The sequence below is a fragment of the Neoarius graeffei genome, chromosome 17 (genome assembly GCF_027579695.1).
Source record: "Neoarius graeffei isolate fNeoGra1 chromosome 17, fNeoGra1.pri, whole genome shotgun sequence".
Lineage (NCBI taxonomy): Eukaryota > Metazoa > Chordata > Actinopteri > Siluriformes > Ariidae > Neoarius > Neoarius graeffei.
Genome location: NC_083585.1, coordinates 34588937 through 34732379, shown reverse-complemented (window position 1 = coordinate 34732379; position 143443 = coordinate 34588937). Strand labels below are relative to the sequence as shown.

The window sequence follows — 143443 nt, the reverse complement described above, 5'->3', positions numbered from 1 at the left end:
ATTATTAATACATACAGGACACTTTTTCAATGGAATAAAAATGTGTTCTATTCCCTTCTAGCAGGTTCCATTCATTTGGTTTGATAGTATGCAATACTGTTAGCATATCGCTTATCCTACGTGTATTACTTCACTCTACCCAATGGAGAATGAGCGTTGAATATGGTTTACGATATTGCATGGTTGTCAAGGCAACGTGATGTCACACATCGGAGATCCGAGCGACTGTGACAATTTGTAAGCAAACATGGCCGCCAGGTTCACTTCGTTAAATACAGAAGATTCTGAGAGAAGTTTGAAAGAGAAAGATAGCTAAACACCCAAAAGGAATGTATAATAATAATAATAATAATAATAATAATAATAATAATAATAATAATAATAATATCAGCTGGCTTTTTTTCATGGTCTATCAGATATATTCCATTCAGTAATCATGATATTGAACTCATCTTTGACTCGTTCAGTATCATGCTAGCTGAATGGAATATATCTGATAGACCATGAAAAAAACCCAGCCAATATTATTTTAATATAATATAATATAAAGAGGACAAAATGAGTGTCATAATTAGGCCACATGGAACAATGTTTTATGTTTTATTTACCAGCTATACCACAAGATCTTACTTTCTTAATGCTAACAAACAACTAAAGCTATATAGCTGAATGATTAATATTACTATACAATTACTACAAGTTTGGCGCTACAGCCTATAATGAATTGGGAATCATATCTGTTACATTTAATATTATGCTATAGTTCTTTAATACAGACGCTGATGTGACACCATAATTAAAGAAATGGTGTACATATTACATGGCAAAAATTGTGTGCCTCTTTAACTGCATCACAATCGATACCCGTTTAATGTTGTGATGAGAGAGAGAGAGAGAGAGAGAGAGAGAGACTCAAGGCTAGAGGTGCTGACCTTGTACTGTGAAGATAAGCATTATTAATTACTTGCTTTGTCTTGTTTAACACTAATGGTGTTTTGCTTGATTGACATGATTTATTTGTTCACGAGTCCATCACAAGGCTGGATACAGAGATAAATGACGCACCATTACCTTCAAATGAAAGCTGCATAGAAGAAAAACACAGTGAGCTACACAGATTTATCAGTAGGCGTCAGAATCACACATCAGAATTCTCACACAGATTGAATAGGCACAATCATTTTCCTCTCAAACATGAAACTTTTTGTCTTTTGGAAAGATCAGAGAAGAAACGTACTACCTGATACAAATTGAACAATGATAAAACCATTCTCGACTGCCAGCATGGTTTCCTTTACCTAGTACCTGGTCACCATTTTGACCATGACCTCATTTTGTCACCTAAAAAAGTCCCCAGTACATCATGCGCTATTCTCATTTTTCTTAAGGAGGTGAGAAGATTCAAGATATACACTGTAATGCAAAGAGAACATTTATAGATTTAATAATTGCACATGAAAGAACAATATTTCATATACACGCTGTCTAAATGGCGGCACGGTGGTGTAGTGATTACCACTGTTGCCTCACAGCAAGAAGGTTCTGGGTTCGAGCCCAGCGGCTGACGAGGGCCCTTCTGTGCGGAGTTTGCATGTTCTCCCCGTGTCCGCGTGGGTTTCCTCCGGGTGCTCCGGTTTCACCCACAGTCCAAAGACATGCAGGTTAGGTTAACTGGTGACTCTAAATTGACCGTAGGTGTGAATGTGAGTGTGAATGGTTGTCTGTGTCTATGTGTCAGCCCTGTGATGACCTGGCGACTTGTCCAGGGTGTACCCCGCCTTTCACCCGTAGTCAGCTGGGATAGGCTCCAGCTTGCCTGCAACCCTGTAGAACAGGATAAAGCGGCTAAAGATGATGAGATGAGATTCATAACAGAATGGAATGTTTATAGAGTATTTGGAATCCTATTGCAATAAATGGAATTAAAGCAGAATTAAATTCTGAGCATATAAAAAATGACATGCTTGAAATATTCAGAATTTTCTATTCCATTCAGAAAATATATATTTTTTGCAGTTTGCTGTAAATATTACAATATCAGTCGACATTTTATATTTTGGTTCGAGGAATGACATGCAACCTTTGACCTGGATTTTCATGTGGTTACAATGTCAGTTGCCTGTTGACATTTATTGGTAAACCACAGAACTAGAAATTAATACAAACAGCAATGAATGATTAACAAAACGTGATCTACAAAAATACTTGGAAAGTGGAACAAAAAGATTTCCTGACACAGGTTAAACATTATCAGTTCATTTATTTACAAACATTCGAATTACTTCCTCATTTACATAAGCCGACATCGATATATTTATATAAAATATATTTTGTACTAAATATGTCTATCTAAAACAAATTTTGAATAAAAACTATGTTCTGTTAACTTAATACCAGATACCGATGATTAAAAAAAAAAAATCATCTGGATGTCAATAATTGTGGAACGGTGTCGATAACTGTGGACAAAGGTGTCGATAATTGTGGAACAGTCTCACGTGATCTGATACGCTCAGTAATCAGGAATCAACTCATTTTTTTCCAGTGGAAGTTTGAGTAATTATTCATGCACAATTTACGTATTGAAAGTCTTTTCTACTTTTGCAACGGTCCAAAGATCGTTAAGGTGTCGATAATTGTAGCCGCCGCTCTAGTTTGTAAAGTATCGGAATGTTTAAAAAAAATATCTTACATTGGAAAAGATTGTCAGTATATCTCATGGGTGGTGTATCAGTGGGATTTACGGCCAATCAGCAGCTGTTTTAAATTCATAGCTACGAGGTGGTGGAGGCATTATGTTTTTGGTTATCCATGTATCTGTGCATCCGTCCATCTATGCATGTATCTGTGTGTCTGTCGGTGGAGACATTCCCGTCAACACCACTGGCTTGACGCTGTCTTTCTTTCTCTTTCCCTCTTTCCTTTGCCACTTTCTCTTCCTATCCCTCTCTTTTTTTGTTTTGTTTAGCACAATTTAAAAAAAAACACATTAGACAAAGAAGATAAAAGTACGCACTATAGTGCAGGGAGAGGCAGAAAGCCTAACAGGCTTATTTGAAGCCTTCACCTATAACAAAATCTCAACGTTTTACAAAATTTTACTTTAACATATTGAAAATAATAAAAGTGTGTCACTTTTCATTCCTTCTTTCTTTTCCCTTTTATTCCTTCTGTTCCCTCTTACAATTTATCTCATTCTTTATTTTCCCAGTGAGTCATTCTTTCCCTTCCACTAATTTTTTCTTCTTCCTACTCTTCTCTTCTTTCTCCCTTCGTTGCTTACTTTCGTTCATTCCTCCATCACTTGCAGCTGCAGTGTAAACACTATTTCCTCGAGACATTAATCTGGTTAGCTGGACGACCTTCATGGCCTGGATTACTGAAAGATGAATAAGAATGCAGACAATTTAAAAACTTGCTCAATCCACTAAGTTTATTGGGCAAATAAAACGTTTAGCATAAATTCATCTGTTTTTGTTTATGGGTGTAAAATGTCCAGAAAGCAAGAAAAATCCAAACCTGCAGCTAAAATGATGAGTGAAGGGACTTTGCAACAAACATATAATTAACTGCTTTAATTTACACAATTTTTTACAAGTTAACAAAAAACATAGTATTGACTGAAGAATTAAGACAGGAATCTCTTGAAGGCCACCTGTTCAAGTGATACATATTTGAAGCTCATCGATGCCCCTTCTCTGTACAGTTTTCTCTATGTACAGTGGTGCTTGAAAGTTTGTGAACCCTTTAGAATTTTCTCTATTTCTGCATAAATATGACCTAAAACAACATCAGATTTTCACACAAGTCCTAAAAGTAGATAAAGAGAACCCAGTTAAACAAATGAGACAAAAATATTAGACTTGGTCATTTATTTATTGAGGAAAATGATCTGATATTACATATCTGTGAGTGGCAAAAGTATGTGAACCTCTAGGATTAGCAGTTAATTTGAAGGTGAAATTAGAGTCAGGTGTTTTCAATCAATGGGATGACAATCAGGTGTGAGTGGGCACCCTGTTTTATTTAAAGAACAGGGATCTATCAAAGTCTGATCTTCACAACACATGTTTGTGGAAGTGTATCATGGCACGAACAAAGGAGATTTCTGAGGACCTCAGAAAAAGCGTTGTTGATGCTCATCAGGCTGGAAAAGGTTACAAAACCATCTCTAAAGAGTTTGGTCTCCACCAATCCACAGTCAGACAGATTGTGTACAAATGGAGGAAATTCAAGACCATTGTTACCCTCCCCAGGAGTGGTCGACCAACAAAGATCACTCCAAGAGCAAGGCGTGTAATAGTCGGCGAGGTCACAAAGGACCCCAGGGTAACTTGTAAGCAACTGAAGGCCTCAATCACATTGGCTAATGTTAATGTTCACGAGTCCACCATCAGGAGAACACTGCGCAGCAATGGTGTGCATGGCAGGGTTGCAAGGAGAAAGCCACTGCTCTCCAAAAAGAACATTGCTGCTCATCTGCAGTTTGCACAAGATCACGTGGACAAGCCAGAAGGCTATTGGAAAAATGTTTTGTGGACGGATGAGACCAAAAGAGAACTTTTTGGTTTAAACGAGAAGCATTATGTTTGGAGAAAGGAAAACACTGCACTCCAGCACAATAACCTTATCCCATCTGTGAAACATGGTGGTGGTAGTATCATGGTTTGGGCCTGTTTTGCTGCATCTGGGCCAGGACGGCTTGCCACCATTGATGGAACAATGAATTCTGAATTATACCAGCGAATTCTAAAGGAAAATGTCAGGACATCTGTCCATGAACTGAATCTCAAGAGAAGGTGGGTCATGCAGCAAGACAACGACCCTAAGCACACAAGTCGTTCTACCAAAGAATGGTTAAAGAAAAATAAAGTTAATGTTTTGGAATGGCCAAGTCAAAGTCCTGACCTTAATCCAATCGAAATGTTGTGGAAGGACCTGAAGTGAGCAGTTCATGTGAGGAAACCCACCAACATCCCAGAGTTGAAGCTGTTCTGTACAGAGGAATGGGCTAAAATTCCTCCAAGCCGGTGTGCAGGACTGATCAACAGTTACGGCAAACGTTTAGTTGCAGTTATTGCTGCACAAGGGGGTTACTCCAGATACTGAAAGCAAAGGTTCACATACTTTTGCCACTCACAGATATGTAATATTGGATCATTTTCCTCAATAAATAAATGACTAAGTATCATATTTTTGTCTCATTTGTTTAACTGGGTTCTCTTTATCTACTTTTAGGACTTGTGTGAAAATCTGATGATGTTTTAGGTCATATTTATGCAGAAAGAGAAAATTCTAAAGGGTTCACAAACTTTCAAGCACCACTGTACATCTTTATCTACGCTACAGTTTATCTGTTAGTTAAACTAGTTACAAATATATTGCTCTTCTGAATGGTCACGAGCTGAAAACATCTGTTTAGTCAAGCCTTGTGTTAATGGTGTTTATGAGGTAAAGGTGTAGATCTGGAGGGTCCTCAGACAGAGTGTTTTGTTAAACTGGGATGTATGGATGCTGTCAGTCCCCACTCGCTTGCTCACTCGAGTTTGTTGACGGTAGTGGCTGCTGCTTTATGTCCCGGGGCTCCCTCATGCCTGTGTTACCTTCTGGCTCTCCCCTTTTAGTTATGCTGTCATAGTTAGTTTTGCCGGAGTCCCTGCTTGTACTCAGTGCAAAATGTATACTGTTCCTACTTATTCAGGTGACACTGGGCATACCTAACAACCTGTGTTTACTTCCCCCCCCCCCCAAATCTGTCCCTCTGAGTTATGTCAATCCTGGGATCGAGATGCTGACCTCTTCTGCTCCTCAGACCTGCCTGATCCATCCTGGTGCCCTGTGTCTGGTTGGAGTCTCATCACATCGCTCCTGTGGAGGACGGCCCCATATGGACAGTTGAAACTCACACCTGGAAGACGCTCTGGACTCTTACAGTAATGCTTTTATGGCTGAGGACTACAGTTGGCTTGCTAACTTTGGGACTGTGGTTGCCATGAACAGTTTTGCACTCAAGTTTTCATCATTGAAGAGTTTATAACATCAACGAAACTGACTTCATGTTAAAACTGTTAATGTTATCGTCATGTTGTCTGTTGTTGTCCAGGTGAGGATGGGTTCCCTTTTGAGTCTGGTTCCTCTCGAGGTTTCTTCCTTGTGTCGTCTGAGGGAGCTTTTCCTTGGCACTGTCGCCACGGGCTTGCTCATCGGGGATAGATTAGGGATAAAATTGGCTCATGTCTTGGGTCATTCAGATTCTGTAAAGCTGCTTTGGAACAATGTCTCTTGTTAAAAGCGCTATACAGACAAACTTGACTTGTTTGCTATCACATCAGCTTCATTGCTGATTTTTCACTAACACATGGTTACTAGCAGCACGCAACATGCACCTCCGTGCACATCATTCAGTCCATCATGATGACTCGTCCACAACCACCGATTTTGTGGTTTAAATTAATTGTAAGGAAATGACACCCTTTGAGAGCCAATAGGATCGAACACTTTCCTATTAAAATAGCAGCAAAATATATGGAACAATGAAAAAACAAACATTTTCAATGACATCACCATTAATTGTACTGTCTTTCAACACACACATATAAAGACTATAATATAAAATACAATGTAATATAAAATACCTTAATTTCATATTAATATTCAGTATCAGCCCCCACAGATTTAGGGTTTTGATATTATTTGGCATGACCAGAAAAGCCTTTTGTTCAATGTCATATTAAATTTTTTTTAACGTTCGAAAGATATAATGTTGTGAAATATTTCTAAAAAAAAATGTTATTATAATAATAATAATAATAATAATATGAAATCTGCATTTTGGTGTTGAACAAAACATTTGGTGATTGGTATTTTATGTGTGAGACGTGACCACATCCTTACTGTCATAGTCAGAATCAGAAGAAAATTATAATCTGGAAAAATCTGTTATTCTGAAAGCACTCTATTATTAAAGGCAACATATTTTTAATATGCGATTGGTAGAACAGATGGGATTTTAAAGCTTAGTTTATCAGTGTCCAATTATTATTGTACTTTTATTGTAGTACAAAAGTGTATAATGTGAACAGTAGGCTGTAAAGTAGGCACCATCAGTTTAAAGTGACACCTTCTTAAAACATATTAGGACTAAATCTAAACAACGAACTGAAACTTGGATATTAACACTGGAATAAATGTGTGTGAGGAAGGACTGTTGTGAAATCAGTGCTAATACTTTGTATACATTAGAATGAGAATATTACACTGTACTTATGTTATTGATGTACCCCGCCTTTCGCCCGTAGTCAGCTGGGATAGGCTCCAGCTTGCCTGCAACCCTGTAGAACAGGATAAAGTGGCTACAGATAATGAGATGAGATGAGACATACTACCAAAATATAAATAAATGCTTTATATGGATTAAAGAAAATGTTTGGCCAAATGAGGCGTTTTTATATCAGTCTAAACGACTGTCCCAGAATGGTTAAAAGGATTTTATTTATATTCCCTATTTTTTTAACTTCCCTGAGTACTGAAACATTTCCACTGTGACTTATGAGTAGATGGTGATGACCTCTCTTCCTCCACCTCGCACAAGCAGAACCCGCTCCAAACCTTCCATTAACACCTCCAAAAATTCCATGTCTGGGACATTCCCGTCAAGGAGTAAATGTTCAAAACAACTGCAGAACAATGACATTACAAGCAATTACTTCCTGCAGACTAGTAACACAAACATTTTTCATTAACCCATGAATTCAACTGTATTTGTATTTTGAGTAACTACTATGAATAATTCAGCAGTTACAGCGAAACAAAGAGGAAATGTACGTAATATTTGAGACATGGGCGGCACGGTGGTGTAGTGGTTAGCGCTGTCGCCTCACAGCAAGAAGGTCCTGGGTTCGAACCCCGGGGCCGGCGAGGGCCTTTCTGTGTGGAGTTTGCATGTTCTCCCCGTGTCCGCGTGGGTTTCCTCCGGGTGCTCCGGTTTCCCCCACAGTCCAAAGACATGCAGGTTAGGTTAACTGGTGACTCTAAATTGACCGTAGGTGTGAATGTGAGTGTGAATGGTTGTCTGTGTCTATGTGTCAGCCCTGTGATGACCTGGCGACTTGTCCAGGGTGTACCCCGCCTTTCACCCGTAGTCAGCTGGGATAGGCTCCAGCTTGCCTGCGACCCTGTAGAAGGATAAAGCGGCTAGAGATAATGAGATGAGATGAGATTTGAGACATGTTCGTGCTACGGGCGGCACAGTGGTGTAGTGGTTAGCGCTGTCGCCTCACAGCAAGAAGGTCCTGGGTTCAAGCCCAGCAGCCGACGAGGGCCTTTCTGTGTGGAGTTTGCATGTTCTCCCTGTGACTGCGTGGGTTTCCTCTGGGTGCTCCGGTTTCCCCCACAGTCCAAAGACATGCAGGTTAGGCTAACTGGTGACTCTAAATTGACCGTAGGTGTGAGTGTGAATGGTTGTCTGTGTCTATGTGTCAGCCCTGCAATGATCTGGCGACTTGTCCAGGGTGTACCCCGTCTTTCGCCCATAGTCAGCTGGGATAGGCTCCAGCTTGCCTGCGACCCTGCACAGGATATATATATAAACATTTTTTTAAAGCCCTTCCGGTCAATAGCTGAAACTCTCAGTCGTAGTTAAAACATTATAAAGCTTTCTGGTTGCTGACTCGTGCAAAAAAAAAAAAAACACAAATATGCCAACTCAAGCAGGCTATTATTTTAATAATCTGTCAAATAACGAGTTTGGATGCCATATTGTCAAATAAATGTTACAACTAGTACTATCCATTCAGCATTGTACTGACAATATACTAGAGTCCTCATCTCATCTCATCTCATCTCATCTCATTATCTCTAGCTGCTTTATCCTGTTCTACAGGGTCGCAGGCAAGCTGGAGCCTATCCCAGCTGACTACGGGCGAAAGGCGGGGTACACCCTGGACAAGTCGCCAGGTCATCACAGGGCTGACACATAGACACAGACAACCATTCACACTCACATTCACACCTACGGTCAATTTAGAGTCACCAGTTAACCTAACCTGCATGTCTTTGGACTGTGGGGGAAACCGGAGCACCCAGAGGAAACCCACACGGACACGGGGAGAACATGCAAACTCCGCACAGAAAGGCCCTCGTCGGCCACGGGGCTCGAACCCGGACCTTCTTGCTGTGAGGCGACAGCGCTAACCACTACACCACCATGCCACCACCACCCTTAAGGCAAGTACTTGTGTTTAAATGTAGTGGACCAAATACTACAGAAGAAACATCTTGGACACTTCCATGCCAGAAAAATCTGGCCACCTCCGAGTCAAGAAGATGGATAATTTTAATAATTTGAGTGGGCTGTACAGAAAATCAGCTTAAGCACTTAAACTGACAGTGAATATAAATAAATATTAACACAACCTTTGAAATGAAGTCATCAGTCGGTTCAAAGAACCGAAGCTGTTAGAATGTGCTATGCCATATTTTTGTACTATAAAGCAATCAGTACTGAATCAGTGAAATGAAGAAGGATACAGTTCTCATCACCATCCTTGTTTTTAGGTGGACCAGGCATATTCAGCAAGACAAGGTGGGCATTCTGGGATTTGTTGACCACAACTTCATTCAGTCTGACTGCAGTGTGCATTCTTCTGACATTGGACTGGTTCCTATAAAAAAGAAAAGCAAAATTAACAAACACTTAATTTTGTTTTCTTGAACAGATAAAAGACACGCTAACCCTTTTCTTCACTGAGCTCACACCAGCCAGGTTTATACTGTGCATTCTGTCATGTCTTTTTGGAACTGCGCTTGTTGCTTTTGCCTATTTCTAGCAAACTGTCGTGAGTACACAATCATGATGAGTATAATGTATAAGCATTTCCAAACAAAGATTAGCTTGAACAAAATTAAATATGACTTACAGGTGCTCCCACTCTCTGGAAAGGATAAAACAAGAAAAAACAAAAATGTGGTTTTTAGATATTTTTATGATAAAAAGCAGTATATTCTATTAAATTATGTAGACATGAGTGTTTTACTGGGAAATACACCACTCGTATTTTTCACACATCTGGGACACGGAGAACCAAAACCATGACATAAATCTCTCTGTGTCACTCGTGAGGAAATCGATGAACTGTTTTGATAAATTTGGGTACTTTTTGTTTGTGAATGTGTCTATATAATAAAAAGAAAATCACACATTGGATTGAAGATGTGAAGTTTATCTTTTTGTGTTGAAAAACTCGTATTTTTCATACAAAATACATCATGGATCTGAGTGACATTTTCTTATACTTCACGCCGATGACATCACTCCCAGTGTTTTCCCGCTGGCTTGACGCATGTTGTCAAAATGGCGAACTGGTTCAAAATTAAAATTCTTTTGATTAACTTGTGTACTTTTTGTAGATGTGTCCATATAATATAAAGAACATTACATGGTGGCACAAACATATGAAGTTTATCTTCTCGTGTTGATATCTTGCAACCGTGTAATATCCATATGAAGTTTATCTTCTCGTGTTGATATCTTGCAACCGTGTATGTTGCATTCGTTCATGTTTACTTAAAATACTTAAATATAGCTAAAGACATGTCTCTTGTATGGTCATGTCATTCTATGTAGTACTTACGGTTTCATGTTGAAGATGTCCCGTACGCCCGCGTTACCCTCACGGTTACGGTGCCTCTCAGCAGCAAATTTATCTTTGGTCCAGGTCATGTGGATGTGATGAGAATCAGGGCTGTGCCTTTCTTGGTGGCCACCATGGCTCTTAGAATTCCTTTCAGGAAACATGTGAGCCTGTAAGATTAACAATTGAATGTTTATCAGGGCAGACACAAGCCTTACCATAATATTTTTCAGAGACATGTGAATGGAAAGTTTTTCTGTGTACTGCAGCAGTGCTGCTACTTTTTCAGTTTCATTACAGCTTTCTTGAGTTGCCCTAATAAACAACATAATGCTTAACAATTACACTACAGGTTTAGGAATAGCCATGTTTCCTTTATATCTCATCTCATTATCTGTAGCCGCTTTATCCTGTCCTACAGGGTCGCAGGCAAGCTGGAGCCTATCCCAGCTGACTACAGGCGAAAGGCGGGGTACACCCTGGACAAGTCGCCAGGTCATAACAGGGCTGACACGTAGACAACCATTCACACTCACATTCACACCTACGGTCAATTTAGAGTCACCAGTTAACCTAACCTGCATGTCTTTGGACTGTGGGGGAAACCGGAGCACCCAGAGGAAACCCACGGGGAGAACATGCAAACTCCACACAGAAAGGCCCTCGCCGGCCATGGGGCTCGAACCCGGACCTTCTTGCTGTGAGGCGACAGCGCTAACCACTACACCACCGTGCCGCCCCTCCTTTATGTCATACTTATAAAATAAAATCCATGTAAAATTCTGCAACAATGTTGTAAGAACATTCTCAGATCACCAAGAAAACTAGATACCATGGAATACAACAGAATTTTCCAAACCTTAAATCAGGGGTTCTCAAGCTTTTCTGCTTTAAGGCCCACCTATTCATACTTGTAATGAGTCGGGGCCCATTAAAAAAGATCCCCAATTATTTTGGCTAATCTGTTCTATTAGAATCTAATAATCTATTGTAAAGTGTATTAATGGAATGCAACATCACTCTCTGTTACAGATGGGAGCCCAGGAATTAAATAAATGCAGTAAAAACAAGCTGTTTTTTAATTGTAGGTGTTATATTTAAAACTGTATGGATGTACCAGAAGCCAACATAAAACTATGCATGCAGGGCATTCTCAGTCAAAAGGGATTAATGATCCAAAAGTGGAGTCTGGTCCATTAACCCAAGAACTTATTGCCATGTTTGTGTTCAGCAAACAAGTAAGTTATTAAAACCAAGAAGTACATTCAAAAGAAGTGGATATAGAAACCACTCAATGGGATTAGATCCTTACACGCTAACAAAGAAGGATTTTTCCTATGAGTTGGAAAATTATCCATCTGTTGAGTTCCCTGATATCTCAAACTACCTGGTGCTGCAGACATAGTTCTACACGGACACACAGATGTGTGTCAAGAGCGCAAAGCAGTCAAATGTTCACCTGTTGTGTGACCACAACTTTTAGCTCACATGTACAGTATATTGCCATGCATTGCCACCAAAATCCCTCAATTTCATCGAGAACTCATCGCAAAGCATCACGAGCTGTAGTGTGACTGTAGCTTAATGAGGCAAATGTGACGTTGGATGCAACCCAGTAATTGTACCCTACTACGAATAAAAATGAGCTTCAACTTGGAAAAAAAAAAAAACTGCAGCCCATGAGAAACACTGCCTTAAATTATCAGCTAGGAAATGTAGTAACTATTCTCCTTTTAGAATGGAATGGTTCAGTGAAAGACAACTGAGAATACCTCACGCTCCATGGTTTCCATGCCAGGCACTTGTAAAGTGTTAGGAGATGGACTCTTTGTGTGCTTCTTTCTTTTAATGGAGCTCCTGGATTCATCTGTAATGCTTTGAATCTGGCAACAATCACAGAGCCAAAGCGCATGAGAAACACGCTTTATCGCTAACGAAGTCATACGAAAAAATAAACATATTCTTCTTGCTATTCTTATTAACAGGAAAATGTCTACTTGTTTATATCTAGGCTTGATACAATCTTCATTAAATGCATAAAATAAGCTAAGTGATTCACTGGTCTATTCTCTCTCTAGGAGGAACAAACCTATTAATTGAGGTGAAAATTACAACCCCGATTTCAAAAAAGTTGGGACAAAGTACAAATTGTAAATAAAAACGGAATGCAATGATGTGGAAGTTTCAAAATTCCATATTTTATTCAGAATAGAACATAGATGACGTATCAAATGTTTAAACTGAGAAAATGTATCATTTAAAGAGAAAAATGAGGGGATTTTAAATTTCATGACAACAACACATCTCAAAAAAGTTGGGACAAGGCCATGTTTACCACTGTGAGACATCCCCTTTTCTCTTTACAACAGTCTGTAAACATCTGGGGACTGAGGAGACAAGTTGCTCAAGTTTAGGGATAGGAATGTTAACCCATTCTTGTCTAATGTAGGATTCTAGTTGCTCAACTGTCTTAGGTCTTTTTTTGTCGTATCTTCCGTTTTATGATGCGCCGAATGTTTTCTATGGGTGAAAGATCTGGACTGCAGGCTGGCCAGTTCAGTACCCGGACCCTTCTTCTACGCAGCCATGATGCTGTAATTGATGCAGTATGTGGTTTGGCATTGTCATGTTGGAAAATGCAAGGTCTTCCCTGAAAAAGACGTCGTCTGGATGGGAGCATATGTTGCTCTAGAACCTGGATATACCTTTCAGCATTGATGGTGTCTTTCCAGATGTGTAAGCTGCCCATGCCACAGGCACTAATGCAACCCCATACCATCAGAGATGCAGGCTTCTGAACTGAGTGCTGATAACAACTTGGGTCGTCCTTCTCCTCTTTAGTCCGAATGACACGGCGTCCCTGATTTCCATAAAGAACTTCAAATTTTGATTCGTCTGACCACAGAACAGTTTTCCACTTTGCCACAGTCCATTTTAAATGAGCCTTGGCCCAGAGAAGACGTCTGCGCTTCTGGATAATGTTTAGATACGGCTTCTTCTTTGAACTATAGAGCTTTAGCTGGCAACGGCGGATGGCACGGTGAATTGTGTTCACAGATAATGTTCTCTGGAAATATTCCTGAGCCCATTTTGTGATTTCCAATACAGAAGTATGCCTGTATGTGATGCAGTGCCGTCTAAGGGCCCGAAGATCACGGGCACCCAGTATGGTTTTCCGGCCTTGACCCTTATGCACAGAGATTCTTCCAGATTCTCTGAATCTTTTGATGATGTTATGCACTGTAGATGATGATATGTTCAAACTTTTTGCAATTTTACACTGTCGAACTCCTTTCTGATATTGCTCCACTATTTGTCGGCGCAGAATTAGGGGGATTGGTGATCCTCTTCCCATCTTTACTTCTGAGAGCCGCTGCCACTCCAAGATGCTCTTTTTATACCCAGTCATGTTAATGACCTATTGCCAATTGACCTAATGAGTTGCAGTTTGGTCCTCCAGCTGTTCCTTTTTTGTACCTTTAACTTTTCCAGCCTCTTATTGCCCCTGTCCCAACTTTTTTGAGATGTGTTGCTGTCATGAAATTTCAAATGAGCCAATATTTGGCATGAAATTTCAAAATGTCTCACTTTCAACATTTGATATGTTGTCTATGTTCTATTGTGAATACAATATCAGTTTTTGAGATTTGTAAATTATTGCATTCCGTTTTTATTTACAATTTGTACTTTGTCCCAACTTATTTGGAATCGGGGTTGTACTACAGGGACAAAACCATGTATTTGACATTTACAAAACATAAGTTGCCTCTCCTGTATTTTACGAACAGGGTTTCATTTTTAAATATGATTACTGAACAGTTTGCACAAATACTTCACTGGAGAGAATTAATCACTGATGTTTGATGTGTCCACTTTTAATGAAACAACAGTTTCGTCTACATTTAATAGGATTCATTCAGTCAAAAGAATCTGACAGAACGCTGACCGTCAGTGTTAAAAACTGTATAATCAGGCTGTTATTACCTCTCTTTCCCTCTCGGTTTTGGACAGCTGCATCTGTTTTAACATTTGAGAACGCTGCTCCATCACTAAGGTCCTCTCATAGGTAAAGGCTGAGATATCACTTTCATGCTAAATAACAAAGGCAGTAGAAAGTACAAAGTACACACACACGCACACACACACACACACACACACAAAACATCTCACAGATTATAATGAAACAGTATATGCCACCAGGTTTCCTTCAAGCCACACATTATTAATAACACAATGCTGTTTTTCATTCATTGTATATATAAAGCATTGCTGAATCTCATTTCCTCAAGTGAAAACAAACGGTTGCATTTATCGAAGCCTGCATACAGGTTCTAAGTGTATGGGTATAAAACACAAATAGTGTTTTGTCTTGCTTGTGAATGGTCATCCATGAATTGGTCAATAGGAAAAACAACCTCCCTTGAGACGTCCTAGCAGCCTGCATTCACTACTGAACACACTGCATATATGAAAAGGTTCTGGAAGATAAACTTTAACAACAGTGAGGGAGAGATACTGTTATACAAAATAGCCAAAACAAAAAGTATTATTTACAATGTTTAAAGGTGGTTTAAACTTTAAAATGTTTAAAGAAACCATATATAGTGGGGCAAGTGAAGTTGTGGTACTGTATGTGATGAAGCAGCCGTTTGTTTTTATGTGCCGAATATCTGCAACATGTTACCAATAACCATTTCACAGATTTAAACAATTCAAAAAACAACTAAAATAAAAAGATTTATTTTTTTGCAGTCCGGTTTCCATCAAATCCTGCGCTCTGATTGGCTGGCGAACGGGTCCGTATCCTACGGTACGAACCCCAGTTATGGACCTCTGGCGACTCGCTCGTTCAGAACAACAAACATAGTAGCATTTTTTGTCAACATTTATCTTTTTTATAAGATTTATTTATAAGATTATCAAAAATCTTATAAATTTTTGCCAGCATTTCTCAGGAGAATAGCATTAATTTTACAGCATGGATAGCGATAACAACAGTCTTCACAGTGAAAGCGAGTTTTACTGCCTTGAGGAAGAAGAAATAAAATAAAACATTTCAGGAGAAAGCTAAAAACCTCTAACTGTTGCTAATGCCGAGCAAAAACATGGCTGAATCCTGAATGACTCCTATTTGTATAAATAGGGGACTACATAGGCGGCAAAATATAGTTTTTTTCCTGCCATGGAAGTGCACTTGTATACCGAGGAGGAAGCAATTTGCATTACAGCCGTGAATGAGGATTCAAAAAGGCGGCTCGGCTCGGTTTCCCCTTTCGGGCGCTCTCGTTTTCTGTTAGAATTTGGTAAAGAAAAAAATAAATATATTATTTACCAGCTTAAGGTCAGTCCGTATGGTGAAATACCATGACCTCGGCCTTAAATACTGACCTCGGCCCAGAAGGCCTCAGTCAGTACTTTCAAGACCTCGCTCACGGTATTTCACGATACGGACCTCCCAGCTGGTAAACAACACACACACATATATTTTTCAAACTAGCTTTTATTATTTGCCTCATTTTTTTACTGGCACATAGCTTTTACTTTTTTATATTATTTTAACTATTGTCATTTTATTGTATTTTTTCCACATTATTATGATTAATTTTTAAAATCTTTTATATTGATATTATATTGTTTAGATTATTGTCCTTCTTTCTGCCACTGCTATTTGTTGTTTTTTTATTATTTGCCTATTTGTACTAGCTTTTTTCTTTCTGCTTTTATTTCACACTACACTTCATGGATGAAATGTGTTATATATGAAGCAGTGGCGGCTGGTAGTCTTTCAAACAAGGGAGGCTGGTCGGTTATGATATTTCCAGATTTTAAAAGAAAAAAGAAAAAACACATCAATTTTGCCCATACTCTTGCCTCTGATCTGGCTGATTGTTGGCAGGGTCACAAACTGAAATAACAGGTTCTTCTGGCCCATTAGCCTACTGTCCAATATACATGATGGTGGTGTTGGGGGGGGTATATTTAAACATTTTATATTTTAAAATTGTGGCATGTTGTTTAAAAATTGATCATTATTGAAAGCAGCTCTTTGTCAGGAACCTCAGCAGTAACAGCAGAGTGTTCTGGAATAGGCACGAGCACTGACCTTGGGGAGCCAAACATAGAGCTGGGTGCCACACATTTCATTCAATGACACTTTCCCTATATTTTACTTATTTTGACTGAGAAATGTTTTATTGACAATTTTGATAACCCTTCACTTTTAATCCAGGTCTGTAGTGTGAAATGTTCTCAGCTGTGTTTTTGTTTAAAAATGTTTTCCAAATTGTAGCTGTGTTTAATTCATATCCAGAAAAATATATATTCCAATATAATATACTCAGCATAAACATTTTAAATAGATTCTATATTTTTGGTCCATCCACGACATATTACTAAAGTAGCCTATTTACTGTTGTTGATGTGGGTCACTTGCTGTTAGCCAATTCACTTTCTCGTACCAGGAGAGCTGAAAGGAATGAGTATTATTCCCTACCTTTTTCACCAAGTCAATTTGAGGCGTTGGTCTACCCTGCTCTTTAATTTTAATTTTTTCCTCGAAAGGAAGACTGGCAAATGGCTTCGCCAAAATTAAATCAGCAATGCTTGGCATCCATGAGCAGCTTTCTTGCTAGCTGACTAGCCCCCTCAAGTTCAAGTTCAGTCACTCAAATAAATGAAATTTCTGGAACTAAGATAGCAAACTTGACAACACTATATTTACACTTTATTTACAATGAAAATATATACAAACTAAAAAAGCTGGTAGAAACCGTATGTAATGAATGAAATCGAAATGTAAGCCGATCTCTTACAATACACCACAGCACTTGCGAATCCGCATGGGACTGAACTGAGATTCACCGCTGCCTGTCTACAGTTGAAACGAGCTGTCAATCAAAGAAAATATCCGGCCGCTTTCACCAATCACCAGTCTCCTCGCGGAAAGCTTTGCCATGTCCCTCCCACTGTGAGGCTGGGAGTCCGTGGGGCGGGCGTTTTCACAGTATTTGTCCAATAACCGTCTTGCATTTTGATATTGAAAAGCGCAGAGCTCCCAAATGCCATTGAAGTCCACTGAGGCTGGGCTGCATCGTGTTGTTACGAGGGGGAAAAACTCACGCACACATTAGGCGAACTGGGGAAAGTTATAAGGGAATGATTTCGCACTGTAGTGGGTTGAGCACATATATTTCTATGATTCTGGATCTGAAATAGCAATGTTATAAGGTCGGCTATAACATAAGCCTAGCGCAATTCATCCTATACGATGTTCATCATTTTTAGAGGAGGCTGAGCCTCCCTCGTTGTCTTAGAGCAATCGCCCGTGATATGAAGGGTATATGAAAGCATACCTGTCAACCCTCCCGTTTTTCCCGGGAAATCCCTTATTTTGACTTATTTCCCGCTGTCTTCCCGTTTTTTTATTTTCCCGAAAATATCCTGTATTTTCACATTATATAAAAGTCGGTAGGTCCAGAATTCATGACGCGCCTCTGACAGGAGTTTACAGCAGGAAGTCAGGCCATGAATTCACGTCCCCGCCCTCTCCAGTACAGCAGGTGGCAGTCTAGTAATTACACATTGATTTTAATTGCATGTCTGTGAAGAAGACTGTCAGAACCATAGCGGTAGTCTGACCCATAGATTTACATAGAAGACTAGATTCCTCACCGTGTATTCCAGAACGTCCGCACAGGGCAGCCATCTTACCACAGGCAAGGGGTATGAACATAGACATCCTATGGGTATGAAGACTTACGCAAGCACAGCCCAGCACTCACATTATGATTTACAGGAAATCAAAGTACTGACTTTGATGACAAGATGATGTGTGTGTCTGTTTTAATTGTAGATGTTTATATCAGTATGTTTAGTTTTATTTTAACTGCACATTGGAGCCTAGTCAAATGAAATTTCAATCTTCTGTGCTAACATATATTGACTTTGACATGATAATCAGCTTTGAATGTTCTTTTTGTAAATGTAAAGATATCTTTTTATCCTTGAAAGTATAACCACGTGATTAATTAAGTGCTTTTTTGTCACAAACTACCGTGAGTCGCTGTTACTGTTTTATATTATTACTTACTCGGTCAGTGCATTTGTTATTATGCTATGATGTGAGTTTACATTTGTTATTATGCTATGATGCGAGTTTACATTTGTTATTATGCTATGATGCGAGTTTACATTTGTTATTATGCTATGATGCAAGTTTACATTTGTTATTATGCTATGATGCGAGTTTACATTTGTTATTATGCTATGATGTGAGTTTACATTTGTTATTATGCTATGATGCGAGTTTACATTTGTTATTATGCTATGATGTGAGTTTACATTTGTTATTATGCTATGATGTGAGTGCATTAGGTTTTTGAGGTGGATGAAGTATTTCTGAACTTTCAGAAGTGAGTAAGCTGTTTATTTAACTTTAGCTTCCCCTACGGCCCTATCACATGTAAAAATATTTTCACTAAAAATTGGAAATAAATTGTATAGTTATTTGTCGTAAGGCCGCAGTTATCCATAAGTATGCAGTGTTAGGCTTCTCACAGCATAGGAATTTCAGCATGCATCCTGTCTTACAGTCTGTAGTATACTGAAATATTTTCACAAAGCTATGCGTATTTTTTTTAAACATAAAATGATTATTCATCATTAATATCATAAATGCATACTTCCGTTTGTTTTTTTTATATAACAAACCAAACCGTTTGAATATTGATTGAAATCTGAGGAAGTTACGGTCATCTGAAAAGTACATATCAGTACCAACACAATGTAACGGGTAAGCCAGCTGTCTGAGGCAAGATGGCCGCCATGTGCGGATGTTCGACTTCGTTGACGGGCAACGGGGACGAGGCATCTAGTCTTCTATGTAAATCTATGGTCTGACCAAGGTCACTGCTCGGAACTTTTCACAAAACTAAAAGATGGTCGTAATTCTTTCCTCAGGGAGCGAGTTTCAGTAGACGGCGAGACTAGAGACATGAATAAAGAAAGGAGCAAGGCAAAACCAAAAAAGGTGTATTGCCGCTACTTGCCCAAATGGCAGGACGAATTTAATTTTGTGAAGAAAAGTCAGTTCGATTACCGACTTTCTGAAATTTTCGGAAAGTTCGACTTTCCGAAATTTTCCCTTATTTTGAGTTAAAATCTGGGAAATATCCCTTTTTTTCAAACCTCAAAGTTGACAGGTATGTATGAAAGATGCCATGTAAATAAAGATTATTAACAACAACTACACATACTGTACATGGTTAAAAGTGCGTGTAACTGTATACAGATTCTCAATCCCTTTCAGAAACCACTTTATCCAAGTCAGGGTCACATTGGATCTGAAAACATTACAAATCACTTTCTGTGCACTGAAATTAGAACATGCACAAATTAAGCCCAAAATTGTTCACATGTACAATAATTGATAAAGGTTTCCATTTTTTTTATTTCTTTTCCACAGTAAACAGTTGTAGTATGTTGGAAAACTTCCTAAGAATTTCTAACTGATAGTGGCAAATTACATATTTAATTTTTATGTACAGTAGTTGTGTATCCATTTGTATGTATCCATATCAGAGATACAAATATCGCGACATACACTGTAAACCCGAATAAGTTGAGTTTACTTAAAAAAATTGAGGAAAGTGGTTGCCTTAAAAAAAATAAGTAATTATTAATGATTGAATTGAGTACCTTAAACTTACAATCTTCTGGTAAGTTTAAGGTACTCAATTCAATCATTAATAATTACTTATTTTTTTTAAGGCAACCACTTTCCTCAATTTTTTTAAGTAAACTCAACTTATTCGGGTTTACAGTGTATATACATTTATAATTGTGATTTGTTTCTATGTATAAACTTTTCTAAGGAAAGGATAAATAATTAACTAATGTCTTACCAGCTCTACCACCTCCACTTCAGCGTTAAGGCGCAGCTGATACATGAAAACCTGCAGATCCTTCTTCATCTGAATGCTGTTGTCATCCAGCTGTGCCACAGTAAAGATGCGCATCTTACATTTTTTCCACACCTAAAGAAAGCAGCAGTGTGAGTCTGAAAACCAATCATCAATCAAAATGACCATAGGTATTTCTCAACCTTGTACCTTGTGCTGGCAGAGTAAGAACGGAAGCAGCATGAGCAGGCCTCCATCATGGACAATCCACCACACATCAATGGTGCCCTCTGCCAGACGCTCTGTGTTGCTTGGGAAAACGTCAATATTCTTTGCCACAAGCAGAGCATGGTGTGCAGCAGTCGTCTCTCTCACTGTCTCTGTGGCAGGAAAGAGTTATAATCAGTCTATGGCTTTCAAATTTGCATATGATTTAGGAGAATGATCATAAACAGAGTCAGAAGATAAATTTAATACGATTTAAAGCAGACAAACTGGAGAGAAATGATAAAATCAGTCAGAAGTTCCTAACCACAAAAAAGACAGTCTGTCTCATTCATACTTATTTATCAGTGAATCAGCAAAGTACACATTTCAAAAACTAATGCCTTACATGAATAAATCACTGACTTTTAATAACAACTGTCTCAGCTGAAGATGGTATCATGCATATACAGTGTCTTGCAAAAGTATTCATCCCCCTTGGTGTTTGTCCTGTTTTGTCGCATTACAAGACGGAATTAAAATGGATTTTTGGAGGGTTAGCACCATTTGATTTACACAACATGCCTACCGCTTTGAAGGTGAACACTGTTGTTTTATTGTGACACAAACAATAATTAAAATGAAAAAAAAAAACAGAAATCTGGAGTGCGCATAAGTATTCACCCCCTTTCGTATGAAACCCCTAAATAAGAGCTGGTCCAACCAATTCACTTCATAAGTCACATAATTAGTTGATTAAGATCCACCTGTGTGCAATCAGTGTCACATGATCTGTCACATGATGTCTGTATAAATCAACCTGTTCTGGAAGGCCCCTGACTCTGCTACACTACTAAGCAAACAACATGAAAACCAAGGAGCCTCCAAACAGGTCAGAGACAAAGTTGTGAAAAAGTATAGATCAGGGTTGGGTTATAAAAAAAAAATCCTAAACTTTGAATATCCCAGAGAGCACCATTAAATCCATTATAGCAAAATGGAAATAATATGGCACCACTACAAACCTGACAAGAGAAGATTGCTCACCAAAACTCACAGACCGGGCAAGGAGGGCATTAATCAGAGATGCAACAAAGACACCAAAGATAACACTGAAGAAGCTGCAAAGATCCACAGCGGAGATGGGAATATCCGTCCACTTTAAGTCATATACTCCACAGAGTGCGGCTTTATGGAAGAGTGGCCAGAAAAAGTCATTGCTTACGAAAACACGTTTGGAGTTTGCCCAACAGCATGTGGCAGACTCCCCAAACACATGGAAGAAGATTCTCTGGTCAAATGAGATTAAAATTAATCTTTCTGGCCATCATGGGAAACGCCATGTGTGGCAAAACCCAACACCCTGAGAACACCATTCCTACAGTGAAGCATGGTGGTGGCAGCATCATGCTGTGGGGATATTTTTCATCGGCAGGGACAGGAAAGCTGGTCAGGACTGAAGGAAAGATGGATGGCACTAAATACAGGGCAATTCTGGAAGAAAACCTGTTTGAGTCGGCCAGAGGTTTGAGACTGGGACGAAGGTTCACGTTCCAGCAGGACAATGGCCCTAAACATACTGCTAAAGCTACACTGAAGTGGTTTAAAAGGGAACACTTTAAATGTCTTGGAATGGCCTAGTCAAAGCCCAGACCTCAATCCAATTGAGAATCTGTGGCATAACTTGAAGACTGCTGTACACCAACGTAACCCATCTAACTTGAAGGAGTTGGAGCAGTTTTGCCTTGAGGAATGGGCAAAAATTCTAGTGGCTAGATGTGCTAAGCTAATAGAGACATACCCCAAGAGACTTGCAGCTGTAACTGCAACAAAAGGTGGCTCTATAAAGTATTGACTTTGGGGGGGTGAATACCTATGCACACTCCAGATTTCTGTTTTTTCATTTTAATTATTGTTGGTGTGACAATAAAACAACAACGTTCACCTTTAAAGCTGTAGGCATGTTGTGTAAATCAAATGGTGCTAACCCTCCAAAAATCCATTTTAATTCCAGCTTGTAATGCAACAAAACAGGACAAACACCAAGGGGGATGAATACTTTTGCAAGACACTGTACCGATAAAGTTTTTCCAGGAGGTTGCATCCTCAGCCTGTCTCCAGTTTCTGGGCCATGACATCAAGAGGGTATTGTGCTTCATGCCTCCCAGACCAGCCGACTGGATCAAGTTGGAGAAACCATCTCTCAAGTTAGAGCACACCACAACGTGACAGAAGCCCTTTGTTTTCTCTGCAGACATGGATGCCTTTACATTCTATAAAGAAAGAGGAACCGGTATTAATGTGTCTCGGTGTAACAAAACCATTCATATGTACAAGACCTATTCATTTAAAAAAACTGTAAGATGAACAAGCAATCGTTTATAACATTGATCTCATTCATAAACACTATTCATATTTGCTAAGCTACTATCATGCTGCCACTTCCAACACTGTAATACACTTGGCAGCTTAAGAGCTTAAAGTATTTTTTCTCTTGTACTTACCATTTCTGCACTTTTGGCATCAGCACTTCGCTTCATATAGGTTCCCTGCAGCACTGAAGACACAATGGTCAGGCCTTTCCCAGCCTTCAGCTGAGACGTGAAAGAGAGCAGCCGTGGGTGCTTCACCGCCAAATCATCATCAAGAGTTAGCAACACCAGGAGCTGGGGCCTAAAATGCACCATTTTTAATAGCACAAACATTTAACAGGCATTAAATATTAGATGAAATTTTCTAATTCTATTTCTACCATTTGAAAAATGTCTTTTTCACACCTGCCTCTGTAACTCTCATGACCTATCCCTGCTGACCTGATTACTAAAGAAAGTATATACTGCTTTTAAATAACACTTAGCATTGCTCCAGCATTGCGTCTGTGACTACGTCAAGCTTTTGTTATCTGCCTGTCGTGACTAATGTTTTCCTAAAGGCCTGCTTCACATTTCCTGCTTTCCTAGTTTATGCCTGTTGACCAATCTCCTCACATTTTTTTCTTCCGAGTATTGTCTAGCCCTTATTGGTTTTAATAGAACCACTTGTGTAAACCTGCACTTGTGTTTGTCCGTCCACTTCATGACAGCCTTTTACTTCTGTGCTTACCTCCAGTTCTTGGTATGGAGCGGTGCTTGCTCTAACTTGATAAGTGCATATCGTGCAGCATTTAGGGACAGCCCTCTGATTCCATCTCCCCACTCCTTCTCTGCCCTGTGATTTTCACAACATAATTAACATGAAGGAAATAACTGCATCCCATTATCAGTAGAATCGTTATTACTACCTCCATCATGCATGCAGTACATTACTGAAAGGAAAGTGACTCACCCTCTGTATTCAATGTATTTATATATGCATCCTGCAATCAGCATGGCCACCAGGGCATAATACCAGGATGAAACAAACATAAGAGAGAGACAAAGAGTCATGCCCAGGACTGAAAGACTCCTATGGGATAAGATGCAGATTATTTTTACATTATTTCATGTTAACAACAAAACAACTAAAATCCTGAAAAGGAGCAGAACATTTAATAACAAGAGAGCACGATATCCCCCACTGGCAACTAGGCCATAACTCTGGTAAAATGCGACTGAATTGAATGAAATTGCAATATGCATATTACCAACATATAACAAAGAATCCTATCAAGTTTTGTGAAATTCCTCCAAAAATTGAGAGAGGAGTATGATTTCAGAAGGTGAGCACCCTTCCCAGGACGGCCGGGTGGACGGACAGACGACCGGACGGACATTACCATGACATAATCCCCCTTCGGGCCTTTTGGCCAGTGGGGGATAAAAATCTTTTGTCAAATTACATGAAATTCCTCCAAAAATTGTGAGGGAAGTTGATTTCAGAAAGCAAGCATATTTGATGACATTGCCAAAGTACAAGTTTGGTAAAATTTGCCCAAATTAAATGAAATTTCAATATGCGTATAACTGTCATATAAACAAAGCCTTTTGCCAAGTTTGGTGAAATTCCTCCACAAATTGTAAGAGGAGTTGATTTCAGAAGAACGTACACCATCATGAAATTGTCAAAGTACAAGTTATTTAATCAAGGGTCAAAACTCTGGTAAAATTTTCACAAACAAAATTAAATCACAATATGCGTATTAGTGTCATATAACAAGGCCTTTTGCCAAGCTTCGAGAAATTCGTCCAAAAATCGTGAGAGGAGTTCACATCAGAAGGCAAGCACACCTTCATGAAATTGTGCAAGTACAAGGTTGTTAATTAAGGGCCACAACTCTGGTAAAATGCGGCCGAATTGAACAAAATAATATGCGTAGTACTGACATAATGCCTTTTGCCAAGTTTCATGAAATTCCTGCAAAAATTGTGAGAGGAGTTGATTTCAGAAGGAAAACACACTCATGAAATTGTCAAAGTATAATTTTGTTAATCGAGGGCTGTAACTCTGGTAAAATGTGACCGAATTTAACAAAATTACAATGTGTATTACTGACATATAACAAAGAATCCTGCCAAGTTTTGTGAAATTCCTCCAAAAATTGTGAGAGGAGTTGATTTCAGAAGGTGAGCACTCTTCCCGGGACAGACGGATGGGCGGAGCCACGACATAATCCCTATTCGGGCCTTTCGGCCAGCGGGGGATAATGAAGGCTATACCACCACTGTAGGTATGGTGAATATTCTGATCGCACTCATGAAATAACTTCTACCATCACTACCATTGTATCATTACAACAGTAAATGTGAGGATATAGAGTTATGTTTGTTGTAAAATATACATATGATGAGTATAATTTGAAAGAAAATGTTGCATAATCAAATCAAATCAAAAATTATTTTTTATTAAAAGTTATGATGTTTTGACTGGTTTCAACAGAACAGCATTTGTTCTTATCTAAAAGATACTGAATCTCCAAGTGACACAAATATGTGTAAGGGATTGATACAAATAAGGAAAGACCAAAAAAAAAGCAGCAACTGACAAAATGAATATGATTCTGATGACTGAATTTATTTATTTTGTCTATGATTGCACAAATTTGTCGTGAGTCACATACCAGTGATAGAATTTAAATCTTGGTCTCCAGTTCGGGGTGCACAGCAGTGTTTGGACAGCACAGGCCAAGTTTACAAAGAGGTAGCACATCAAGAAAAACCTACAGCAGAAAAAGCATGCATGATGACCTGAAGTCAGAATCCATGAGACAAAAGACTATTTGTATTAAGTTATTTTATTCTCTTTAATTAACGTTTTACAATCTCACTGAATTCAAAACATTTGTGTGCATTATATTGTTAAGTGTTACAAAATCCTTTAATAACCACCGGAGGTTAAATTCCTCATAGTTTTGGCTCCACTCTACAAAAGCTTTTCAAATGTATGAATCTTTTTGAATTCCTTAAAAATAGTTTGATGCCATTAAGCATTTAATAACTGCATATAGTGTTAAGCAAAATAAATAACTTAAAGTTTATATAGAACAATTATTTCTAAGTAAGAGGTACTCAGACCCAGCCCATGTTTATTTATTATATTATGCAACATTTTGCCATTAAAGTCTGATCGCTCACCCCAAAGTGAATATTCTTATGGTAAACATGTTATTTTGTTAACTTGTAAGACACAGTCCCCATAGGCTGGACACCAATAGATAAGTTTACTTCTTTTGTTTAAAAATAAAAAAAAAATTAAAAAATTAAAAAAATCAGTAAATCAGGCCCTCAGTTTTTTGTTGGAGGCCAAAGGAGAGGGAAGTGACGATGTGACAGCTGTGGTGCAGTCTCACATTGAAAGAATGGGGGCAACAGCATCCAAAGAAGCAATAAGAATCCCAATTTCACAGATTCCTACAGTCAGCAGCAACGCCCAGGTTGGCTCACCATTGGATTTACTGTGACCAAATATCTACAAGAACAGAGAGGGACACACCCACTTTATCATAATTTATTATGACTCCATCAATGTATGTGAATAATGTGAATACTCTGAATGACTTAGTGTCCAAATATATAGTATTCTAATCACATTCACTGGATATGAACAATTGTGCGCTCTGATTGGTTACTCTACTACAAGGCTATCAGCTCATATACCATGAGTAGAGAAAAACAAAATGGCGGAGCGTGTTGCTGAACCAACCGAGGATGAAATAAAAACTCTATTCGAAAACAAAACCCCAAAAAATACAAAAAAAAAAGGAATAAAAGTATTTGATGGTAAGAGTGCATCTTTTTTATTTTTCAAGAATTATTATTATTATAGCATTTTTCACAAATTGCTACTGTCATTTTGCGGGTTTGTTTACATTCTAAGCAGAAATGATTTTGTCGGACGTTTTGTATAAAGTTTTTATTTATCGAATTTGCGAAAAATAAAAATGCTCTGTTTCTCAAAATCCAGTGAATGTGAATAGGATAAAACAGTTATTCCACTCAATCTCGTCGTACACGGCTTATAGTCAACTCGACACTACACGCCTCGTCGGCTATCAGCTCACGTACGACTTGATTTCGTGGAATAATTGTTAAATATTACATGGTGTTATCGGTTAACGAGGGCTGCCAATCAGTGTGACTAATTTCTCACAATTTGTTTTTAATTTCTAGACTAAGTGTTTGGCCATTTCATACTATATTAAACTTATGTATAAATTAATTAAATTAAAATGTACACCCATTAAATGCAAAACATGTTATTTAAAGCCAAATCCTATATCATACAATCATACCACAGGAAACTGCCAAACACAGCTTTAAACGTCTCAATGATGTATTATTGTTATCATCTTATATATATATATATTGTGTGTGTGTGTGTGTGTGTGTGTGTGTGTGTGTGTGTGTGTGTGTGTGTGTGTGTGTGTAAAATGAGCATTATTAGGACTTGTTGAAAGAACTATTTACGCAAACCATGTTTTTAAACTGCTTTTCAAATAAATAAATAAATAAATAAAATGAATGAAAAAAATAATAATAATTGCAGTCAATGTTGGGTATGGGAAGAGGATCTTCATCGATGTATTAGTTTCTGGGTAAATCCAAGCTAAATGACTACTAAACCCATCAGGCAGTTATTACTTGTGCATTTAATCCTAAAATCCCATTTAACACTCCTGTATTTTCTTGTGTACAGTTTACATATTTCACTTAAAATGGCAGACTACAGTGATACATTTTCATTAAACATAGTGAGAGTAAGTGAGGAGGTGATGAACTATTTTGGAAATTGTGTCTCTTATCAAGAAAAAAATCCACATGTTCAAACATCTGTGAGCATTTATTAAAAGGCTAATCTGCCAAGGTTGGCAAACCTAAGTATTCATCTATAAAAATAAAGGCAACCTGTAGGAAGGGAATGATTCCATCATGTGCAATGGCATGCAGAAGCCTGGGGGCACCAATCAGGCTCTGTAGTCCTGCGCCACAGCAAGAAAAGAAGGAGCCAATCACAATCACCCAAGGTGAAGGCCAAGCCAGAGTGCCGATCACTGGGCTTCCTTTCACAGAGAGCCCAAACCTGTTTACACAGGACGTCATTGTTTTCAGTAATTTCAGCAGAGGCCAGCAGAGAGCTTCACAGTTTTCTTTTTTTTTTAACAATATATATATATATATATATATATATATATACACACACACTTTTAGTCAACTAGTAGAAAGTTACAAGCTTGCAAAAAACAGTGTAGTATGGTTAACAATTAATAACCAAAATAAGACTTACTTATCTCTCAATAACACTCCCTCCATGCAGGCCCCAAACAAAACCACACAAGAGATATCTAAATGCTGCAGATAAGGTTCTGCTAAACTTCACAGAAAGGCATTTGAAGAGCTTTTTTTTTCTTGCAATTACACGTACAAAGAATTTAACCCTAAACCATGGAGTCTGGCTTGATAGGTGATCTGACTCTACAGAAGGATACAGATGATGGAAGTGGTAATAATGGCCATAATGGTGCCAATGGGGATAGACCTCTGAGCATCCCTCAGATCTCCAGACCGATTCGATCCCGCCATGATCCCTTCAAGAACATAACAAGCATAGTGTTCACTGCTGAATCGTGATCAAGAAATTTCAGTACACTTCATTACTCACCCGCAGGCATGATCTCTACTCGACTAGATCCTAAAAAGCATGACTGCAAAGTTTATTATGATACCCATCTAATGTGTATTACATTTAAAATCTAGCAAATGACCTCCATGTTTTATCTTTAGTTCATTTTTATGACAAACATTTAGGCAACACTCACCAAATTCTTCAGAGGTATTATCAATAATTATGAGAAACTTTATTTCTTACATCTGTGCCAGAAGGTGAGAATCATTAAAACCAATAAAAATGTCCTTGAATGCCTCCATTTATAGAATTACAAGAATTTTTATTCAAAATGTTGCTCATTATTGTTAGAGAAGCTAGTAAAACTAGGCACATAAGCTTTGTCATAAGCAATCGTTTATAAATGCATTTTAATTAATAATCATAAAAATCAACTAAAGTGATAAATTTGTCATGTATTGATAACATATGTTAAGGAGTATAATGTTAATAAAGACGGCAATAAGCAGATGAATATGGTTTCAACTTTTTCCACTAAAATCATGAAGCGATGATGAGAAATGGGCCTCTGCTGTCTCACCAGTGACTGAGGGGAAGTAGATGCCCACCATCATTGTGAAGAAAGTGGTGATGTCATTGTAGACATATGGCAAGTCGTCGCTGATATTCCTCGATGTACCCTGATAGTCTCTGCTATTCTCTGCTGGAGCTAACACCTGGTTTCTCTTCTCTACCATCATCCCTCTGGAGCCATAATCTCCCCATAAATTATCTGGAAGGCAAAAATAATTCAAATGGTGTAAAATATAATAAATTGAAAGTTGTAAAACTTTACATTTGGTTACACATAACACAAGCAATCATACTTAAGCATGTAATGTTATGTGAAGTCACCTGTGATTACTCCACTTAGCAGGCCTGGGATGCCTCGGATCTCGGTTAAATTATTGTAGGTGAAGTATTCATCACATGTTGCGTTGAGGAAAGGTGAATGACAGAACAGCTTCCACAGGTCTGTTGTAGAGGTTATGTTGTTCATCACTTCTGTCTTCATGCATTTGTCAAATTCGATATTTTTTAGTGTGCGGTTACCCAGCACACAGATTCTAATGATAATAATAGGAACAGTCCATTAATATTTAGTTTGTAACTGGACAAAAACAAACAAATACAGACGGTACAAAATGTATGCAATATAATGTAAAATATAATGTCAGAAAAATCAATAAATGTAAATTTCCATAATTTGACATTTATAATAAATGGCACTTAAAGTGCATATTCTGGACCAATTTCGTGTTTTTTTTTTAATATGAAAGTATGTCCCTTACACATTCCTCCAGAAGGATAATTTTGCACAAGGCCATCTGTCTACAGCAGAAAAAAATAAAATAAAACGCATCTGGAAAAATCCCAAGGGAGTCTGGAGCTAGATTCGTGACGTTATCTGCGGAAGTGCCAGCAGGCTGCGCGAGCTTTGGACGGTTTCACTGCACAGCCTGTGTAGACCAAGCGCTCCCATTTCTCTCTCATTGTCCAGTCTTTTGGAAAACAATGAGTACTAATCCCATCATGATTGGTGTTGCTACACCCTCCTACAATACATCTGTTAACCATTTCAATAATTACGCGATAACGTTGAAGAAATTTGCAGAAAACCACCAGGTCGTTTTCTCATAAACAAACCAGCGCTGATGTAGGATTCAGAGGGAGGCGTCCCGCAGATGACATCATGAAAATCAATGTTTGTCGGGAAATTCAAATGCCAAGTTTTTTCAGAGGCGGACCAATTCGCCTCAAATGGCTTGATTTCAACTGAATTTTTCTGGTATTGCGCAAGGTAAAAAAAATTGCAGAGAATGCAAAATGTTACAGATATTTGACCAAAGTTTAATATAAAGTAGGAGAATTACATTGATCTTGCTCCTGAATTTACCCATGATATGCACTTTAAGCTATTGGTCATTGGTACAAGGATGTTTGGTTTAAAAAAAGTTTTGAAAAATACAGTCTGATGAAAATATTGATTCTGAAGATAATGGCTTGACATGCATGCTAATGCAATTTTAAATTTGGCCACATTATACCCCCATAAATTTAAATTTTGATTTATTTAATCTACTGGACTGATAAAGCTTAAGAATGTAACCACACACTAGAAATATAAGGTGTTGACTTTCACCAAGTGTCCTATACACTCACCGGCCACTTTATTAGATACACCCATTCACCTGCTTTTTTATGCAGTTCTCTAATCAGCCGATCCCTTGACAGCAGCACAATGCATCAAATCATGCAGATACAAATCAAGAGCTTCAGTTAATGTTCACTTCAAACATCAGAATGGGAAAAATTTGTGATCTCAAAGTGTGACTTTGACTGTGGCATGGGTGTTGGTTTGAGCCAGATGGACTAGTTTGAGTATTTCAGAAACTGCTGATCTCCTGGGGTTTTCACACACAACAGTATCTGGAGTTTACACGGAATGGTGTGAAAAACAAACACTGAGTGAGCGACAGTTCTGTGGGTGGAAACACCCTGTTGATAAGAGAGGTGAGAGGAAAATAGCCAGCTTGGTTTGAGCTGACAGGAAGGATATAGCAACCGATAACAACTCTTTACAATCGTGGTGAGCAGAAAAGCATCTCAGCATGCAACAGCAGAAGACCACATTGAGTTCCACTCCTGCCAGCCAAGAACAGAGATCTTAGAATCAAGAACAAGTTCCTATTAAAGTGGCCAGTGAGTGTATAGTCTTGCACTATGTCAGGATTACATTAGTGTGCATTATCTGGAATATTTTTAAATGTGGACTCAAAGTTTATCAAAACTTTTATTCACTCAGCATTATTCATTCCTCGTGTCATCTCATCTCATCTCATTATCTCTAGCCGCTTTATCCTTCTACAGGGTCGCAGGCAAGCTGGAGCCTATCCCAGCTGACTATGGGCGAAAGGCGGGGTACACCCTGGACAAGTCGCCAGGTCATCACAGGGCTGACACCCCTCGTGTCATGTGGTTTATATTAAAAAGTTCATGAGATCAAATTGAGGTGTACTCACTCTAAATCTGGAGGGCTGATGACAGTTCTGATTACTCCAGCGTAGATGGCCATAATGGACAGAATCACACAGGAAAGAAAGACCAGTGCCAGTTTATTCACATACCTGACCCCAACAAATACCATCAGAGCCATGAGGGTCAAGCAGCACGTTCCATACACCCGCATGTTATTCAGCGAGTCCTTAAACAAAGCTCCATTTGGCACTATGTACATCTATACATGAGACACAACAGATGAGAAGATAACATACGGTATGTACTGTGATATCTATCTGTGATATCTATCAAATGTGATTACGAAAGATGCTTGATCTAATACATTGTTTTCTTAACAAAGAAAATTGCAAAACATTATTGAACACTTATGGAAGGACTCTTCAACTGGGGAGGAATTAACTGGTTTTAGCTGCTGGAATGTAAGGGATAAAAGGAACCAACTTGTTTCACAGACATTTTGCATAATTTATCACTATAATTGCATAAAAAGTGCATTATGTTACTCTTTAATAAACGAAATACTTTAATATTTGGTAAATTGCTGTGATATAAGAAGAATAAAGCACTTCAGGAAAAATAATCACAGCACTCCATTGTGGACTTTGGGCATTCAATATAGCTAGCTTGCTACCTCAAACAGGATACCCAACAAATCAACTATAAAGACAAAGTTAGCTATAACCACTTTATTTATACCACAGCATAACTGAATTCTTGATTCTGACTGGACAGTGGGTCTTGATTAATTTTCTATAACAGTAGCTCTAACAGTAGTGCCAGCTGCAGGGCAATTCAGAGGTCATATTGTTACTGCAATATCTGAATGCAATACATTAATACAAATAAGGTTGTAATAGGTTTTATTTGGTCACATGACTTTTGCTTGTGAGTTTAGTTATGGTGAATGAAGTGGTGGTCAAGCGAACCAATTTGGCCACCGTTATGCAAAGTGCTAGTGAAACCGTCGGACTATTTTCACAGTTTAGAGGCCAATGCACAGTCAAGAGATCTTTAGAAAGTTGCTCTTTGCAACGTGATAGATCCTTACACGAAGAAGGATTTTTCCTACAAGTTGGCAAATTAGCCATCCATTGAGTTCCCCGACATCTCAAACTACCTGGTGCTGCAGACATCGTTCTACACGGACAAATAGATGAAAACCTGGAAGAGCAGGGAGGTGTACAATGTTTTTTTTTTTTTAAATATATGTGTCTGGATTAAAGAGCTGGGGATCAAGATAAATCCTGTATCATTTATGCCCGGGTAAGTAGGCATTTTTGTACGCATCTTTGCGATGATTACCGGGATGCTACAAGTTTTAGTATCAAGTGTAAACAAACCACAGCCACTCGATTCTTAATCCTCCCTGCTCTTCTCTTCCAGGTTAATCATTAACAAAGGTCCACAGAAACACCTTTAAAGGCCTGGGTATTTTGATACAGTTAATGCTGGCTAAAACAGAAAGGTGTCAGCATTAACTTTTTCAGCAGTTTGTGCTACAGTAGCTCTTCTGTGGGATTGAACCATAAGGGCTAGCCTTCATGCCTCATGCAAATCAATGACTCTGTCACCGGTTCACCGGTTGTCCTTCCTTGAACCACTTTTGGTAGGTACTAACCACTGCATACCGGGAACACCCCACAAGATGTGCCATTTTGGAGATGCTCAGACCCAGTCATGTAGCCATCACAATTTGGCCCTTGTCAAAGTCACTCAGATCCTTACGCTTGCCCATTTTTCCTGCTTCCAACACATCAACTTCAACGACTGACTGTTCTCTTGCTGCCTAATATATCCCACCCCTTGACAGGTGCCATTGTAATGAAATAATCAATGTTATTCAGTTCACTTGTCAGTGGTCATAATGTTATAACTAATCAGTGTATATGTGCAAGGTTTTGCCCAGCACCTAAAGAAATACCCACCAAAAGGATCTCTATGGTGCCTAGTATGTACATGGATCCAGCAAATGTTGTACCAAGGTAGAAGCATAACCCAACAGCACCTCCAAACTCTGGACCCAGTGCCCTGGAGATCATATAATACGAGCCACCAGCTGAAAAAGAAATAGGACACCTAAGAATTTTATGATATCTATTCATGAATACTAAATTAAAATGAAAATAAAGCTAGTAAAATTTCTGTTGCCTGTCATACCTGGCACCATTCCATTCGTTGCTATGGCACTCATAGATATTGCTGTCAGCAAAGTCTGCAGGGAAAAGCACAGACTATTAAACTGTTCAAATAAATAATATAAGATTTATTAAAGATTCAAATGTACCTAAAATGGAAATTTGTCAGAGTAGCTTGTTGGTTAAGTTTAAATTTAAAATGAGGTTTTTATAGATTTAAAGGTGTACTAGATAGGTGAGGTTTAGTTTTAGTACTCACACAAGCACAGCACATGAAGACGATGGCAAAGGAGCCTAAAATTCCAGCTGTGCCTACGATCCAGGGGAGGCGCAGAAACAAAATCACACCCAAGATGTTTTGCACACAGGGCAGGTACACACCAATAAATGTGCCCATCTGAGGACCCTGACAACACAAAGCTACAGGGAATCAGATTCCAAATTCTCAGCTGAGGAAGCGCCATTTTGGGTATTTTGGTTATGAACTAGAAACACTGAGTGGACTAGGCTTTTGTCAAATATTCTGAAGTATGTCACTCTAGTGTGACAACTTAGAAAGAATCACTGTTTATTTGGTTAACAAGCACATTTTACCACATTCCTTTGCCTTGGATCCATTTTAAAAGATTTTTTGTGAAATAAGCTTAAGGAGCATCAAATAAAACTACTGTAAAATCTACTGTAGTTGACAGTGTTTATTAGTAAAACATCATCAACATGCCATAACTCAGGTGGTATGAGACTGACCTTGACAGCAACCCTCTTAACGCCATCCTCACTCTCAGCTTTCTCATGATCCACAAGTCCCTGAGTCAGGTTGGTGTAATTGGCCAGCTTGTTGAGGAGGGACGACACCATTGGAGTACTGTCCATTTCTTCCTGTGTGTAACAAAAGGAGGTGTTAAAAACAAAAATGCTAAAACAATTAATTCATGTTTTTGTAATTTATACTCAGTTTGCCATGCTAAAATGTGAGCAAAGGCCTTGGGCAGCTTGTACAAAAATTAAAGGTAGACTGCCTTGGAGATTTTTCAAGTGTAGGTCATAAAAATAATTTTCCCCGACACTCAATTATTTTTGTTTAGTGGACTGAAAGCTACTGAATTCAAATCACAGACTTCCAATTTGATTAGGTTTTTTTTTTAAACAGAACAATTAATGAATTTAGGGCCACATGGCCCTAAATTCTCTGCTATTTTTTCCTGCTTCACCATGACCCAATTCAAGATACTACGTCATGCATCACGTGGTGGGCTTTCCCCGTTCATGCAAGGCATTGTGGGATACAAATTTGAAACAGGAGAAGAAAATGGAGGACGCGAACGAAACATGAAAGATTGACTATAGTCATGGAAAATGAGAGGGAAAGACATTATATTACGAAGGAAAGAAAACGCAGGACCAAACTAATAAATATTGGTGGTCAGCGAGCACCTCGGTGAGATCAGCCGTTCGTTTAGTGACAGAATGATGTAACTGTCAGTGCATGGTCAAGGTAAACCTGTAGATGGCAGTAATGCAACACTGGATGCCAGCTGCCGTAAAGAAGAAGGAAAAGAAGAAGGTAAACCTGCGCATGCGCACACCACATGTCTGCTTGACTGCGTGAAGCGAGCGATTTCATTTTCACAATGACCAAATTTCAGAAGGAACTAAATTTCACCGATTTTATGAAATTGAAATAGCTTTAAATCACACAGAGAAAGGAGTGTTGTCTTTTGCAGTTATTTGGGAATCCATATTTTGGGAATTAGTATTTATGTTTCATAAGATCTTAAAATAATTTAACTGTACCTCGAAGAGTGCCATGTTTTTCCCATCACAGCTCCTGTCATATTCAGGAACAATAAGGAAGGGACTATCCTCGCCAGAGGTTTCATTACCTGTTAGACACACAAACTGTATATTAAACTGTGAGCAAGATTTTGTTTTGTTTACTCTACACAGTCCTATAATATACAGATTTTATGTCCTGATACATTAACTACATTAATGCACAGCAACAAATCAGCATATTGTACAATTGTAGAAGCTATAATGTAACCTTAATTCAAAATTACACAACTGTTGAAGTGAAAATGTATATTCTCTGATTTACAGAAACTGAAATTTATTTTCAATATGACAGCTATAATCTGAGGATTTAGCTTATAATAATGACAGAACGCTGTAGAACTCTGGGATAAAAACTTGGCATGTGCATCTGCTCTACTCGGTGCACAATTTAGACAAGTACAGAAAACCAAAGCACAGAGAGCAAACCAGTCTTTTTCTGCTGATGGAAAAAGATTAGTATGGGAAAGTGTGTATGTGCTGAATTCGCAGAAATACAGTACTGTGCAAAAGTCTTAGACACCCTATGTTTTTCCATACAAACTTTATTATAGATTTCTATTTTATGACTTGTACATTATTGAGTCAGTACAAAAACATTTTTGAGTACCAAATGTTTGTTTTCCAGCACAAAATTAAATGTTAGAGAAAAAAAAATGTTTGTATCTGAGCAGCATAATACATAAGAGAGCACTTTTTCAGATTAAAAAAGAAAACATAATGAAGGCGGCTGGGTTTTGGTGCAAAATTAAGAAGCAAGTGTGACAGTCAAAGTGTCCAGAAGAACTGGGGCTGCTTCTGTAAGATGCTCAGTAAAACCTACAGCTCATTTCCTTATCAAACTGCCCTCATTGTACCTGAGACTACTGTTGTTGTTGTTGTTTTTTTAACAAAGGGTCGTCTCACACCAAATATTGGCTTTGTTTCATTTATTATGGCTTACTACTGTTTATAGCATTTCATTATTTTTAAGCCATGTTTGGTCTAGTGCAGGGCTTTTCAAAGTGTGGGGCGCGCCCCCCCTGGGGGGCGCCAGAGTTCTTCAGGGGGGGCGCAACGTGAGGAGCCTTTACCAGAGACAAAATGGATCAATTTTTAGTACCTAAAGCTACAGTGAGTGAGGAGACAGAGTTTGGGCCAAGCAAAAAAACCCAGAGCCTCCAGGATGTTGCGATTTGCAAATTCAACCAATCCCCGCGAATTCAGGGCGGTGTTACAATTATATCCAATCACCGCAACTTTCCCGCAAATTTGACCAATCGTTGGCGTCGTCTTGAAGTGACGTCGACAAACTACCTTCCGCCTTACTTCCGTGTTTACGTTCAAGAGAAGCAGCATGCGCGCAGTGTTGCCAGATTGGTTTTAAGTGCATTTTGGCAGATTTTGAACATATTTTGGGCTGGAAAACGTCAGCAGTATCTGGCAACATTGCATGATGTGCGAGTCAGTGTTTATATAGGCTTAAATTCTGTTACTGAAAGTGTGTTATGTTTACAGTGAAGGACTGTGTGCACTTTATTTTTTTTTTTTGCTTAATACAAGAAAGTAATGGATGCCAACATTTTTGCCAAAATGGTATTTTATTTTCCATTGTTTAGGCAGCTTCAGCATCATACTGTGAGATTCTGTTCAAATTGTTTTTTTTTCTTCTATGAAGCCTGATCCATTTATTTTATTAGTTTATAATTATTGTTTAATTTAGTCTTCAGGAGAGACTGCCTGCACACAGCACTAGTATTAATAGTTTTTTTTCTTACATGAAAGCTGCAGCATTTATATTATATTTTAAGGTAACTTCATGTTGTGCTGTGAGGTTCTCTGCACTTTAACTTTTGAACCAACAGGAGCATCTGGATAAGTAAAGCCTATTTTTCTGCATTTTTGTAGTCCTGGTAATCTTTTATATTGGTAAAGTTGTTTATAGGACCATTTCTCAGTGTCTTTGTTTTTTAATCAATAGTTTTTCAGTAATAACTTAATATTTAACATATCACTCAATTTTAATCACAAAAAGAGAAAATCGCAACAATTTCTCGCAGCTTTCACTTCCTCCCGCAATGTAATCGCAACAAAAACCTAAAAAACACCGCAACTTTCATCGCAATTTTTTTGGAAAAACCCCCCGCAACATCAGACATTTTAGCCCGCAACAATCACAAAAAAGGCCCGCGGAATCCTGGGGGGCTGGAAAAAGAAGGAAGTATGACCACGATTATTTAAAGCAGGGGTGTCAAACCTGATCCATAAAGGGCCGTGTGGCTGCAGGTTTTCATTCCAGCCATGCAGCAGCACCCTGATTTGGCTCATTCAATCAACTGACACACCCACCCTTTAATCAAGGGTGGGTGTGGCTGCAAGTATTTGACTGTGTGAAGACAGTTCAGTTGATTGAATGAGCCAAGTCAGGTGTGCTGCTGCATGGCTGGAATGAAAACCTGCAGCCACAAGGCCCTTTATGGATTAGGTTTGACACCCCTGATTTAAAGTTTGGATTTTCATGGACTGGATCTGAAGATGCTCCACTGCCACAGTGTGTTGTCTGCCAAGAGGTGCTAGCTAACGATGCTATGAGATGTTTAAAATGTGTAAAACAAGATGTTTTAAAAAGCACAGATGTTTAAAATGTGAAAAATAAAAAAATAAAAATGTGTACAACAACCATTTTTTTAAAAATACGAATGGAACATTAAGTATAGCAACAACAAAAAGTGTAAAGGAGGGGCTGTTGTTTATTTGCTCTCCGAGGGGGGGCTGACTCTCCCACACTTTGAAAACCCCTGGTCTAGTGTTCCTTTACATGTGCCTAAGACCTTTGCACAGTACTGTGTGTGAAGTAAATGATAAATCAAGTGGACCTTACCACCACCACCTGACAGGAAACTACACAATACTTAAAGTATCAGTTACTTACTCAGTTTTAACAACACAAAATATTGGTCTTATCAGGTGTTCATAAAAAGTCACCACAACGAAAAATAGCACATCTGATATCTGAGCGCTCTTTTTAGCCATAGTGCTCCTCAAAATGGCAAAGGAGCCACTATCCAGCCCTCACCTATCATGTACGTTCAACATCAATATGTTAGTTTAAATAGCTGCATTATGCTCAGAGATGTAGCACAGAATTCTGGGTCCAGTACAGTCTCTGTGGGACCCCTTCCTCTTTTAATCCATGTCTCTCATGCATTAATATTCCCTTCAGCATAGCCCTGCTGAATCAATGCATCTCATATCTGTTATGTTGCATTTCTTTCCAGATTTTATTACAAGTCTTTTTTTAATTAATCCATGTAAATCACTTTGTGCTGCACTTAATGGAAGGTGCTGTACAAATGAAGTTAATTATTATATTATCATCACAGGGGTTATAGTATGCAGACCAAAGAAAGGTATCAATTTCACAATTTATTTGCACAGTTTTGTTCTCTAAAACTAGATATAGTTTTTGGATTCCTAACTTCATAAAACAAAATCATGCTCTGGCAACACTAAAGCAGGTTTTAGCATTATCGTGCATGTCACTACATGACTAAGGTAGCTATTAATATCCCCTTAATCCATCACAACATAAGTGTAAGCTGTGTACTGCACCTGTGTATAACTGAAGGCAAAGGGGTTCATGAAGATACACAAGAGAAATGCTAATAATGTGCAGAGAGAGAGAGAGAGAAGAGATTTTATGAACAAATAATTAAATGAATTACAACCCCAATTCCAAAAAAGTTGGGACGCTGTGTAAACTGCAAATAAAAACAGAATGTAATAATCTGCAAATCATGGATACCCTATATTTCATTGAAAATAATACAAAGACAACATATCAAATGTTGAAACTGAGAAATTTTATTGCTTTTCGAAAAATATATGCTCATTTTGAATGTGATACCAGCAACACGTTTCAGAAAAGTTGGGACGGGGCAACAAAAGACTGAAAATATGATTGGGTATAAAAAGAGCATCCCAGAGAGGCGGAGTCTCTCAGAAGTAAAGATGGGGAGGGGTTCACTGCTCTATGAAAGACTGTGTGGACAAACAGTGCAACAATTTAAGAAGAACATTCCTCAATGTAAAATTGCAAAGAATTTGGGGATCATGTCATCTATGGTACATAATACCATTAAAAGATTCAGAGAACCTGGAGAAATCTCTGCACGCAAGAGACAAGGCCGAAAACCAACACTGGATGCCTGTGCTCTTCAGGCCCTCAAGCGACACTGCATTAAAAGCAGACACGTGTCTGTAGTGGAAATCACTGTACGGGCTCAGGAACACTTCAGAAAACCATTGTCTGTGAAAACAGTTCATTACTGCAGCCACAAACGCAAGTTAAAACCAGATATAAACAATATCCAGAAACACCGCCACTTTCTCTGGGGCTGAGCTGTTTTACGATGGACTGAGGCGAAGTGGAAAACTGTCCCGAGGTCTGATGAATCAAAAGCATAAATTCTTTTTAGAAATCATGGACACCACGTCCTCCAGGCTAAAGAGGAGCGGGATCATCCAACTTGTTATCAGTGCACAGTTCAAAAGCCAGCATCTGTGATGGTATGAGGATGCATTAGTGCACATGGCATGAATAGCTTGTACATCTGGGAAGGCAGCATTAATGCTGAATGATATATACACGTTTCAGAGCAATATGCTGTGCAAAATACAATAAAGGAGATCCCAAACTGTTGAGCAACTGAAATTGTATATCAGGCAAGAATGGGGCAACATTTCTCTTTCAAAACTACAGCAATTGGTCTCCTCAGTTTCCAAATGTTTACAGAGTGTTGTTAAAAGTAGAGGTGATGCAACACAGTGATAAACATGCCCCTGTCCCAACTTTTTTGAAATGTGTTGCTGACATCCAATTCAAAATGAGCATATATTTTTCAAAAAACAGTAAAATTTCTCAGTTTCAACATTTGATATGTTGTCTTTGTACCATTTACAATGAAATATAGGGTTTCTGTGGTTTGTAAATGATCACATTCTGTTTTTATTTACAGTTTAAACAGTGTCACAACTTTTTTGGAATTGGGGTTGTACATATAATTAAAGCGAATGAACATTTATAGCTGTATAATATGTACTTATAACTAACTCCAGATGCAGGGTCATATATGACAAAAAAAAATCTTATTGGCTAAGACAATGGCAGATCTGGTCATAAAAGTAAACTCACCTAATTGTTTTGGTCTTAACCCTTCGCCATAATCCATATCGAGAAATGTCCTGTGATCAGATGTATCTTGTGATCTTTCTGGACTGCTTTAACTCTATTTAGTACAATCTTCTCATAGCCAAGTTTCTCCCATAGCACTGCTCTGTACTCTACTGCACTGTATCTCAGAGCTTAACTTTCACGGCAAATCCCTCTGAACAGTCTTCCAGTCAACAGAATGAGAGCTCATAAGGCTGACAGAAGCTTCTGCTCGATCTAACCATCTGCTTTAGTCAGCACAGTGCTAGCCTTCATCTCATTATATGTCTTGTGCAGCCACCTATTATTTTTTACTCCATTTTATTCCTTCATGTCGAGTCTTGTCAAGTCTCTTAGCCTGCTGTTAGATGGACTCATGTTTTCCTCACCTCCCATAGTTTATTGGAATTCTCAGATCTTCTTTCTCTTTATATGTTTCTGCCTATCAGAAAGCCACTGTCACAAATAAGTGAATAAACCAAAGCAGTGAATCTTTGACCGTGTTGTGAAGGCAACCTCCATGTGAAGAGTTTGGTTCCAAAATACAATAAATCCACTGTGATAAACTTCAGGAAAAAAAAAAAGTTATTTTCTTCCCCCCCCCCCAAAAAAATGGCATCATGAAAACCACTATTTTCTGTTAGAAACTTTAATGTAACACTATGAGGTTGTAATAATATTAAAAATGCAAATCTAGATTTTGACTGTTAAATTTTATTTTTTTAAAAAACCTGATTATTTTATGACATTTTTTTCCCAAAATGTGAAAAATCCATTACATCAATAACAAGAGTGCTCTGAGAGCACAATATCCCCCACTGGCAACTATGCCATAACTCAGATAAAATGCGACTGAATTGAACGAAATTATAATATGCGTATTACTGACATATAGCAAAGAATCCTACCAAGTTTCATGAAATTCCTCCAAAAATTGTGAGAGCAGTTGATTTCAGAAGGTGAGTACCCTTCCCGGGATGGACAGACAGACGGACGGACATTGCCATGACATAATCCCCCTTCGGGCCTTTTGACCAGCGGGGGATAAAACTTATTTTGTGTGTGTGTGTGTGTGTGTGTGTGTGTGTGTGTGTGTGTGTGTGTGTGTGAGAAATATAACTAGAAACAAGAAGTAAAGTTGATCTACACATATGACAGCCTCTGAACTGAGACCATCTCTTATATTGGACCACAGATTTTCTCAAATTACATTCATCTTGTCATCTACAAGGCCTAATCTATTTTACATACAAATCTCTGAAGAATGTTAACAGACCCAGTCAGATGTTTACATGGAAACTTTTTTTTTTTAAAAGGACAAACTTTTTATTCTGAACAATAAATTTAGAAGTTTAGACACCTTGTACAGCATGTACAGTTCAATTCATAGTGGAGCAGACCTCCATAGTTAATATAATGTGGTAAAGCATCGACCTGATTTTTGATGGCTTTTGAGACCACAGGGAACACGATCGTAAGAGCACGGCAACATGTCTCATAAACACTTGACCACCGGACAACAAAATTTCTTTCTTTAATTAGATAGATGGGGGTTTTTTTTAATCCAGTGCTGATTTTTAATTTGATTTTTGAAAAACAAGATGGGATTAGTTACTAACACATTTTACACTCATCAGGAGTTCCGCTTTTAGGCAGTGCCTAAATATATATAAGTGGCATGTCTAGATCCCAGCAGGAATCAGGTGCACTCAAAGTGGAAAATAATGTTGGACCACATTCTCCACTGGAATAATAATATCAAGCATTCAGATAAGAAATGTTTGATTCCATCAAAGTTATCCATTTATTTCATTAAAAGTCTCACTAAAGACAGGTTTTTTTTGCCATGTTAACAATCAGTGGGAGCTGCCATTATTGTTTCCGCATTTGAATGGTGCACTGTGATTGGTTGAGCAGGAGATAACGCATTTTTTTGGAAAATCAGAAGTGGAGTTTGTCACATTTTGGAAAGAAAGGGGTTATACAATGCAGAGAAATGTGACAGGTATCACATTTTGCATTAAAAAAAGTTTTGGAACTCTGAATAGCGATCAACTGCCAAACTTCTTTTGGCGGCAACTTGATTTCTTTGAAAATGGCGCTTATCGCATTTTGGAACCAAACTCTTCACGTACAATTAAGCACATTAAGCCAACTAAAAAATGGAACAGGAATAAAGGAATAGAGATATCTGTTTTGACTGATGAGTTAAATAAAATGACAATGTCATCTAGATAAGTGTCTCAGTATATTTGTTAAAACAATGAAGCATTACTTGTGATAAAGGATCAGCTACAATTTAGCAAAACATTTTCCACTGGCTCATTCTTAAAGTAATGAGACTCGAATATATATTGATCAGCCATAGCATTAAAACCAACTGCCTAATATTGTGTTGGTCCCCCCGGTGCTGCCAAAACAGCTCTGACTCATCAAGGCATGGACTCCAGAAGACCGCTGTGGTGTCTGGCATCAAGACTATAAGTTGCCAGGTGGAGCCACCATGGATCACACTTGTTTGTCCAGCACATCCCACAGATGCTCAATCAGATTGAGATCTGGGGAATTTGGAGGCCAGGTCAACACCTTGAACTTTTTGTCATGTTCCTCATGCTATTCCTGAACAATTTTTGCAGTGTGCTGCTATCCTTCTGAAAGAGGCCACTGCTATTAGGGAACACCATTGCCATGAATGGGTGTACTTTGTGTGCAGCAATGTTTAGGTAGGTGGTACAAAATAACATCCCCATTAATACAAGAACTAAAGGTTCTAATGATTCCATCATGTTCTCTTTGCATGTCTTCATAAGCCTTGCCTGCAGCTGTTTTATTTGTTTGTGTTGTGCAGTTTCAGACTGAAATTAAAACTAACCTGGGCAGTCAAGTCCCATCCTGTGCCAGGACCTAGTCTTCCCAGGCAGTCTCCTGTCCCAGTACTAACCAAGCCCTTAAGGCGCATTGGGCAGCGCCAATCTCCATTTCTATAGTCCTCAGCCTCTCACCTATTACATAGCTGGGGTTACAGAGTGGGAGCCAGTCCTCTGGTAACTGTGAGAGTTTGACTCCCCACTCGCATCTGCATTGCAGCATGCCTTGCCAGATGGCAGTAGGTACCAGTACATTACATTACATTGCACAGCATTTAGCAGATGCTCTTATCCAGAGTGTAGTACAACAACTGCAAAAGTCAGGTACACGAAGTGCTGAACTTCTAGACAAGAAAGTTCTAGTGCCGACTGAACAAATGACAGCAATACCTAGTGTAATAAGCTTTTGAAATGCCAATATTCAAACAGCCAAGGAAACCAATCAACCATATAAAGTACAACTAAATAGAGAACTCAAATGTCTAACCCTAGGCTAGACCATACACAGCCTGAGTTGGTCTAGACCGAAACACAGTAACACATGCCCCTTTTCCACCAAAGCAGTTCCAGGGCTGGTCCGGGGCCAGTGCTTAGTTTGGAACCAGGTTTTCTGTTTCCACTGACAAAGAACTGGCTCTGAGGCCAGAAAAACCAGTTCCAGGCTAGCACCAACTCTCTGCTGGGCCAGAGGAAAGAACTGCTTATGTCAGCGGGGGGGCGGAGTTGTTAAGACCAACAACAATAACAAGACCGCGAAAGATCGCCATTTTTAAGCGACAAGAAGCAGCAGCTGTACAAACGCAAAGTTATCCATTAATATTATTATTGTTGTTGCTGCTGCTGCTTCTTCCGTATTGTTTTTGCTTCGATATTCGCGCCAAGGTTTATGCAAACGTAGCGACGTAACTGACGTATACAGCGATGTAATGACGTATACAACGACGTAACTGACGTATACAGCGACGTAATGACGTGGCTTCCCTTAGCACCGCGAGCGATGGAAAAGCAAACTGGTTCTCAGCTGGCTCGCAAGTTGAACGAGTTGTGAACCAGCACCAGCACTGGCCCCGAACCAGCCCTGGAACTGATTTGGTGGAAAAGGGGTAACAGTGAGCAGGGAAGAAGGGGAGAGGTGCAGCCTGAAGAGGTGAGTCTTCAGTCTGCGCTTGAAGGTGGTCAGGGAGTCAGCAGTTCTGACCTCAATGGGACAGTCATTCCACTAACGGGGAACCAGGACAGACAGCAATCTTGAGCGGGTTGGGCAGGAGCAGAGAAGAAGAGGGGCCAGGCGACCAGTAGTCACGGAGCATAGGGATCTGGCAGGTGTGTAGGGGTGGATCAGACTATGGAGATATGCTGGACCTAACCCCTTGAGAGCCTGGTAAGCTAGCACCAATGTCTTAAATTTGATACCATTTTGATGACGGCCTTTGGTATGACCTGACCACGAGTAAAACTCGCGATCTCCCAGTCGAGAGGCAGACATGCTAACCACTAGGCCAATTTGCTGGTGCACTTGACAGAAGACACAGATATGATAAACAAAGTTAAAACTGTCCACAGGGTGTTTCTGTACACTTGTGAAATCATATGAAATCATCATTATGAGTAATGATGGGCAAAATAGCTCCAGAAGTCATCATGGATGACTGGATATGTTGCATGTTCACAGATGACAAACCATTCATGATAGCATTCAACATTTTTATTGCTTCATGTCTCCAGGCTTACAGTGCCCTCCACAATTATTGGCATCCCTTATAAAGATTAGTAAAAAGGGTGAGAAAAAAATCCATCTTTTGGTGAAGTTATAGTGAACACAATGTAACTGAAGCAAGTTCCCCATTTAAATTGTACATTTTTGAGTTGATTGGAGTGTGTAGGAACTTTCAAGCTGTAATTCATGACTTCCTGATTAACTGGGGTATAAATATGAGTGACAAAGAGGTCAAATTCCCTTAGTCATCCATCAACATGGGAAAGAACACACAAACCAAATGAGGGAGAAGTGTATTGACATTTGGAAGTCAGGGAATGGTTATAAAAAAATAAATAACTACTCGCTTGAAAATGTCAATTTCTACTGTGAGGGCAATAATAAAAAAGTGAACACCAACTGGAACTGTTACAAACTCACCTGGAAGAGGGCCCAAGTTTATTTTCCCCCCACGTACAGTGAGGAGGATGAAAGAGGCAAAAAAAAAAAATCCCCAAGGATCACTGTTGGTGAATTACAAGAAAAAGTTAAATCTTGGGGTTTCCAAGTCTCCAAAACCACCATCAGACACCACCACCATGGCAACAGATTATTTGGAAGGTTTGCCAGAAAAAAAGGCCTTTTCTATCAGTTAACCTCAAGTGTAAGTGCCTGAGGTTTGTGAAACGCTACCACAACTTTGACTGGAACTGTGTTCTACAGCACTGTAAATGCAAATATTCAAATTAATTAGAAATGATTAGTGAATCAAACTTAGAAATCATCAACCTGTTGTCAACACTAATATTAAATAAATAACTGCTAATTTCAAGTTGGAGAACACGCTTAACTTAGTGTACTCCACTTCAGTTAAATTAGAAAATATAATTTATTGTCCCAGAGTCCTTTGGGCGTTGTGTTTAGACATGCGCAGACCTGCCCCATCTACGCGCGGTCTTTTCAGCACATGCACCAGGATTAACAAAAGTGGAACATGTTTCCAGAGCCTTAAATGATGCGTTGTTTAGCATTTAAAATAAATGTTAATTGCAAAGTAAATCCAATGTGTTCACCATTCATTTTGTTTGGGGGCTCATTACCTTGTATTGTGTGTTTGTTTTTTTTTATTAAATTAGCATGTGTCCTATTGTCTTTCGCAAAACTCTTTGGTCAAGAAAATTAAAGTTAAATTGGCCTCAATATGAAGGATGAGTAAAACTAGAGAATTAAGCTTTCACAATTCATGAATATTAAGTTAAATTTATGAAAAAAGATATCTGAAAGCCATTGATTTGAGTACTGTAAACTTAAAATAAATAAGTTAATGTAATCAAAATTATATAAGATGAGTACTGCAAACTCACAATAAATAAGTTAATGTAATCAAACTAATCTAAGTTAATTTGAGTACTGCAAACTCACAAAAAATAAGTTAACCCAATCTAATTTATCTAAATCAACATAAATGACTTTTTTTGAGGCAACGACTTTGCATATTTTTTTTAAGTAAAGTCAACTTATTATATTTTACAGTGAGTCTGATATACATAAAAATGGAGCATTTTGGCAATAAACAATCAAGGTGGGTTTGGTATAAAAATAAGGATGGATATAAAGAAAGAACCCGATCCCAACTATAAAATATAATGAAAGTTCTGTGACGGTTGTGTTAATGTGTACTCATCCTACATATTTATGGTATTGTGCTGCTTGATGTTTATAATCTGCACTCATCCAAATCACACTTGTACTTCAGCAGACGTTTCTCACACCTGCACTGTAAAAAATGTCCGTAGAATTAACAGTGAATTTATGTAAAATCATGACATAAAAAAACTGTAAATACAAAAGCAATGAAGCAGTGTGTAATTTACATCAATATACTGTAAAACTCCTCACCAAATACCACTGTTAATTTAACAGTAAGAATATGTTGAATTGATCATATTTTTTTGTAGAATTTACAAATTGTTGTAGTTTAAACAAACTGTAATACTAAAACAGAATGTGATAGTTAAAATTACATAATTGCCCCGTTAAAAAAATACAAAAACAGCCACTGTCGTGGCTCAGTCGACTAAGGCGCCATACCATGAATCTGGGGACCCGGGTTCGATTCTGACCCAAGGTCATTTCCCAGTCTCTCTCCAGCATTTCCTGTCTCTACACTGTCCTATCCAATAAAGGTGAAAAAAGCCCCCCCCCAAAAAAATATCTGTCTAGTAGAACATTGAAACCACACTGTAAAAAAAATCCCGTTGTTTTTACGGAAAAAAACTGGCAGCTGGTATCACCAGAAAAAATCCGTAAAATATACAGCAAAACGGTAATTGCTTTTACGGTACAGCTTGTACATTTTACAGTTAAATCCAGCATATAAAACACTGGACTTCTGTTATATTTGCTACTTTAAACTGTAAAATGTACATGCTGTGCTGTAAAAGCAATTACCGTTTTGCTGTATATTTTACGGATTTTTTCTGGTGACTCCAGCTGCCAGTTTTTTTCCGTAAAAACAACGGGATTTTTTTTACAGTGTGAGAGAAAGTACAATGAAGGAATGCTTGCTGAAAGCCTCCCCATTCACATATTAAGGGTCTGCCAGGTGAGGTGTGCTGCCTACAACTATTGTTTTCTGGGACACAGGTATTGTTTGTTCAAGGGCACTTGACAAACCATCACTTTTGATTGGTCATTGGACCAAGCACAATAGTCCAAAACACAATAAAGGAATTCAAATGCTTTGCTAAAGTACAATGACTGTTAGTCAGTTATAACTGGTGTGTTCTGCATAATGAAATGGGAAAACCTGTGTTTACACAAACTGTTTTTCATACATCTTCATACATACAATGGTAGAGGGAAAAGAGAAGGAGCAGAATCACATCAAGAAAGCACTTCAGAACTGCGGATATCCCAACTGGGTCTTCTTCAAGAGCAGAAGAAGGAACATAATGGACAAGGAGGATAACAGGAACAAACGCAAGAACGTTGTCATTCCCTACATTTCTGATCTATCTGAGAAACTCAGGAGGATCTTCTACAAACACAACATTCCGGTACATTTCAGACCCAGTAACACCCTGAAGCAGAAACTGGTCCACCCTAAGGACAGAATAGCCAGACACAAACAGGACAACGTAGTGTATGCAATTCAGTGCAGTGAGGAATGCACGGACTCATATATTGGGTAAACAAAACAACTGCTTCACAGGCGCATGGCTCAACACAGGAGAGCAAGTTCCTCAGGCCAGGACTCTGCTGTCTACCTTCATCTTAACAACAAAGGACACTCATTTCAGGATTGCAACATACGCATTTTAGCCAGAGAGGATCGTTGGTATGAGCAAGGAGTTAAAGAAGCCATTTTTGTCAACCTGGAACGGCCAGCACTGAACATAGGTGGGGGTCTAAGACATCATTTATCAGCCACCTACAATGCAGTCCTTGGCACACTTCCCAGACAACTGAATGCACACCAAAACCCAGCTGTTTTCAGTCAGTGCGTTTACATGCACATAGAGAAAATCGAATTTCTGCCGTAGCTCGACTGAAATCGAAGTTCTAAATGCCATGGAAACACCTTAGCTCGGCTGAAATCGAACCGAACCGTATTTCTCGTAATCGAGCTACGCGACCTAGATTATGCGATTGTAGCCGAGCTACTTAGTGCATGTAAACCCTATCGAGCTACGTAGTCGAGCTACTTACTTCAGCACTGCCCCTTCCGGAAGTGACAAGTGACGAGACCACAAGCGGGAAACACAACAGCCTCGGTCGGCATGACAACAGTAGTAGTAGCGAGCAGCAGAAGAGGTCAGGAGGAACAAGGAGAACGAACGAACACGGAACTGATAACTTTGTTTATACTCTTGAATAGCTCTTCTTCATGACGACAACCGGAAGTGTACCAACACGATGGGGCATGTAGCGCCACCTGTGGCTCGGGTGCACAATGTACCTCACACAATAGCTCGATTTCCTTGTGTGCATGTAGGATTGGATTTCTCTGGCACCCCTGCTGGGACCCTTAGCTCGATTACCGACAGTAGCTCGATTTGGATGTGCATGTAAACGCACTGAGTGACTCACAGGAGGACAGAGAGAACCAGCAATCCATTGATCACCCCAACGACTCTCGAGGCCGTTCACACCCAGCCCCCAGTGACCCACACCAACAGGATGACTCAACGACACCTTAGGATTGCTTTTCATTCATGAGAGGATAAATACCTGATACTCCCTACTTGTCAGACAGAACTGAAGAAGCCTTTCGGATGAGAGGTGAAACGTCTTCAAGAATCTTCAAGCAAGTCCAGTTGCTCTCTTTTACCACCCACAGTTTACTATGACCTGGATGACTGAGAATCTTCACAGACATCTTCATACATCTTTCCATACATCATTTGGAGCCCCTGTCAATCGATGCTAAAAATATTTTTACGCTTCAGTCAGAATATCTCGCTTTTGTTTTTCATTTAATTGAGATTTTTGACACAGTTGAAAACCTCAGACATTAATATTCTTCAAATATATATCTTACTTGTTTATATTTCTACTTTTACCTCAGCTTACAGGTTTAAAGATGATTTAAACACTGTTCCATGAATGCTGCAGCACAAACCCTGCTGTATATCCACAATGAGTCCACAAGTATTACATTACAGGCATTTAGCAGACACTCCTTTCCAGACTGGTATACAACAAGACCCTGATATACCCACAACAGTGGGCAGCCTGTGGAGTCATTGGGGGTTAGCGTAAGTGCCTGAGATTTGCGCAAGTTAGTGTAACTTGGGGGTTAGTGTAATTGGGGGTTAGTGTAAGTGCCCTTGCCTTGCGCAAGGGCACCTCAGACATTCCTGCTGGTCCAGGGAATCGAACGGGTGATCTTTTTGGTCCCAAAGCTGCTTCTCTAACCTTTTTTGCTTCTCCTTCAAGCAAATGTCTACTCTTAAAAATATGGCATTGTAATAAGCCAATTCTAACAACATACAAAACAATAGTAAATAGAACACACAATCTTCTCAAAAATGTATCTTCTGATATCCACTGTAAAGTTATTTATGAGTTCACAAATTACTTGCTTCTCAAACTGTACACCAAAAAAAAACATTACATTCCACTGTTTTGTGAAAATGTACCTCCACAAGTTAGCCATTAAGCCAACAATGATTATATGTTATTGAGATAAATATTGACCCATCATCTCTAAGTGAACCACCATTCCGTTATTAACAAGTCTATAATAAATCATATAACAGAATAAAAAAAAATACAGTTTGTGACACATTCATCAGTGCTTTCAGTTTCTGTAATCATAAAACCTTAGTAGTAACTGTTTGCTTCAGCAGATTACAGAGAGTCCACAAGTGGAAAAACTGGCTATATAAACCAAATTTTAACCCCTTAAACCCAGGATCTGCCAGCAGTCTAAACTTTTACATTCCTCACACTTGTAACACCACGCCTCTTCTATTAGTTTCACTACATAGTAATTAGTGAATAATATTCTTCAATACCATCAATGAATAATAAGGGTTTCTGGAAATATCTAAATGTTTACAATGATTACATTTGTTTCAATTAGTTTGGCTGTTAAAAACATATACAAAAGTACAAACGCCATTTGTAATGCCATACACATACATAACTACATAATCACAACCAAGAGGAGAAAATTACAACTTAATAGCATGTAACTGGATCCAGATTAAACCTAACCTCCCTTTCAGAGCAGAAATTAGACTAGGATGAGGTTCATGCTTATTTTATATGTATTATCTTGTAGGTAGAAGTCACTTCACACAGATCAGAGAAAGAGAGAAAGAGTGATAAGGGGGGGAAAACAGGTAAATGAACAAAGGAAGATCAGGAAACCACTGCTTGTTTATGGTCTGCAAGCACATAAAGGCTGCATATTTTATGAGGCTTTGCCAGTCCAACATAAAGAAGAAATCCACAGAATGTAAGAGCCAGTCGAGAACCAGCTATCACACTCCCAGAGCTTAAATTTCCCAAATCATTCTCACCCGAGGAAGGTCCAAGCAAAAGTTCTCGCCTCTCCTCATCTGGGTTATTGCCATCATGGTTTGAACTGGAAGCATTACAATCCTCTACCGGCACCACTGTGAAGTTGGTGGGCATTCTTCTTCACAACAGGTGCTCCTTATCTCTGTGAAAGCAACCTTGTCCTTGTATCTAACTCTCTCTCTCCTACACACACACTCATACTCCTTTCTAGGTTTCGTCACAAAAGTTCTTTCCCCCACTCCCTTACTGCTCAGAACCCATGTGATCTCTTGCACTGAATAAGGAGCACCACCCAACTCTTCCCTCCCACTTCCATCCATCTTGGCAACTAACTTCCAAGCAGCTCACACTCAGTTATCATGATATCCCCCTAGTGGTAGAACATGTGTGTATGGTTGGATAGTTGAATAGAAAATTGTGTGCATGGCCAGACAAAAACAAAAATCTTCCATTTAGCTTTTTCATTCATTCATTCATTCATTCCATTCCATTCCATTCCATTCCATCCCTTGACCCCAGTGTTCAAATTTAACATTTCCTTCATGGTATAGTAACTTGTAATTTACATTGGGAGGCAACAGTACAAACCTTCCAAATCCAGCTGTCTGTTATATTTTAAACCTCACATTCCCATTTGTGTTTCCCACTCCCATTGTTTTTTTTTTGTTTTTTTTTTTGCTGATGGCATTTCTATTGCCCCTGAGAGGATTTATAGTGAGGTGGTGGTTTGTGGTGTCTGGGAGGGCAAGCAAAGACAGAACAAAAGCACATTGTTACAACTAACACCCCACCCAAATGTGCTCTCTCTCTCCTTTCACACACACACACACACACACACACACACACACACACACACACACCACCACCAACAACAACAACAACCACCCAGGTTTCATTCAATAGAACTGGACTAGAGGAATGGACTGGTTAATAATTTCCCAGCCATACTGTGAGCTTTCTTCCCCACAGAGAAAACTCCTCTAAAAACTGACGAAGCAGATGCAAATTACTCCATCGGAAAGTTCACACTGCTTGAATTTTCAATGAAATGTACTTTCCCTCTGCCCTGTGGCTCAAAGGGTGTTCAGACTGATAACAGGACAATAAAAGCAGTTATATAAAGATGACTGATGCTGATTAAAAAACCAAACAAAAAACCAACAACAACTGGAGCATGGCCAGAAAAAAATACAACACAAAGAGAATTCTTAACAACATAAATTTCAAAAATTTCTAGCTGAATGCAATCAATAGAATTTAATAAAATAAAGCAAGAAATGAATTAGCAGATTACAAAGAACTCCTGCTACATTAAATCAATCATGATTTGAGCTTTATATATATATATATATATATATATATATATATATATATATATATATATATATATATATATATACAGTTAGGTCCATATATATTTGGACACTGACACAAATTTTGTTTTTTTACCTGTTTACTGAAACATATTCAAGTTATAGTTATATAATGGACATGGACATAAAGTCCAGACTTTCAGCTTTCATTTGAGGGAATCCACATTAAAACTGGATGAAGGGTTTAGGAGTTTCAGCTCCTTAACATGTGCCACCCTGTTTTTAAAGGGACCAAAAGTAATTGGACAATTGACTCAAAGGCTATTTCACGGGCAGGTGTGGGCAATTCCTTCGTTATGTCATTCTCAATTAAGCAGATAAAAGGCCTGGAGTTTATTTGAGGTGTGGTGCTTGCATTTGGAAGATTTTGCTGTGAAGAAAACATGCGGTCAAAGGAGTTCTCCATGCAGGTGAAACAAGCCATCCTTAAGCTGCGAAAACAGAAAAAAAACATCTGAGAAATTGCTACAATATTAGGAGTGGCAAAATCTACAGTTTGGTACATCCCGAGAAAGAAATAAAGCACTGGTGAACTCATCAATGCAAAAAGACCTGGACACTCACAGAAGACAACAGTAGTGGATGATCGCAGAATAATTTCCATGGTGAAGAGAAACCCCTTCACAACAGCCAACCAAGTGAACAACACTCTCCAGGAGGTAGGCCTATCAATATCCAAATCTACCATAAAGAGAAGACTGCATGAAAATAAACACAGAGGGTTCACTGCACGGTGCAAGCCACTCATAAGCCTCAAGAATAAAAAGGCTAGATTGGACTTTGCTAAAAAACATCTAAAAAAGTCAGCACAGTTCTGGAAGAACATTCTTTGGACAGATGAAACCAAGATCAACCTCTACTAGAATAATGGAAAGAAAAAAGTATGGCGAAGGTGTGGTACAGCTCATGATCCAAAGCATACCACATCATCTGTAAAACACGGCAGAGGCAGTGTGATGGCTTGGGCATGCATGGCTGCCAGTGGCACTGGGTCACTAGTCTTTATTGATGATGTGACACAGGACAGAAGCAGCCGGATGAATTCTGAGGTATTCAGAGACATACTGTGTGCTCAAATCCAGCCAAACTGATTAGTCGGCGTTTCATAATACAAATGGACAATGACCCAAAACATAAAGCCAAAGCAACCCAGGAGTTTATTAAAGCAAAGAAGTGGAATATTCTTGAATGGCCAAGTCAGTCACCTGATCTCAACCCAACTGAGCATGCATTTCACTTGTTAAAGACTAAACTTCAGACAGAAAGGCCCACAAACAAACAACAACTGAAAACCGCTGCAGTAAAGGCCTGGCAGAGCATTAAAAAGGAGGAAACACAGTGTCTGGTGATGTCCATGAGTTCAAGACTTCAGGCAGTCATTGCCAACAAAGGGTTTTCAACCAAGTATTAGAAATGAACATTTTATTTACAATTATTTAATTTGTCCAATTACTTTTGAGCCCCTAAAATGAAGGGATTGTGTTTAAAAAAAATGCTTTAGTTCCTCACATTTGTATGTAATCATTTTGTTCAACCCACTGAATTAAAGCTGAAAGTCTGAACTTCAACTGCATCTGAATTGTTTTGTTCACAATTCATTGTGGTAATGTACAGAACCAAAATTAGAAAAATGTTGCCTCTGTCCAAATATATATGCCTAGAAATTCATATATTTTTTCACCAGCCAGCCGGACTAGTTACCTTCCAAAGTAACTAGCCAAACAGAAAATCAACTAGCCAAAATTTGTTCATGTATGAATTTTACTTCTGTCAAAAATAACACAAAAGAGAGTAATTACCATTGTTCATGACTAATGTACATTTATTTTGATACTGTTGTTAAATACATAAATGAGAGCAACACAGAGCACCATAATATAATATCAACAAATAATAATATATTGGAAAACTTGGCAACTTGGGCCCTGTACTACGAAGCGGGTTTTCTGGCTTACCAGGGTAACTTCGAGAGTAACTTGATCACGTGCAGCGTAACTTCCCGATTAACCCATACTACGAAAGTTGGCTATGTTCAAACCGAGGTATGCTGCCATGGCAACTTACGCTGCATCTCAAACCTGCTCGTCTCAGGTTATGTTCTTGGTTAACCCGAGGTTTTCGATTAACCACACCCTTTTTAAACACCACCTCTCCACTGACATTTCCTCTAGAGACAATGCCAGCGTACCTGGATGACCCGTGCGATATCGGAGCGCAGATTAGAGATGGGATTTATGGCTCTTTGATGTGATCCGTTCTTTGAAAAGAGCCGTTCAAAAGACTGGCTCATTTGGCTCTTTTTAAATATTTATTCAGTTTTAAGAAGACAGCGTCTAAAGAAGCCAGATCCCTCTGCTTAGACAGTGACATCAATATTTCTGGACATACCTTTTATATAAAGCAACCTAGACTTACATTATTGTAACCCCTAAAGGCTCATAAATAACCATTAAAAAACAATGAGGGCTTCAATGAATGTCCATGCACACACAACTAGACAAACAGATAAATAAATAAAGCACAAAAATAGAACAAACAAAATGACGATAGAATAAATTAAATGAACGTCCGTGCAAAGTAGTTTTCCCACAATATTATCATTAATATCACACAACAACATTATAAACTAGGGTAGACTGAGTACAGTTGGGACATATGTACAGTTGAGACACCGGCAATATCTTGCGTGCGCAGCAAACCTCTGCGCTGATTTTTGCTGTGCACATGCGTGTTAGCATCCTCTTTGAGCGTGGGAAATTTGAAGTCCGTACGAAGCTCCGCTGCGAAGTTATCGGGAAAAGTCATTTTTGCCAGGTAAGATTTTGATTTTTCCATGTCCCTTCCACAATGAATATCTTCTTACCCCTTTATGACTTCTAAATAAAAGTTGCATGTATGCAAACGTTGTTTTGTGCTCTAAAAACAGATATATTGTATGGCATAGTAGCATTGAAGGACATTACACAATTCTGTGCGATGTGCGAGGTGGTCATCGGGGACACAATGTATCAACTGTACCCGACGTAGAACTCTATTGCGTCACATGCTGTTTAGCATATGCCCACTTATGATAACAGGGTTTAAATCACAATTAGACCAATAAAGACATCTGTGAATTAATTTTTAATGTTTATTTATATTTGAACTCCCTACTATTTATTTATACATTTGTATTGCATGAATGTTATCAAGACATCAGAGTATGAAGTGAAATATAACATGTGGTAAAACAAGTACAGTTGAGACAGGTCATGTATATGTACTTACACAGCTCACTCAAAACACTAAAAGATATATGGATTACACTTGTTAGCTAGTTTTTATCTACCTAGCAAGTTTTTAATCTGCATTATCATTAAGGCATCACGACCTGGAGAGCAGTGGATTTCATGCTCTGTCTGTAGCATGTGGTCTCACGTGGAGTGTACCGATGGTGGTCACAGCTACACATGCCACCACTGTCATTAAAAAAAGATACATTTTTGTTCTTGTTTTCTGTTACTGTTTGTTGTTCTAGTTATGCTATTATTATAGTTGCGTTAATCTGTTAAATATTGAAGGTTTATATGAAGTGATGAGTTGTAAACTATTACATTTTTAAAGAAATAAGATAAATTAAGCAAAATAAAATTGCAATCATTAAATGAATAAAATTGCATTTGCACTGATGTCAGATTTCCAGTGTTTTTAATGGTGTCTCAACTGTACTATGGTACTGTCTCAACTGTACACCATATGTGTAGAGTATGGGTACAGTTGAGACAAAAGTGCACCTTTTGTTTTTGATTAATTACGTAAAATTTAAACACCTTAGAGATATAATTTCTTGGTTATATATTAGCACACATATTGAGGATATATTATGTCTCAAAAACATTTTTGTTTAGTGTCTTTTCAGAGTCTAATTTGTGTGTGGAAAATGAGAAAGCAAAAACTGTCTCAACTGTACTCAGTCTACCCTATATACAAAACAATTTGAACTATTAGGCAAACAGATAAAACTTGAATAAATAAAAGGCAAATGAATGCTTGCTTGCATGCGCACACACACACACTTACCATTATGAATGATGTTTTTATATTTCATTTTCACCTGTTGCCAGGTGCGTTTGGCACTGCTGTTGCCTCTGAAATGTTCACAGGACATACACCAACTTAGTCACAGGGACCGAACAGTCAGTCATCCTAATTCATGTGACTCTGTGCACATATCAGCTTAAGTAGGCTACTCCATGAATTTACCATACCAAATTTTATTCAGGATTTTTCGGACATTAAACAAGCTATATATGACTGGGGCCACGTCGAAGGACCATTTTCTGTGACTTGTGATTGATCATGAAGCTTTCTCTCATCCTATACTTCTGTTCTGGAACATGTAGAAGGGAGAATGTACTTGCGCATTTACCCGATCGGCAATTCGTTGCCAACATGCTTGCCGCTCCTTATTGGCAGCCGCTGTGTTAGATTTTGCTCTTAATGTTGTTTTGAACTCCTCGTAGCTTTGCATTATGACAGCGCATTCTTCCTCCGTGAAGTGCGGCGACCGTGCCATTGTGAACAGTGGGGATTTGCGCTGATAACCTTCCCTTTAACGTGAACGCGCATTAACCCTGATTAGGTTAACACAGGTTCAACAAATCAACTTCATAACTAGCGTCGTAGTACCGTTTAACCCCAAACAAGATAACCAGGTTTTGTCAACCCCGGTTTAGCGGGGGAACCCTGGGTTACTTCTGGGTAGGTTGACCTCCGTTCGTAGTACAGGGCCCAGGGCCCTGTACTACGAAGCGGGTTTTCTGGCTTACCAGGGTAACTTCGAGAGTAACTTGATCACGTGCAGCGTAACTTCCCGATTAACCCATACTACGAAAGTTGGCCATGTTCAAACCGAGGTATGCTGCCATGGCAACTTACGCTGCATCTCAAACCTGCTCGTCTCAGGTTATGTTCTTGGTTAACCCGAGGTTTCCGATTAACCACACCCTTTTTAAACACCACCTCTCCACTGACATTTCCTCTAGAGACAATGCCAGCGTACCTGGATGACCCGTGCGATATCGGAGCGCAGATTAGAGATGGGATTTATGGCTCTTTGATGGGATCCGCATCTTTGTGATCCGTTCTTGGAAAAGAGCCGTTCAAAAGACTGGCTCATTTGGCTCTTTTTAAATATTTATTCAGTTTTAAGAAGACAGCGTCTAAAGAAGCCAGATCCCTCTGCTTAGACAGTGACATCAATATTTCTGGACATACCTTTTATATAAAGCAACCTAGACTTACATTATTGTAACCCCTAAACGCTCATAAATAACCATTAAAAAACAATGAGGGCTTCAATGAATGTCCATGCAGAACGGCTTTTCTGTAAAAAAAAAAAAAAGAAGAAGCCACTCAAGAACATAGTTATCAAGAACGCAAGAATATTTTATAGAAAAACACTTGTTTTACAAAAATACAAAATAGATACAACTACAATAAATATAACACAAGAACTAGTTATCACACAAGAACATTTTAATAGAAAAAAACAAACTTTCTATATTAAAAATATTGAAATTGTAACAAAAATAGATACAACTAAACAGTCAGATAAATAGATAAAGTTATAACAAGAACAAGATTATTTTAATAGGAAAAAACAAACTATTAATGCAAAAAATATATTATTATTAGAAAATAGATACAACTAGACAAACAGATAAATAAAATACACAAAAATAGAACAAACAAAATGACGATAGAATAAATTAAATGAACGTCCGTGCAAAGTAGTTTTCCCACAATATTATCATTAATATCACACAACAACATTATAAACTGTATACAAAACAATTTGAACTATTAGGCAAACAGATAAAACTTGAATAAATAAAAGGCAAATGAATGCTTGCTTGCACGCGCGCACACACACACACACACACACACACACACCCTATTATGAATTATGTTTTTATATTTCATTTTCACCTGTTGCCAGGTGCGTTTGGCACTGCTGTTGCCTCTGAAATGTTCACAGGACATACACCAACTTAGTCAAAGGGACTGAACAGTCAGTCATTCTAATTCATGTGACTCTGTGCACATATCAGTTTAAGTAGGCTACTCCATGAATTTACCATACCAAATTTTATTCAGGATTTTTCGGACATTAAACAAGCTATATATGACTGGGGCCACGTCGAAGGACCATTTTCTGTGACTTGTGATTGATCATGAAGCTTTCTCTCATCCTATACTTCTGTTCTGGAACATGTAGAAGGGAGAATGTACTTGCGCATTTACCCGATCGGCAATTCGTTGCCAACATGCTTGCCGCTCCTTATTGGCAGCCGCTGTGTTAGATTTTGCTCTTAATGTTGTTTTGAACTCCTCGTAGCTTTGCATTATGACAGCGCATTCTTCCTCCGTGAAGTACGGCGACCGTGCCATTGTGAACAGTGGGGATTTGCGCTGATAACCTCTCCTTTAACGTGAACGCGCATTAACCCTGATTAGGTTAAACCAGGTTCAACAAATCAACTTCATAACTAGCGTCGTAGTACCGTTTAACCCCAAACAAGATAACCAGGTTTTGTCAACCCCGGTTTAGCGGGGGAACCCTGGGTTACTTCTGGGTAGGTTAACCTCCGTTCGTAGTACAGGGCCCTGGTGTATGAATATTGAAAACAAATATACTTACTATCATGACTATAGCACCCAAAATATGTCCAACATGCTTTCTGTATTTAACCATTTATGAGAGAGAAAGCATTAGGAGCTTCATATTGACTATGAATCAACTTGAAAAAAATTAATTATTCCATAAAAATCGTATCGCAGCCAAGGCCTACCCTGCTCCCTCGTTTGCTTCTAAGTCCTTTGTCGTTTCCAGGCATGAAAACGGGTCGGGGTGAAAAAGGTGAGAATGGTGCGCGAGTGGTGACGTGGCCTCTGGTGTTGTTTTATTTTGTTTGGGGGGGTCCTCCCCCAGAATAAATATTATAGCCTTCTTACTAAGTATACTGTATTGACATTTGCACAAGGACATACAGTACAAATACAAATTCAAATACATGTAGTTATAGTGAAATTATGCCCTGGAAAAAATGCAAATAACAGAACAAAGAAAGTGGAGAACACACAAGGAATAATGATCATTTTTTCTTTTTATTTGCCTGGACCACCAGTGTCTCCATAGCCCGCTTTCGCCGAGTTGGCACATGTTTCAGCCTTGCCCGCTTCTCTCCTTCAGCAGTCTGTTTCTTGGCCTGCTGAGCACTGCAAGTTGCTTGAGAGCCATACTTGCTCTGCTGCTGCTGCTTTTCCTCCTTGTTCACCCTCTGCTGGTGTTTATATGTGGCTGCTGCAGAGTTAATGTTCTTGCACAATGTTCTGTCCACTTCCCCAAACTTCACGTCCTCCCTTCTAAAGAGCTGCATAGCTGTCTTCCCCCTGGACATCAGCGTGTACTTGACCGTCTGTATTGCATTAAATGTTTCCACATTCATGTTGCCACTCCTTTGATCAATTACATCATTCATCAGACTAAATGAGGACTCGACTCTAGGTCCATGAAAGATGGAGAGGCAACACTTAACCAGTGCACCCAGGGAGGGGTACTTGTCTGGTTTGTCGAAGACATGACCCCACCACTCCACGATGCTCTCTCCCTCCTTGAAGCTGGGGATGGTCAGGTCAACACTGAACCGCACAAGTTCCCTCTGGATATCCTGGTCTGCTGGCAAGAGGTGCCCCAGCATACCACTCAGCCTGCCGAGATATGGAAGTACCTGCAGCTTTCAGTTCTTTTTAAATCAAGGCTGAATACTTTCTTCTTTGCTGCTGTCTTTTATTAAATTAAATTTGAGACTTTTAATTTGATTTCTTTCAGCACGGACAGCACTACAAAATGGCGTCTCCACTATACAGTGCCCTATATAGTGAGTAGCGAGCAATTTCGGACACGGACTGTCAAAAGATGCGTGCGCCCTCTTTCGAATGCTGACGTAATCAAGCCGGAAGTTTTGTTTGTTTTGATAGCAATCAGGAAAGTTTGAAAAAAGTAGGAAATTCAGTCCGATGACTCAGTCCAGCTTCTGGTGGTCTGGGGCCTCATGTACAAAGACCTGCGTGGATTTCCCACTAAATATGTGCGCACGTCAAAATCGGGAAATTTGCGTACGATCAAAAAAATCCGGATGTATCAATCAGTGCGTACGAAGGTTTCCACGCACTCTCCTGTTGTACATCCCAATCAACGTGGAATTCGGTGCACATGCACAAGTCCCGTTCCCCGCCCCGTCTCCTCCCTCAATTATTCCACACTGAATATGTTAATTAGTATAAATAGACCTGCAGTAAGGCCCACGTTAGGTAAAAGACATGGTGAAATCTCGAAAAAGAAATTTCACAGATTGCGAGGTGGAGGCGCTGATTTCGGAGGTAGAGGCAAGACACAAGATCTTGTTCGGAAGCCTCTCCTCCAGAATCAGCACCAAAACCAAACGTCTGAATTGGGAGCAAATAACTAATGTCATCAATCAAGTCGGGGCCAACAATCGATCCACAGCCGACACTAAAAAAAAAAATGGTCGGACATCAAAGTAGATGTGAAAAGGAGGATGGCTGCGCAGCACAGGAGTGCAATGAAGACGGGTGGCTGGCCGGGGGTCGAGGCCCTCTCCCCTTTTGACCAGAGGGTGACCGCGGTCCTCGGTGACCATGCATTAGTCGGCGTGGTTCCGCCCGAAGAGGGGGACTCCGACTTGGCCCAGCAGGATCTCACAGGTGCTGTAATCATTTTCATACAGGGTGTCCTGAAAAATGTAGCCTATACTCTAAATCGCCATAAAGTATGTGTGAACTGAAATCCCTGCCTTTAGCACAGTGTAATTAGAATTCACATACATCACTTAATTGTTCTGTCACCTCCAATTAAAGTGATGTTCAAAGTGTATGCTATGAGACATGCAACGGTCACTGATTGTATGCCACTGAATGTGAACGTAGCCTATACCAAGATAATGGTATGATTCGCATCGTCCGCAGTGCCTGCGCCACAATGAGTGTCTATTTGAGTTACATGGGTTTTGAAAACAAAAAAACACCTTTAGTGCTCTAATGTGTACATTTTTTCAGGGACACCCTGTATTTAAGGAAATGTCTTCCTCTCTTAGTAGGCCCAATATTCCTAGCCACATGTAACCAGAAATAAAACGTGCACATATTTTCCACAATAGGATTTTAATGACAAATGTATTCTAGCAGGGTTCCAGGGAACAACAGGAGGCCCCCAGTCCATCCCACCCGAGCAGGAAGAGGACCCCCAGTCGAGCGGATCCAGCGTCACTGTCACCTGCCCCCCTTCTCCACCGCCTGCCCCTGTCACCGGGTCCACAGGCCGGGTGCTGACGCGCGCGGTCCTTGAGTTGCAGGGGGAAATTTTAAAGGGGATAGAGGCGATTAACGACAACCTCGAGGGAATCCGCGAGGAATTGAAGGAACTGAATAACACATTAAAAGAATATCTTAAAAAATGAATGGTGTCCCGTGTCCCGTCTGCCCTTACCTTTTCACATTGTGGCTATTAAGCGCTGCCGGGTTTGTATGCCATGTCACTGTGGCACCTCGTTGTGAGGCCCAGGGTCTGGGTCCTCCGGCAGGTCTCGCTCCATTAGTGGCACGCCGTGCCGCTGCGCCACATTGTGTAACACGACACACGCCAGCGCAATACGGCACGCCTTGTCAGGCTGATAGAGCAGCACCCCCCCACTCCGGTCAAGGCAGCGCCACCGGCTTTTCAGGTGGCCAATGGTGCGCTCCACCACTGACCGCGTCCGTGCGTGGAGGTTGTTGTAGCGCTGCTCCTGATCAGTCCGTGGGTTGGCTAGGGGGGTCAGTAACCATTTTCGGAGTGGGTAGCCGCTGTCTCCTATGAGCAATTGGGATAGGTCCAGCATAAGCTATCCAACATGTGTATATTTCAAGTGAATTCACTTCAAGTGTTTTAGATTGCTTACCAAGTAACCACCCATCATGTACTCTGCCGGCATCCAGCCTGTTTCCCACCAAGCTGTTCGCCAGGACGAATGCATCGTGGGTCGCCCCAGGCCACCTTGCCACGATATTTGTCAGGCGCATTTGGGCATCACATATAATCTGTACGTTTATAGAGTGGAAATGTTTCCTATTCACGTACGCATATTCACCCTCAGATGGCGCCTTTATAGCAATATGCGTGCAGTCGATCACTCCGATTACATTTGGAAAACCGGCTATCGCTGCAAATTGCGCTTTTATCTGTGCTTGGTCTGCCACATCATAGGGAAACCGTATGTACCTGGCCGACAGTCGGATGATCCCATTTAACACAGACGGAATAGCGCGGCTGAGAGCTGTCTGGCTCATTCCCGACCGGTCGGCCAGTTCCCTCTGGAATGAGCCTGTTGCTAGGAACCCAAGAGTGGTCAGGACTTGGATAGGAACGGGTAAGGCGTGACTCCTCGCCGTCTCCCTCTCCAACCCTGGGCCCAACTCAGCACAGAGCTCCAAAAGAATGGCTCTTGGAAGTCTGAGGCTACGTTTACATTAGACCGTATCTGTCTCGTTTTCTTCGCGGATGCACTGTCCGTTTACATTAAACCGCCTGGAAACGCCAGGAAACGGGAATCCGCCAGCGTCCACGTATTCAATCCAGATCGTGTCAGCTCCGGTGCTGTGTAAACATTCAGAATACGCGGATACGCTGTGCTGAGCTCTAGCTGGCGTCTCATTGGACAACGTCACTGTGACATCCACCTTCCTGATTCGCTGGCGTTGGTCATGTGACGCGACTGCTGAAAAACGGCGCGGACTTCCGCCTTGTATCACCTTTCATTAAAGAGTATAAAAGTATGAAAATACTGCAAATACTGATGCAAATACTGCCCATTGTGTAGTTATGATTGTCTTTAGGCTTGCCATCCTTCCACTTGCAAGTGGTAAGTGATATGCGCTGGGATCACACACACAGCGGCTCAGTCCCGAATCGTGGCTTGTGCACTTCACTCGCGCGCTGTGTGAGCTGCGCAGGGCCGGAGTGCGCACCCTCCAGAGGGCACTCGCTGTTCAGGGCAGAGTGATTTGGAGCGCAGGATGCCTGCGGAGCCGAGCGTATCCGTGTATTGGCGTTGCTATGTGCACGCAAATAGTGTGTTGGTGTTGCTGTGTGCACACTAATCGTTTTAAAAACATTAATCTGATGATCCGCTGATATGGTCTAATGTAAACATGGGCTGAATCGGCTGATAAGCCAGTCATCATCGTGAGCCAGGAAATCGGTGTAATCACGGAACACCCGTTCCCTCCTAATCCGACCATTTGCAGCGTCTTCCAATAAGGCCAACCACGCCATTGTCATCCTATCGGTTATCGCCACATGTTGCGCATGCTTTTATATCCTCATTTAATTTGATGCATGCTAATGATTGGTCCCCACACACCGCGGTTGTGTCTGATTTGTACGCACTTGGAAATCGTTTCATATATTGATCTTGGTAATTATGTGATAAGGCTACCCCACGCAACATCAACTAATAATAATATTTCAGTCTGACACCTCGCGGCAAATGCGCGAGGAAGATCTATTAAGCTAGCTGCAATGCATGGTCCTGCATGTGCATTCTTTAATTTAATTAATTAACCAATAGTCAATGGGAATAATATCGAAATTATATTGCTGGGGTTTCTCATTTCCCGTAATTACAATATGGAAGGGATGGTTGATGGATCTGTTGGCATTTACCCAACAGTCTCGCATTATGTGTCTCGACAATGTTGTATGACTGACATACATTTCAATTCACGCATCCTGATGTTCCGATGCATTTTTGGATGCCTCTTATCGCCATGTCATGACTCTTGACTGAGTAGGGCTAAATGTAGTTGCGTTGCTCTGCCTCTAAGTGTCGCCAAGTACCAAGATGCACCAGAAATGTGCGTACGCCAGCCATGAGGTTTGCGTAGAGTACCGCACTTTTCCACGCCAAGTCAATCTTTGTACATATGAATGTTTGCGCAGAAAGTGACGTACGTAGCTTTTTTGTGCGTACGCAAGCTTTGTACATGAGGCCCCTGGTCTGCACTCCAACTCATGTGTGCACGCTCTGGCCAGCAGGAGAAGAGGCGCGAAATGATGCTGCTTGCCCTTCGCAGCGAGATGTATGTACTCGTCGCTATGGCGTCAATATCAAAGCAGGAGGAGGAGGCGCAAACCGGCACGAACTGTCTATGGGTGCGAAGCGACCTCCTTGCTCTTTGGGTCAATATCAAACACCACCCCAATTTTTTTTTCTCATCGGATCTACACGATTCACGTAGGTCACCCATTTTGGTTTCAAAACGGTGAAGGTGAGGGATTTTCATGTATGCGTTTCTCCTTCTCGTACGCTTTATCGGCGGCCTTTTTCTCCTCTTCAGACCGAGGTTGTTTTGTCCCCGTCTCTGGCGGTTTCTGTACACTTTTCAGAAAATTCCACATCGCAACGTAGCTTTGGCAGATGTAGATGTAAACAACAACAAAAACACGTGTTTAAATGGGCGATAATGTGGCCACATCTATTGAAATTGATAACGTGATGTGGCAGCGGGGGCGTGGCCAAGCGTCGGTCTGTGAATGGAGGGTGGAGTCAGGGAAGGTAAGTGGTGGAATCATTGCAGCTGATGGGGATTAACCTGTGTTTGTGTGTCTTCCCCAGTGACCGCGCCCTTTAAAAGGAGAGGAGAGCAGAGAAAGGGAGCTCTCTCTCCCCAACCAGAACACGTGTGTGCGCGCGTGCACGGCTGGGAAGTGATAAAAGGCTGAAAAGCTAGCAATAAATAGTTCATTGAGAACTCAGTTCTGGCCTGCCGTGCTTCTGTGCTCCACACACCTGGTCCAATACTACACGTGATTACCGCGATATTCAACGAGATGCGTTATATGCATGCGCAGTAGTGAAAAAACTGACAGACTGAAAAAAAAAAACTGACTCGTACACGATATGATTCGGAATTCTTTGGTATTTTCCATCCTGCCGATAAACACATCGATTAACACAGGCATGGCACGCGCTTAATATGTGGCGGCTTTAGTTGACGGTGTGTCTGAATCTTCGCTTCATATATATTTATTTTCAACTAGCCAGCCGTGCTGGCTAGTGACAGGAATTACCCGCCAAATGACAAATTAAGTCGCCTCAGGCGACTGGACCACCGCGAATTTCGAGCCCTGATATCTATGTATGTATGTATGTATGTATGTATGTATGTATGTATAGTATCTACAACCCCTCAAGGAGGTATGAGATTACAAAAAATACACATTCATAAAACACAATGAATATTTTTTTTTTTACAAAATGACAGTCAGTTGGACTGAAAGAAGATGAAAAAAGTTTTTAAAAAGGGTTTACTCATTACATTTGATGTTTTCTAACATACAATAAATTTGAGATTCATCAATACAATATTAACATGAAAAATTCGAACTACAATTTTTGCCAACATGCAACAAGTGAATACTATATAACAAGATATCTACATGTACTACAGTAACTACAAATAACTGTTTACTACTTCATAGCTTTACTGTAATGTTAGATTGGATAGATTTATAGATTATTTATTACAAGAACACTAGTGTGGGTGGAATGGGTTTATTTGGAGGTGTGTTTGCAATGCTTTGAACTGTTGTGCCTAACTGTGTGTTTTTACAGAGAGGTGTATTTAAAGTTCTGAAAAAGTGAGTGTGGTAATGAAAAATGCTTGCTAGAACCTGTACAATCTATTTGGTGTTCTGCAGCATGTAGCTGTTCTGACAGCCCACCATGTCTATGCCAAATACCTTTAGTATGTCTGGCACACTACATGGCTGTCTTTTTGGATGTTTTTTTTTTTTCAAGATGCAAATGCTCTAGCTTTTTAATGCTGTAGCATTATAATTTCCCTTTACTGGAGCTAAGGGGCCTAACCCAAACCTTTTCCAGCATAATAATGTCCCTTGTGCACAAAGCTAGGTCCACAAAGAACCTGTTTTATTCTATTTAGCAAAGTGTATATGGAATTACCTCTATAAAGTATTAAACAGCGCCCCCTACAGTTTCACTTGTTTGTGAACTTATGCTGTCGTCCCATACACTAGGGTCTGGAGAGAATTCAGGTCTCATGAAAAGAAGAAGAGGAAGAATTATTATTATTATTATTATTATTATTATTATTATTATTATTATTATTATCACTGGTTCTCAGTCCTGCTCCTGGGACCCTCCTGCTCTGCATGGGTTCCACAGTTCCCTGCTCTACCTGACTGAACTCATCAGTGGCACACCTGATTTAACCAAAGACATGCAGGACAGGGGGCCTCCAGGAGGAAGACTGAGAAACACTGCATTATATGTACAACAACAAATGAAATATATACACTGAATAATCAATTCTGCTGAATGTTAAGAAAAATTATATGCGTTAAAAGCATCCATTATGTTTTTTTTATTTGAAAAGTGGTCTCTTATGTCATATGCTGCTCAGATACAAACATTTTTTTTTCTGTAACATTTAATTTTGTGCTGGAAAAGAACGTTTGGAACTCTAAAATGTTTTTGTACTGACTCGATAATGTAGAAGTCATAAAATATAAATCTTTAACAAAGTTTGTATGAAAAAAGGGTGCCTAAGACTTTTGCACAGTAATGTATACTTTCTGATCACATAATTGTTGAAAAAACAAATAAGCAAATATAACACTTAAATTATAAATCATGGTGTTGATATGAATAATGATTTAATGTTTGGGTTTCAAAATAAACCAATGGGTTATGGTTAGTAACTAGCATAGGTTAGAGAAAACAAGCATATGTTAAACGCACAGCTCATATTTTACAAAATATTAATGCATTACACTAATAGGCTACTGCTTCATAACTAGAAGGGAGTCGAGTTAGTGTGCAATATAATCTGTTTAGCTGATGCAATGAATAATAATTTGCTTCATAACCAGGGTTTTGACAATATATCAGTATGACTGTATACAATAAGAGATTTGGAAATAGATAAGGGGTGAGTTTCCCAAAAGCATCGTAGCACAAAGATCATAGTTAAATGGTAGCATGAGCATCACAATGAACACTCTCTCTCCTAGTTAAGATGCTCTTAGCATTAAGAGGCTACTGGGAAACCCACCCAAGACTGGTAGGCTATAGATAACATCATTTCACTTAAAATGTGCTTTAAAAATGTAAAACAGGTAGCCAAACTTTATTTCTGGGCATAACATTTTGAAACACACATTGTTGTTGTTCACATATTACTCATTTCACGATGTACATGTATGGGAAATTATCCCAAAGTTATCGTCTCAGATAGGCTCCCACTCATGGTCAAATTTACCGCTAAATTATAGAAGAGCATGTGACAGAAAGCCTGGAGATAAACCGCGGATTAATTGACCATGAAACCACGACACAAATCCAGGGGGAAAGTGACGAATGAGCGGAGCTCATTAACGGAAATGTCGTGGATTAGATGCAGCTTTGAGCTCTTCACTTTACACTAAACAGCAGCTCGCGCGTTACACTAGCGGTCCTAATTTACCCGAGTGTGGGGGAAAAAAACCCTGATTAAACTCATTTCTCATTCCTGAAACTGGAATAAACTGGAACCTCAAGATCAACTAGTTGAACTGAAGGAGCATTATGCCAGTACGGAGGGGACACGTCGCACCTCAGAACACTTTCCTGGACACCATCATCCGCAAATTTGAGGGCCAAAGTAAGAATATAACACTGTGAAAGTCTCATTATTATTTTGTTGATTTTGTTTTTGTTGTTTTTGGTGGAAGGTGGTGGTAGTGGTGTGTGTGTGTGTGTGTGTGTGTGTGTGTGTGTGTGTGTGTGTGTATATCAGGTGCATTGGCCAAGCAACATTTTTCTGCACCTTTAAGTTGCTGATATCTGTGCCAGCCACTGTGTTCAGGCTACTATAATGTAAATAGGATAACAACAATAGTAATAAAGTTTTTCATTGTTGTTGTTTGCTATTATAATAGCTATTTGCTAATTTTATCAGCATTGTTATATAAGCTTGTTGAATTATTATTACACGTTTCTTACACTGCTAAATCTTATGTCTTTTCTTAGACATTAATCATTAATCTTTCCTTAGATTAAAGCAGTTGCCTTTGCTTCATATAATTAGTCTTGTTAAAGTTAGGAATTGAATATCAAGAGCCCTCATCACCCAAAATGATCGTTCTGAATATCCTGGGGAAATTATTATTCTGTACAAAGCTCACTAAACTTAGGCTCTGAGTTGTTAAAATATAATATGAAGTGTCATTTTGTCTAGATAATATTCATTAACAAGGCCAAAAGTCCATTGGTTATGAAGTAGAAACTTGATATCACTCTTTCCAGAAAAAAAAAAACAACCTCTGATTGAACATGTTCTATAACATTAATGCCTCTGCCACATCTTGACAGATCGTAAATTCATCATAGCCAATGCCCGAGTCGAGAACTGTGCCATCATCTTCTGCAATGATGGATTCTGCCACATGTGTGGCTACACACGTGCTGAGGTGATGCAGAAGCCATGTACCTGCAGCTTCCTGTATGGGCCTCACACAGGCAGATCTGCTGTGGCCCAGATGGCTAAAGCATTGCTGGGCTCGGAGGAGAGAAAGGTGGAGATCTCCCTCTATAGGAAAGATGGTAAGCGTATTAGCAATTTGTGAATAGCAATGACACTCAGTTTTAATGCCAATCAATATTAGTTAAAACACATATCCAACTTTTTAAAGCTCTCAAGAAAATCCTTGCACGTTTGTAAAACAAATTGTCCGAATTGTCTGCAGTCCTACTTGGGCTGTTGTTATATTAAAAGTGGCTGGCATGTCTCGTTGAGTGACTTTGTGCAGCACCTGAGAGCTAGTGAGTTGCATCCATTTTCAGACTCTTCTGAAGTTGAACATTTGAACAATTCATCTGCCAGCTCATTATCAGCCTGGATTAGACACTGCATCTTAGCAAACCTCCAGTGAGTTTTAGGGAGGATAGCTAGTCAGTGAAGTATAAGGAGGACTCTGTTGAAGGTCCTGAGCCTCTGCATTGTACAGTTATCAATTTCATCTAAGCCATGTCTGCTATGAGTTCATTAGTTCAATTAGAAAGCCACTCAAACTGTGTTCTTTTCATGTTGTGCTTATCAGTTGTCACTGGATGTTGGTGTTTGGGACTAGCAAACTGTTTCGTCTGCAGGGCCTGAGTCAGAATCAAGTCTGAATCAAGGTCTAAATCAGGCTGGGTTGGGATCAGTATTGCTGCACAATCAGCAAGACAACCTTAAAATCAATGCTGAGACAGTTTTCACGTTCCAATAGCTGACGCCTGTTTTCACGTTCCAAGGGTTCTGGCATTGGCTGCTCAATTTATGTAAATTACAGGAGGATTATTTAGGTTATATTTAGATTTTAGCAATTTTACTGTCTCTACTGTCTCTTCTACAAGTCCTAAAAACTAAACTAAAAAACACGACAACTTTCTGAAACTCTTCCTCTTTCACTAAATTCCAATGTTTACTAATACATTACTTCTATGAGTTACATTACTACTGTGAGTTAAATTACTTCATAAAATGTAAATCACTCGGGTGATATTTCAGGAAGCCAATATAGCAATTATTAATCTAGAACTATTTGTGTTGTTGGTGAATTCTTTACATTAGTCCTCTCAAGTCACTAAGCCAGAGGTGGGCAAACTACGGCCCGCGGGCCACATCCGGCCCGTTGGCGTTTTTAATCCGGCCCGCGGAAGACAATCATATAAACACGATTGAGCAGATCTATAAACTATAAGCATCAGTGTTATCACGTAGACAGGTGTTCTAGAGATCCGTCTTTCCAGTCAGTCGTATTCACGCGAGATTACATTTGCAGAGTGGTGCAGCGCGTGCCATGGAAGTCATTCTGGCGCCCGTGCCACTGATGATCTCGAGAACACAGGATAAAACTTTACAGTGAGTGGTCCTAAAAAAAGAAAAGTGGACAGTGAGTGCAGGGTGTTCAATAAAGAATGCACAACTAAATTTTTTTTTTGCTGAAGTCCTGTCAAAGGCTGTATGCCTTATTTGCAAAGAAACCGTTGCAGTTTTAAAGGAATATAACATCAAACGGCACTTTTCCTCCAAGCATGCTAATTATGCTAACAACCAGTCAGCACAAGCACGGACAAATACAGCTCAGCGGTTGCTGAGTGAATGTGAGTATTAACACTTTTTCTCTTTTTAAAACTATGTTGGAGCTGTAATAAGATGGTCGTCACATGTTTACAGAAATAATAATATAAAAAGTATAACTCTTAGTAATTTTGGTTGTCGTGGGTGGCTGCTGTAGTGCTGGTGTTTTGTTTTTAAGTACCATGTGCTTTTGGGTGTCTGCTCCGCCCCTCATTTATGTCCCTGTCTGCTATTATAGGTGTATTATGAGCAGCTGACCTTGCTTCTGCTTATATCTGTTCCTGGACTTTTGCCTGTGGAGGTTATTCTGATCTATGAGTGGCCTTTTGGAATATGAAAACCTGTTTGGAACCTGTATTTAGATTTTTTGAGGACTGGAAATATTTCAGTGAGTGACTTTGAACCTGAAAACCAGTTTGGAGTTTTTTGCTTTCTTGAGCTGTTTTGTTTGATTTTGTGGGCTGGATGGATCCAGTGCCAAACCACTGAACTGCAAACATGTTGGCATGGTGTGGTACCCAAACTGTTGAACTGCAAACATTTTGGAATGGTGTGGTACCTCTCCTACTAATGGTGGTTGGTTGTACTGGCAGGCTGGAAGTAGATGGTTAAAAAAAAAACACTCAGGTGTAAATCTATGAGTTCAGTGAAATGTACAAAAATGATATGTACTGATATGTAATTTAGTTCAATTTAATGATATGCAATTTAGTTGTATGTATAAAATGATACAAATATACAAATACACTGGCATCCTACTCATCCTGGCAGCTCAAAGATGTAATTTAAGAATTAAGTGTGCTACTTTTCTTACTATCACGTGTGTGTGTGTGTGTGTGTGTTACTTTTCTGGATGGATCCAGTGCCAATCTATTGAACTGCAAACATTTTTCTGCTCTGCCTTTGTTGACTGAGAACTAAAATAAATGTCAATCTGATCTGCATTTGGGTCTCTGTCAGTGAAGGCCTTACAATAACACTAAAGCTTTTCCGGTTTATGTTCGATATGTATGAATTTGGTGTTGGCCCAGCCCGCCTGGCAAATTTCAAAAGTCAATGTGGCCCCTGAGCCAAAAAGTTTGCCCACCCCTGCACTAAGCCCATCATTGGTTATTTGAGGTTATTTTCATGGGTTTCTCCTTTCAGTAAGTTGGATTTGCTACAGATTGAATATAATCCTCTTAAGTGAAATCCCAATTTAGATGAGTAAACCGTTAAATATTGCATTCTCTTTGAAAACAATGAGGATAACCCATAAGTATAATCTGAGGGAATATGATGGCAGGAATCCAGCTTTTAAGATTAACTAGTGTGACATTATAAAGTAAGTCACACTCTTGTGCTCTAGATCAATGTCACCTGAATGTAAATTTAAAAAAATCAATCAGAAAATTCTCCCTCTTTATAGTTTTATGTAAAACCTGCCTACAGAGGACATTCCTAAAACAGAAAGTTCTAACTAGCACCCACTTAGAAATCTAAAAACCCATAAAATGCAGAGAACTACTGAAGAACCCTTTTTTCACTGTCACATGTCTGTTGGCGTCAATTGAAAATATGGACTCAATTTCCCATGATCCTTACAAACACCAAGAGACATCACCTGAATCATCACATGATCCCTACCCCTATTCATAGTCACATGACTTCGAATGAACGTCACCTGTTCACAATCACCTACACTCTTGAATAACTTGGACTCACACTCATTTTTTGTAAAGTCTTGCACCTGGTTTTCACTAATGACATTACTTTTGACATTACTTGCCTTTTTTTAAAAATCTGTGCTTTGATTTATTATTCTGGTTTTGACTCTGCTTTATTTTGGTTATTTGATTCCTTCATTATGGCTTTGCACAATTGATTTGTCTGTGTTTATTTTATTCATTAGAATGCTGTGTTTATATCCAACTCGATCCCAGTCTTACACTCACTAATCCAACATTTCTGGGTATATTGTGATGCTTAGGGATCTTTGTACTGCATGAAAGAATTTAGTGATTCTGTTTTGTTTTGTTTTTAAATACCAAACATCTGGTAGTTGACTAAGTTTTTCCAGAGTATGCCCATATGATTGCCCTAACCATAAAACACATAAAAACAAAGTGTACCCTCCAAGCTATGGACATGCATACACTCAGATATTGTAAAGTTATAAAAACATTTTTTGTACATTCAGAAGACCTCCTTATACTAATTATATTTGTTAATAATATTACTAACAGTAATATTCACCACCCACAGAAGTAGTAGTAGGGGGCCGGTGCAGTGTGGATTGGGCGGCAGTCGAAGGCAGGGGCCTCAACGATCTGATCCCCGAACACAGCGGCTAGCTGTTGGGACATGGAATGTCACTTCACTGGGGGGGGAAAGAGCCTGAGCTTGTGCGTGAGGTTGAGAGGTACCGGCTAGAGATAGTCGGGCTCACCTCCACACACAGCTTGGGCTCCGAAACCCAGCTCCTCGAGAGGGGCTGGACTCTCCACTTCTCTGGAGTCGCCCACGGTGAGTGGCAGCGGGCTGGTGTGGGCTTGCTTATAGCTCCACAGCTCAGCCGCCCTATGTTGGAGTTTACCCCAGTGAAAGAGAGGGTTGCCTCTCTGCGCCTTCGGGTCAGGGAGAGGGCTCTTGCTGTTATTTGTGCCTATGGGCCGAATAGCAGTATAGAGTATTTGGCCTTCTTAGAGTCCCTGGGAGAGGTACTGAGAGGTGCTCAGACTGGGGACTCCATTGTTCTACTGGAGGACTTCAACGCTCACGTGGGCGACAACAGTGACACCTGGAGGGGCGTGATTGGGAGGAACGGCCTCCCCGATCTAAACCCGAGTGGTGTTTTGTTATTGGACTTCTGTGCTAGTCATGGTTTGTCCATAACGAACACCATGTTCAAGCATAGGGGTGTCCATAAGTGCACGTGGCACCAGGACACCTTAGGTCAGAGGTCGATGATTGACTTTGTTGTCGTTTCATCTGATCTCCGGCCCTATGTCTTGGACACTCGGGTGAAGAGAGGAGCTGAGCTGTCAACTGATCACCACCTGGTGGTGAGTTGGATCCGCTGGCAGAGGAGGAAGCCGGACAGACCTGGCAGGCCCAAACGTATGGTGAGGGTCTGCTGGGAATGTCTGGACGAGCACTCTGTCAGGGAGGTCTTTAACTCCCACCTCCGGGAGAGCTTCTCCCAGCTTCCGAGGGAGGCGGGGGACATTGAGTCTGAGTGGACCATGTTCTCTGCCTCCATTGTTGACACGGCTGTTCGGAGCTGTGGCCGCAAGGTCTCCGATGCCTGTCGTGGCGGCAATCCCCAAACCCGGTGGTGGACACCAGAAGTAAGGGATGCCGTCAAGCTGAAGAAGGAGTCCTATCGGGCCATGTTGGCCTTCGGGACTCCTGAGGCAGCTGACGGGTATCGGCAGGCCAGGCGTGCCGCAGCTCGGGCAGTTGCGGAGGCAAAAACTCGGAACTGGGAGGAGTTTGGTGAGGCCATGGAGGAGGACTATCAGTCGGCCTCAAAGAAATTCTGGCAAACCATCCGGTGCCTCAGAAGGGGGAAGCAGTACTCCGCCAACACTGTTTACAGTGCGTGTGGGGAGCTATTGACCTCGACTGGGGATATTGTTGGGCGGTGGAAGGAATACTTCAAGGATCTCCTCAATCCCACCGTTACATCTTCCATTGAGGAAGTGGAGGCTGATGACTCAGAGGTGGACTCGTCCATTACCCAAGCCGAAGTCACTGAGGTGGTTTGCAAGCTCCTCGGTGGCAAGGCACTGGGGGTGGATGAGATCCGCCCTGAGTATCAAGTCTCTGAATGTTGTGGGGCTGTCTTGGCTGACACGCCTCTGCAACATCACGTGGCGGTTGGGGACAGTGCCTCTGGAGTGGCAGACTGGAGTGGTGGTCCCTCTTTTCAAGAAAGGGGACCGGAGAGTGTGCACCAATTATAGGGGAATCACACTTCTCAGCCTCCCCGGGAAGGTTTACTCCAGGGTACTGGAGAGGAGAATTCGGCCGATAGTCGAACCTCGGCTCCAGGAGGGACAATGCGGTTTTTGTCCTGGTCATGGAACACTGGACCAGCTCTATACCCTTCATAGGGTGATCGAGGGTTCATGGGAGTTTGCACAACCAGTCCACATGTGCTTTGTGGATCTGGAGAAGGCATTCGACTGTGTCCCTCATGGTATTCTGTGGGGGGTGCTTCGGGAGTATGGGGTTCGGGGCTTTTTGCTAAGGGCTGTCCAGTCCCTGCATGAACGGAGCAAGAGTCTGGCTTGCATCGCCGGCAGTAAGTCAGACCTGTTCCCAGTGCATGTTGGACTCTGGCAGAGCTGCCCTTTGTCACCGGTTCTGTTCATAATTTTTATGGACAGAATTTCTAGGCGCAGCCAGGGGCCAGAGGGAGTCCTGTTTGGGAACCACAGGATTTCATCTCTGCTTTTTGCGGATGATGTTGTCCTGTTGGCTTCTTCAAACCAGGACCTTCAGCATGCGCTGGGGCGGTTTGCAGTCGAGTGTGAAGCAGCTGGGATAAGAATCAGCACCTCCAAGTCCGAGGCCATGGTTCTCAGCAGGAAAAGGGTGGCTTGCCCTCTCCAGGTTGGTGGAGAAGTCCTGCCTCAAGTGGAGGAGTTTAAGTATCTCAGGATCTTGTTCATGAGTGAGGGAAGGATGGAGCGTGAGATCGACAGATGGATCGGTGCAGCCTCCGCAGTGATGCGGTTGCTTTACCAGTCTGTCGTGGTGAAGAAGGAGCTGAGCCAAAAGGCGAAGTTCTTGATTTACCAGTCGATCTACGTTCTGACTCTCACCTATGGTTATGAGCTTTGGGTAATGACCGAAAGAACAAGATCGTGGATACAAGCGGCCTTAATGAGTTTCCTTCACAGGGTGGCTGGGCGCTCCCTTAGAGATAGGGTGAGAAGCACAATCATTCGGGAGGAGCTTGGAGTAGAGCCGCTGCTCCTCCACATCGAGAAGAATCAGCTGAGATGGCTCTGGCATCTCTTTCGGATGCCTCCTGGATGCCTCCCTGGGGAGGTGTTCCAGGCATGTCCCCCCGGGAGGAGGCCATGGGGAAGACCCAGGACACACTGGAGGAACTATGTCTCTTGGCTGGCCTGGGAACGCCTCGGTGTTCTTCCCGAGGAGCTGGCCGAGGTGTCTGGGGAGAGGGAAGTTCGAGCTTCCATGCTCAGACTGCTGCCTCTGCGACCCGGCTCCGGATAAGCAGAAGAAGATGAGATGAGATTACTAACAGTGTGTTTTGTGTTTGACTCAAAACATGCCTTCTTCATAAAATAGGGACTGAGCAGCAAAAACACTTTTGCTTCAGATCATTCACTGAGATTTACTGAAGACTAACCCTGTTAGTCTTTAGATTCTGGTAATGGTTTCCATTGCTATAATTAGAACATTATATCATTGCTATAGGCGGCACGGTGGTGTAGTTGTTAGCACTGTCGCATCACAGCAAGAAGGTTCTGGGTTCGAGCCCAGTGGCTGGTGAGGGCTTTTCTGTGTGGAGTTTGCATGTTCTCCCTGTGTCTGTGTGGGTTTCCTCTGGGTGCTCTGGTTTCCCCCAAAGACATGCAGGTTAGGTTAATTGGTGGCTCTAAATTGACCGTAGGTGTGACTATAAGTGTGAATGGTTTTGTCTCTATGTGCCAGCCCTGCGATGACCTGGTGACTTGTCCAGGGTGTACCCCGCCTCTTGCCCATAGTCAGCTGGGATAGGCTCCAGCTTGCCTGCAACCCTGTAGGACAGGATAAGCCGCTACAGATAATGGATGGATGGATCATTGCTATAATGACTAGAATCAGCTTGTGCAGTTAATTATTTATTCCTGGTCACTTGTACAGTAGGGCAGTAGGGGTTTCATGACTTCTTCAGCAGCCAATTTCCTTAATATTTTTCAGTTCAATTTGACTATCATCTTGGTTCATCTTGTCCAAGTTAAATTATATTTCATTTGAACTCATGCATTAATTATACCTAATGAAAAGGATTTTTCTGTAAAACAGGTATTTTAAGCCTTATCTAAACTCTTCACACATTCACTATAATTCAGCTCACTAATTTTTAAAGGAGATATGTAGAACCCTTATTTTTAAATAAATTTCTGAGTGGATAGTATCTCCATCCTTGACTCTTGTATGCTGCATAAATGGGAATAAAAAAATATATTTTTGAGAGTTAAAATCAACCACAAAGTTGGCATTCGAGCTGAGCCAGCCAGCCCTGAGTGCATGACGTCACAGCGGTAACCGGTTTTAAGGCCGAGGCCTTTTACAGCTATAGACCAAAGTCATATCAATAAAAATTTATGGTGAAAGTAAGAAATACCGTTACAGACTTGCTCAACTAAGACTGATTTGACTTCACTGATTGTGGGTTGACTCTCATTAAAACAGGATAGGTGTTATAACTTATGCAACATACATGTACATGCATGCATTTTCACTGATAAAACGTAAAAGGCTAATTAAATAATCAGATGAACTGAGAATCACATTCTAAAGCAAATTAAATAATCCTATATCAGTAACTTAAACACACAATACAAGTTACATGTATTAATCTAAATCGGGGTGGGCAAACTTTTTGGCTCAGGGGCCACATTGACTTTTGAAATTTGCCAGGCGGGCCGGGCCAACACCAAATTCATACATATCGAACATAAACCGGAAAAGCTTTAGTGTTATTGTAAGGCCTTCACTGACAGAGACCCAAATGCAGATCAGATTGACATTTACTTTAGTTCTCAGTCAACAAAGGCAGAGCAGAAAAATGTTTGCAGTTCAGTAGATTGGCACTGGATCCATCCAGAAAAGTAATACACACACACACACACACACACACACACACACACACACACACACACACACACACACACACACACGTGATAGTAAGAAAAGTAGCACACTTAATTCTTAAATTACATCTTTGAGCTGCCAGGATGAGTAGGATGCCAGTGTATTTGTATATTTGTATCATTTTATACATACAACTAAATTGCATATCATTAAATTGAACTAAATTACATATCAGTACATATCATTTTTGTACATTTCACTGAACTCATAGATTTACACCTGAGTGTTTTTTTTTTAACCATCCACTTCCAGCCTGCCAGTACAACCAACCACCATTAGTAGGAGAGGTACCACACCATTCCAAAATGTTTGCAGTTCAACAGTTTGGGTACCACACCATGCCAACATGTTTGCAGTTCAGTGGTTTGGCACTGGATCCATCCAGCCCACAAAATCAAACAAAACAGCTCAAGAAAGCAAAAAACTCCAAACTGGTTTTCAGGTTCAAAGTCACTCACTGAAATATTTCCAGTCCTCAAAAAATCTAAACACAGGTTCCAAACAGGTTTTCATATTCCAAAAGGCCACTCATAGATCAGAATAACCTCCACAGGCAAAAGTCCAGGAACAGATATAAGCAGAAGCAAGGTCAGCTGCTCATAATATACCTATAATAGCAGACAGGGACATAAATGAGGGGCGGAGCAGACACCCAAAAGCACACGGTACTTAAAAACAAACACCAGCACTACAGCAGCCACCCACGACAACCAAAATTACTAAGAGTTATACTTTTTATATTATTATTTCTGTAAACATGTGACTACCATCTTATTACAGCTCCAACATAGTTTTAAAAAGAGAAAAAGTGTTAATACTCACATTCACTCAGCAACCGCTGAGCTGTATTTGTCCGTGCTTGTGCTGACTGGTTGTTAGCATAATTAGCATGCTTGGAGGAAAAGTGCTGTTTGATGTTATATTCCTTTAAAACTGCAACGGTTTCTTTGCAAATAAGGCATACAGCCTTTGATCGGACTTCAGCAAAAAAAAATTTAGTTGTGCATTCTTTATTGAACACCCTGCACTCACTGTCCACTTTTCTTTTTTTAGGACCACTCACTGTAAAGTTTTATCCTGTGTTCTCGAGATCATCAGTGGCACGGGCGCCAGAATGACTTCCATGGCACGCGCTGCACCACTCTGCAAATGTAATCTCGCGTGAATACGACTGACTGGAAAGACGGATCTCTAGAACACCTGTCTACGTGATGACACTGACGCTTATAGTTTATAGACCTACTCAATCGTGTTTATATGATTGTCTTCTGAGGGCCGGATTAAAAACGCCAACGGGCCGGATGTGGCCCGCGGGCTGTAGTTTGCCCACCTCTGATCTAAATGTAGGTAAACAACGTGTTGTTTTGTATCCAAATGAGAGTTGGTGCTTACCCGTCTGTGTTCTTGCTTCTTGAAGGCCGATCGTGTGGCCGATTGTTTTGAAACAATCTGACTTTCAGTTGTTCGTTCAGTTCTCCGTTCATTCACTTCTTCCACGTAAGGGTGAGATGGCAGCAATATCCAGTTTAGAAATCGGACGGCTGCTCCCCTCATTCTCCATTACTGAGTACTCCGCCATTACTGCTCAGCTCAGGCAATTACTAAAACCCGGGACAGGACGTCCCGGGTTTTTAGCAACAACTGCAGGAAGGTCACTGCCCGAGCGATATGTCCCATCCTGTCCCGGGTTTTGGCAACAACCCTCGGCTCACTCCGGGAGGACTGGTGCAACTGAACTCACTTTCCTTTAAAAAATAAATAAATAAATAAATAAATTTCTTTTCTTGTAGTTTTCTTTTCCTTTAATTGTTGATACTGCACCCTCTGTCAATACGGGCTTATAGCCAACACTCCTCAACAGATCAGAGGTCTCACATGAGCCTTCAGTAAAATGTGCAGAGCAGAGGAGAGACCACTACATAGTCGCCCAATGTGCCCGTGAACTTCTTGCAAAACACGTCCAAATCTTTGCAGTTTGAACATTCTTGGGCCATGAATGCAACGTAAATCCACCTTCTGTCATGTTGCTGCACTCGCCAGCAGCACATCTACGTGGCATGACGATAAATTAGCTCAAAATGGAGGATCGGAGTTGCAGTCAGCTCTGTGTTTTAGCTTAGCAGAAATGGCGATGAGACCGATAGACTTCCTGCTGTGACGTTATGGACATCAAGGTCATTCACTCAGACCGCTACCTATATAAATCACTTTAATCATAAAAATGACTATATTAGATTTATTGTTAATGCTTAAAACTATTCCTGTGCCATTCTTGAGGTCTCAAGGCATTTATAAACAAAAGTGAGGCCATGGTTCTGCGTATATCAGTCCCCCCAGGATTCCGTGGGCCTTTTTTGTGATTGTTGCGGGCTAAAATGTCTGATGTTGTGGGTTTTTTCCAAAAAATTGCGATGAAAGTTGCGGTGTTTTTTAGGTTTTTGTTGCGATTACATTGCGGGAGGAAGTGAAAGTTGCGAGAAATTGTTGCGATTTTCTCTTTTTGTGATTAAAATTGAGTGATATGTTAAATATTAAGTTATTACTGAAAAACTCATCTCATCTCATTATCTGTAGCCGCTTTATCCTTCTATAGGGTCGCAGGCAAGCTGGAGCCTATCCCAGCTGACTACGGGCGAAAGGCGGGGTACACCCTGGACAAGTCGCCAGGTCATCACAGGGCTGACACATAGACACAGACAACCATTCACACTCACACCTACGGTCAATTTAGAGTCACCAGTTAACCTAACCTGCATGTCTTTGGACTGTGGGGGAAACCGGAGCACCCGGAGGAAACCCACGTGGACACGGGGAGAACATGCAAACTCCGCACAGAAAGGCCCTCGCCGGCCCCGGGGCTCGAACCCAGGACCTTCTTGCTGTGAGGCGACAGCGCTAACCACTACACCACCGTGCCGCCCTACTGAAAAACTATTGATTAAAAAAACAAAGACACTGAGAAATGGTCCTATAAACAACTTTACCAATATAAAAGATTACCAGGACTACAAAAATGCAGAAAAATAGGCTTTACTTATCCAAATGCACCTGTTGGTTCAAAAATTAAAGTGCAGAAAACCTCACAGCACAACATGAAGTTACCTTAAAATATAATATAAATGCCTCAACTTTCATGTAAGAAAAAAAAACCTATTAATACTAGTACTGTGTGCAGGCAGTCTCTCCTGAAGACTAAATTAAACAATAATTATAAACTAATAAAATAAATGGCTCAGGCTTCATAGAAGAAAAAAAAACAATTTGAACAGAATCTCACAGTATGATGCTGAAGCTGCCTAAACAATGGAAAATAAAATACCATTTTGGCAAAAATGTTGGCATCCATTAATTTCTTGTATTAAGTAAAAAAATTATTTAAAGTGCACACAGTCCTTCACTGTAAACATAACACACTTTCAGTAACAGAATTTAAGCCTATATAAACACTGACTCGCACATCATGCAGTGTTGCCAGATACTGCTGACATTTTCCAGCCCAAAATATGTTCAAAACCCGCCAAAATGCACTTAAAACCTCCCAATAAGGCGGTAAAACGCCCAATCTGGCAACACTGAGCACATGCTGCTTCTCTTGAACGTATACACGGAAGTAAGGCGGAAGGTAGTTTGTCGACGTCACCTCAAGACGACGCCAACGATTGGTCAAATTTGCAGGAACGTTGCGGTGATTGGATATAATTGCAACACCGCCCTGAATTCGCAGGGATTGGTTGAATTTGCGTTGAAGTTGCAAATCGCAACATCGCGAAATCCTGGAGGGTCATTTCATCTCATCTCATTATCTCTAGCCGCTTTATCCTTCTACAGGGTCGCAGGCAAGCTGGAGCCTATCCCAGCTGACTACGGGCGAAAGGCGGGGTACACCCTGGACAAGTCGCCAGGTCATCACAGGGCTGACACATAGACACAGACAACCATTCACACTCACATTCACACCTACGGTCAATGTAGAGTCACCAGTTAACCTAACCTGCATGTCTTTGGACTGTGGGGGAAACCGGAGCACCCGGAGGAAACCCACGCGGACACGGGGAGAACATGCAAACTCCGCACAGAAAGGCCCTCGCCAGCCACAGGGCTCGAACCCAGGACCTTCTTGCTGTGAGGCGACAGCGCTAACCACTACACCACCGTGCCGCCCCTCCTGGAGGGTCATTAATTTATAAATCTGAAAAATTTGGGTATCATTGCTTCCAACAAAGTGAAATGACTTAACAAATACATTTTGTGCTGTTATTCAACATTGGCTGTTAAGACCTGTTTTGACCAATGGCTGAAAAAAATATCATGACTTTGTTCTGTGACAAATCAAACAATGAGCTGTACACAAACCTCAGCAGCACTTCGTGTAAGGAGGCTGAAGTTTATTGGGGACACATGGAGGAGAAAGGAGGAATTAGTGAGTCAAGTGCTTTTTTGAGAGCCAAAGCAAGGAGTAAGAAGGAGGGGAAGACCAGCACTTACTTATGCTGACCAGTTGAGGAAAGACACCGGATTAGCCACTGAGAAATTGAAAAACATCATGGATGACTGTGAAGAATGGAGGAAGCTAGTCAACGATGTCTGAGCTAGCTCACAATAGAGAGATTATTATTATTATTATTATTATTATTATTATTATGGCATATTTATTGGTAATGGCAGTGCAGAGTTTTATGTTTTCCTAGTATCTGTATGAGTTTCATCTGGGTACTGTGGTTGTGTCCCATCTCACAAAACTTTATGTGGGTATGGGTAGGTGGATTGGCTACACTAAGTTGCACCTTGGTGTGAATGAGTGTGTGTAAAGCCTGATGATGGACTGGCATTGCTTCAAAGGTTTACTTTTGTTTGCACCCAGTGTGGGACAGACTGGGATAGACTATGGATCCACTACAACCAGAATGAAGCTGATACTGAAGCTAAAAATTAATAAAAGCATACATTTATTGAAAGAAAACAAGAATTGTATGAAGCCCAAATTAAAAGCCACTTTTCACTACTTTTCACTTTTCAGCATAATGTGACCCAATCAATGTAAATGGTTTCTAAAAAGTCTGTAGCCTGAAATTAGTGCTTATCTTAGAAAATATGTTTTGTGAAGGGTGGGTATTCTCTGTAAGATTTTGAGGCTTTATATCCCTTTGGTAATTTCATTTTTATATGGTGCTTATGTTCTCACAAAAAAAACCCAATCCTTTCCTTATTTAGCATTAACCTCTCTCTGGCCTTTGGTGACTCTGTCCTTGGTGCTGAAGAAGCCAAACGCCCCGCAGAATAAAGCCCTTGTTTGCAATAATTTCCCTCAGGCACTGATTCCTTTTAATCCCCTCTCTCATTTTTTCTCACTCCCATATGCGTTTTTCAGAAGGTTTACATATTTATTTGACAGAATTCCTTCTCATCTTCTCAAATATGCTATCTTGTAGTCCTTGCAAAACACAATGTCAGTGGAACTGGGGTTAGATGGTCATTAGTAACAGATGGTACAGAGTATTGCCATGTGTTAACAGATACTGGTGGTATGAATTCATCCATTATGAGGAACAAAAGAGCATGTCTCTCTTCTTTAATCACCAAACACCTCAAACATGTACCTTGATCCCAGGCCTGCCAGCTCTGTCATATAATTCAAGTATGTAACTAGGACTTTATTATTAATAGAAATCATGACAATGAAAAACAACTTGTGTAAATTTGTTAACTTTATGCTTTGGTTATTTAATGCTCCACCATTAATTACAATTCACCAGGGAAAGCTTTGGTCATTAACAGATACCCTTATTAGAAAAGTTGTGATCTTACATTCATGGGTGGCACAATGGTGTAGTGATTAGCACTGTCACCTCACAGCAAGAAGGTTCTGGATTCGAGCCTAGCGGCCAATGGGGGCCTTTCTGTGTGAGTTTCCTCCGGGTGCTCCAGTTTCCCACACAGTCCAAAGACATACAGTTAGGTTAACATGGAGCAGCCACGGCCTGAAGGTTGGGCTGAAATGCCCTTGAGCAAGGCATCTAACCCACACCTGCTCCCCAGGTGCTGTAGCATAGCTGCCCACTGCTCTGGGTGTATGTGTATATATATATATATATATATATATATATATATATATATATATATATATATATATATGTGTATATATATATATATATGTATGTATGTATGTGTGTGTGTATATATATATATATATATATATATATATATATATATATATATGTGTGTGTGTGTGTGCTCATTGCTCGCTTATGTGTGCGTGTGTGTGTTCACTGCTTCAGATGGGTTAAATGCAGAGGAAACATTTCACTGTCCTTAAGTCTGTGCTTGAATGTACATGTGATAAATAAAATGGTTTCTTGGCTTCTTCTTCTAATCTAATCTTCTAATTAATATAGAACAGAGAATGAAATCGGTTATGTTTTGCCATTTAATCGATTGATTTTAATTTAGTTAGAGAATGATGTTCTCTTTACTGATATAAGGCTTTTATGTATCCTTTGCTTATTTAGTCATATTGCTGGGTACAGGGTAGAAGATACAGTATTTAGATAACTTTGTAAACAATCCACCTACTGGCAAGTACACAGACAGACACAGACAGAACATGTTGAACTCAACACTGAAAGTAACCTGAGCTTAGGATCAAACCCCATCACTGGAGCAGTGAGGCATCAGCATTACCTTCTGCTGCCTACAATTATTTATTTTTCCACACACACATCTGAACTTTTGCCTTTTCCGTACAGGAGTGTGTTTCCTCTGCTTGGTGGATGTGGTTCCAGTCAAGAATGAGGATGGACTGGTCATCATGTTCATCCTGAATTTTGAGCTGGCAGACCAGCAGGACAGCACTGCTAACAGCTCACCACTAAAGGACAACCACAGATTCTCAATTCCATGGATTTCTAAAGGTGCTGACTTTAGACAATGTGTATTCAATTAGATTCCTTTAGGCCAGCGTTTAAGCCTATAATGTCTATTAAGCACCAAAGTAAGTGTTTTATCAACAGCTTGGTTATAATGAGACCATATGCTTCTATAAATACATTTGTACATGGTAATAGTTTTACATGGCACAATGGATTTGTATTGGACACTTAATTGTTGGAGGTTTATATTTTCATATGTGATTAATCATCAATTAATATATATTTTTTATAACTGTCCTTACGTATGTGCTTGTTGTTATTTCTTTGCTTTTATTTTTTGTCCTAATTTATCATTTATACTGCTTTTTTTTATATATTTAAATGCCATATGGACTCCTGATGTCTGAAATAAAGTTTATATTATTATTATATTATTATATTAACTCAGGGGAAATACTTAGATTTAGTGTATAAATGGCAATCATATTGTCTCTCAAAAAACATATGCAAAAAAAATCATATAATCAAATATTTAATTGGTTGCAAAATGTCATTTTCTTTGCTTCAGCTTGCAAACACAGGTTCAAGCTGCCCAGGCCTTTGTTTAACTCTCTGAGTAGCAGCAAGTCATCTCTGCATGATGACGCTGAGTTGGGTAACATGCACAAGATGCCACACATGGGCCATGAGTCAGTGGCTCTGGACAAACTGTTGTCCCTGCCAGATCGATCAGCACTAGGACGGCTTCCATTGCTTTTGTGGGATGATGAACCACCTCTAGAGCCACACGGTGAGCTTCAGTCCTCACCACCATCCCAAGCCCCATTCCATGGATTTTTGCAGTCCCCCTCAGACTGCCCAAAGAATTCACCCTCCAACTGCAGCATGTCCCACAGCCGCTCATGTGAAAGCCTTTGTAGCACACGCCACTTGCCGTCTAGTGTCTGCAACTGGGACAGGAAGCTTCCCATCAGACCCAGCAGCATGGGTGAGGATGGAATTGGTACTATTGGTAGACATTTATGGAAATACTATACATAAATGGACTTGTGGTTGTTTTCAATAGTGGTAGTAAGTATTAACAGTTGTACTGTTGGTGTCATATTTACAGTCATTTACAGCTTTGGATAACAAAATTAGACATTTATGGAAATACTATACATAAATGGACTTGTGGTTGTTTTCAATAGTGGTAGTAAGTATTAACAGTTGTACTGTTGGTGTTATATTTACAGTCATTTACAGCTTTGGATAACAAAATTAGATATGTATAATGTCTTATAGCATGTCTGTTGTTTGTCCAGGTGCCATGCATCGTAAAGCCAGTTTGCCTAACTCTACATCAGATTCAGACCTGATACGGTTCCGCATGGTAAATACTAGTCCTATAGCAACACACAACTTAATCGACTTCAAACCAGACCCCTTGGTAACTCTCCCTTCCAGTGAGATTGATATAATTACGCCTTGCAAGTTGATTGATCGGACCCACAATGTGACTGAGAAAGTCACTCAGGTAAGTAGAAAAACTCTCAGTTGAGACTTAAAAATGAGAAAACTTGAAATCATAGGATTCTTAAGGGCTCTATTATAGGATTCTTAATGTAGCTCTAAGTTTTGTGTTATGTGTAACGTTACAATGGAGTATTTTACCATCAGAAAGGATTCCAAGTAGAACAATTTAAGGAACCTAAGAGCCCTGAAAGAAGCATTGAACATTGTATATTTTACTACTGTCTTTGCAAGGTTGATCATTTCATAATGATAACATGCTATATGCAGTCAAAAGTCATACATCAGCCTCTCTCTCTCTCTGTGTGTGTGTGTGTGTGTGTGTGTGTGTGTGTGTGTGTGTGTGTGTGTGTGTGTGTGTGTTTATATAGTACTGGGGACCAAATGTCCCCACTAGAATCGTAAAATCTGACAATTTCGACCTTGTAGGGACATTTGGATTGTCCCCATAAGGAAATTGCTGTTGTGGGGTTGTTGTTTTTTTTTTCAATAAAAGTAAAAAAAAAAAAAGAATAAATAAATAAATAAATAAATAAAAGAACCAAAAAGTTTCCTTTTGTTACTGAGGTGAAGGTTAGGGTTAGGTTGAGGTGCAGACACAGCATTAATTAACTGCACTAATAATTATGCAAGTGGAAGGTCCTCATAGGGATAGTGAAACAAACGTGTGTGTGTGTGTGTGTGTGTGAGGTTCATGGCCAGGCACATTTTTCTGCACCTTTGAGTTGCTGATATCTGTGCCAGACACTGAATAATGTGGATAAATGGGGCTTTCTGGTTGGTGTAATCCTGCATGGAAAAGAAAGGCGCCCATACCCATACTCATACTCATTCTTCAGTACTGAATTAATCCTGTAGCACTCTTCTCCAGAGTCTCAACCCATTTAAAGAGCCTTTATCTCATTGATCACACTTTCTGTCACTTGAGCCAAACACCTGTGATCGTGTTTCTGTGTGCCAATGAGCATGGACTTGGCCTTGATTTTTGTTTACAGCAGACATCGACATCCTCTTGCAAGGGTAAATTAGTTCTCTCAGACTGGTTTAGAAGTGCCAGTTCTTTGAAATCCTCTTCAGAAGTTCTTAATGTCTCCCACATCTAATGCTAATTACCAAGGGTTAACATCGAGTCCAGGCCTACTTGAGTCATAACAAAATATGTGTGCAACTGCTGAGTAAATCGCGGCATGGTGGTGTAATGGTTAGCACTGTCGCCTCACAGTAAGAAGGGTCGGGGTTCAAGCCCAGTGGCTGACAGGGGCCTTTCTGTGTGGAGTTTGCATGTTCTCCCCGTGTCCGTGTGGGTTTCCTCCGGGTGCTCCGGTTTCCACCACAGTCCAAAGACATGCAGGTTAGGTTAATTGGTGGCTCTAAATTAACCAAATGGTTGTTTGTGTCTATGTGTCAGCCCTGTGATGATCTGGCGACTTGTCCAGGGTGTACCCCGCCTCTCACCCATAGTCAGCTGGGATAGGCTCCAGCTTGCCCGCGACCCTGCACAGGATAAGCGGCTACAGATAATGGATGGATGGATGCTGAGTAAATCAAATATTGTGTAAGATGGAGAAATTATGCAGCCTGGTAGTATTTTGGATAAGCAATCAACCAGCTGTTGTGCGTATATTTCCAAATTGTGAGAAATTATCCTCAGCATTAAATTTAGGACTGATATTACAAAACCATTCTGACCAACAGCAATTATATTGAATGCAGTCATCAAAAGAAACAACTTTCCAGACTTTTCTTGGATTTGAGATCAAAGTGGTTGCAAAATGTTAGAGTTATAAATGTTAACTACACTTTTCCGAGTCTAGCTAATTAATGGTTACATACATATTTTGGACTGAAGGGCAAATTAATTATTAGCAAGCAGTGAGGTCAGAGAATGATTTTAGCAATGTAAAGTTTCCTCAAGGTAAGCAAATGGTAGGTTAATTTAATATATGATCCTAAAATACACTCTGAATGCTCCTATACACACACTACCGTTCAAAAGTTTGGGGTCACCCAGACAATTTTGTGTTTTCCATGAAAAGTCACACTTTTATTTACCACCATAAGTTGTAAAATGAATAGAAAATATAGTCAAGACATTTTTCTGGCCATTTTGAGCATTTAATCGACCCCACAAATGTGATGCTCCAGAAACTCAATCTGCTCAAAGGAAGGTCAGTTTTATAGCTTCTCTAAAGAGCTCAACTGTTTTCAGCTGTGCTAACATGATTGTACAAGGGTTTTCTAATCATCCATTAGCCTTCTGAGGCAATGAGCAAACACATTGTACCATTAGAACACTGGAGTGAGAGTTGCTGGAAATGGGCCTCTATACACCTATGGAGATATTGCACCAAAAACCACACATTTGCAGCTAGAATAGTCATTTACCACATTAGCAATGTATAGAGTGGATTTCTGATTAGTTTAAAGTGATCTTCATTGAAAAGAACAGTGCTTTTCTTTCAAAAATAAGGAAATTTCAAAGTGACCCCAAACTTTTGAACGGTAGTGTATATAATATATTTCCTTCTTTTCAGGCAGATTTTACATCCATATGCATTTATTAAAGCTTTGTCTCTCTGTATTCACTTTCACCTGCTGACTAACTGCTGACATCATGATGGTGTCCTGCTTAGAAGGAATGCTTTATATTTAATATTGCCAACCCCAAGTCATATGGCGAGTCCTGTACAAAGTGGATACATGTCCAGTCTCACAGAGAGAGTAGGAGGTGTTACAGCCACTTTTGCTCAAACAAATCTCAACCACAGCACAGCTTAATCACATGTAAACACAGATTTTCAAGGGTTTTTAATTGACTGTATTTAGTAAAAATACATACAAATACAGAAGAAATGCTATAGTGTCACCACCTGGCCAGCCTGGGTCATTAAACAGAGTAGTATAAAATGCTGAGAAGCTGACTCATGTTGTGGAGAGTACCTAAAATTATAAAAGACCACAGTATTTTCCAAACCCTGCAGATAGTGTACTAGCATGCATTAAAAAAAGGGAGGGGGCATGAAACCCACTGTAGCATCGCCACACTAGCTCACCTTATTTAGAAGCTTTGAATGCTCTTAATAACTCAGTTGTTTAATACATTATTATATGTTGAAGGTTCTGTCGGGCTTAAAATCCAGGTTCTGACTGAACATTCCAAGAGTTAATCGCTTTACCTTTATGGTCCAAAAATCTACAATTCCCTCACATTTTCTGAAACAACCCAAACCTGATCTTTTTCTTTAGCATTTAATTATTTAATTTAAGTCTTGTTTACTCTGTATTATTTTTATTTTTGTGCATACTATTAAAAGCTTTGTGTGTGAAAAGTTTGAAATATAGAAAGTTTTCTGTATCCTGACTAACCATTATGTTGTGTAGGGATGTAATGATTCGGAAAACAAAGTACAACAGAGAACCAAAGACTTTTTATATTTGTGTAGAATCCTATCCTGTGCAGGGTCGCAGGCAAGCTGGAGCCTATCCCAGCTGACTACGGGCAAAAGGCGGGGTACACCCTGGACAAGTTGCCAGGTCATCACAGGGCTGACACATAGACACAGACAACCATTCACACTCACACCTATGGTCAATTTAGAGTCACCAGTTAACCTAACCTGCATGTCTTTGGACTGTTGGGGAAACCTGAGCACCCGGAGGAAACCCACACGGACATGGGGAGAACATGCAAACTCCACACAGAAAGGCCCTTGTCGGTCACTGGGCTCGAACCCAGAACCTTTTTGCTGTGAGGTGACAGTGCTAACCACTGCACCACTGTGCCACACCTTAATAGCCAACATAATGGGCAAAAGAAATATATGATTTATTTATTCATTTATTTATTTATTTTTACTTTTGGAAGTACAGAGAATGCACTGCTTCTCAGAGATATTATTAAGAGGTGAAGCTAAAGCTGAAATAAGGAGTGAACCATAACAAAAGGAGGTGTGGTGGTTAACAAGCTTAGAACCATGTACAATGTTTCTATGGATTTGAGGAATTGTAAAGAATGTGAAGAGTGCCGTTGCCCAAGAGTTTAGCGTTCGGAGCCTGAGGGTGTGAAGTATCTGAACAGTTATTAAGGAAAGCTTTTAGGTCTACTGTGCATTTGATATAGTATCAAAAGCAGCAGCAGCACTTCTGTCATTTCTCATCATTTCTCATCATTAACATGATTATCATAGTCGTTTTTTTTCTCTCTAGTATTTCACATGTTAATAAATTAAACTTTATATTTATCCCCAAGAGAAACAGTAAGTTGCCATCAGAGTTCCTGAGGACTGCGAGAAAAATAATACAAGTTTTTAAAGAATAATAATAATTTGTTTGCATTTATTTCAACAATTCTTTCAGAATGTCAATAATTTTGGGTCATATTTTTGAGAGAAAGATGTAGGATATACTCTTAAAAATTCAATACACTGTTTCAGAAAGTATTTCTAATGAGAATAAGGTTTATTAGAACAATGATAAATACTTTCTGACATTGTTGGAGTCGACATTTTAATCATTGTGTGTGTGTAATGTTTTATATAAACATGCTTTATTTTTTTCTTATTTTCATAAAGAGTGCCAATAATTATGCAATTCAAAAAGTATTTACATATAGTACCAGTCAAAAGTTTGCACACCCCTACTCAATCATAGGTTTTTCTGTATTTTGACTATTTTCTACATTGTAGAACAATACTGACGACATCAAAACTATGAAATAACATATGGAGCATTTATGGAATTATGTGGTAAACAAAAAAATGTGTCAAAAAAACGAAATATGTTTCATAGTTTAGATTCTTCAAAGTAGCCAGCGTTTACCTTGATGACGCTTTGCACACTATTGGCATTATCTTAACCAGCTTCATGAGGGAGTCACCTGGAATGCTTTTCAATTAACTGGTGTGTCTCGTCAAAAGTTAATTAGTGGAATTTTTGGCCTTCATAATGCGATTGAAATCAAACAGTAAACAGTAAATAAAAAGATTCCGTAAATAGCCCTATTCAACAACTGTTGTAATCCATATTATGTCAAGAACCGCTCAACTAAGTAAAGAGAAACGACATCCATCATTACTTTAAGACATGAAGTGTCCTTTAATTAATAAAAATAAAGAAAAAACACTGAATTAAAAGGTGTGTCCAAACTTTTGACTGGTAACTGTATTCCTGTTTAGGTACTGTCTCTGAGTGCTGATGTCCTCCCTGAGTACAAGCTTCAAGCTCCCCGCATCCACAAGTGGACCATCCTGCACTACAGTCCCTTCAAGGCTGTATGGGACTGGGTTATTCTGTTACTGGTTATCTACACAGCCATCTTTACACCATACTCGGCAGCCTTCCTGCTAAGTGATGAGGAGGAGGCTGCCAGGCAGCGCTGTGGATACTCCTGCAGTCCTCTCAATGTGGTGGATCTCATTGTAGATATAATGTTTGTTATTGATATTGTCATTAACTTTCGCACAACTTATGTCAATACCAACGATGAGGTGGTCAGCCAGCCCGGCCGCATTGCTGTGCACTACTTTAAAGGTTGGTTCCTCATCGACTTGGTGGCTGCCATTCCATTTGACCTGCTTATCTACCGCTCTGGAGAAGAGGTGCAAAGACTCACTAAATTTTTGTACCCCAACACCACTCACCTTCGAACATGACTGCACATGAATGCAAAGTTTTGTAAGCTTTTGAAATTTCGATTTTCTTTCCTTTCCAGACAACCACTCTGATTGGTCTGCTGAAAACAGCTCGGCTGCTGCGGTTAGTACGTGTGGCACGTAAACTGGACCGGTACTCAGAGTATGGAGCAGCAGTGCTCTTCCTGCTCATGTGCACCTTTGCGTTAATTGCACACTGGCTGGCATGTATCTGGTATGCCATAGGGAATGTGGAGAGAAGTGGTTCATCTCGAATCGGTTGGCTAGACTCACTGGGAGAACAGCTTGGCAAGCCTTATAATGAGACAATTCCATCTTCTGGACCAACCATTAAAGACAAGTATGTCACTGCTCTTTACTTCACCTTCAGCAGTCTGACCAGCGTGGGCTTTGGGAACGTCTCACCAAACACCAACCCTGAGAAGATCTTCTCAATTTGTGTTATGCTCATTGGTGGTGAGTACTCTTAAAGATTCAAATATTCAAGTCACGAAATCTTATTTATACACTATCTATATGTTTGAATTACATATTATAACTGAAGAAAATTATTTTTATATTACTCAGCCTACAGAGAAATTTTAGACATTTCTAGTATAATATGAAATGTCTCAGAGTGTACTTGAAATTGCCCTCTGTATTCTCAGGTAGTGTTGTTGTTTTTAGTTCACTCAATGGGCTTTTGTTTTGTCCTTTAGTTTTGGTTCTACTGCCACCCTGTCATGATTACCCTGAAGTGTTCACCTGTTCTGTTTCTCACTTTGATTAGTTTGGTTATTTCTGCCCTGTTGTTTCTGTTCCTCCTTGCAAATTCATCCATCCATCCATCCATCCATTATATGTAGCTGCTTATCCTGTGCAGGGTCGCAGGCAAACTGGAGCCTATCCCAGCTGACTATGGGCGAAAGGCGGGGTACACCCTGGACAAGTCGCCAGGTCATCACAGGGCTGACACATAGACACAGACAACCATTCACACTCACATTCACACCTACGGTCAATTTAGAGTCACCAGTTAACCTAACCTGCATGTCTTTGGACTGTGGGGGAAACCGGAGCACCCGGAGGAAACCCACGCGGACACGGGGAGAACATGCAAACTCCATACAGAAAGGCCCTCGCCGGCCACGGGGCTCAAACCCAGGACCTTCTTGCTGTGAGGCGGCAGTGCGAACCACTACACCACTGTGCCGCCCCCTTGCAAATTCTTATCATTTTGTCTCATTAAGGCCAAGCTTTAGTATCATGTGATCCCTTTTCTTTTTCTCTTGTAGTACTTCCTGGTTTGGACCCTTGCCTTGGTTTTGTGTTTTTATTATGAATTATCCTCATGTTATTCTATCTGCCTGTGTTTTGACCCCATCTATGGACTTTGCCAATGATTCTTGGATTAATAAAAGAGACGCTGAGTTTATGCACGTGTCCTGCTTCCGACTTCCACATATTACATTACTTTTGTATTCCATTTAATTTCCTTGTTTTTTAATAATCTGAAAAGAATGAACAGAGATGTGTTCATTGGAAAGCTATTGATTACAAATTTAATCACAAAGGTTGTGACACAGGGGCGGCACGGTGGTGTAGTGGTTAGCACTGTCGCCTCACAGCAAGAAGGTCCGGGTTCGAGCCCCGTGGCCAACGAGGGCCTTTCTGTGCGGAGTTTGCATGTTCTCCCCGTGTCCGCGTGGGTTTCCTCCGGGTGCTCCGGTTTCCCCCACAGTCCAAAGACATGCGGGTTAGGTTAACTGGTGACTCTAAATTGACCGTAGGTGTGAATGTGAGTGTGAATGGTTGTCTGTGTCTATGTGTCAGCCCTGTGATGGCCTGGCAACTTGTCCAGGGTGTACCCCGCCTTTCGCCCGTAGTCAGCTGGGATAGGCTCCAGCTTGCCTGCGACCTTGTAGTACAGGATAAAGCAGCTAGAGATAATGAGATGAGATGAGGTTGTGACACACAAATCTTCTTCTGGTATTGATAACTGTTACCCATAAAAATAAAATAACTTTAACCTTCTTAATGGCTCAGAAAGTTTCTAAATTCTCATTAGCACCCAGATAACCTTCTATGCATTCACAATGAAATACATTCGGTTTTTTATTTAAAAAAAATTGAATTTTTTTTACAGCACTGATGTATGCCAGTATCTTTGGGAATGTGTCAGCTATTATCCAGAGACTTTACTCTGGAACTGCTCGCTACCACACACAGATGCTACGGGTGCGAGAGTTCATTCGATTCCACCAGATCCCCAATCCACTAAGGCAGCGACTAGAGGAGTATTTCCAACATGCTTGGTCCTACACCAATGGTATTGATATGAATGCTGTAAGTTTTTTTTTTTCCTCCCTTACATTTTACGATTGTACTGATGATATTTATTCTCACAGCTGAATGTATATTATATTAATTAATTAATTATATAATTATGAGTCAGCAGGCGGCATGGTGGTGTAGTGGTTAGCGCTGTCGCCTCACAGCAAGAAGGTCCGGGTTCGAGCCCCGTGGCCGACGAGGACCTTTCTGCGCGGAGTTTGCATGTTGTCCACGTGGGTTTCCTCCGGGTGCTCCGGTTTCCCCCACAGTCCAAAGACATGCAGGTTAGGTTAACTGGTGACTCTAAATTGACCGTAGGTGTGAATGTGAGTGTGAACGGTTGTCTGTGTCTATGTGTCAGCCCTGTGATGACCTGGCGACTTGTCCAGGGTGTACCCCGCCTTTCGCCTGTAGTCAGCTGGGATCGGCTCCAGCTTGCCTGCGACCGTGTAGAACAGGATAAAGCGGCTAGAGATAATGAGATGAGATGAATTATGAGTCAAGACAGTGGCACCAGATGTGTAATAACATATATTTAAATAATATTGACTGGCTTTTTTTGTGGTATATCAAATATATTCCATTCAGCTAGCATGATATTGAACGAGTTGAAGATGATCTGATATACCACGAAGAAAAGCCATCATTATTATTATTATTATTATTATTATTATTATTATTATTATTATCTCATCTCATTATCTCTAGCCGCTTTATCCTGTTCTACAGGGTCGCAGGCAAGCTGGAGCCTATCCCAGCTGACTACGGGCGAAAGGCGGGGTACACCCTGGACAAGTCACCAGGTCATCACAGGGCTGACACATAGACACAGACAACCATTCACACTCACATTCACACCTACGGTCAATTTAGAGTCACCAGTTAACCTAACCTGCATGTCTTTGGACTGTGGGGGAAACCGGAGCACCCGGAGAAAACCCACGCGGATACAGGGAGAACATGCAAACTCCGCACAGAAAGGCCCTCGTTGGCCACGGGGCCCGAACCCGGACCTTCTTGCTGTGAGGCAACAGCGCTAACCACTACACCACCATGCCGCCCTTATTATTATTAGTAGTAGTATTATTATATTATACACATTCCTTTCGGGTGTTCAATGCGTCTTTCTCTTTCAAAATTCTCTCAGAATTTTCTGCATTTGACAAAGCAAACCTGGCGGCCATGTTTGCTTACAAATTGTCACAGTCGCTCACTAGTGCAAAAGTTCTACGTCTCTGACATGTGACATCATGTCTTGACAACCATGCAATTTCGTAAACCATATTCAACACTCATTCTCCATTGAGTAGAGTGCCATAATACACATAGGATAAGCAATATGCTAACAATATTGCATGCTACCAAACCAAATGAATGAAACCCGCTAGAAGGGAATAGAACACGTTTTATTCCATTGAAAAAGTGTCCTGTATGTATAATAATAAAATATTCAATAGAGAATATAATACTGCTCACTCCTGTATCTCTCTTCTACCCTGATCAGGTGCTGAAGGGTTTTCCTGAATGCTTGCAAGCAGACATTTGTCTGCATCTGAACCGCAGTCTGCTACAGAACTGCAAAGCCTTCAAAGGCTCCACCAAAGGTTGCTTACGTGCTCTAGCCATGAAATTTAAGACAACACATGCCCCACCAGGAGACACACTGGTTCATGCAGGTGATGTCATTTCAGACCTCTACTTTATCTCCCGAGGCTCCATTGAAATCCTGAGGGGTGATGTAGTAGTAGCCATCCTGGGTAAGGCATTTTAAGGTTTAGCTTCTGTTAAATGTTTTATATGCATGAACTTTTGGGAACATACCTGTTTGTTACCAAAGAAGACTGCATGAAGAGTAAGATAAATATTGTAGTAAGAAGGCAACATCGTGTGATTATTAATATACACTTTCATATTACTGTAGAATATATAGCATATAGTACCAGCTACCAGTCCTGCGATGACCTGGCAACTTGTCCAGGGTGTACCCCGCCTCTTGCCCATAGTCAGCTGGGATAGGCTCCAGCTTGCCTGCGACCCTGCACAGGATAAGTGGCTACAGATAATGGATGGATGGATGGATACCAGCTACCACTCAGTGTTTTGTTAAATATAGCGCATGTTTAAAGAATGACCGTCAGCCATGATATTGTTTTTTTCATACCAATACTGAGCCTATTTTATAAGCTATTTTCCATCTTATTTGCTGTCTTTGCTTGTATATCAGAGATTGATAGATAGATAAACTTTATTTCAACAGGGTGGCCCATTCAGCACTGCTGGTATCCATAGGGGCCCTGCAAAACCACACTAATACAATACAAAACTACACTTATGTACAATTTCAAAAATACGTTACAACAATCTTTAAAAATCTCATTAACGTGATTAATCCAAAAATTCAATTAAAACTACCACCATGGTCTCAAGAGAAAAAACACAACAAAAACTTCAAGAAAGAAAATATACGAAACTAACAAAAATATCATAATAATTTATATAATATAAATTAGACTATGAAAAATATGACCTAATGAGCCTTTTAAATTGATTTAGAGATGTAGTTGATTTAATATTTGCTGGCAATGAATTAAAAAGTGTTGAACCTGAATATCTAAAAGTTCATTTACCGAGCGTAAGCTTAGGTTTTGGTAAATGCAAATCAGATTTACATCAAGTGTTATAACTATGAATACGTGAGTTCCTCGTAAAATAATTGCTCAAATGTTTAGGAGCTAAATTATGAAGACATTTAAATCCTGGCAAACACTTGTGAATTTTTCTGTTTGTCTCTAAATCAATCCAGTTTACAACTTCTATAGTATCTTTACAGGGGTCTTGTCTGGTAATAACGTGAGCAGCTCAATTTTGTAGCTTCTGTAAGTTCATGCAATTAATTAATGGATTTAATGTATAATTCATTTGGTACAATCCTGTAGGAAAGAATGATATATTTGGGGAGCCCATTAATTTGTACACACGCCCTGGGAAGTCATGCGCTGATGTAAGAGCTCTGACCTACTGCGATCTGCACAAGATCCAGAGGGAGGATGTTTTGGAGGTGCTGGACATGTATCCAGAATTCTCCAATTACTTCTGGAGCAACCTGGAGATCACCTTCAGCCTTAGAGACGTAGGTACCTGTGCTGAAAAATTAAAGAAATACACAACACTGTGAGAACTTGCTCTTAAAAAAAACAACAACAATGCATTTGTTGAAACATTCTCACTCATTAGACTACAACAATTTCTGGGTCTGACACCAGCGAGAAGTCAGGAAAGGCCTACATGAAAGATCAAATGAACAGATCAACAAGTGCACTTTCCTGCCATCGCAGTAATGAAAAAGGTACAATATTACAAGATGTTATTCGATATGTTTAATAAATGAAACAAGTACTATGTAGAATTCGGCTTAAAAGTATAAGTCTGATGGGTAGATTTACTCTAAATGTTATCTGGTCTTATTCCTCACTATTATTAGACAGCACAGTGAAGACAGAAGCCAAACTTAACAGGACAACTCTTCAGCCTTGGAGGAGCAGGCAGTATGAGGAAAAAGGACAAAAGGTTCATCAGGACTTGGATTCCTCATCCTCTCAAACTAGCAGTGATGAAGAGAATGAGTCTAGGCAAACCTTCTTCCACAGTCACACTCCCAAATTTCACATAAGCAAACACAGAGAGCAAACAAGTTGTAACGATATCTCAGGTAGGCTATAAAGAAATTTTATATAAAACTTGCACATTTTTTTACACATTTAAATGGGTACCAAAACACGACATTGTGTAACATATATAAGGCAAGGCAAGGCAAGTTTATTTATATAGCACATTTCATACACAATGGCAGTTCAATGTGCTTTACAGAAGCAAAAACAAAAACAGTAAACAATAGAGAAATAAAATTACATAAAATAATTTTATTTTTAATCTAAAACAATTAATTAAAAGAATTAAAAGAATTAAAAGAAAATAATAAGAATTAAACAATAGTAGAAATAAAATAATAAAATGCCAAAAAGGAGAAAAAGAAAAAGAAACCAGCGGAATAAAATAGAATAAAATTAAAGTAAATTTAAAACGTGCAGAGAAAGTAAAGATTATAAAAAATGTAAAAATATTAATTATTTAACAGGAAGCATCTGAGAACAGCTTGGTCTTTAACCTAGATTTGAAGCTGCCAACAGCAGGAGCATTTTTAATGTCCTCTGGCAGTTGGTTCCATAGCTGTACTGCATAGTAGCTAAAAGCTGCTTCACCACACTTTGTTTTAACAACTGGTTTTAATAGTAAATTTTTCTGTTGCGATCTGGTAGATCTGATTGGGTTAGGCCGCTGCAACATATCAGAGAGGTAATTGGGCCCTGTACCATTTAGAGATTTATACACCAGCAGCAATACTTTAAAGTCAATTCTGTAGCTTACTGGAAGCCAGTGAAGGGACCTTAGAATTGGGGTAATGTGCTCTGTTCTTTTTGTTCGTGTGAGAACCCTCGCCGCTGCATTTTGAACCAGCTGAAGTCGTTTGATGGTCTTTTTTGGCAAGCCTGTGAAAAGGCCATTGCAGTAATCAACCCTACTAGAGATGAAGGCATGTATTAGTTTTTCCAGATCATTTTTTGACATAAGTCCTCTTAGTTTGGAAATGTTTTTAGGTGGTAAAATGCCGTTTTAGTGATTGCTTTCATGTGACTGTCAAAGTTTAGCTCGCTGTCAATGAAAACACCAAGATTTTTAACCATTTCTTTAGTTTTAATCCCTTTTGTGTCAAGTATAGTGGTAATCCCGAGTCTTTCATCTTTTTTTCCAAATAGAATTACTTCTGTTTTATCTGTGTTCAACTGGAGAAAATTTTGTGACATCCAGCTATTGATTTGATCGATGCACTGGTAGAGACATTCAAGGGGGGCATAGTCATTTGGTGATAGAGCAAAAATAAATTTGGGTATCATCTGCATAGCAGATATATATATATATATATATATATATATATATATATATATATATATATATATATATATATATATTTTCTTTCTTTCTTCAGAGGTCTCCAACATCTTTAGATTCTGGGGAGAAAGCCATGGGCATTGTTACCAACAGGTGCCCAGCCACAGTTTACCCTGCCCTCCTCCCTCATCTTCATCTATGGATTTCTCACACAATATCACCCCCCGTCAATGCAGTAAGGTGGAAAACAGACTGGAACTTCTGCAGAAACAACTTCGCAGGTGATAGAGTCTAATTTCTGATTAATTCCTAATTTCTCTTCAACAGTCAAGGTATATTGTTGATATTATCTAAACTGTCAGAAATAGGGGTACAGTAGGAGTCCATTTCTGTCCCCCAAGGTACAATCTACACTAATGTACTCCCAGGGCTCACTACTGGACCTCAAGGAAACTAGTTGTACCTTTTTAGGGTCAATATGTTCCCAAACAGTACATAAAGGGTACAAATAAGTACCTTAGAAGGTACTGTCACAGTGACAAGCTGTTGTACTGATAAAGGTACAGTAAGGAACTTTATTTTCTGAGCGTGTACAGTACTTATTGCATTTAATTTTCTTTGCTGTGCTTCCACAGCTTGGAGTCTCATATGTCTACAGACATTGGAGCCATCATGCAGTTTCTTCAGCGGCAGATGGCTCTTGTTCCACCAGCTTATAGTGTTGTGACCTCTCCACCTGAATCATCACCAAATGCACCTAAACTTGGACAAAAGCTTGTGCAACCAGTCAATCCTTTAGAAACTGAGAGATCAACCATTCAAGCTCAGGTACCACTAAACCACTGAAATCATATACTTGTGTTGGAGCTGGAGGAATGGTGACATTGCTACAGTTTATCATGTGTCTATAAATCCATAAGCCAGGACCTGATCTTACCAGGCAGTCTCCTGCCCCAGGACTGCCCAGCTCTTTGAGGCACATGGGTGCAACACCAATCTCTGTTTCTATAGAGTGTGTGCACGTGACGTCACGAGGTCACGTGATATTTGTTTATCTGCCATCTTGGACGGCATGCCCGCGCATAGAACTTAGACGAACCCGTTCTAATTATCAAGTGTGTGGGAGTAGATCTTTTGAGAATGGTTATATCTTGTTCAGCATTTGGTTGTACCAATAGACAGGGCCAAAAGGAGGGCCTGTCATTTTATAGATTCCCCGCAGACGAGGAGAGACGCGCAAAATGGGTGTCCGCTGTGCGAAGAGAAAACTGGTACCCCAGTTCCACCAGCCGAATTTGTAGTGAACACTTCATATCAGGTAGGTGTAATCTTCTAATACATTTATATCTGATACTGAATAATAATTCTGCACAGATAAAGATAGTGGTGATTTGTGATTTTTTTTTCAGACAAAAACATACATATTTACAACCCTGTCATTATCTGGAACTGAGTTTAGATTTCGAACATTCTTACGATAAAACGTCCTGCATAGTCTCTTTATGATAAACGTCTTAATGCCACTTACCCATGAGGTTATCAAGTAGACATTCTTCTTTGGAACCTTCCAGAGGTATAGTTGGGATACCCATCCTGCAACAAAATATTTATAAGCTTCCAGGCTCTTGTAAGCTTTGAGGGCTTTGCCAGTGTAACACAATTCACGATTAACGAGAAAATTGTAAATGTCGTGGTAGGCCAGATCGGGCAAATTGCCGGCACCACAGCTCCGAATTTCCCTGAACAAGGATTGTGGCAAGTTGTACGGATCTGCAATCCCCAACCTGGAACACTTTTCCACGTAACGCTGCCTCACGTCACCTTCAAGATGCTGAACAAACTTAGACAAGTTATCGCGCGATGTAGATGGGGTATTTTCCGAATTTTCTTGGGGATTACTCCCTGGATCCATTACGCTCGCGCAAGGTAAACAATCCTGAAGCCGTCCAATATGGTGGAGTAAACATGGACGGGTCACGTGACTGCACATCCTCTATAGCCCTCAACCTCTCACCTATTACATAGCTAGGATTACAGTGGGGGGTTGGTTCTCTGGTAACCATGAGAATTTGACTCCCTATTCACATCTGTATTGCAGCGTACCTTGCCAGATGGCAGTAGGTACCATTTTTATGATGGTCTTTCTTTGGTATGACCCAACCACGAGTTGAACTTGCAACCTCTCGGTTGACAGGTGGACATGCTAACCACTAGGCCAGCTCACGGTCATGTGTTTATAGTTTTGATAAATTACTGAAGGCAATCTTAAGACTCCACTATTACAGTCTTTTAACATTATTGCTTGTCACACTGTATGAGATGAATCCAAAAATTCTTGGCTGAGTTCTGTATCAGACTATGGAATACAAAATCCTCTAAAGATAAACCTGCAATTAAAGAAAATGACTATGTGCTGCTTATGGCATCAATCAGTAAGATCTGGGCTCATGCAGAAAATGGGGTAACAGAAACAAGCCATTAGTATAATAGTTGCAATAAAAACTTTAAAAGGAAAAGAAGAGGAGTTTGAAGCTGTTCATGGCTGGATATAAAAGGGACAAAATGGAATGACCATTCTTCAAAGTGAGTTTGTGGTAATAAGATTTTTTTCCCCTGACCATTAGCATGAACAGTAGCCTTGCAGCTCACTTTCTGAGGAGCCAGGCATGTAGGCTGTTACTGTTCTATTAATTAATGTGAGCAAGTCAGTATTTAAATGATCACTTCTTCAGATATAAATATTCACTGTCCATCCATCCATTATCTGTAGCCGCTTATCCTTTTTTACAGGGTCGCAGGCAAGCTGGAGCCTATCCCAGCTGACTATGGGCGAGAGGCGGGGTACACCCTGGACAAGTCGCCAGGTCATCGTAGGGCTATATTCACTGTCATGTTTCCAATTTTGCATCATCCTATGCTGTCCTCTTACTGGTGGCTTTTAGACGAGCACTGTAGCAGTGGTCACATTTTGAATCAAAACAAATTTCAATCAAAAATTTCTGTCACTGCAAGAACTTTGGTCATCAGCTGTCTTTGGTCACAATAGCACTAAATTGACCACTGATACCTGTGTCACAATATGCATGATAAGAATATTGATATCCGCTCACAACCAAATAATTCCCTTACAACGCTCAATTTTCACCTGCAAACGTAAATGAAAATTGAGCTTTGTAAAAAAAAAAAATTGGACTGAATATTATACAGTGTAAACTCAGCTATTAGTAGTCTAATATTCTCTCATTTTACCAAACCAAATTAATACTTGAACTGTTGCTGCAGTTGTCATTTAATGTTGTAGCCTTAGTCAACAAATACCTTATAATATTTTCACCACACAATGACAAATTGAGACCATATTAGGGGGCGCCATGGCCTAACGTATAGAATGGTTAGAGAAGCAGCTTTGAGACCAAATGGTTGCTGGTTTGATTCCCTAAACCAGCAGAAATGGCTGAAGTGCCCTTGAGCAAGGCACTTAACCCCAGGCTGCTCTGGGTATGTTGTACATTGCTCCGGATAACAGCATCTGCTAAATACCTGTAATGTAATATTATTAATCATGTAAGACCTAGGGCGGCACGGTGGTGTAGTGGTTAGCGCTGTCACCTCACAGCAAGAAGGTCCGGGTTCGAGCCCCGTGGCCGGCGAGGGCCTTTCTGTGTGGAGTTTGCATGTTCTTCCCGTGTCCGTGTGGGTTTCCTCCGGGTGCTCCGATTTCCCCCACAGTCCAAAGACATGCAGGTTAGGTTAACTGGTGACTCTAAATTGACCGTAGGTGTGAATGTGAGTGTGAATGGTTGTCTGTGTCTGTGTGTCAGCCCTGTGATGACCTGGCGACTTGTCCAGGGTGTACCCCGCCTTTCGCCCGTAGTCAGCTGGGATAGGCTCCAGCTTGCCTGCGACCCTGTAGAAGGATAAAGCGGCTAGAGGTAATGAGATTAGATGAGATGTAAGACCTACACCAAATTATTTTATCTTCTTGTATTATTTTTAATAGATACTTGATCTTGAGGATAATGGTGACATCTCTACTAAGTCATGTGAGCTGCTGCAGGACAGTGAGGAGTTCCACCTCTTAGATTGTTCATTGGCTTCCACTCCTGAGAGTCAGGGGTTTGACCCAAAAACCCAAAACGCTTGTGAAGGGCGACTGAGCAAGTCCAGTAGTCCTGAGAGGCTTACCAATGTCATGACCGCTGTTCCTGACAGGCAGCCTGTGGATGTGACTGGTTCTCTGTGGAATCCTACTCTCTATGAAACTATTAACCATGAACACCCTCAACTCATGCAAGATTTGATGTCTTCTGAAAATGCAAGACGCCTTTCTTTGCAAGGTCAACGCACAACAAAAAAGTGCTCCTCAATTCAGCAAAGACATGCTTCTGATCCTGGATGTTAAATATTAATTTCTAATATCATAACTAAGCATGTGAGAAGTCCTTATTTTAATATCTTCTTTAAGGATAAGTAAAATTCCTTGTTTTGTATAATTTTATGACATTAACTGTTGAATTTTTCAAATTAATCTGAAAAAAAAACTTGAAAATAAACTAAATTATTTACTAAGGAATCAACAGTCTTCCATAGTGCCATCAAAAATAAAGTGCAAAATTCTCGGCCAAGATCCCAGTGGAGAGACCAATCATAGGTTTAACCTGATAATGGGGATGCAGCAAGAAATGCAATACAACAAAATACAGCCCCTAAATCAGAAAAAGTTGGGATGGTAAGGAAAATGCAAATTTAAAAAGAGGAAGCAGTGATTTCTTCTAAATTTACTTTGACCTGTATTTTGTTGCAGACAGTATGAACCCCAGATATTTTTCGTGTTTTGGATGGTCAACTTCATTTAATTTTTTAATATACATTCCATTTTCATCCATTCCCGTGTTTCAGACCTGCAACACATTCCAAAAAAAAAAAAAGTGGGGATGGGGTAATAGGGCTAGTAATGAGGTAAAACAATTAAATAATGATGTGATTTGAAACAGGTGATGTCAACAGGTGATTGTAATCATGATTTGGTACAAAATCCAGGAAAGGCCTAGTCTTTGAAGAGCAAAGATGGGCTGAGGATCTCCAATTTGTCAAAAAATGTGTGAGAAAAATTATTGAAATGTTTAAAAATAATGTTCCTCAAAGAAAGATAGGATGGGATTTGGATATTTCACCCTCTACGGTGCATAATATCATTCAATGATTCAAGGAATCTGGAGGAATTTCGGTGTGTAAAGGGCAAGGGCTCAAGCCTAAGCTGAACACCTATGATCTCTGATCCCTCAGATGGCATTGCATCAAGAACCGTCATTTGTCTATAGCTGATATAATCATGTGGGCTTGGGATTACTTTGGCTAACCCTTATCAAGCACTACAATATGGAGTTCCATCCACAAATGCCAGTTAAAACTTTACCGTGCAAAAAGGAAGCCTTATGTTAGCTGTTTCCCAAAGTGCTGTCGATTTCTCTGGGCTCAGAGGCATCAGAGGATGTGTTCAGACAAATCAGCATTCCAGGTCTTTTTTTGTAAGAAATGGATGCCATGAACTTCAGAGGCATCTGGGATGGACCATTACACAGTGGAAACATGTACTGTGGTCAGACGAATCAGTATTCCTGGTGTTTTTTGGAAGAAATGGATGCCATGTGCTCTGGACCAATGACAAAAAGGACCATCCAGGCTGTTATCAGCAACAAGTCCAAAAGCCAGGGTCTGTCGTGGTATGGGGTTGAGTCAGTGCCCTTCGCAAAGGTAACTTACACTTCTGTGATGGCAGCATCGAAAAGTACATTGAGATTTTGGAGTGACATGTGCTGCCTTCAAGACGATAGCTTTTCCAGGGAGATTTCAACAAGACAATGCAAAACCACATTACAAAGGCATGGCTGCGGAAGAAGAGGGTGCCTGAATAAAAACCCAATAAAATTCATGAGGTAAAACATCACAATGTGCTGTTATATTGTTTTGAGTGCAATACAGGTCAAAGATTATTTAAAAATTATTGTTTTCAGTTTTAATTTCAATTTCAACACACTGTCCCAACTTTTTCTGATTTAGGGTTGCATGATAATAAAACATGTCATACAAAGTCACTTCCCCACTTCTGACAAGACCAAGACAGCAATACTGTGTATGGTGAATATTGTAGTGTGTTATATAACCAATATTTGCATGGGTCATTGCACTTGTCATGTGTATGTCGGGCAGTTTGTATTCACTTGATTACAGGGGACATTATTGTTTGCTGTACAAAACTGGCTCATGTCAGTAGCCTTAGGTAAATGTTTGAGTTAGCTTGGGTTACTTGAGAAATGGTTCCAGGCTCAGCAATAAGGCCACTCAAAGTACATTAAGCCTTTCTTTTTGGCAGTGAACAATGCTCTGAATTTAACTCTGGTAGTAAAATGAAAAGTGCACTGGTCTCTTGTTAAAGCAAAAATACCTCAGATTAAGTAATTCAAGTGATCCTTGAATATTTTCTCACTGAAGTCATACACATTATGTATAATTAAACCACTTTGACAGCACCAGCAATAAACATTTTTTGCCTGAACAATGTTTCTGAAGAGTTTGGACTTACGTAAATTGATATAATGTATTCTAGAAATCTGGAACCAATTTACAGATTAATTATAGATTGTAGATTAATTACAGATTGTAGATTAATTACTGCAAATATACTTTAAATCTGTTGCAGTTATTGAGTGAAGGAAAAATACTCACTAATTTGAATGCAATCCTTGTACATTATGTGATGTATGTTTTTGTAGGTCAGGTTTCTGCATTTATTGTCTTCCTTTTCCTGGATCATACATAACCTGAAATAAAATCTCTATTGTGGTGTTGTTAACTGTAACCCTAATTCTGAGTATGAATTTTTGAAAAGTGATAGAAAATTAGGATTACGGGACTTTATTCCACCCAGTTAAATGTTAAGTATATACATTTTATTGCACTTTATTGTTTAGTATATTGTTTATTGTTGACTGTTGAGCTGTTCTGAACCCTATTAGCGCCAATATTGTTGTGTGCCAATAAAAGAATCTTAAATGAATTTAAAAAGGAGAAGTACAAAACTCTTTGGAGGATATTTTACTCAAAAGGTGATCAAGAAAGTGTAAAAATACTGGCATTAAAAATTAAAAGTAATCCCTGGGAAAAAATATTCGAGAAGCTGCTTGGGAACTATTGGATTATGTTACTACATTTGACAAGTATTTTTTTATTAGTCAAGATATTCGTGATGTTGATTCAAATTGAGCAGTTGGTAGTTGATGTGGCTTTTGCCAAGAAACCATCTGCATGTCCTTACATCATTTTTACATCCAATTCTTTCATCAGTGCTGTAAAGGTTGGCCTATATGTCTGGGCATCCTTTTTCAGACAATTTCCCTTCTACTGGAAATATTCATTCCCTTGAGCCACTGTAATAATCCCCACATACCCCACTGAACAATACACTGAATTTTTAAAAGGGAACATGCCATACACTTTTATTTTATATTATTCCCTGAGATCGTCTTTCTCTGCAGTTTTAACATGGCATGAAATCTCTACAGGATAAGACAGGCTGATTTTGCGATTGTGCTTTTAAATATTAAATATGTACTCAGCTTTGCACTGATTGGCTAACTTAAACAAATACTATGTCATCCACACCCTCGCCACCAAAATGTGTGAAATTGTAGCTAAACTTGGAGAGGTAAGTAATGGCTTCTGTGCCAGGATTATAGCCTTACATGTATGAACCCTAGTCAGAAGAAGAAAATGAAGGAGCAGATAACTGAACCTGTGCCACAACTAAGACGACAGAGGCTGTTCACATTGGAGACTTGCTGTGGACGTAGGTGTAGCCCAGCCCATACACTTTTGGTCTGTTTGTTCTGCCTATTTTATTTCTATGCCCATTACAGCCTGGGAAGGTAACAGTCCACTTCGAAAAGCCTAGTTTGTCCCCAAGTCACACCATCCATCCATCCATTATCCATAACCACTTACGGTATCCTGTGCAGGATCACGGGCAAAATAGAGCCTATCCCAGCTGACTATGGGCGAGAGGCAGGGTACACCTTGGACAAGTCGCCAGGTCATCGCAGTGCTGACACATAGAGACAAACAACCATTCACATTCACACCTACGGTCAATTTAGAGTCACCAGTTAGCCTAGCCTGCATGTCTTTGTACTGTGGGGGAAACCGGAGCACCCGGAGGAAACCCACGCGGACATGGGGAGAACATGCAAACTCCACACAGAAAGGCCTCCGTTGGCCACTGGGCTTGAACCCAGAACCTTCTTGCTGTGAGGCAACAGTGCTAACCACTGCACCACCATGCCGCTCCCAAGTCGCATCAACATATCTTATTTCAAAAATAACAAGAAAAACAGTTTTCCAAGGCATGTCCACTTTAAACTCTATCCTTCTCATGCAATTTCCAAAACAAGCAGCAATTCTCTATATTTCCTTCACTAATCTTTCTGGAAAAGTCTGTATTTTTAGTTAGCAGCTGACAGTGAAGTAAATTTATTACAACCCCGATTCCAAAAAAGTTGGGACAAAGTACAAATTGTAAATAAAAATGGAATGCAATAATTTACAAATCTCAAAAACTGATATTGTATTCACAACAGAACATAGACAACATATCAAATGTCGAAAGTGAGACATTTTGAAATTTCATGCCAAATATTGGCTCATTTGAAATTTCATGACAACAACACATCTCAAAAAAGTTGGGACAGGGGCAATAAGAGGCTGGAAAAGTTAAAGGTACAAAAAAGGAACAGCTGGAGGACCAAATTGCAACTCATTAGGTCAATTGGCAATAGGTCATTAACATGACTGGGTATAAAAAGAGTGGCAGCAGCTCTCAGAAGTAAAGATGGGAAGAGGATCACCAATCCCCCTAATTCTGCGCCGACAAATAGTGGAGCAATATCAGAAAGGAGTTCGACAGTGTAAAATTGTAGAGTTTGAACATATCATCATCTGCAGTGCATAATATCATCAAAAGATTCAGAGAATCTGGAAGAATCTCTGTGCGTAAGGGTCAAGGCCGGAAAACCATACTGGGTGGCCGTGATCTTCGGGCCCTTAGACGGCACTACATCACATACAGGCATGCTTCTGTATTGGAAATCACAAAATGGGCTCAGGAATATTTACAGAGAACATTATCTGTGAACACAATTCACCGTGCCATCCGCCGTTGCCAGCTAAAACTCTATAGTTCAAAGAAGAAGCCGTATCTAAACATGATCCAGAAGCGCAGACGTCTTCTCTGGGCCAAGGCTCATTTAAAATGGACTGTGGCAAAGCGGAAAATTGTTCTGTGGTCAGACGAATCAAAATTTGAAGTTCTTTATGGAAATCAGGGACGCCGTGTCATTCGGACTAAAGAGGAGAAGGACGACCCAAGTTGTTATCAGCGCTCAGTTCAGAAGCGTGCATCTCTGATTATATGGGGTTGCATTAGTGCGTGTGGCATGGGCAGCTTACATATCTGGAAAGACACCATCAATGCTGAAAGGTATATCCAGGTTCTAGAGCAACATATGCTCCCATCCAGACGATGTCTCTTTCAGGGAAGACCTTGCATTTTCCAACATGACAATGCCAAACCACATACTGCATCAATTACAGCATCATGGCTGCGTAGAAGAAGGGTCCGGGTACTGAACTGGCCAGCCTGCAGTCCAGATCTTTCACTCATAGAAAACATTTGGCGCATCATAAAACGGAAGATGCAACAAAAAAGACCTAAGACAGTTGAGCAACTAGAATCCTACATTAGACAAGAAGGGGTTAACATTCCTATCCCTAAACTTGAGCAACTTGTCTCCTCAGTTCCCAGACGTTTACAGACTGTTGTAAAGAGAAAAGGGGATGTCTCACAGTGGTAAGCATGGCCTTGTCCCAACTTTTTTGAGATGTGTTGTTGTCATGAAATTTAAAATCACCTAATTTTTCTCTTTAAATGAAACATTTTTTCAGTTTAAACATTTGATATGTCATCTATGTTCTATTCTGAATAAAATATGGAATTTTGAAACTTCCACATCATTGCATTCCGTTTTTCTTTACAATTTGTACTTTGTCCCAACTTTTTTGGAATCGGGGTTGTAGTTACGGTAATTTGAAGAACCTCAAGTAGTATGGGCAGCATGGTGCTTAGCACTGTCGCCTCACAGCAAGAAGGTTCTGGATTATAACCCCATGGCCAACGGGGGCCTTTCTGTGTGGAGCTTGCATGTTCTCCCCATGTCTGTGTGGGTTTCTTCTGTGTGCGCCGGTTTCCCCCACAGTCCAAAGACATGCAGTTAGGTCAACATGGGCTGAAGTGCCCAAGAGTGGCGGCGTGCACGTACGCAGTGGCTTTGCTCTCCTATGATGAACTAAATTTCATTGTACACTTGTGCAGTGACAATAAAGACATTCTATTCTATTCTATAGTATGGGCGGCACGGTGGTGTAGTGGTTAGCACTGTCGCCTCACAGCAAGAAGGTTCTGTATTCAAACCCCATGGCCGATGGGGGCCTTTCTGTGTAGAGTTTACATGTTCTCCCCGTGTCTGCGTGGGTTTCCCTCACAGTCCAAAGACATGCAGGTTAGGTAAAATACCCAGCCACTGGGGTTTCACAGGCCAGTGCATACTTTGTGCCAGTCCCAAACACAGATAAATTGGGAAGGGCATCCATCCATTATCTGTAGCCACTTATCCTGTTCTACAGGGTCGTAGGCAAGCTGGAGCCTGGAGCCTATCCCAGCTGACTACGGGCGAGAAGCGGGGTACACCCTGGACAAGTCACCAGGTTATTGGGAAGGGCATCCGGTGTAAAAATCTATGCCAAAGGGGTTGAAAATCAATTGGGGTTTTGTTCTGTATTCTTCCCCTGTCACAAACTATGTGACAAATTAAAATAGTAAATATTAAATATTAGTAAATCTTTGAATGGTTGTATCCCAAATGACTCCAAACTTAATTTCACATCATATGTAGTGTACTTAGGGCGGCACGATGGTGTAGTGGTTAGCACTGTCGCCTCACAGCAAGAAGGTCCTGGGTTTGAGCCCAGCGGTTCACGAGGGCCTTTCTGTATGGAATTTGCATGTTCTCCCCATGTCCGTGTGGGTTTGCTCCAGTTTCCCGGACAGTCCAAAGACATGCAGGTTCGGCTAATTAGTGGCTCTAAATTGACCACAGGTGTGAATGTGAGTGTGAATGGTTGTTTGTCTTTTTGTGTCAGCCCTGTGATGACCTGGTGACTTGTCCAGGGTGCCTCTCACCCATAGTCAGCTGGGATAGGCTCCAGCTTGCCTGCGACCCTGTAGAACAGGATAAGTGGCTACAGGTATGCCCAATGTCACCTGAATAAGTAGGAACAGTATACATTTTGCACTGAGTACAAGCAGGGACTCCGGCAACTAACTATGACATCATAAATAAAAAAGGAGAGCCAGAAAGTAACACAGGCATGAGGGCGCCCCGGGACATAAAGCAGCAGCCACTACACCATCAACAAACTCAAGTGAGCAAGCGAGTGGGGGCCAGACAGCATCCATACATCCCAGTTTACCAAAACACTCTATGTCTGAGGACCCTCCTTTCCCTCATAAGCACCATTAACAAAAGGCTTGACTAAACAGATATGTTTTCAGCCTCGAGACTGTGTCAGCCCTGTGATGACCTGGCGACTTGTCCAGGGTGTACCCCGCCTTTCGCCCGTAGTCAGCTGGGATAGGCTCCAGCTTGCCTGCGACCCTGTAGAACAGGATAAAGCAGCTACACAGCAAAATCCCCAGTGTTGAATTAACACCCAGAGTGTTGATTTAACACCCTACTGTGTTTATATAGGTCCAATTGGACACAAATTAACTCTGAAAGTGTTAATTCAACACTGAGGAATTTGGTGTGTAGAGATAATGAGATGAGATGAGATGAGACATAAACTTTTAGAGTGAAATGTCTTTAAGATGGGTGGCACGGTGGTGTAGTGGTTAGCGCTGTCGCCTCACAGCAAGAAGGTCCGGGTTCGAGCCCCGTGGCCGGCGAGGGCCTTTCTGTGCGGAGTTTGCATGTTCTCCCCGTCTCCGCGTGGGTTTCCTCCGGGTGCTCCGGTTTCCCCCACAGTCCAAAGACATGCAGGTTAGGTTAACTGGTGACTCTAAATTGACTGTAGGTGTGAATGTGAGTGTGAATGGTTGTCTGTGTCTATGTGTCAGCCCTGTGATGACCTGGCGACTTGTCCAGGGTGTACCCCGCCTTTCGCCCGTAGTCAGCTGGGATAGGCTCCAGCTTGCCTGCGACCCTGTAGAACAGGATGAAGCGGCTACACAGCAAAATCCCCAGTGTTGAATTAACACCTAGAGTGTTGATTTAACACCTTACTGTGTTTATATAGGTCCAATTGGACACAAATTAACTCTGAAAGTGTTAATTCAACACTGAGGAATTTGGTGTGTAGAGATAATGAGATGAGACATAAACTTTTAGAGTGAAATGTCTTTAAGATGGGCGGCACGGTGGTGTAGTGGTTAGCGCTGTCGCCTCACAGCAAGAAGGTCCGGGTTCGAGCCCCGTGGCCGGTGAGGGCCTTTCTGTGCGGAGTTTGCATGTTCTCCCCGTCTCCGTGTGGGTTTCCTCCGGGTGCTCCGGTTTCCCCCACAGTCCAAAGACATGCAGGTTAGGTTAACTGGTGACTCTAAATTGACCGTAGGTGTGAATGTGAGTGTGAATGGTTGTCTGTGTCTATGTGTCAGCCCTGTGATGACCTGGCGACTTGTCCAGGGTGTACCCCGCCTTTCGCCCGTAGTCAGCTGGGATAGGCTCCAGCTTGCCTGCGACCCTGTAGAAGGATAAAGCGGCTAGAGATAATGAGATGAGATGAGATGAGATGATGAGATGAGACATAAACTTTTAGAGTGAAATGTCTTTAAGATGGGTGGCACGGTGGTGTAGTGGTTAGCGCTGTCGCCTCACAGCAAGAAGGTCCGGGTTCGAGCCCCGTGGCCGGCGAGGGCCTTTCTGTGCGGAGTTTGCATGTTCTTCCCGTGTCCGCGTGGGTTTCCTCCGGGTGCTCCGGTTTCCCCCACAGTCCAAAGACATGCAGGTTAGGTTAACTGGCGACTCTAAATTGACCGTAGGTGTGAATGTGAGTGTGAATGGTTGTCTGTGTCTATGTGTCAGCCCTGTGATGACCTGGCGACTTGTCCAGCTTGCCTGCGACCCTGTAGAACAGGATAAAGCGGCTAGAGATAATGAGATGAGATGAGATGAGATGAGATGAGATGAGATGAGATGAGATGAGATGAGACTGTGTCTGATTCCTGAACATTACTTGGAAGGCTGTTCCATAACTGTAGGGATTTGTAAGAAAAGGCTCCCTGATGTAGCCTTCACTATACGAGGTACCAGCACATAGCCTGCACTATTTGATCTGAGTAGGCGTGGCGGGTCATAGAGAAAATAGATGGATGGATGGATGGATGGATGGATGGATGGATGGAGTGTACTTACAGGAACCGGAAACCAGTGTAAAACATGACTGTAGGGAAGACAGGTACTTTTCACTGAGATAGACAGGACAGTTTCGTTTCATGCGTGCAATATTTCCCAGCTGTGATTGGATGAACCATGCAAGAGGGCGGGGCTTTGTGCGTCTGTGCACGCGCGATTGTGATTGTATATGTGTATGCGCGTGCGTGCGAGCGAGCGCGAGGTCGTCGGGATTGAACGCAGAGGGAGGCGCACCTGACCGTGAACAGAGAGGCACGCGCACCACTGCAGGTTTAGACCGGTTGAGCGGTGAGTGAGTCTTTATTCCACTGATCCGCAGCGCTGCGCGTCTGAGGCGAAAATAACCAGACAGGAGCAAATCATCTGTATTGTGTCCAGATGAAACGTGATGAGAGTAAAATAGCAGATAACTGGGCGTAAAGGAAGCATCATGCGCTCATCGGAGACCATTACACGCACTGACACCGGGAGGGGGATTATTGTCACGCGCGCTGTTGATACGTTATGAACGGGTAATGAATGTGAATGTCGCATATTTAAGGTTTTTTTTTTTTTTTTCCTATTGCCTTAGATCACCACTGAAGCGCAGATTGTCTTTGGTTCATCATGTTGACAGGATGTTGATGATGCTCTGGATAAATGTCTATACAGTATGTGGTTGGGTTGGGGTTTTTTTTCTTCTCCCCACCCCCAACCAGCCCCTCTCGGTTTATTATTTATTTCTTTTCATTTTTATGGCGGTCGAGATGCTTTAGGCCTGGCTGATGACGTCACTGCCCCGCTATAGTCAAAGGATTTTGCGTGACATCAGAGGTCGGAAAACTGCGCCAGAAAAGACGCAGACATTTCTCCTGAGACTGAAAACCGAGCCTGCAGTCTTAATCATTACAAGGATGAAACTTTGCACTGAGCATACATTTTATCTTGCATAAACGCTAGTTTGGTTTGAAATCCTGGACATAAAGGCGCAGAATTAAGAAAAGCAGATTGATGGGACAAAGCACTACTGGGGTGCAGCTGTTTACAGTTCCACATGGTTTCAGCTTTCATAAATAGGACACTGGAAGGGTCAAAGATTGTTCTCCTGCAAGGCAGCATCCAGCTGTTAGCTAATTCTACTAGCCCTATATCATAATGATGCAGCTGCATAGATCCAGCTGTTAGAGTGAGACATTCCATTCTTTATGACTATAGCCTATTATTTAAACAAAGTCCAAATTTGGTATTTTCTACCATCTGATGAGAGCGAGAGAATAAATATCAGATGCAGTTTAAAGGTAGTTTATCCAAAATGCCATTTCTCTCACTTGAAGTTGATCTTTAATCAGTGTTTAACAATATTTTTGTTTGTTTTTAACCAGTGTCAAATGCACGTCATTAATGGCTTTCTTTGAGCTGTAAAGTAGCCCGAATGGGATTAGTCTTGTGTTGTTTGAGCCCATTTTGATATGGTGATGTTATGATATCCTATAGCACAGCGCCATATTGATTTTGTTTATTCTTATCACAGCAGTGGCCTTCCTTTGTAATACTGATACCACAGAGGATTGCAACACATTATTATACTGTACTGCGAGCATCCTGCCCAACCTCAGACATTCCCAATGAGTGTTCCTGAAGGTGTTTTTTGATTCATCGTCTGATAAACATAACCGTTTTGTTTATCGCAGGTCAATTTTTAAATGTGTAACATGTCTCTATGTAGTTAAATAAGCTGCGGTTGTAATATGTAACAGTGCAAAGCATACTGTAATATAATGTTTTGCTCATGTTTCCAGCCCTTGCCGTTACTAACACATAATGGGCCTTGCTATTACTAAGATTTAGTCTTAATTTTTCCCTTTTATCAGCAATCTTAACATTTATCCTGCTACAAGTGAGCAAATTAATCTTTTGTCTGGTCTATATATGTCTGATTTTCAGCTTGACCAAGACAATGGACTTTAAAGGTGATGTCCATACAAATGGCACTCCCAAGTCTGGCCAGGATAATCTGTTAAAGAAAAATAACGTGGCTTCCCCAGAGGCAAGAAGTTTTGACATTAAAGTTGGTGATCCCATGGATAAAATTGATGGGAAAAAAGAAGGTATGCAAAATCCACACAGCAAAATCTAAGCATTTTTAATGTCATACTAACAGAAAGTTTGAAAATTTTACTAAAGCCTAGCTACATGTTGACATCATATTAGGAAAATGTTTAAAATGAATGATTGTTTTATTATGCCATTTATTGATCAGTGGCATTTATATTAAAGATAACAATATCCGTAATTAATAATATTGCAGTCTATTTGTACTAGCTCTGACCATAAAATCTAAGCCTGTCAAGCAGTTTTCTAATTTTCTTCTTCACCTGTGATACACCTGACATAGAAAGAGTACAGCTAAGAACTGACATGATCACAGCTGGTTGTGTAATAATAAAAATGGGCCCATGCTCTCTTCCTATTCTCCTCATTTCAGCAACACCCGTCTCTGACTTCCTCTCACATTATAACTGATCAGGAGTATGGATGGGCCCTGGACTATTTTAGGCATGTTTCTCCCTGCCACCATTAATTGGGCACACAGTAAATCAGGCTGTCACATGCAATTCATGAAGATGGCCATCTGATTAGGCCTAAAATATCAGTCTCATTCGGCCAAAGCGAAAAGCTCGATGAACAGAGACTATGTGTATGCCATGGCAAATGTACGATGGTTAAATTATTATTCTCTGTACTGTTTCAGACCCTAGCTTCATTTCTGAATTGCCTGTAGGGCAAATTGGGAGTCAGTGCCAGGCTTCTCTGGGTGAAAATGGCTTTGGCCAGACCTCGAACACTGACATGTATGGTAAGGTCAACTCCTGCACGTCTACAAGGCATTTCAAAAAATTATAAATAAAAACCAAAACGTGATGCTAAAAAGCATAATTAATTAGTGTAATCTGCAAACTTTGGCTTCCATATAAATCTATATTGATATTCAAGTTATCTATGAAAATGCAGACTCTCACTCTTGCTCCAGCTCACTTGCGTTAACCACTTTATCCTAGTCAGGATTGCAGTGTATCAGGAGCCTACGGGATCACTGTGCATGAGGCGGGAATGTACCCTGGGTGGGACACCAGTTCATCACAAGGCACCATACACACCTTCACACAATCATTCACACTTAGCAGTTTGACTGAGCTAATCCAACCACTGGCATGGTTCTTAAGAGGTGGGAGAAAACCCTGAGGAAACCCATGCAGACACGGGAAGAACAAGCACAGAATCTCGGCACAGACAGGACCCTGAGGTCAGGATCAAACTGGGGACCCCGGAAATGAGAGCCGGCAACAGTCCCTGTTGCTGTCCTGAAACTGAAAACAGTTTGATATAATTATAAAAAAAAGGGTTTGTTTTTTTTAAATACAATGTAGACAGTACAATAGAGCCAATACATATTTTAATACATTTTTAAAAGAAACCTTAATATGCTCATTTTAAATGTAAAATATATAATTATGGGAATGCCCGGTCAAAGGGCATACCATGATAAAGGACACTCATTTAGACTGATATTCAGACTATTACTGTAGAATTTTTGCAACAGCCCCAGATGCCTTGAATCCTGACCAGCCTTTCTGAGCACTGAAATATTCCATCCCCTAAATTTACCCCTACAGCATTGTCTAGTTAGCTAAACATTTATCAAGACGATTTCCGTTACATTTTGTAATAATTAATGTTGTTGAGTCAGCACCCCACCCCTCACGCCACCTTTGCCTGGTGTTCCAGGAATAGGCCCCAGATCCACTGTGACCTTGACCGGATAAAGCAGTAAGTGAAGATGAATGACTAATGATAAGTAAGACATTATGAGATTTAATATGTTTGTTAATATTGCTAAGTCATGTTTGAGATATCTAAGGGTACATTTAATCTATGATACAGTAATCACATATCAATTTTGATATGAGAATTTTTTTGGGGGGTTGTGAATTCATGTATGTGAATTCCTGTTTAAATATCAAGCAAGGTATTTAGAAATACAACCCTAAATCAGAAAAATTTGGGACAGTATGTTGAAATTGAAATTAAAACTGAAAACAGTGATTTGTAAATAATCTTTGACCTGAATTGTACAACCTTGATTCCAAAAAAGTTGGGACAAAGTACAAATTGCAAATAAAAACGGAATGCAATAATTTACAAATCTCAAAAACTGGTATTGTATTCACAATAGAACATAGACAACATATCAAATGTCAAAAGTGAGACATTTTGAAATTTCATGCCAAATATTGGCTCATTTGAAATTTCATGACAGCAACACATCTCAAAAAAGTTGGGACAGGGGCAATAAGAGGCTGGAAAAGTTAAAGGTACAAAAAAGGAACAGCTGGAGGACCAAATTGCAACTCATTAGGTCAATTGGCAATAGGTCATTAACATGACTGGGTATAAAAAGAGCATCTTGGAGTGGCAGCAGCTCTCAGAAGTAAAGATGGGAAGAGGATCACCAATCCCCCGAATTCTGCGCCGACAAATAATGGAGCAATATCAGAAAGGAGTTTGACAGTGTAAAATTGCAAAGAGTTTGAACATATCATCATCTGCAGTGCATAATATCATCAAAAGATTCAGAGAATCTGGAAGAATCTCTGTGCGTAAGGGTCAAGGCCGGAAAACCATACTGGGTGGCCGTGATCTTCGGGCCCTTAGACGGCACTGCATCACATACAGGCATGCTTCTGTATTGGAAATCACAAAATGGGCTCAGGAATATTTCCAGAGAACATTATCTGTGAACACAATTCACCGTGCCATCTGCCGTTGCCAGCTAAAACGCTATAGTTCAAAGAAGAAGCCGTATCTAAACATGATCCAGAAGCGCAGATGTCTTCTCTGGGCCAAGGCTCATTTAAAATGGACTGTGGCAAAGTGGAAAACTGTTCTGTGGTCAGACGAATCAAAATTTGAAGTTCTTCATGGAAATCAGGGACGTCGTGTCATTCGGACTAAAGAGGAGAAGGACGACCCAAGTTGTTATCAGCGCTCAGTTCAGAAGCCTGCATCTCTGATGGTATGGGGTTGCATTAGTGCGTGTGGCATGGGCAGCTTACACATCTGGAAAGACACCATCAATGCTGAAAGGTATATCCAGGTTCTAGAGCAACATACGCTCCCATCCAGACGACGTCTCTTTCAGGGAAGACCTTGCATTTTCCAACATGACAATGCCAAACCACATACTGCATCAATTACAGCATCGTGGCTGCGTAGAAGAAGGGTCCGGGTACTGAACTGGCCAGCCTGCAGTCCAGATCTTTCACCCATAGAAAACATTTGGCGCATCATAAAACGGAAGATACGACAAAAAAGACCTAAGACAGTTGAGCAACTAGAATCCTACATTAGACAAGAATGGGTTAACATTCCTATCCCTAAACTTGAGCAACTTGTCTCCTCAGTCCCAAGACGTTTACAGACTGTTGTAAAGAGAAAAGGGGATGTCTCACAGTGGTAAACATGGTCTTGTCCCAACTATTTTGAGATGTGTTGTTGTCATGAAGTTTAAAATCACCTAATTTTTCTCTTTAAATGATACATTTTCTCAGTTTAAACATTTGATGTGTCATCTATGTTCTATTCTGAATAAAATATGGAATTTTGAAACTTCCATATCATTGCATTCCATTTTTATTTACAATTTGTACTTTGTCCCAACTTTTTGGGAATCGGGGTTGTATTTAAAACAACAACAACACAGCAGCACATTATTTGATGTTTTACTTCATGAATTTTTTTTTTCAAAAATAAACACATTTTAATTTTGATTCTTGCAACACATTTCAAAAAAGTTGGTACAGTAAAGCATTTACCACTTTATAATGTAGCCATGCCTTCTCACAACACTTAAAAGATGTTTAGGGACTGAAGACACCAAGTAATGAAACGTTTCAGGTGTTATTTTGTCTCATTCTTCCTGGAAACAGGTCTTAAGGTGTGCAACAGTATAGGGTCGTCATTGTCATATTTTTCATTTCAAAATTCGCCACACATTCTCTATTGGGGACAGAGGAGATAGGCACCCTCTTCTTCCACAGCCATGCATTTGTAATGTGTGCAGAATGTGGTTTTGCATTACCTTGTTGAAATATCCTTGGAAAAGACATTGTTTGGAAAGCATCACGTCACTCCAAAATCTCAATGTACTTTTCTGCATTGATGCTGCCATCACAGAAGTGTAAGTTACCTTTGCGAAGGGCACTGACTCAACCCCATACCACGACAGACCCTGGCTTTTGGACTTGTTGCTGATAACAGCCTGGATGGTCCTTTTCGTCATTGGTCCAGAGCACATGGCATCCATTTCTTCCAAAAACACCAGGAATACTGATTCGTCTGACCACAGTACATGTTTCCACTGTGTAATGGTCCATCCCAGATGCCTCTGAAGTTCTGAAATTCCCCCAGATTCCTTGAATCGTTTAATGATATTATGCATCATAGAGGGTGAAATACCCAAATCCCTTCCTATCTTTCTTTATGGAACATTGTTTTTAAACATTTCAATAATTTTTTTCACTTGTTGACAAAATGAAGCTCCTCGGACCATCTTTACTCCTCAAAGACTCAGCCTTTCTGGATGCTGATTTTGTACCAAATCATGATTACAATCACTGGTTGACATCACCTGTTTCAAATCACATCATTTTTAAATTGTTCTACCTCATGACTAGCCCTAAACTGCCCCCATCCCAACTTCTCATCTCATCTCATTATCTCTAGCCGCTTTATCCTGTTCTACAGGGTCGCAGGCAAGCTGGAGCCTATCCCAGCTGACTACGGGCGAAAGGCTTGGTACACCCTGGACAAGTCACCAGGTCATCACAGGGCTGACACATAGACACAGACAACCGTTCACACTCACATTCACACCTATGGTCAATTTAGAGTCACCAGTTAACCTAACCTGCATGTCTTTGGACTGTGGGGGAAACCGGAGCACCCGGAGGAAACCCACGCGGACACGGGGAGAACATGCAAACTCCACACAGAAAGGCCTTCGCAGGCCACGGGGCTCGAACCCGGACCTTCTTGCTGTGAGGCGACAGCGCTAACCACTACACCACCGTGCCGCCCCATCCCAACTTATTTTTGGAATGTGTTACAGGCCTGAAATGCAGGGATGGCTGTACAAGTATATTTTAAAAAATGAAATGAAGTTGACCAGGGGGCGGCATGGTGGTGTAGTGGTTAGCGCTGTCGCCTCACAGCAAGAAGGTCCGGGTTCGAGCCCCGTGGCCAGCGAGGGCCTTTCTGTGTGGAGTTTGCATGTTCTCCCCGTGTCCGCGTGGGTTTCCTCCGGGTGCTCCGGTTTCCCCCACAGTCCAAAGACATGCAGGTTAGGTTAACTGGTGACTCTAAATTGACCGTAGGTGTGAATGGTTGTCTGTGTCTATGTGTCAGCCCTGTGATGACCTGGCGACTTGTCCAGGGTGTACCCCGCCTTTCGCCCGTAGTCAGCTGGGATAGGCTCCAGCTTGCCTGCGCCCCTGTAGAAGGATAAAGCGGCTAGAGATAATGAGAGAGATGAGAGAGAAGTTGACCAGTCAAAACATGAAATAGCTTGAGCTACCCATTTTGGTACATTTCTTCTGTTGTGCTCTGCAGGTTTCACCCAACAAGGAATGAATCCAAGTGCTAATATGAATGTAGGACTGGCCCCCTTTCAGTCCACTAAACCTCCCACCATGGCTGAATCTCAGAAGACATCTATCCTACATGCTAATGAACCACCAAATCCTTTCCTGGCCCCCAGTAAACCATCTGACACAAGCACTCACAATATCTTGGACAAACCTGCAGGTAAATTTCAACTCTACTTAATGTATCTACCACACTGCAGACCTGTGAAGGTAAGATAGACTTTCAGTATTAACTAAAAATTAACCAAACCATGTCACTATCTGGAATTCAAACATAGGTCATTGTGCCCTTAAAAATAACTAAGATTATGTTAACTTATTAACTCAAGTTTGTGGTTATTATTTCACTTTAGAGTGACCAGAAATAAAATTCTAGATTTAATCTTATTAAGGATGAGTCACAATGTTATATTACATTTAGACAGTATTTTCACCATTTTCATCCATCATCCGATTTAGAAAAAAAATCAAAACTTTTTATGAGCTCATAATTTTCCCTTAAATTGCAAACATAAAATAAAATTAAGATATTTAAAAGCAACAAAAGAATAAAGATGATCTATAATGTGTAACTTTGCTGATTATAATGTGTAACTTTGCTGTATTGCACTGTATCGACAGTCAAGTAAACAATTTTAGCATCTTTCATGACTTTTTTTTTCTGTGCTCCTTGACTTACTAAAGTATTGTGTGTGTAAAATCGCCTGCTGTCTTGATAAAACCCACAAAAAATGTGTAAGCTGATTTACCAGCAGAGCGTATGGAGAAAAGTGTCTTTTCATATCAGCAAAACAGCATGTCGTCTGATTTGTAATGATTAACACACTACCAAAGGTGCAAAGAACCTCATAGTGTCAATTCAAACAGATTAATTCTCCACCCATAATGTGATTTAATAAACCTGAATGTCACTTCAGGAATGATGATTGTATGCACAGGTTAATACCACAGTCAGGCAAGTATTAAATTCACAGAAGTCTGTTTCTGACAGTTGAAGAAATAAATTATACCATTCGCTAAGTATTACAAATGGGAACATTCATTTAAATTGTGGCGCAACTGCAAAGTGTTCACCCAGTTGTCCAGTGATCGTGAGTGTAAATCCTGATAATGCCATAACCAACTGTTACTGGGAGCCTAGGGAGCAAAATTGGCTGTGCTGTCTAAGTGAGAGGGATGGCATACTGTCTCTCCTTTGTCAGTCGTGGGCATCAAATCATCAGAAACGTTCTCCAAAACACGACCTGATTTTTTACACAGTAAAGTTCGTTTCATGGTGTATTCACTGAACATTCTGACCTTTGATGCCGTTTACACAGATCCTTTGAAAACATTTTTCCTCAGATATACACCGTATTAACAGACTGCACACACGTCAACAGTTATTTTTTGAACATTTTCTGACAAGTCTGACCTTTAATCACCTTTAAATACTAACATGCATCTTTGATGCTGAAATCTAAACGCCTCTTTTGACTGTACATTTCTAGCCAGCTGAGCTCTACGTACATTTCAAAACAGGTTTGATAGCTTTAACTTGTATATGTTAAGATATAGCTGCAAAATAGCTAACTTTTCTTCCATTTAGTTGCAAATGTTGGATGGTGATGTCATTTCATTTATCTCTTTACGATGTTAGGGGCCTGTGGTGTATAGACGATGAATACAGTGTTTCTTTGACCTTTATATTCTAGGGTTATGTATTGGTGATGCATTTTGTTTCCAACTGTTCACAAATTATTTGCATGGTGACAAATGACACTTCCTCTTCCTCTTTGCAAAATCAAGAAGTATGCTCTTGGACAGGTCAGGCCATGCTCACCCATTCCCCCAACAAGGCAGAGCAGAGTCCCTCAGAACTTTTGGGTTACCAAGGGGCTCTGCATAAAGATGTCACATCAGATGAAGGGTCAGATGAGGCTGTACAGCAGAAGAGGAAGAAATGTGAAGCTAGTGAAGAGGCATATGGTCTCTTGGAAAGTCTCAGATCTCCTGAGAAAACCCAACCTAAAAGCTCTAACCAAGAAGACTGTTCATCCCCTGGTAATGGCGAGAGCTGGAAGAGCGAAATTCGAGAGTGGGGTGGTGGACGGATCCAGGCGAAGAAAAGTAAGAGCAGAATGAAGCTCCCTGAAGAGTGGGCCAGTTTACCAAATACAGGTAGCCTCTCTCTTCCTACTGACCCAAATACTGCAATGGACATAGATATGGATATGTTTGTTCCTAACATGTATGAAGCCAAAGACCCTCCTACTACTTTTGTTGAACAAGAGGGTTCATTGCCTTCTTTTACAACTACACTTCAGTCAGCTATCCCAGCAACAATAATTCAGGAGAATACCATCTTACTGTCTAACAGCCCTGATCTATCCCAGAGCAATCAAGCCTTGACCCCGAATCTCATCTCTGGCCTTGAAACTACTGTACATGCCATCTCTAGCCCACATGCAGACACCAAAACCTTCCAGAACAATTCATCTGTAAGTGGTCTTTCTGCATCAGACCCTTCCAGCATTGTAGTAAGCCAAAATCATACAGGTCCTGCTTCCCTCTCTTCTCAAACAAAGCATCAGGAACCACCACTGGCAAAGTCCCACCAAGGTTGGTGAAGAATATATGGAGATGATTTCCTTAGTGCATGGCTCAAAGAAGTGGGCCCTCTTCTGCTTACATGTGGCTGTAGTTGATAGGAATACCACATTCATTCTAGTATCATATTGTAAAACATATCCATGAAAGTTGGATTAAAGTTGAATGGCAATAAAAACCTCCAGTATTGAATTAACCCTTCTTCTAACTGCATAATGTTCTTTTTAGTTTCACTGTAGTTAATGAAAAAATATGTAGTAACTAAGCAGAATAATATACTTTAAAATAAATACTTAAATAACAACCCAAGAGTTTAATCACTATAGGGGTTAATTAAATACTTGGTATTTATTTATTTTTCAGAATATAACTCACTGATAATATTAGTTAAAAATCTGTCCTCAAGCACCAAGTTAGTTTTTGTTGCCAAGTTGCATTATTAGGAGTTCAACCTCTGTTCCTCTGTAGTAGTTTTAACTATATGGACATTCTTTAGACAGGAGTCAGTCTTAAGTGTCCACTGGTCTGTCTGCTTAAGTCAACAGTATTACAAATCTGATTCAAACAGTTATCCAGATTTTTTTTTTCAAGGGTATGTTTTATTGGGTTTATGCAGATTTGTAAAGTCAGTACATGTCAATAGCCAGCATCCATCCATTATCTGTAACCGCTTATCCTGTGCAAGCTGGAGCCTATCCCAACTGACTATGGGCGAGAGGAGGGGTACACCCTGGACAAGTCGCCAGATCATCGCAGGGCTGACACATAGAGACACAACCATTCACACCCACGGCCAATTTAGAGCCACCAGTTAGCCTAGCCTGCATGTCTTTGGACTGTGTGGGAGACTGGAGCACCCAGAGGAAACCCACGCAGACACGGGGAGAACATGCAAACTCCATACAGAAAGGCCCCCGTCAGTCACTGGGCTCGAACCCAGAACCTTCTTGCTGTGAGGCAACAATGCTAACCACTACACCACCGTACCACCCCTTAATTGCCAACATAATGGACAAAACAAACATATTACCAAATACATGCTAACTTCTTATTAGCTACCTCAACTACTCTGTATTCACCTTATCCACCTCTTTGTCCACTCCACAATGTCAGAGGGCAGTTAAAAACACATTTGGTAGGTAGTATTGACTTCTGCATACACATTGTGACCTTGACTAGCTAGCAACAACGTTCTTTGTAGTTAAGCTCAAATTTAGCACTCTGTTCTGACCTTATAAAAATGACTCATGTGGTTGAGCTAACCAAGAAGCAAGATCTTGCTGCTGAAATATGACTCATTTGTCATGGAAAGGATTAGAGGAGACGATACAGTATAATATTTGGACCCAGCAAGAGTCTAACTCTAGAACACTGTTTCTCAGGCCTCCTTCTGGAGCCCCCTTTCCTGCATATCTTCTAGCTATCCTTGCTCCAAACACACCTTATTGAAATGAGTGTGATGAACATGTTCTTGGATAATTCCGGTGTGCTCAGCTACTCAGAAGTGCCACTGATGAGTTGAGTCAGGTAGGTAGAGCAGTGAAAGATGGAAAGCATGCAGAGCAGGGGGGGCTCCGGGAACAGGATTGAGAATCATTTTAGTGATTCTAGAATCTAATATTCTAGCATTGCTAAGTCCAGCCCATATTGCATGCTGTTCTATAAAACTAGATTGAAAATTAAAATCATTACAAAATCGAAAAGGGCGAGACTGACTATGGGCGAGAGGAGGGGTACACCCTGGACAAGTCGCCAGATCATCGCAGGGCTGACACATAGAGACACAACCATTCACACCCACGGCGGTGTAGTGGTTAGTGCTGTCGCCTCACAGCAAGAAGGTCCGGGTTCGAGCCCCGTGGCCGGCGAGGGCCTTTCTGTGCGGAGTTTGCATGTTCTCCCCGTATCCGCTTGGGTTTCCTCCGGGTGCTCCGGTTTCCCCCACAGTCCAAAGACATGCAGGTTAGGTTAACTGGTGGCTCTAAATTGACCGTAGGTGTGACTGTGAGCGTGAATGGTTGTCTGTGTCTATGTGTCAGCCCTGTGATGACCTGGCGACTTGTCCAGGGTGTACCCCGCCTTTCGCCCATAGTCAGCTGGGATAGGCTCCAGCTTGCCTGCGACCCTGTAGAACAGGATAAAGCGGCTAGAGATAATGAGATGAGATGAGATGAGAAGAGACAAAATCGAAAATGAAATGGAATGTTCATGTCTGAATGGCATGACTTCCAGAGACTGTTTAGAGGACAGATGACTTTCACATCTGTGACCAGTTAAGGAACAAACGAAAGAAATATTACATTCGGGTGACCCCGAAGATGAATCACTCTTAAGATACAGAGTCTACTGGAAGTCTTTCTCATGCAGACTCTGGAGCTTTGAACTTAATTAAGGATGAACTTTAAGGCTGAACTCCCTGTGATGCATCAGTGAATAAGACAGTGCTGCATGAGCGCTATTTGGGTCCCAGTGACCAAAGTGTGAATGTTATTGTTGCTGATTTATACAGAAAATGTTTCTGGGTAAATTTCTGACTAGTGATCTTCACTGGCTGATATTTACTGCATGTAATGAAATGCCAGTGCTGTCACAACACACAGACTGCTGTTCAGTGCATCATACAGTATAAGCCTTTTCTCTGGATAACAGCCAACTTCCTTCCTTTCCTTGCAGCTTTTCCTAGAGTGCATTTTTTGTATTTATTTGGTGTGTCTCGCATGAGCTGTTTAACGATGTATATTTTATTTAGTTTTACTCCTCCTGACAATTGTTTACATGAAATGAATTACTCAAACTCTTTTTTTTTGTCCTGTGACAACTTGCTTTATCAAAGACAAAATATCTACAATAGATCCATCTATTAATAATGATGCATTGTTTTTTTTTCTCTCTTTCTCTTTATGGTTTGCATTGTTTGATGAATACTTCATATAAAACAGGTAAGAGATCTTCTTATATTGTCATTTTGTGATTATTATAACCTCCCAGAATGTAGTAGCAGCATGTGTTCCCTGTGAATTATGAATGCGAATTTACAGTGAGAATGTAAGTTTCATGAAATTATGGCCACCAGGGTTCACTTGGAGTCTCTTGAAGCCTTTGAGGTACAAATTGCCCTGTCATGCAAGTTGCCGTTACACTGTTTAAAGAACAATTGTGAGATTTGGCACAAGAGAGATCGTATAAATATCTGTGGGACAGCACGGCTCAGGTGTGCAACATTAGTTATTATCCCTCGAGCTCATCCCCGAACACCCAGAGCAGACCCACACTAAACCATGCTAAAACATCTGCCACACATGTTTCCATTTCGAAGTGCAATCATTAGAATTATTACTTGGAATATTATTGATTGGGAAGTTAATTATCAATTAAGCTGTATATTTGACTACATATTCAACATATTTGTTCTTTTCATCATTTTGGCAGATAAACACAATACATTCTGTGGTCCGTTTTTACATTTTTTTAAAATTATTGAAATGTGTGCTGTAGAAATGATATTTTTTTCCCCCCTGAATAACAGAGTATTTCTGTGAGACAAAAAAATCCCTGGTCCTGAGATGAGACACATAGGCCTTGAAAGAGGACAAATGTAGGTGTAAGTTAGTACATATATCCAGATCACATTTTATAAACAAGTTCTTCGTCTTTTTAAAGTGAAAGAAGACGCTATTGGAAAAGAGAAGATAGAGAAAATTGACACTTCACTAAAGACAGATCCTTTGAACACACTTGTAAAAGCAGACAAACCTGAAAACACAGAGAAGACTGATAACAAGAACGCGGACAATCTGGGCAAGATCCAGGAGACGGAGAAACAGGACTCTACAACTGAGAAGAATGGAAAGCTTGAGAAAGTGAGTAATGTTGAAGAGGCAAAAAAGGTTGTGAAGGAGGAGAAGAAGAATGGTAGCGAAAAGGTGGACAAAACGGTCAAGAACGAGAAAAATGTGAAGGCTGCCAAAGAGACCAGCAAACCCACTGCAGCTAATGGAGCTAAAGACTTGATCAGTCCTGATAAAGTTAAGGTATGTCTGGAGGAAGAAGGATAAAAACCTTGCTATACCAGTATGTGTGGTTGTGTTCAAATGTTTGATGGCATGACAAAAAATTGAGGACTTCAAGGAAAATATTTTTCATAATTTCTTACACAGTTAAGAGAGTGTTTGATACTAAGATACTCTTTTTTGTTCACCATGTTTACATATGGATGTAATATGAAAACAAATGCAGTCAAACAAACAAAACTCAGCAAAGCCAAGCTCACATTCCACTGGAGAAAATTCTGGTGCCCACACCTCCAGTTCAGCAAATAAAAAAGGCCCTGCGGCAAAGAAAACATCTCCTACTGGCACCAAGAAGCCTCCTGGTATCACCTCTACCCATGAGGCAAAGGTGGGTAAACATTTTCTCTCAGGTTTTGTGGTTATTTGGGCAAGACAGATGTTCTCATCCAGAAATAATAATAGATGATAATTGAATAAATATGATTAGTTATATAAGTTAAATAAAAGTTAAATATGAAGAACACAAGCTAGATTTAATTGTAAAAAATGTAGTATAAGTACATTGTTATTACATAGTTATGAAAAGAAACATGCTCAGACACCAAAGTATTGTGTATTCTTTTATTTCAGACCTCAGAGAACAGGACTCCAGTCCAGCAGAAGCCTCCAGTTCCAAAGTTTAATGGGGCATCAGCTCCAAAAGGCTCATCTGGTACCAAGACCAGTAGCTCCTCAGGTAGCATTTAGCAAACAAACAAACAAACAAACAAACAAACAAATTTAAAAAATCAGAGCAAAAATGACATCATGAATGAATAATTTGTATAGCATCATTTTTGGAATAATATCTAGTTTCTATAATGAAACTAGAATGTCATATTCGGTTATATATAAGAAATATTCTAATGACTGTAATTCAAATGTTACTAGTTCTATGACAAGAGCAATAATTGCCTTATGCTCTATGTATTTTCTGCTATGCTTTTAAATAATCTTTTTTTTTCACCTTGCTAAAGTTAAACCCGCAGTGAAGAAGACCCCTGCAAATGCAGCCAGTGCACCAGCCACTGATGGGACTCCAGCCCCTCGGCCCTCCCGCATCACCAAACCCCCTGTGCCCAAGCAGGTGCCACTGCCAAAGAAGCCCCCAGTGCCACGAGCACCACGCAATACTCAAGTCCCTAACACACCCCGGCCTGACCTAAAGAACGTGTCCTCAAAGATTGGCTCCACAGGCAACATGAAGTACCAGCCTGGTGGAGGCAAGGTACAGTGGTCCAGGGGAAAGATACTACTCTGGGGTAGGTTTCCCGATAACGTCGCCCTTTAGAGCTAAAGGGCGAGTTGAGAGACTCTCTTAAACAACGAATGTTGTCTATGTACGTGGTTTTTCCGAACTCATTCATGAGAAGTCTAAAGAGCAACAGGACAAAGAGCGTCTTTGCAATGCACATCCCTGATATAGTTGCTAAAGGCAATCATACTGTCGTTGCTGAAGGCATTAGTAGTTGCTATATCCAGTCGTTAAGGTTACATGATGTTCATTTTTAACCAAAATCTAATGAAATATAAAGTGTTTAAAATAAGATAATATATAGTATCATCTGGAAGCATTGCATATATTATTTGGTAATTAATTAATTAAACTATTTTACGTTTTGGGGCGGGCGGCACGGTGGTGTAGTGGTTAGCGCTGTCGCCTCACAGCAAGAAGGTCCTGGGTTCGAGCCCCGTGGCCGGCGAGGGCCTTTCTGTGCGGAGTTTGCATGTTCTCCCCGTGTCCGCGTGGGTTTCCTCCGGGTGCTCCGGTTTCCCCCACAGTCCAAAGACATGCAGGTTAGGTTAACTGGTGGCTCTAAATTGACCGTAGGTGTGAATGTGAGTGTGAATGGTTGTCTGTGTCTATGTGTCAGCCCTGTGATGACCTGGCGACTTGTCCAGGGTGTACCCCGCCTTTCGCCCGTAGTCAGCTGGGATAGGCTCCAGCTTGCCTGCGACCCTGTAGAAGGATAAAGCGGCTAGAGATAATGTGATGTGTGTGATGTGTGACGTTTTGGGGCAATTTTTAAAATTCCAAGCATGTTTTTAATTAAATGAACAAATGTTCAGGCAAACGAATGAGCAAATAATAAGCTAAATAATTAAGTAAATGTGTTCCCCGTGCTCGCTCATTTCACTGTTACCCCCCAATCATGCAGTCAGGATTATTTCAGCTGTTATCCACAATGCCAAGTGGGCAATGTTCTCCCTTATACGTGTGTGTACGCGCATGTAAGAGAGAGAGAGGTTTTGATCTGTGTAGTGTGTACCTAAGGAGGTTGAATTGACCTCCCTATAAATTGACCCTCTTATTTATCTAATATACATATATATATATATATATATATATATATATATATATATATATATATATATATATATATATAACCCTTCTCTCTCTCTCGCGCGCGCGCGCACACACACAATGTTAGAGGTGCAGAAATATGTCTCATTTAGATTAGATTAGATTAGATTAGATTAGATTAGATTAGATTAGATTAGATTAGATTAGATTAGATTAGATGGAACTTTATTGATCCCTTTGGGAGGGTTCCTTCAGGGAAATAAAAAATTCCAGCAGCATCATTACAAGATAAACAGAGAATAGAAAATAGAGAAAACTTCTAGATAAATTAAGTATTTACATATACAAATATAAAAAAAAACCCCCACTAAATTCAATAATCACTTGCCTAATGGAGTTTAATTTGATTAAACTATGGCAATATCAGTGTGACATTCCGATATCCATACATAATTCCATAACACATTGAAATATATTCATAATTTTTTTGCATATATTTATTTAACAATTAACTCGATGTACTTGGAATGTACAAGAAAAATAATTTAACGCCGGCAGCAGATTCAGCACCAGTTTCCCCCGTTGACTGTGAGAGTCCTTCGGAGGTGCATGCGCAGTCTGTGTATTCGGCGGCGAGCGAGTCGCTCTTTGTTTTGAACAAGTGGTCCGGGTCTCTCGTAAATTCTGAGCAAACTACGATGGGCTACGATGTTGTTCAGGAAAACCACGTTAGCTTGATGATGGCTCTTAAGAGGTCATTTAAGGCTCGCTTGGCCTTAAGAGGCTTTCGGGAAACCCACCCCTGTGTTATAGCATTTTTATGACTGTAGAATTGTTCTTGTCTTACCCTAAATATACAGTAAGACAAAGACTAGATATCTAAAATAATTTCCATTATTTCATGCATGAGATAAAACAATTCTTTTCAGCCATCTACATATAAAAATTGACTCTAATCTTTATGAACTCTCAAGTGACTTAATAATTATTTGTAAAGGTTCAGATAGTCCACAAAAAACTGGACTTCAGCCACATCACATCCCGCTGTGGCTCCAAGGACAACATCAAGCATGTCCCGGGAGGAGGAAAAGTAAGTTTTCGTATCTCATTAGCCATTTACTGTGAATTCAAATGGAAGCATTTCTTGAGCTTAATACTGTAATTTTATATCTTTCATTCATTCTCAACCTAGACAGAACCATATGCTAAGGTCATGATTTGTGTGTCTACATGTGTATGTGCCTTCAGACCTTAATAGTTTTCAACAATACAGAAAACTTTAACAGGTAATGTAAAACAATTACAGGCGGCACGGTGGTAAAGTGGTTAGCACTGTCGCCTCACAGCAAGAAGGTCCTGGGTTCGAGCCCCGGGGCCGGCGAGGGCCTTTCTGTGCAGAGTTTGCATGTTCTCCCCGTGTCCGCGTGGGTTTCCTCCGGGTGCTCCGGTTTCCCCCACAGTCCAAAGACATGCAGGTTAGGTTAACTGGTGACTCTAAATTGACCATAGGTGTGAATGGTTGTCTGTGTCTATGTGTCAGCCCTGTGATGACCTGGCGACTTGTCCAGGGTGTACCCCGCCTTTCGCCTGTAGTCAGCTGGGATAAGCTTCAGCTTGCCTGTGACCCTGCAGGACAGGATAAGCGGCTACAGATAATGGCTGGATGGATAAAACAATTACCATAGCATTTCAAACTTTTCATATTTAATGAATATGAAATTGGAAAGGAGTTTTTTTTTTCCCAAAGCCTCAGCGTCTTAGAGGAATAGCAATAAGAATTTTTTTCTACTTGGGCTACTATTTTCCTGCCCTGTTTCAAATCAGTTATGAAATTTAGAGGTCAGTTTTCACATTTTAATATTGAGGTAAAGGGACTGAAAATCTTTCATTTAGGATTTATCTGTAGTATAACAGAGAACCTAATACCCTCTACTGGACTAATTTTCAGGTTCAGATTCTGAATAAAAAAGTTGATTTGAGTAAAGTGACCTCAAAATGCGGCTCCAAGGACAACATTAACCATAAGCCAGGTAAGAGACTGATTTTATGCTGACTGTTCTGTATAGTGTGAATATATGGAGAGCATATTTTGTTCCCCTAACCACTGACCCATAATAGGTGGTGGTAATGTGAAGATTGAATCTCAGAAGAGCAAGCCCAAGTCCAAAACAGGATCAATGGACAATGTGGGCCAAGAGCCAGGAGGTGACCATGCTGAGGTAATGAAAGTCAGAAGAGTGTATCACCTGCAGTGTTTTTACATAAATATATATTGAATTTTAAAGGATATTAACTGTTTAAGGATTCTCTTAGTCAAATGCATGAGCAAGCGTATGTATAAATAATGTAATAATTAAAAAGTTATTCATAATTTATTTGTACAAAAGAGACAGTTGCTATAATCAGCTGTCCGACTAGCAATTTCAGCTGTCCAAAATATGAACAAGTTTAACTGAACTAAAATCAGTGTGTGACTTGATTAAATCTGAAAGACAAAAAAAAATGTAGGCATTTATTTATGTGTAATCTGTTTACAGAGGGTAGGGGATCAACAGAAATCTGAAGGAAGCCCACCTGCTCCTGCAAGCCCACCCATTAAGACCAATGGAGGGATGAAAGAGAATGGGCTTAAAGAGAGCACTACTGTACCCCCACCTGCACCCTCTGAAGGACAGGGACTATGGAATACTCAAAGTCAAGACAAACACATCCCTGCCGCAAGTAAGTACAGAGCAGGTACAACCCTGATTCCAAAAAAGTTGGGACGCTGTGTAAACTGTAAATAAAAACAGAATGTGATAATTTGCAAATCATGGAAACCCTATATTTCATTGAAAATAGTACAAAGGCAACATATGTTGAAACTGAGAAATTTTATTGTTTTTTGAAAAATATATGTTCATTCTGAATTTGATGTCAGCAACACATTTCAAAAAAGTTGGGACTGGGGCATGTTTACTACTGTGCTGCATCACTTTTACTTTTAACAGCACTCTGTAAACATTTGGGAACTGAGGAGACCGATTGCTGTAGTTTTGAAAGAGAAATGTTGTCCCATTCTTGCCTGAAATACAATTTCAGTTGCTCAACAGTTTGGGGTCTCCTTTATCGTATTTTGCACTTCATAATGCACTAAATGTTTTAAATGGGAGATAGGTCTGGACTGCAGGCAGGCCAGTTTAGCACCCGGGCTCTTTTAATATGAAGCCATGCAGTTTTAATATGTGCAAAGAGCGGTTTGGCATTGTCTTGCTGAAAGAAGGAAGGCCTTCCCTGTAAAAGATTTATGTTTTACACAGTGTCCCAACTTTTTTGGAATTGGGGTTGTACTCTAGATGTTCTATGACATCTGATGTCTGACATCTCCATGTCCAGTCCACATCATCTCAAAATATTTTTTCATTAATGTATATAAGGGGTCTAAGCTTGGTTTGTTAAGAATTTCTTTATTATTCAGAGTCACCAACTTGATGGACAGCAGCGACCTAAAACCTAGAAATGCCTAATGTGGTGGAAAAGTGCATTATCAAATCAAGCACTTGTGTGATGATGGTATTATAGCACAGCCTTTTATGTTATCCATTATTGACTTTAGCTTAAATCTGAGCTCAAATGAAATGACTCTTTAAACTGACAACTTTACAAATGGACGTGTTTATATATGCATGTTTATGTGCTTATTTTCAGGCTGTGTTGGTTGATCTCAATTCCTGAAGGGGCTCGAAATGAGTGCATTATTAAACTCAGGCACACTTGGAGGTTAAACCTTCTTAACTGTAAAACAGAAATATGTGGTGTAAGACATGTTCCTAATTTCCAAATGGATTAAATTACATTAAATTATAATAGTTGTAGATTGTTCTAATAAAATAAATGTTATTTCAAATTTATCGAAACAGTTAATAATAATTTATCAGTTTACTTATGCTATACCTATTCCTTGGTCAGATATTGACATTTAATGCATTTAAACTAAGGTCTTTTAAACAAAATGCCAGAAATTTTGACTTGCAGTATCATTTGTATAAAATTTTGACTAAACACAATTATTACCCATTGCCATTGCCTGTCCCAAGCCTGGATGAGAAGGGAGGAGGGTTTGGTGTGGGATTAACTATCCCACCCCATATAAAAAAAACTTCTCAGCTACAGAAACGCCAACAAGAAAAACGCCAGACATCTCTGCTCTGGGGAGAGGAAGTGCCTCTTTAAGAAGATGATTACAGTTACATACAGTAGCAGTGCAAAAGTCTTAGGCACCTGCAATGAAATGCTGTAGAGCAACGATGCCTTAAAAAACTAGAAAAGCACTCGGAGAGCGCAGACCTCCGCCAAGAATCCTTTAAAAAAAATCCGGGATCCAGAAGGTGATCCGGATCACCGCCAAAATTTAATGGATTGTTACTTGTGCCCAGTCACACCTCTGGAAAAAAATTTCAGAGCAATCCGTTCATATCTTTTTCCGTAATGTTGCTAACAGACAAACAAACAAACAAACAAACAAACCAACGCTACCGAAAACATAACCTCCTTGGCGGAGGTAATAATGAGATTAAATGTTTCTACATTTAAAAAAATACCATAAAGATCAGTAAGCAGTAATGCATGAAAAAAGTGTTCGGTGTGATGACTCTGCTTAAAAAAAAAAGTAGCCTCAGGTACAGTTAGTGCAGTTTTATAAGAAACTAAGCTATAAGTCTTCCTGAGCATCTTACAGAATCAGCTGCAGTTCTTCTGGAGACTTTGACCGTCACATTTCCTTCTTATTTTTGCAGTAAAACCCAGCAGCCCTTATGTTTTTACCTGAAAATTGGCCCGTTATGTAATATGTTGCTTTCTTTACTGACATCCAAATGTTTTTCTGTAACATTTAATTTTGTGCTGGAAAGCTAATGTTTGGAAATCTAAAGTGTTTTTGTACTGGTACCATAATGTAGAAGTCATAAATTAAAGTCCATAAAGTTTGCACTAAAAAAAAGGTGCCTAAGACTGTTGCACAGTACTGTAGAATACTAATAAAATGTACTGTCCTAATCCTGACATTTTCCTCCACAATTATCAAAACACAACGCAATTATCAAAACATGGTAATGCAAAAAATTTTCAACAAGATTCTTTCAGGGCGGCACGGTGGTGTAGTGGTTAGCGCTGTCGCCTCACAGCAAGAAGGTCTGGGTTCGAGCCCCGTGGCCGGCGAGGGCCTTTCTGTGCGGAGTTTGCATGTTCTCCCCGTGTCCGCGTGGGTTTCCTCTGGGTGCTCCGGTTTCCCCCACAGTCCAAAGACATGCAGGTTAGGTTAACTGGTGACTCTAAATTGACCGTAGGTGTGAATGTGAGTGTGAATGGTTGTCTGTGTCTATGTGTCAGCCCTGTGATGACCTGGCGACTTGTCCAGGGTGTACCCCGCCTTTCGCCCGTAGTCAGCTGGGATAGGCTCCAGCTTGCCTGCAACCCTGTAGAACAGGATAAAGCGGCTACAGATAATGAGATGAGATTCTTTCAACAATTTCTCATATTTTCATTTCATTTATTTTCTAATTATTAGCTTTTATATAAACATAATGCTAATTTTTATGAACAAGATCAACAATTGACTACCTCTACATTTTTTTCTTCCTCAGACTGAATCCTACAGGCTGGGCTTCCAAGGGGATGCATAAGCTTACACGGAACCGTGGCACCAGTATCATCTCCTGGTCTATTCCTGAGTGGCAGCCACATTTCACCCATAATGCATTTGCAGTGTTTCTCTGAGCTCCACAGTCTCCTTCGTCTCAACCTAGCCTGTTGCACATACTGTAGTAGCTAGGGAATGGGCTTGAAACCAGCACACTAGCAGAACAAAAGCCAAGCCTTTTAACACATTGGCTTTATATCACCTTTCCGTCATCCCATTATCCGCTACTTTTCTCTTCTTTGACCATCTTCTTTGTTTCCTCAGATGCATCATATAAATTGGACCTCAGTACAAGGATTCGGCAGGTTTGTGGTCATGTACTCATGGTTTCAGAGCTAGCTTGGTTTCGATGTACAGTGCTGGATGGAAGCTGTATTAGTCTCATACTGGTAACTATACAGAACCATGCATGCATATATGTTCCTTCCTGTTTCACGAAGTACAAGGGTCAAAATAATCATACATAATGACAGCACCAAGTAGTGCAATTTGAAAATGAGAATCCCTTGTCCAAAATGTTCTCATTTAAAGGGGAACTGAAGGCAAATTTTTTATCATCAAGATTCTATTTCTCATTTTATAAAATGTACGAATGCATTTTTGATAGCTATTTTGTCGCTGCTATAGCAAGTTATGAGTGTTTGAAATATGCTCTGTAATACATCAGTCAAAGCAATGGCCGTAAATGAGATTCGCTGAGACCTGTGCGAGACATTGTAGGACGGAAGTAAAATGTACAGCGGAAATCAAAGTGACCAACATCTGCCAACATTGTCAAAAGACGCGCGCACCCTCCTTCGAATGCTGATGTAATCAAGCCGGAAGTTTTCCCTGCATCTGAAATCGCTTCCTACTCACTTTATAGGGCACTATATAGTGGGGATGCCATTTTGTAGTGCTGTCCGAAACCTTAGTGAGGATTATGTGCGAAATGTGTTCAGTATAATATGTATTTATTATTTTGAAAACCCACCAACCGCCTGATCTGGCACATTTTAATTGTGCGACAGTAATGACGTAAATACCAGCGCGACGGACTCATCCTTATCCTGTCGTCTTTCCAACTCTTCTCTACTCCACGTTGGTTTGAAGTCATATGGAATAATCTCCATCACTGATGAAGTTGGCAAATCTCGAAATTAATCTAAATTGGAATGATATGGCGATCTAGCCGCTGTGTAAACAGTTTTCAAAATGGCGGCGCTGACACTTCATGTTTGAAGTCTCGCACAAGTCTCGCGCAGATAAGCGATGCCTGCTGTGGACCATACGAACTACATTCAACATGGCTAAAAACCGAAAAGGCCGATAAAGTGTAATATAATATGCCAATATGAGTCACGATATAAGGTTACTAAAACCGAAAACATAATTGAATAACACGTTAATTGAGAAATAAAGCAAGTTTAAAAATGACTTCAGTTCCCCTTTAACAAAATGTGTATGCCTAAATTATATGAAATAGCATATCAATATCAAGCTACCAGACTAAAATTAGAATATTTAAACACCCGAGTTTGACAGTGAGCCAGTATTACCTTTCCCATGTACTTCATATCTCCCAATGGAAACTCCCATGCAGTCACGAAGGAGCCTGTATTACAAACAACACCAAACCATATGTTTATTACAACCCCGATTCCAAAAAAGTTGGGACAAAGTACAAATTGTAAATAAAAACGGAATGCAATGATGTGGAAGTTTCAAAATTCCATATTTTATTCAGAATAGAACATAGATGACATATCAAATGTTTAAACTGAGAAAATGTATCATTTAAAGAGAAAAATTAGGTGATTTTAAATTTCATGACAACAACACATCTCAAAAAAGTTGGGACAAGGCCATGTTTACCACTGTGAGACATCCCCTTTTCTCTTTACAACAGTCTGTAAACATCTGGGGACTGAGGAGACAAGTTGCTCAAGTTTAGGGATAGGAATGTTAACCCATTCTTGTCTAATGTAGGATTCTAGTTGCTCAACTGTCTTAGGTCTTTTTTGTCGTATCTTCCGTTTTATGATGTGCCAAATGTTTTCTATGGGTGAAAGATCTGGACTGCAGGCTGGCCAGTTCAGTACCCGGACCCTTCTTCTACGCAGCCATGATGCTGTAATTGATGCAGTATGTGGTTTGGCATCGTCATGTTGGAAAATGTAAGGTCTTCCCTGAAAGAGACGTCGTCTGGATGGGAGCATATGTTGCTCTAGAACCTGGATATACCTTTCAGCATTGATGGTGTCTATCCAGATGTGTAAGCTGCCCATGCCACACGCACTAATGCAACCCCATACCATCAGAGATGCAGGCTTCTGAACTGAGCGCTGATAACAACTTGGGTCGTCCTTCTCCTCTTTAGTCCGAATGACACGGCGTCCCTGATTTCCATAAAGAACTTCAAATTTTGATTCGTCTGACCACAGAACAGTTTTCCACTTTTCCACAGTCCATTTTAAATGAGCCTTGGCCCAGAGAAGACGTCTGCGCTTCTGGATCATGTTTAGATACGGCTTCTTCTTTGAACTATAGAGTTTTAGCTGGCAACGGTGGATGGCACGGTGAACTGTGTTCACAGATAATGTTCTCTGGAAATATTCCTGAGCCTATTTTGTGATTTCCAATACAGAAGCATGCCTGTATGTGATGCAGTGCCGTCTAAGGGCCCGAAGACCACGGGCACCCAGTATGGTTTTCCGGCCTTGACCCTTACGCACAGAGATTCTTCCAGATTCTCTGAATCTTCTGATGATATTATGCACTGTAGATGATATGTTCAAACTCTTTGCAATTTTACACTGTCGAACTCCTTTCTGATATTGCTCCACTATTTGTCGGTGCAGAATTAGGGGGATTGGTGATCCTCTTCCCATCTTTACTTCTGAGAGCCGCTGCCACTCCAAGATGCTCTTTTTATACCCAGTCATGTTAATGACCTATTGCCAATTGACCTAATGAGTTGCAATTTGGTCCTCCAACTGTTCCTTTTTTGTACCTTTAACTTTTCCAGCCTCTTATTGCCCCTGTCCCAACTTTTTTGAGATGTGTTGCTGTCATGAAATTTCAAATGAGCCAATATTTGGCATGAAATTTCAAAATGTCTCACTTTCAACATTTGATATGTTGTCTATGTTCTATCAGTTTTTGAGATTTGTAAATTATTGCATTCCGTTTTTATTTACAATTTGTACTTTGTCCCAACTTTTTTGGAATCGGGGTTGTACATCTAAAATGAGGAACTCGCACCACTTACTTGTTTGACTAGTAGAACAGTTACAATTTTACTATAAAGTGTTTACATAGAGTATTTTAACAGGGGCCAAATCATGATTTGACCTCTGTAGCTGTCTAAATGCAAGGACACACACCTTTCCAACATGAACATATTTTTGTAGCGCAGTGACCTGAAGAAAACATTCACCCAGCGTACTGAGGGGTGGTAGAAGAAACCTGAGTTGAGCCAGGATATTAGCATACAACAGGGAAATAATTTATTAGTGCACAATGGGAATACAAAATCGGTTGAGGTCAAAGATTAACCTCTTCTGTTGTTCAGAATGGAATAGGGATTTTGTTGAAATAGCCGAGTATGTGACTGACATTCTGTTAAATACAGTACTTTACCATGAGGAATTACTCACAGAAGAGAGTCGAACTGCAAAATCTGACCAAGAGCGCGTCACGATGAATATTTGAATATATCTACTTTTCATCTCTAAAACAACCCAACATCTCTTTTACAAAGTGCAGTTTTCTAAAGCAAAGACATGAGCTCATGAACTCTTCAGTGAAAGTCTTTTGAAGGCCCCAATATGCTAAGAAGCACAATATGGAATTATGAAATAGCGGACGTTTGTGAGAAAGACCACGCCTGATACACTACACTCATCCTAGTTTATTTCTTCGAATGCCATCCATGACAAACTTTCTGCACCCACCACCACCTCCCCGTCTCCTCCTGACTTTTCAGCAACCTCTACACAAGAGGGACCTTAGTGCAAAGCAGAATCACAAGTTCTCAAAGTTCTCCCCAAATCTGCACTCAATCTCCATGTCACTGAGTTGAGGGTGTGGTGCGCACTCACAAAATTTAACTTGTGATTAAAAATCTTCAAAATGCTTAGTATACTTTAATACTTAGTATACAGTGGAAACATCTAGCAAACAAATCACGCCAGTTATTGTGAATTCTGCGTAAACGTTCAGCCCTTGCGCGGAGGATTCACCGTTCAAGATACGTGTATTATTTCATGTTTGTGCGCAAGCCTGGGAATATAATTAGTACCATTTATATTTAGCGCTGTGTGTACATGCCTTTGTGCCTAGCGTGAAGTGTGTGTGTGAACAGTGTGTGAACAATGTGCAATGGTCACATGTATTCATGCATAAATTCATACTATCTTTATGAATGATCAGAGGTGGACAGTAACGAAGTACATTTACTTGAGTACTGTACTTAAGTACACTTTCTGAGTATCTGTACTTTATTTTTTTTTGGAAACTTATGACTTTAACTTCACTACATTTGAAAGGCAAATATCGTACTTTTTACTCCACTACATTTCTGTCAAGGTCCTCGTTACTCGTTACTATCAAGCAGCTTTAAAAGTGGATGTTTTTTCTTTTCTTTTCTAAAACGTGATTGGTTTTTTCACAGGTGACACTAAGACACCCGATCAGTAATCACTAGGGTCACATCACATCCATAGACTGTATAAAATCAAGTTCAATGATTTCTCCGCAGCATTATTTAACACCATCAGTTGATGGCAGAATGGAAGGAGGCGGGTCTTCTGGGGAATGTACTCACTCATGGCCCATGAACCCATATTTCAGTTTTCTGAAAGGATTAAAGATTCGTTTCGTTTTAAATGTTTGCTTTGTTTGCCGAAAACAAACCACATCACAGTCTACAAAAACTTGCCATCCAACCTGCAGAAGCATATTGAGGGATATAAACGTTTTATTCCAAGAGAAAGCTTGCAGTGAAGTTGTCTGTGCTTTTAGAGCTAGCGATAACGTTGCAATAGCTATGCAGTCTGGTTAGTCAAATGACTTTCTATGGATTTGCCCGCCAAGTTGCTATCGTCTTGTCCACGGCTAACGTTAACACACAGCTAGTTAACTTGGACACTGTTAGTTAGCATGTAAAAACAGAGTTATGCTAACATGAATAACGTTAACTTATCTGAAGTCCTTTCAGAAATATGTTTTAGCATAATCTTGCCAAATAAACAGAATGTAGAAATCTTTCTTTTCTAGTAGCGTTAGCTACCCAATATGATTTCGAGTTTGAAAAGAGTTTGTTAGCATGTCAGGTGGAGTTTCACTGACTAAATCAAATCAAATCAAATCAAGTTTATTTGTACAGCGCGTTTAACAATAAACATTGTCGCAAAGCAGCTTTACAGAATTTGAACGACTTAAAACATGAGCTAATTTTATCCCTAATCTATCCCCAATGAGCAAGCCTGTGGCGACGATGGCAAGGAAAAACTCCCTCAGACGACATGAGGAAGAAACCTCGAGAGGAACCAGACTCAAAAGGGAACCCATCCTCATTTGGGCAACAACAGACAGCCTGACTATAATATTAACAGTTTTAACAGGTATAACCCTCAACTGTCCTCATGGGGCCGTCCTTCACACTAGCTAGCTTAACGTTAAAACACCATGATGGCACAGCATGAGTTCATTTTGTGAATTCACATTTCTGTCTTTGGTAACGGCATTAGGTTTTGTAAGCGTTGTGGCAATGATACAACGATGCGTTGACAGAAAATGTACTTTTAATACCTAAGTATTTTTAAAAGCGAGTACTTCAGTACTTTAACTTAAGTAAAAATTTGACTAGACAACTTTCACTTGTATTGGAGTAACATTTGACCAGTGGGATCTGTACTTTGACTTAAGTAATGAAGTTGGGTACTTTGTCCGCCTCTGTGAATGATCTCATGCATGTCTCGTAAGAGAGTTCATATAATACCTACAACTCAACACACACACACAAGCCAGTTCTTATATCGTTCCACTGGCGAGTAAAAGTCAAAAAGGTTTTGATGGATGTATTTTACACTGTGTAGTATTTTGGTATTTCCAAAACAAAGACTTACACAGTTTTTCTAGTTTTGGTGACAAGTTAAAGGGGTGCATTACCACTAGAAGGCTGCAGAATGTGCAAGGCAGTGGAATATCCTGGAGATGTTTAGCAGATATGACAAGACAATCCTTTTTTTTTTTTTTTTTGGTATTTTGTAGATCAGCACGATTAGCAAAAGTAAGCAGCAATAATTTGTATGCTTCATACTGAACTTTTATCTCAATTTATTTGTTAAACCTTCACATAAGAACATCGGAAAATTTGCCTTTTACTTTAGCATTATACATTCAATGCAGAAACACAAACTCTCCATATATTTAACCGAAGCACATTTAAGCAGTTTGAAATCTGTAAGACAAAACTACAACACTACACGCGCTGTTATATTTTTAAATAAGCATTAATGTGTCATACTTGATGTCACATTAATTTGTGGTCAGTTTAAATGATAATTCTCTGCTTATTCAGTCCTAAAAGCACAATAAAACAGAAGGCACAGTATTAAGAAATATTCTCAGTGTAAACTTTGGTCATTAGGACGTGTTTGAACCTGTTAAATGAAGCTGAGCTTTGCTATAGTTTAGGAATCAGGCATGATTTGTGTAAATGTTTGATGCATTCAGTGTTTTGAGATATTTCTTGTCATTATTTGGTCTACTCTTCAACTGACTGGGTGCAGTTTAGTTTGTGGTCCCTATTTTTTGATGCTGTTTAACCTACAATCCCCAAACAAACCCACTAATTCTTTATGGGATTGAGGTCACACACGGATTTGCCCCGATGTACCATAATATTCTCAGTGACATGGGAGTGTCAGCGCTGCGTTCTGCTTGGACATGAAGCCCTAAATCGGGACTAACAATCCTGTTTTTAAATATATTAATCCAGGTGCACAACTTACTCACACTGTCCAATGCTACTGGTGATTTTAGATCAATTTAAAACGAAAAATCTGTGGCGCGTGTTCTGATATTATGAAGTTTTGTTAATGAAGGGTACAAAACAAACCACTGTTGTTTCTAAATGTGTGGCAGGTGATTCTGAGAAATAGGATATTGTTTAAAAAAAAAGGACCAAATGTTTTTCAGTATAATAAAGGACTGAATTCCAGTTTAGCCACGCGAAGTCTTGAACAGTAAAATTCCTTTTTGTAATTTATTGTTTGGTGTTCCAAATTACGCATGCTGGTTTTTCTTTTCTTTTACTGAATGAATTTGATTGTGTTTAGTAAATGATAATTTCAGTGTTCCAACAAAGATGTCAGAAAAACATTCCAGGGTTGGATAGAGCCACAGAATATGCCCGAGGTCAGCAGATTGCTGATTAACATTTGATTGTATGGAGGCGAGATGCGCTCCTGGAATAGAGAACCTTAAACTTTATGCAGCAATAATAATACACGATTTTCATCCCAGCTTGGAATGTAATTAAATCTTTCACTATACGATTAAAGATAGACTTATACATGCATGATCAGGTTTACAGCATATTCCTCTTTTAATATCCACTCACCTATTTAGTGGGAATCAAATTAGGACTCATGACAGGCAGATGTGTCCTTGAGTGTCCTTTAGGAAGCAGAAGGAGAAATACAGGGGAAAACCCATCTTTAAGTCCAACAAAAGTGGTTGCCACTTGATGCTTCTGATACATAGAGTTTGAAGCCATCAGGCAGTTAATATTGTCTGTGATATAAAACCATAGTCTCACAGTGGATTATATAAAGTATAAAACAGTGGCAGTAGGCAGCTCCATGTCAGTAGGTGTATGGGCTCATTGTGTTTACTCACTATTTAACTCTCAACTGAAAATTAACTTTAGACATCAGTCTTGTGCTGGACGTATTGATTATTGATTTGATCTGTTTTGCCTATTAAATGTGTACTCTTTGTTGTGGTTGTCAACTATTGATGTGAAAGTTAATCATTAAAAAATGGCTAGCAAAAATGTGTCCGTTTAATTTTCTATGGTGTGAAATAGTATGTAAGATTTACTGCGTTCATATTTGCATACACGGTGGTGTAGTGGTTAGCGCTGTCACCTCACAGCAAGAAGGTCCGGGTTCAAGCCCCGTGGCTGGCGAGGGCCTTTCTGTGCGGAGTTTGCATGTTCTCCCCGTGTCTGCGTGGGTTTCCTCCGGGTGCTCCGGTTTCCCCCACAGTCCAAAGACAT

General features: G+C 40.2%; 3 protein-coding genes across 4 annotated transcripts; 2 read left to right on the top strand and 1 right to left on the bottom strand.

Annotated features, from left to right (window-relative positions):
* Positions 1–5284: 5284 nt before the first annotated feature.
* LOC132901594 (solute carrier family 12 member 7-like) lies at positions 5285–51847 on the bottom strand. 2 transcript variants are annotated; one of them, XM_060944090.1, is made up of 26 exons: positions 51586–51847; positions 35761–35849; positions 34714–34845; positions 34226–34372; positions 33989–34043; positions 33757–33887; positions 31834–32048; positions 29666–29877; positions 29352–29543; positions 28635–28733; positions 28433–28490; positions 28054–28228; positions 26499–26617; positions 25770–25868; positions 24059–24178; positions 23837–23941; positions 23239–23407; positions 22812–23007; positions 20741–20910; positions 20534–20665; positions 14616–14723; positions 12404–12514; positions 10632–10801; positions 9918–9932; positions 9529–9662; positions 5285–7638 (listed from the first exon to the last, which is right to left on the bottom strand). In XM_060944090.1, exons 1-26 carry the CDS (start codon positions 51698–51700, stop codon positions 7547–7549), a joined length of 3360 nt encoding a protein of 1119 aa, XP_060800073.1. In that variant the 5' UTR covers positions 51701–51847; the 3' UTR covers positions 5285–7546. The 2 variants fall into 2 exon arrangements, with proteins under 2 accessions (XP_060800073.1, XP_060800074.1); XM_060944091.1 differs by lacking the exon at positions 9918–9932.
* Positions 51848–68648: 16801 nt separating this feature from the next.
* kcnh2a (potassium voltage-gated channel, subfamily H (eag-related), member 2a) lies at positions 68649–103754 on the top strand. The gene is made up of 15 exons (XM_060943493.1): positions 68649–68724; positions 69435–69665; positions 84807–84971; positions 85498–85917; positions 86234–86445; positions 91616–92038; positions 92152–92548; positions 94218–94417; positions 95910–96162; positions 97342–97535; positions 97640–97751; positions 97896–98114; positions 99450–99633; positions 99988–100180; positions 103353–103754. Exons 1-15 carry the CDS (start codon positions 68649–68651, stop codon positions 103752–103754), a joined length of 3681 nt encoding a protein of 1226 aa, XP_060799476.1.
* Positions 103755–114808: 11054 nt separating this feature from the next.
* LOC132901138 (microtubule-associated protein 4-like) lies at positions 114809–133198 on the top strand. The gene is made up of 13 exons (XM_060943492.1): positions 114809–114959; positions 115604–115708; positions 120520–120714; positions 122346–123155; positions 126786–127174; positions 127380–127541; positions 127784–127889; positions 128170–128420; positions 130495–130587; positions 131446–131527; positions 131616–131716; positions 132035–132218; positions 133185–133198. The coding sequence occupies exons 1-13, from the start codon at positions 114809–114811 to the stop codon at positions 133196–133198; spliced, it is 2643 nt and encodes an 880-aa protein (XP_060799475.1).
* Positions 133199–143443: the final 10245 nt, after the last annotated feature.

What these genes read in the sequence shown, in the direction of transcription:
- kcnh2a (XM_060943493.1), top strand. Translation starts at nt 68,649, where the DNA reads ATGCCAGTACGGAGGGGACACGTCGCACCTCAGAACACTTTCCTGGAC. An exon ending in ATGGTATTGATATGAATGCT is followed by an intron (nt 94,418 to 95,909) that starts GTAAGTTTTTTT and finishes TACCCTGATCAG; the next exon opens with GTGCTGAAGGGTTTTCCTGA. An exon ending in AAGTTGTAACGATATCTCAG is followed by an intron (nt 98,115 to 99,449) that starts GTAGGCTATAAA and finishes TTCTTTCTTCAG; the next exon opens with AGGTCTCCAACATCTTTAGA.
- LOC132901594 (XM_060944090.1), bottom strand. Translation starts at nt 51,700, where the DNA reads ATGCCCACCAACTTCACAGTGGTGCCGGTAGAGGATTGTAATGCTTCC. An exon ending in TCTTACTCTGCCAGCACAAG is followed by an intron (nt 20,666 to 20,740) that starts GTACAAGGTTGA and finishes TGCTTTCTTTAG; the next exon opens with GTGTGGAAAAAATGTAAGAT. An exon ending in CAAGGATGGTGATGAGAACT is followed by an intron (nt 7,639 to 9,528) that starts GTATCCTTCTTC and finishes GGAATGTCCCAG; the next exon opens with ACATGGAATTTTTGGAGGTG.
- LOC132901138 (XM_060943492.1), top strand. Translation starts at nt 114,809, where the DNA reads ATGGACTTTAAAGGTGATGTCCATACAAATGGCACTCCCAAGTCTGGC. An exon ending in ACTGGCAAAGTCCCACCAAG is followed by an intron (nt 123,156 to 126,785) that starts GTTGGTGAAGAA and finishes TTTATAAACAAG; the next exon opens with TTCTTCGTCTTTTTAAAGTG. An exon ending in CCTCTACCCATGAGGCAAAG is followed by an intron (nt 127,542 to 127,783) that starts GTGGGTAAACAT and finishes CTTTTATTTCAG; the next exon opens with ACCTCAGAGAACAGGACTCC.